General features: G+C 59.7%; 5 protein-coding genes across 5 annotated transcripts; 2 read left to right on the top strand and 3 right to left on the bottom strand.

The window, feature by feature from the left end:
- Nucleotides 1-364: 364 nt before the first annotated feature.
- Nucleotides 365-28,669, top strand: EVI5L (ecotropic viral integration site 5 like). The gene is made up of 15 exons (XM_054295044.1): nt 365-496; nt 2,216-2,305; nt 4,852-4,949; nt 7,031-7,091; nt 8,076-8,129; nt 10,356-10,388; nt 13,729-13,867; nt 16,718-16,848; nt 18,678-18,779; nt 21,186-21,353; nt 22,509-22,655; nt 25,466-25,561; nt 26,565-26,660; nt 28,033-28,180; nt 28,460-28,669. The coding sequence occupies exons 1-15, from the start codon at nt 365-367 to the stop codon at nt 28,507-28,509; spliced, it is 1,545 nt and encodes a 514-aa protein (XP_054151019.1). The 3' UTR covers nt 28,510-28,669.
- Nucleotides 28,670-30,581: 1,912 nt separating this feature from the next.
- LOC128950166 (collagen alpha-2(I) chain-like) lies at nt 30,582-34,254 on the bottom strand. Its single transcript, XM_054295043.1, has 3 exons — nt 34,096-34,254; nt 32,842-33,635; nt 30,582-30,587 (listed from the first exon to the last, which is right to left on the bottom strand). Exons 1-3 carry the CDS (start codon nt 34,247-34,249, stop codon nt 30,582-30,584), a joined length of 954 nt encoding a protein of 317 aa, XP_054151018.1. The 5' UTR covers nt 34,250-34,254.
- Nucleotides 34,255-37,005: 2,751 nt separating this feature from the next.
- GIPC1 (GIPC PDZ domain containing family member 1) lies at nt 37,006-45,867 on the top strand. The gene is made up of 6 exons (XM_054295042.1): nt 37,006-37,275; nt 38,894-39,079; nt 41,825-42,005; nt 42,861-42,976; nt 43,801-43,882; nt 45,662-45,867. Exons 1-6 carry the CDS (start codon nt 37,006-37,008, stop codon nt 45,811-45,813), a joined length of 987 nt encoding a protein of 328 aa, XP_054151017.1. The 3' UTR covers nt 45,814-45,867.
- Nucleotides 45,868-46,240: 373 nt separating this feature from the next.
- Nucleotides 46,241-47,705, bottom strand: LOC128950163 (collagen alpha-1(X) chain-like). Its single transcript, XM_054295040.1, has 2 exons — nt 47,132-47,705; nt 46,241-46,612 (listed from the first exon to the last, which is right to left on the bottom strand). Exons 1-2 carry the CDS (start codon nt 47,703-47,705, stop codon nt 46,266-46,268), a joined length of 921 nt encoding a protein of 306 aa, XP_054151015.1. The 3' UTR covers nt 46,241-46,265.
- A 3,572-nt stretch (nt 47,706-51,277) lies between these two features.
- LOC128950164 (venom factor-like) lies at nt 51,278-112,690 on the bottom strand. Its single transcript, XM_054295041.1, has 40 exons — nt 112,674-112,690; nt 110,887-111,079; nt 108,073-108,232; nt 105,338-105,408; nt 105,153-105,247; nt 104,978-105,060; nt 104,792-104,882; nt 102,807-102,909; nt 101,470-101,590; nt 99,627-99,742; nt 96,739-96,885; nt 94,426-94,638; nt 93,159-93,353; nt 91,577-91,735; nt 89,419-89,548; nt 87,330-87,401; nt 86,085-86,285; nt 84,552-84,717; nt 81,622-81,707; nt 79,668-79,807; nt 79,373-79,585; nt 76,297-76,363; nt 75,684-75,770; nt 75,396-75,599; nt 73,018-73,093; nt 72,479-72,638; nt 70,745-70,840; nt 70,505-70,655; nt 67,979-68,142; nt 66,590-66,748; nt 64,056-64,206; nt 63,889-63,940; nt 62,993-63,080; nt 61,530-61,616; nt 60,356-60,461; nt 58,328-58,417; nt 57,139-57,225; nt 55,010-55,093; nt 53,188-53,323; nt 51,278-51,477 (listed from the first exon to the last, which is right to left on the bottom strand). The coding sequence occupies exons 2-40, from the start codon at nt 111,070-111,072 to the stop codon at nt 51,336-51,338; spliced, it is 4,935 nt and encodes a 1,644-aa protein (XP_054151016.1). The 5' UTR covers nt 111,073-111,079; nt 112,674-112,690; the 3' UTR covers nt 51,278-51,335.
- Nucleotides 112,691-115,049: the final 2,359 nt, after the last annotated feature.

Here is a 115,049-nt window from a genome sequence, read left to right as displayed (position 1 = left end):
ATTTGGTTTGATGAGGTCCCTCAAGAATGGGTTTGAGGTGGATCAAACTCCTCAGAAATGGATTTGGGTTTGATCAAATCCCTCAAAAAGGGGTTTGGGGTGGATCAAATTCTTCAAAAATGAGTTTGGTTTGACCAAATCCCTCAAGAATGAATTTGGGGTGGATCAAATCCTTCAAAAATGGGTTTGGGTTGGACCAAGTCCCTCAAGAATGGGTTGGGTTTGATGAGGTCCCTCAAGAATGGGTTTGAGGTGGATCAAACTCTTCAAAAATGGGTTTGGGTTTGACCAAACTCCTCAAAAATGGGGTTTGGGATGGATCAAATTCTTCAAAAATGAGTTTGGTTTGACCAAATCCTCAAGAATGAGTTTGGGGTGGATCAAATCCTTCAAAAATGGGTTTGGGTTTGACCAAACCCCTCAGAATCTGGGCTGGTTCCTCACCACCTTCCCCCTGCCCGTGGCCACGCGTGGCTGTGACATCTTCATGTACGAGGTAGCCCCAAATCCACCCCATACGGGGCATTCGGGGCAAAAAATCCCAAAAAAATGGGTTGGGTTTGAGTAATCCCTCAGAAATTGGTTTGGGTTAAAGAAATTCCTCAAGAATGGGTTTGGGGTGGAACAAATCCCTCAGAAACGAGTTTGGGGCGGATCAAACGTCTCAAAAAGGGTTTGGGTTTGAGTAAATCACTAAAAAGTGGGTTTGGGTTTGACCAAGTCCCTCAAGAATGAGTTTGGTTTGATGAGGTCCCTCAAAAATGAGATTGGGGTGGATCAAATTCCTCAAGAATGGGTTTGGGGTTTGACCAAGTCCCTCAGAAATGAGTTTGGGGTGGATCAAATCCCCCAAGAAGGGGCTCTGGGGTGGCCCTGGTGACCCAGACATGACCCAGGGTGGCCCCGGGGTGGCCCCGGTGGCCATGGTGACCACGTGGGGCTGTCACAGGGGTGGGGTGGCCCCAATGACCCAGGGTGGCTCCAGGGTGGCCGTAGTGGCCCCAAAGTGGCCCTGAGGTGGCTGTGGTGGCCCCGATGGCCATGGTGACCAGGTGGGGTGGTGGCAGGGGTGGGGTGGCTCCGAGGTGACCATGGTGGCCCCGGGGTGGCCCTGATGGCCACAGTGACCGGGCAAGGTGATGGCAGGGGTGGGGTGGCCCCAGTGACTCAGGGTGGCCTCAGGGTGGCCCCGAGGTGACCATGGTGGCCCCGATGGCCCTGTGGTGGCCCCGATGGCCACGCTGACCAGGTGGGGTGGTGGCAGGGGTGGGGTGGTCCCAGTAACTCATGGTGGTCCCGTGGTGGCCCCGATGGCCGCGCTGACCAGGTATGGCGGTGGCAGGGGTGGGGTGGTCCCGTGGTGGCCCTGATGGCCGCGCTGACCGTGTGGCCGCGTCGGTGGCAGGGGTGGGGTGGTCCCGTGGTGTCCATGGTGTCCCCGATGGCCGCGCTGACCATGTGGAGCGGTGGCAGGGGTGGGGTGGTCCCATGGTGTCCATGGTGGCCCCGATGGCCGCGCTGACCGTGTGGCCGCGTTGGTGGCAGGGGTGGGGTGGTCCCGTGGTGGCCCTGATGGCCATGCTGACCATGTGGAGCGGTGGCAGGGGTGGGGTGGTCCCGTGGTGGCCCTGATGGCCATGCTGACCATGTGGAGCGGTGGCAGGGGTGGGGTGGTCCCGTGGTGTCCATGGTGGCCCCGATGGCCGCGCTGACCGTGTGGAGCGGTGGCAGGGGTGGGGTGGTCCCGTGGTGTCCATGGTGGCCCCGATGGCCGCGCTGACCGTGTGGAGCGGTGGCAGGGGTGGGGTGTTCCCGTGGTGTCCATGGTGGCCCCGATGGCCGCGCTGACCATGTGGAGCGGTGGCAGGGGTGGGGTGGTCCCGTGGTGTCCATGGTGGCCCCGATGGCCGCGCTGACCGTGTGGAGCGGTGGCAGGGGTGGGGTGTTCCCGTGGTGTCCATGGTGGCCCCGATGGCCGCGCTGACCGTGTGGAGCGGTGGCAGGGGTGGGGTGTTCCCGTGGTGTCCATGGTGGCCCCGATGGCCGCGCTGACCGTGTGGCCGCGTCGGTGGCAGGGGTGGGGTGGTCCCGTGGTGTCCATGGTGGCCCCGATGGCCGCGCTGACCAGGTATGGCGGTGGCAGGGGTGGGGTGGCCCCGTGGTGTCCATGGTGGCCCCGATGGCCGCGCTGACCGTGTGGCCGCGTCGGTGGCAGGGTCTGGAGATCGTGTTCCGCGTGGGGATGGCGCTGCTGCAGTTCAACCAGGCCGAGCTGGTGCAGCTGGACATGGAGGGCATGTCCCAGGTACCGGCCCCAACGAGGGGTGGCCTTGGGGGGTTTGGGGTTGGTCAATGGGGTGGGTTGGGATGGGCTTGGGGTGGTTTTGGGCAATGGGGTGGGTTTGGGGTGGGGTTGGTCAGTGGGGTGACCATGGGGTGCGTTTGGTCAGTGGGGTAGGGTTGGGATGGGTTTTGGGGTGGGGTTGGTCAGTGGGGTGGGCTTGGTCAGTGGGTTGGGGTTGGTCAGTTGGGGTGGGTTTGGGTAATAGGGTGGGTTTGGTCAGTGGGGTGGGGTTGGGATGGGTTTGGGGTGGGCTTGGTCAGTGGGTTGGGGTTGGTCAGTGGGGTGGGGTTGGGCAATGGGGTGGGGTTGGGGTGGGCTTGGGTTGGGTTTGGGTTTGGTCAATAGGGAGGGTTTGGGTAATGGGGTGGGGTTGGTCAATGGGGTGGGTTTGGATAAGGGGGTGGGTTTGGATGATGGGGTGGGTTTGGATGATGGGGTGGGTTTGGGTAATGGGGTGGGTTTGATCAATGGGGTGGGGTTGGTCAGTGGGGTGGGTTTGATCAATGGGGTGGGGTTGGTCAATGGGGTGTGGTTGGTCAATGGGGTGGGGTTGGTCAATGGGGTGGGTTTGGATAAGGGGGTGGGTTTGGATGATGGGGTGGGTTTGATCAATGGGGTGGGGTTGGTCAGTGGGGTGGGGTGGTCAATGGGGTGGGCTTGGTCAATGGGGTGGGCTTGGTCAGTGGGGTGGGGTTGGTCAGTGGGGTGGGCTTGGTCAATGGGGTGGCTTGGTCAGTGGGGTGGGGTTGGTCAGTGGGGTGGGTTTGGATGATGGGGTGGGTTTGGATAATGGGGTGGGGTTGGTCAATGGGGTGGGGGTTGGTCAGTGGGGTGGGCTTGGTCAATGGGGTGGGGTTGGTCAATGGGGTGGGTTTGATCAATGGGGTGGGGTTGGTCAATGGGGTGGGTTTGATCAATGGGGTGGGTTTGATCAATGGGGTGGGGTTGGTCAATGGGGTGGGGTTGGTCAATGGGGTGGGGTTGGGTAATGGGGGTGGGTTTGATCAATGGGGTGGGGTTGGTCAGTGGGGTGGGGTTGGTCAGTGGGGTGTGTTTGGATGATGGGGTGGGTTTGGATAATGGGGTGGGGTTGGTCAATGGGGTGGGGTTGGTCAATGGGGTGGGGTTGGTCAGTGGGGTGGGCTTGGGGTGAGGTGGCCTTGGGTTGGGTTTGGAGTAGGGTTGGTCAATGGCGTGGCTTTGGTCAGTAGGGTGGGTTTGATCAATGGGGTGGGGTTGGTCAGTGGGGTGGGGTTGGTCAATGGGGTGGGTTTGATCAATGGGGTGGGGTTGGTCAATGGGGTGGGGTTGGTCAGTGGGGTGGGCTTGGGGTGAGGTGGCCTTGGGTTGGGTTTGGAGTAGGGTTGGTCAATGGCGTGGCTTTGGTCAGTAGGGTGGGTTTGATCAATGGGGTGGGGTTGGTCAGGGGGTGACTTTGGTCAGTGGGGTGGGTTTGGGGTGGCCTTGGGGTGGATTTGGTCAGTGGGGTGGATTTGGGGTGGGCTAGGCTCGGTGGCCTTGGGATGGATTTGGGGTAGGGTTGGTCAGTGGGTGGGTTTGGGGTGTGTTTGGTCAATGGGGTGGGGTTGGGGTGGCCTTGGGGTGACCTTGGGTAGGCTTGGTCAGTGGGGTGGGGTTGGGATGGGTTTGGGGTGGGTTTGAGGCGTGTTTGGTCGGTGGGGTGGGGTTGGGGTGGCCTTGGGGCGGACTTGGTTAATGGGGTGGCTTTGGTCAGTGAGGTGAGTTTGGGGTGGGTTTGGTCAATGGGGTGGGTTTGGGGTTGGGTGGGCTTGGTCAGTGGGTGGCTTTGGTCAGTGGGGTAGGTTTGGGGTGGGTTTGGTCAGTGGGGTTGGGGTGGGTGGGAGTTGGTCAGTGGGGTGGGGTTGGGGTGGATTTGGGTTGTGTTTGGTCAGTGGGGTGGATTTGGGGTGGATTTGGGGTGGGTTTGGTCAATGGATGGGTGTGGTCAATGGATAGAATTTGGGGTGGATTTGGGGTGGGTTTGGTCAATGGAATGGGTTTGGGGGTGGATTTGGGGTGGGTTTGGGGTGGGTTTGGTCAATGGATGAAATTTGGGGTGGATTTGGAGTGGGTTTGGTCAATGGATGGGTGTGGTCAATGGATAGAATTTGGGGTGGGTTTGGGGTGGGTTTGGTCAATGGGATGGGTTTGGGGATGGATTTGGGATGGGATTTGGGGTGGGTTTGGGGTGGGTTTGGTCAATGGATGAAATTTGGGGTGGGTTTGGGGTGGGTTTGGTCAATGGGATGGGATTTGGGGTGGGTTTGGCCAACAGGATGAGTTCATCCCCATTTTGCCCTGGTTTTCCCCATTTTGTGCCATTTTTTCCCCTATTTTGTGCCATTTTCCCCCATTTTTGGTCCAAATTGTCCCCGATTTGTTCTGAACTCCCCGATTTGGGGTGAATTGTCCCCGATTTGGGGTGAATTGTCCCCGATTTGTTCTGAACTCCCCTGCTGTGGGGGTGACCGCGTTCCCCCCCGCAGTACTTCCAGAAGGTGATCCCTCACCAGTTCGACTCGTGCCCCGACAAGCTGATCCTGCGCGCCTGCCAGGTCAAGTACAACCCCCGCAAGATGAAGAGGTCAGGGCACCTCTGTCCCCGTGTCCCTGTGTCCCTGTGTCCTTCTGTCCCCTCTGTCCCTCTGTCCTTGTATCCTTCTGTCCCCGTGTCCCTGTGTCCCTGTGTCCTTCTGTCCCCTCTGTCCCTCTGTCCTTGTATCCTTCTGTCCCTCTGTCCCTGTGTCCCTGTGTCCTTCTGTCCCCTCTGTCCCTCTGTCCTTGTATCCTTCTGTCCCCGTGTCCCTGTGTCCCTGTGTCCTTCTGTCCCCTCTGTCCCTCTGTCCTTGTATCCTTCTGTCCCCGTGTCCCTGTGTCCCTGTGTCCTTCTGTCCCCTCTGTCCCTCTGTCCTTGTATCCTTCTGTCCCCGTGTCCCTCTGTCCCTGTGTCCTTCTGTCCCCTCTGTCCCTCTGTCCTTCTGTCCCCTCTGTCCCTCTGTCCTTGTATCCTTCTGTCCCCGTGTCCCTCTGTCCCTGTGTCCTTCTGTCCCCTCTGTCCCTCTGTCCTTGTATCCTTCTGTCCCCGTGTCCCTCTGTCCCTCTGTCCTTCTGTCCCTCTGTCCTTGTATCCTTCTGTCCCCGTGTCCCTCTGTCCCTCTGTCCTTCTGTCCCTCTGTCCTTGTATCCTTCTTTCCCCTCTGTCCCTGTGTCCTTCTGTCCCCCTTGTCCCTGTGTCACTCTGTCCCTGTGTCCCTGTGTCCCTCTGTCCCTGTGTCCTTCTGTCCCCTCTGTCCTTCTGTCCCCTCTGTCCCTGTGTCCCTGTGTCCCTCTGTCCCTCTGTCCCTCTGTCCCTGTGTCCCTCTGTCCCTGTGTCCTTCTGTCCCCTCTGTCCCTGTGTCCCTGTGTCCCCTGTGTCCCTGTCCCTGTCCCCTGTTCTTATCCCCTGTCCCTGTCCTTGTGTCCCTCTCCCATCCCTGTCCCCTCTGTCCCTGTCCCCTTTGTCTTTGTCCTCTCTGTCCCTGTGTCCCCGTCCCTGTCCCTGTTCCTGTCCTTTCTGTCCCTTTCCCATCCGTGTCCTTGTCCCCTCCATCCCTGTCCTCAGCTGTCCCTGTCCCTGTCCTCTCTGTCCCTGTCCCTGTCCCCATCTTTTGTCCCTGTCCCCTTTGTCTCCATCCCCTTTGTCCCTGTCCCTGTCCCTGTCCTTGTGTCCCTTTCCCATCCCTGTCCCCTCTCCCTGTGCCCTGTCCCCACCTTGTCCCTGTCCTTGTGTCCCTTTCCCATCCCTGTCCCCTCTCCCTGTGCCCTGTCCCCACCCTGTCCCTGTCTTTGTCCTCTCTCTGTCCCTGTGTCCCCATCCCTGTCCCTGTCCCTGCCCCCCTGTTCCTGTCCCCATCCCTGTCCCCACCTGTCCCTGTGTCCCTGTCCCTGCTGTCCCCGCCCTGTCCCCATGTTGTCCCCTCTGTCTGTGTCCCCTCGTCCCTGTCCCCAGCTGTCCCTGTCACTGTGTCCCTGTGTCCCTGTCCCCACCCTGTCCCTTTCCCATCGCTGTCCCCGTCCCCATCACTGTCCCCTGTGTCCCTGTCCCTGTCCCTGCCCCCCTGTCCCTTTCCCATCCCTGTCCCTGTCCTTGTGTCCCTTTCCCGTCCCTGTCCCCATTGCTGTCCCCTGTGTCCCTGTGTCCCTGTCCCTGTTCCTCTGTCTCTGTCCCTAGGTGTCCCCTGTCCCCGTCCCTGTCCCTCTGTCCCCAGCTGTCCCCAGCTGTCCCCAGCTGTCCCCAGCTGTCCGTGTGTCCCTGTCCCTGTGTCCCTGTCCCCAGCTGTCCCCAGCTGTCCCCAGCTGTCTGTGTGTCCCTGTCCCTGTCCCTCTGTCCCCAGCTGTCCCCAGCTGTCCCTGTCCCTTTGTCCCTGTCCCGGTCCCCTGTCCCTTTGTCGCTGTCCCTGTCCCCAGTCCCTGTCCCTCTGTCCCCAGCTGTCCCCAGCTGTCCGTGTGTCCCTGTCCCTGTGTCCCTGTCCCTGTCCCTCTGTCCCCAGCTGTCCGTGTGTCCCTGTCCCTGTGTCCCTGTCCCTGTCCCTCTGTCCCCAGCTGTCCCCAGCTGTCCGTGTGTCCCTGTCCCTGTGTCCCTGTCCCTCTGTCCCCAGCTGTCCCCAGCTGTCCCTGTGTCCCCAGGCTGGAGAAGGAATACGCCGCCCTCAAGAGCAAAGAGATGGAGGAGCAGATCGAGATCAAGGTGACACAGCTGGGGACACCTGGGGACATTGCAGGGACACCTGAACACACCTGGGGACACTGCAGGGACACCTGAACACACCTGGGGACATCTGAACACACCTGAACACACCTGGGGACAGCTGGGACACTGCAGGGACACTGCAGGGACACCTGAACACATGGGGACACTGCAGGGACACTGCAGGGACACTGCAGGGACACCTGAACACACCTGGGGACACTGCAGGGACACTGCAGGGACACTGCAGGGACACCTGAACACACCTGAACACACCTGGGGACACTGCAGGGACACTGCAGGGACACCTGAACACACCTGAACACACCTGGGGACACTGCAGGGACACTGCAGGGACACTGCAGGGACACCTGAACACACCTGAACACACCTGGGGACACTGCAGGGACACTGCAGGGACATTGCAGGGACACCTGAACACACCTGAACACACCTGGGGACACCTGGGGACACTGCAGGGACACTGCAGGGACACCTGAACACACCTGGGGACACTGCAGGGACATTGCAGGGACACCTGAACACACCTGAACACACCTGAACACACCTGAACACACCTGGGGACACTGCAGGGACACTGCAGGGACACCTGAACACACCTGGGGACACTGCAGGGACACCTGAACACACCTGAGGGACCCCTGGGGACATCCCTGGGGACACTGCAGGGACACCTGGGGAAAACTGGGCACACTTGGGGACAATCCTGGGGACAGCTGGAGGACATCCTTGGGGACATGCGGGGTCACCTGGGGACAGCTGGGGGACACCTGCGGACATCTGGGGACACCTGGGGATGCCTGGGGACATTCCTGGGGACACCTGGGGGCATCCCTGGGGATACATAGGGGCACCTGGGGACACATGGAGTCACCTGGGGACGGCTGGGGGACACCTGGGGGACATGGGGACATCTGGATCACCACTCATTGTCCCCTCCCTGTCCCCTCCGTGTCCCCTCAGCGGCTCCGCTCTGAGAACCGCCTGCTCAAGCAGCGCATCGAGACCCTGGAGAAGGTGAGCACCCCAAAAATCCTCCCCAAAAACCCCAAAAATGCCCCACAAACCCCTGAAACGCCCCACGGAACCCCAAAAGAACCCCTAAAACACCACATGGAACCAGAAAAACCCCAAACCAAACCCAAACCACTGCATGGAACCCAAAAAAAAAAAAACCCCTAAAACGCCACATGGAACCCCAAAAAACCCCAAAACACCGCAGAGGACCCCAAAAAACCCTAAAACACCACATGGAACCCCAAAATACCCTAAAACACCGCAGAGGACCCCAAAAAACCCTAAAACACCACATGGAACCCCAAAATACCCTAAACACCGCAGAGGACCCCAAAAAACCCCAAAACACCGCAGAGGACCCCAAAATACCCTAAAACACCGCAGAGGACCCCAAAAAACCCTAAAACGCCACATGGAACCCAAAGGAAACCTCAAAACGCCACATGGAACCAAAAAAAACCCAAAACGCCCCCAAAACCAAACCCAAACCGCTGCATGGAACCAAATAAAAAAACCCCTAAAACACCGCATGGAACCCCAAAAACAAACCAAAAAACCACCCAAAACACCCCCAAACGCTGCATGGAATCCATAAAACCCCCCTGAAAAATCCAGAATACTCAAAACAACCCCAAAAACCAACCCAAACCACTGCGTGGAACCCAGAATACCCCAAAGCACTGCATGGAACCCCAAACCCCCCCAAAAAAACCCCCGAAACACCGCATGGAGCAAAACGAAAAACACCAAAACCCCCAAAGCCAAACCCAAACCATCACAACATTCTCATTTTCCACCCATAAACCCCCAAATCTTTGGGAATTTGGGAACTGGGGAATGCCGGGAGTGCCGAGGCGGGCTGGGCTGGCTCTGCCCCGGCCTCTGGCGCTGTCACTGTCACCGCTGTCACTGTCACTGTCACCGCTGTCACTGTCACCGCTGTCACTGTCACTGCTGTCACTGTCACTGTCACCGTTGTCACTGTCACCGATCTGGCTCTGTCACTGTCACTGTCACTGCTGTCACTGTTGTCGCTGCCCTGTCTCTGTCTCTGTCACTGTTGCTGCTGTCCCTGCCGTGGCTCTGTCGCTGTCACTGTCGCCGCTGTCACTGTCACCGATCTGGCTCTGTCACTGTCACTGTCGCTGCTGTCGTGCTGTCCTCACCCGGCTCTGTCACTGTCACCGATCTGGCTCTGTCACTGTCACTGTCACCGCTGTCACTGTCACCGCTGTCACTGTCACCGATCTGGCTCTGTCACTGTCACCGCTGTCACTGTCACCGCTGTCACTGTCACTGTCACCGCTGTCACTGTCACCGATCTGTCTCTGTCACTGTCACCGCTGTCACTGTCGCCGCTGTCACTGTCACCGATCTGGCTCTGTCACTGTCACTGTCACTGTCGCCGCTGTCACTGTCACCGATCTGGCTCTGTCACTGTCACCGCTGTCACTGTCACTGTCACTGCTGTCACTGTCACCGATCTGGCTCTGTCACTGTCACTGATCTGTCGCTGTCACTGTCCTCTCCTGGCTCGCTCTGCCTCTGCCGCTGTCGCTGCTGTCCTGACCCAGCTCTGTCCCTCCCACTGTCCCTGTCCCTGTCTCTGTACCTGTCATGTGTCCCTGTCCCTGTCCCTGTCGCTGTCCCTGTCTCTGTACCTGTCACTGTGTCCCTGTCCCTGTCCCTGTCCCTGTCCCTGTCTCTGTGCCTGTCACTGTGTCCCTGTCCTTGTCCCTGTCGCTGTCTCTGTGCCTGTCACTGTGTCCCTGTCCTTGTCCCTGTCGCTGTCCCTGTCCCTGTCCCTGTCTCTGTGCCTGTCCCTGTGTCCCTGTCCCTGTCCTTGTCCCTGTCACTGTCCCTGTGTCCCTGTCCCTGTCCCTGTCCCTGTCCCTGTCTCTGTGCCTGTCCCTGTGTCCCTGTCCTTGTCCCTGTGTCCCTGTCCTTGTCCCTGTCGCTGTCCCTGTGTCCCTGTCCCTGTCCCTGTCCCTGTCCCTGTCGCTGTCCCTGTGTCCCTGTCCCTGTCCCTGTCCCTGTCCTTGTCCCTGTCGCTGTCCCTGTGTCCCTGTCCCTGTCCCTGTCCCTGTCTCTGTGCCTGTCCCTGTGTCCCTGTCCCTGTCCCTGTCTCTGTACCTGTCACTGTGTCCCTGTCCCTGTCCCTGTCGCTGTCCCTGTGTCCCTGTCCCTGTCCCTGTCCCTGACCGTCTCTCTGTGTCCCCTCCCCAGGAGAGCGCGGCCCTGGCCGATCGCCTGATCCAGGTACCGCCCGCCTGTCGCGATAATCCCGACATTCCCCGTTTGCCCGACAGAAACGCGACGTTTCCCCGACGTTTCCCCCATTTTCCTGGTTGATTTTCCCGTTTTTCCCCCCCAATTTCCTCGATTTTACTGATTTTTTTCCCCTCAATTTATTTCCCTCATTTTCCCGATATTTCCCCCATTTCCCCGATTGATTTTCCCCATTTTCCCAGTTGATTTTCCCAATTTGTTTCCCCCAATTTCCCCGATTTTTCCCCCCCAATTTATTTCCCCGATTTTCCCAATTCCCTCAATTTTCCTGATTTATTTCCACCATATTTCCCTGATATTTTCCCGATATTCCCAATATTTTCCCAATAATCCCAATATTTTTCCAATATGTTCCCCAATATCTTCCCTATTTTCCCAATATTCCAAATATTTTCTTGATAATCCCAATATTTTCCCAATAATCCCAGTATTTTCCCAATATTTTCCCAATATATTCCCAATATTTTCCTGATATTCTCCTGATATTTTCCCAATATTTCCCCAATAATCCAAATATTTTCCTGATATTTCCCCAATAATCCCAATATTTTCCTGATATATTCTCCATTTTCCTAATTGATTTTCCCGATTTCCCTGATTTTTTCCCTGATTTTCCCAATTGATTATGCTGCTTTTTCCTGATTTTCCTGATTTATTTTCGTGATTTATTTTCCCTATTTTTCCCCGATTTCCCCAACTTTTTCCCCCAATTTTTCCCCAATTTTTTCCCCCCAATTTTCCCCCTGATTTTCCCTGTATTTTCACGATTTATTTTCCTGATTTTTTCCCTCAATTTTCCCAATTTATTTCTCCAATTTTCCTGATGAATTTCCCCGATATTTTCCCCCATATTTTCCTGAATTTCCTCCCCAATTTTCCTGATTTATTTTCCCCCCAATTTCCCTGATTTTCCCTATTTTTCCCCAATTTTTCCCCCTAATTTTCCTGAGATTTTCCCCAATTTATTTTCCCGATCTTTTCGCCCAATTTTCCCAACTTTTTCCCAATTTGTTTTCCTGAATTTCTGATTTTTTCCCTGATTTTCCCAAAATTTTTTCCCGATTTTCCTGATTCTTCCCCCAGTTTTCCCGATTTTCTTCCCAATTTCCCTGATTTATTTTCCTGATTTATTTCACCAATTTTCTTCCCCAATTTTCCCAACTGATTTCCCCAATTTTCCCAATATTTTTTCCGATATTTTTCTGATTTCCCCAATTTATTTACCAGATTTATTTTCCTGATTTTCCCAATTTATTTTCCCAGTTTTCCTCTCTGATTTTCCTAATTTATTTTCCCAACTTATTTCCCCAATTTCCCTGATTTTCCCAGTTTTTTCCCCCAATTTTCCTGACTGATTTTCCCTGATTTATTTTCCTCAATTTTCCCCATTTTCCTCCCTCCCCTCCCCCAGCCCCACTTTTGGGGGGATTTTCCTTTTTTCTGCCTTTTTTTTCCACCTTTTTTTCTGCTTCTCTGGAGGCTCCTGCGCATCCTGGGGGGAATTTGGGGGAATTTTGATGGAATTTGGGGGAAATTTAGGGGATTGGGGGAATTTGGGGAGATTTTGAGGAATTTTGGGGGGAATATTGGGGATTTTGATGAAATTTTAGGGGGAATTTGGGGGAAATTTTGAGGAATTTTGGGGGGATTCTGGTAAATTCAGGGGGAATTTCAAATTTTGGGGTATTTGGGGAAATTTTGATGGAATTTTAGGAAAATCTGGGGGATTTGGAGGATTTTGGGGGATTTTTTTTTAATTTTAGGGTAATTTGGGGGAATTTTGGGGGAATTCTGATGAATTCGGGGGAAATTTTGGGAGATTGAGGGATTGGGGGGAATTTCAAATTTTGGGGAAATTTTGGGGCAATTTGGGGAATTTTTGGTGGGATTTTCGTAAATTTTGAGGAATTTTGGTGAGATTTTGGTGAATTTTGGGTGATTTTGGGATTTGGGGTGGAAAGCGGCGATTAGAGGAGTTTGGGTGGAATTTGGGGTGGGGCAGGGGACAAATGGCCCTGGAGATGTCCCCAATATCCCCATTGTCCCCAGGGCCAGGTGACGCAGGCACAGGAGGTGTCAGTATCCCCACGGTGTCCCCACTGTCCCCAGTGTCCCCAATGTCCCCAAGGTGTCCCCTGTATCCCCAGGGCCAGGTGACACTGTCCCCAGTGTCCCCAAGGTGTCCCCAAGGTGTCCCCTCTGTCCCCAGGGCCAGGTGACACTGTCCCCATTGTCCCCATTGTCCCCACTGTCCCCTCTGTCCCCAGGGCCAGGTGACACTGTCCCCATTGTCCCCATTGTCCCCTCTGTCCCCAGGGCCAGGTGACACTGTCCCCAATGTCCCCACTGTCCCCTCTGTCCCCAGGGCCAGGTGACACTGTCCCCAGTGTCCCTATTGTCCCCTCTGTCCCCAGGGCCAGGTGACACTGTCCCCACTGTCCCCTCTGTCCCCAGGGCCAGGTGACACTGTCCCCACTGTCCCCATTGTCCCCATTGTCCCCTCTGTCCCCAGGGCCAGGTGACACTGTCCCCACTGTCCCCACTGTCCCCTCTGTCCCCAGGGCCAGGTGACACTGTCCCCATTGTCCCCACTGTCCCCATTGTCCCTTCTGTCCCCAGGGCCAGGTGACACTGTCCCCAATGTCCCCACTGTCCCCACTGTCCCCTCTGTCCCCAGGGCCAGGTGACACTGTCCCCAATGTCCCCATTGTCCCCTCTGTCCCCAGGGCCAGGTGACACTGTCCCCATTGTCCCCACTGTCCCCATTGTCCCCTCTGTCCCCAGGGCCAGGTGACACTGTCCCCATTGTCCCCATTGTCCCCATTGTCCCCTCTGTCCCCAGGGCCAGGTGACACTGTCCCCATTGTCCCCATTGTCCCCTCTGTCCCCAGGGCCAGGTGACACTGTCCCCACTGTCCCCATTGTCCCCTCTGTCCCCAGGGCCAGGTGACACTGTCCCCATTGTCCCCATTGTCCCCTCTGTCCCCAGGGCCAGGTGACACTGTCCCCATTGTCCCCACTGTCCCCATTGTCCCCTCTGTCCCCAGGGCCAGGTGACACTGTCCCCATTGTCCCCATTGTCCCCTCTGTCCCCAGGGCCAGGTGACACTGTCCCCACTGTCCCCATTGTCCCCTCTGTCCCCAGGGCCAGGTGACACTGTCCCTGCTGTCCCCATTGTCCCCTCTGTCCCCAGGGCCAGGTGACACTGTCCCCATTGTCCCCACTGTCCCCATTGTCCCCTCTGTCCCCAGGGCCAGGTGACACTGTCCCCATTGTCCCCACTGTCCCCATTGTCCCCTCTGTCCCCAGGGCCAGGTGACGCGGGCGCAGGAGGCCGAGGAGAACGACGTCATCCGGCGCGAGCTGGCGCTGGTGAGGCAGCGCTGCAGCTCGGCCACCGAGAGCCTGAGACGAGCACAGAGCACGATTCGAGAGTTACAGGTGTGTCATTGTCACCTGTGTGTCACTGTCACCTGTGTGTCACTGTATGTGTCATTGTATCCCCTGTGTGTCACTGTGTGTCACTGTGTGTCACTGTGTGTCACTGTGTCACTGCGCTGGTGAGGCAGCGCTGCAGCTCGGCCACCGAGAGCCTGAGGAGAGCACAGAGCACCATTCGAGAGTTACAGGTGTGTCACCTGTGTCACCTGTTTGTGTCACTGTGTGTGTCACCGCGTGTCACTGCGTGTCACTGTGTGTGTCACTGTGTGTCACTGTGTGTCACTGTGTCACTGCGCTGGTGAGGCAGCGCTGCAGCTCGGCCACCGAGAGCCTGAGACGGGCACAGAGCACGATTCGAGAGTTACAGGTGTGTCACCTGTGTCACCTGTGTGTGTCACTGTCACCTGTGTGTCACTGTGTGTGTCATTGTATTCCCTGTGTGTCACTGTGTGTGTAACTGCGTGTCACTGTGTGTCACTGTGTGTCACTGCGTGTCACTGCGTGTCACTGTGTCACTGTCCCGGTGCCAGCGCTGCAGCTCGGCCACCGAGAGCCTCAGGAGGGCTCAGAGCACCATCCGGGAGCTGCAGGTGTGTCACTGTCACCTGTGTGTCACTGTCACCTGTGTGTGTGTGTCACTGTCACCTGTGTGTGTGTGTCACTGTGTGTCACTGTGTGTCACTGTGTCATTCTGTGTCACTGTGTCACTGTGTGGCACTGTGTGTGTCACTATCACCTGTGTGTCGCTGTCACCTGAGTGTCACCTCTGTGTCACCTGTGTGTGGCGCTGTGTGTGTCACTGTCGCCTGTGTGTCATTGTGTCATTGTCACCTGTATCACCTGTGTGTCACCTCTGTGTGTCGCTGCCCCAGTGACAGCACTGCAGGTGACATTTGGTGACATTTGGTGGCATTTGGTGGCACAGGTAACTCCTGCATGAACGAGGATTTCTTGGCAGGTGGGAGGTGACACTTGGTGACATTGGGGACATTTGGGGACGGGGTAACCCCCATCTCTTGGAGCAGCTCATGGCAGGTGGGAGGTGACCTTTGGTTGCCTTTGGTGACATTGGTGACATTGATGATATTTGGTGACATTTGGTGACATTGGTGACACAGGGTAAGCCCCACCTGAGCGAGGAGTTCGTGGTGGTTGGGAGGTGACACTGGGGACATTTGGAGACATTTGGGGACATTTGTCACACAGGGTAACCCCCGGCTGAGCGAGGAGTTCGTGGCTGAGGGGGGACGATGGTGAGGTGACATTTGGGGGCATTTGGGGACAGTGGTGACACAGGGTAACCCCCGGCTGAGCGAGGAGTTCGTGGTGGACATTGGGGAGGTGACACTGGTGACATTGGGGACATTTGGGGACATTGGTGACACAGGGTAACCCCCAGCTGAGCGAGGAGTTCGTGGCAGGTTGGGGACAATGTTGAGGTGACATTTGGGGACATTTGTCACACAGGGCAACCCCAGCCTGAGCGAGGAGTTCGTGGCAGGTTGGGGACAATGGGGAGGTGACATTGGGGACATTTGGGGACATTTGTCACACAGGGTAACCCCAGCCTGAGCAAGGAGTTCATGGCAGGTTGGGGACAATGTTGAGGTGACATTAGTGACATTGGTGACAGGGTAACCCCCGGCTGAGTGAGGAGTTCGTGGCAGGTTGGGGACACTGGTGACGTTTGGGGACATTTGGTGACATTGGTGACAGGGTAACCCCCGGCTGAGTGAGGAGTTCGTGGCAGGTTGGGGACACTGGTGACGTTTGGGGACATTTGGTGACATTGGTGACAGGGTAACCCCCGGCTGAGTGAGGAGTTCGTGGCAGGTTGGGGACACTGGTGACGTTTGGGGACATTTGGGGACATTGGTGACACAGGGTAACCCCCGGCTGAGCGAGGAGTTCGTGGCAGGTTGGGGACAATGTTGAGGTGACATTTGGGGACATTTGTCACACAGGGTAACCCCAGCCTGAGCGAGGAGTTCGTGGTGGTTAGAAGGTGACATTTGGGGACATTTGGTGACATTTGGTGACATTGGTGACACAGGGCAACCCCAGCCTGAGCGAGGAGTTCGTGGCAGGTTGGGGACAATGGGGAGGTGACATTGGGGACATTTGGAGACATTTGTCACACAGAGTAACCCCAGCCTGAGCAAGGAGTTCATGGCAGGTTGGGGACAATGTTGAGGTGACATTTGGTGACATTGGTGACAGGGTAACCCCCGGCTGAGTGAGGAGTTCATGGCAGGTTGGGGACACTGGTGACATTTGGGGACATTTGGGGACATTTGTCACACAGGGTAACCCCCGGCTGAGCGAGGAGTTCGTGGCAGGTTGGGGACAATGTTGAGGTGACATTTGGGGACATTTGTCACACAGGGCAACCCCAGCCTGAGCGAGGAGTTCGTGGCAGGTTGGGGACACTGGTGACGTTTGGGGACATTTGGGGACATTGGTGACAGGGTAACCCCCGGCTGAGCGAGGAGTTCGTGGCAGGTTGGGGACAATGTTGAGGTGACATTTGGGGACATTTGGGGACATTTGGTGACACTGGTGACACAGGGTAACCCCCGTCTGAGCGAGGAGTTCGTGGTGGTTGGGAGGTGACCTTTGGTGACATTGGGGACATTTGGGGACATTGGTCACACAGGGTAACCCCCGGCTGAGCGAGGAGTTCGTGGCAGGTTGGGGACAATGGGGAGGTGACATTGGTGACACTGGTGACATTTGGGGACATTTGGTGACACTGGTGACACAGGGTAACCCCCGGCTGAGCGAGGAGTTCGTGGTGGTTGGGAGGTGACATTGGTGACATTGGTGACATTGGTGACATTGGTGACATTTGTCACACAGGGTAACCCCCGGCTGAGCGAGGAGTTCGTGGCGCACCTGGAGACGGAGCTGGAGCGGTCGCGGCTGCGCGAGAGCGAAACCCTGGGAGCCCTCAAGGAGATGCAGGACAAGGTCCTGGACATGGAGAAGGTGACATGGGGACAACAGGGTGACAGCGGGGACAGGGAGGGGCCTTGGGGACAAGGGGCCCTCAGGGACATGCAGGACAAGGTCCTGGACATGGAGAAGGTGACACGGGGACAACAGGGTGACAGCGGGGACAGGGAGGGGCCTTGGGGACAAGGGGCCCTCAGGGACATGCAGGACAAGGTCCTGGACATGGAGAAGGTGACACCGAGGGGACAACGGGGGGACGCTGGGGTGACAATGGGGACAGGGAGGGACCCTGGGGACAGGGAGGGTTCAAGGAGATGCAGGACAAGGTCCTGGACATGGAGAAGGTGACACCAGGGGGACACCGAGGGGACACTGGGGACAGGGAGGGACCCTGGGGACAAGGGGCCCTCAAGGAGATGCAGGACAAGGCTCTGGACATGGAGAAGGTGACACTAGGGGGACACCAGGGTGGCACCAAGGACAGGGAGGGTCCCATGTGTGGCTCTGGGGACAAGGAGTGGCCATGGGGACACAGAGGGACCTTGGGGACAGGGAGGGTTCCAGGAGATGCAGGACATGGTCCTGGACATGGAGAAGGTGACACCGAGGGGACAATCGGGTGGCCTTGGGGACAGAGAGGGGCCTTGGGGACAGGGAGGGTCCTGTGGGTGGCCTTGGGGACAGGGAGGGTGCCGTGGGTGGCCCTGGGGACAGGAGCTGTCACAGGTGGCCTGTGAAGGTCCCTCTGTCTGTCCCCACTGCTGTCCTCGTGTGTCCCCACCGATGTCCCTGTCCCCACCGATGTCCCTGTCCCCACTGATGTCCCCATGCCCCGTCAATGTCCCTGTGTCCCCTGCTGTCCCTCCTGATATCCCTGTCCTGTGTCTCCTGCTGTCCCTGATGTCCCCCTGATGCCCTTGTCCTTGTCCCCTGTGTCCCCTGATGTCCCTTGTCCCCTCTGTCCCTGTCCCTCTATCCCTGTTCCTGTGTTCCTGTCCCTGCTGTCCCCTCTGTCCCTGTCCCTGCTGTGTCCCCTGTGTCCCTGTCCCTGCTGTCCCTGTCCCCGCTGTCCCTGCTGTCCCTCTGTCCATGATGTCCCTCTCCCCTGTGTCCCCTGTCCCCAATGTCCCTTGTCCCCTGATGTCTCTGTCCCTGCTGTCCCCTGTGTCCCTCTGTCCCTGCTGTCCCTGTCCCTTGTCCCCTCTGTGCCCCCTGATGTCCCTCTGTCCCTGTCCCCCTGTCCCTGATGTCCCTGCTGTCCCTGTCCCCTTTGTCCCCTCTGTCCCTCTGTCCCTCTGCCCCTGTCCCTGCTGTCCTCTGTCCCTGTCCCCTGTGTCCCTGCTGTCCCTGATGTCCCTGTCCCTGTCCCTGATGTCCCTGTCCCTGATGTCCCTGTCCCCTGTGTCCCTGCTGTCCCTGATGTCCCTGTCCCTGTCCCCTCTGTCCCTGTTCCTGTGTCCCTGCTGTCCCTGATGTCCCTGTCCCTGATGTCCCTGTCCCTGTCCCTGATGTCCCTGTCCCTGTCCCCTCTGTCCCTGTCCCCTGTGTCCCTGCTGTCCCTGATGTCCCTGTCCCTGTCCCTGTCCCCTGTGTCCCTGCTGTCCCTGCTGTCCCTGATGTCCCTGTCCCTGATGTCCCTGTCCCTGTCCCTGATGTCCCTGTCCCTGTCCCTGTCCCCTCTGTCCCTGTTCCTGTGTCCCTGCTGTCCCTGATGTCCCTGTCCCTGATGTCCCTGTCCCTGTCCCCTCTGTCCCTGTCCCTGTCCCTGATGTCCCTGTCCCTGATGTCCCTGTCCCTGTCCCTGATGTCCCTGTCCCTGTCCCTGTCCCTGCTGTCCCTGATGTCCCTGTCCCTGTCCCCAGCGGCAGCCGCTGCTCCCGGATGACTCCAGCGTGGTTCGGCTTCAGGAGGAGCTGCAGGAGCTGGCGCTGAGGGACATCGGGGACATCGGGGACACCTGGCAGGTGAGACATGGGGACATCGGGGACACAGGGACATCGGGGACACCTGGCAGGTGAGACATGGGGACATCGGGGACTCGGGGACATCGGGGACACCTGGCAGGTGAGACATGGGGACATCGGGGACACGGGGACACCTGGCAGGTGAGACATGGGGACACGGGGACATCGGGGACACCTGGCAGGTGAGACATGGGGACATCGGGGACATCGGGGACACCTGGCAGGTGAGACATGGGGACATCGGGGACACGGGGACATTGGGGACACCTGGCAGGTGAGACATGGGGACACGGGGACATCGGGGACACCTGGCAGGTGAGACACAGGGACTCGGGGACATCGGGGACACCTGGCAGGTGAGACATGGGGACATCGGGGACACGGGGACATTGGGGACACCTGGCAGGTGAGACACAGGGACTCGGGGACATCGGGGACACCTGGCAGGTGAGACATGGGGACACAGGGACATCGGGGACACCTGGCAGGTGAGACATGGGGACATCGGGGACACGGGGACATTGGGGACACCTGGCAGGTGAGACACAGGGACTCGGGGACATCGGGGACACCTGGCAGGTGAGACATGGGGACACGGGGACATCGGGGACACCTGGCAGGTGAGACATGGGGACATCGGGGACACGGGGACACCTGGCAGGTGAGACATGGGGACATCGGGGACACGGGGACATTGGGGACACCTGGCAGGTGAGACATGGGGACACGGGGACATCAGGGACAGCTGGCAGGTGAGACAGGGACACCTGAGGGATATTGGGGACAGCTGGCAGGTGAGATGGGGACATCGGGGACATCAGGGACATCGGGGACACCTGGCAGGTGAGACAGGGACATGGGGACATTGGGGACATTGGGGACACCTGGCAGGTGAGATGGGGACACGGGGACATCGGGGACACCTGGCAGGTGAGACAGGGACACCTGAGGGACACTGGGGACATCGGGGACATGGGGGACATCAGGGACACCTGGCAGGTGAGGCACTGGGACAGTGGGGACACCTGAGTGACACTGGGGACATCAGGGACACCTGAGTGACATTGGGGACACCTGGCAGGTGAGACAGAGACATGGGGACATCAGGGACATCGGGGACACCTGAGTGACACTGGGGACATCGGGGACACCTGGCAGGTGAGACACAGGGCTGCTGGGGACATTGGGGACATTGGGGGCACCTGGCAGGTGAGACATGGGGACATTAGGGACACCTGGCAGGTGTCCCAGCTGTCCCTGTCTGTCCCCAGGTGAGTCCCCAGGTGCCCCCATACCTGACCAAGTGTCCCCAGGTGTGTCCCAAGTGTCCCCCAGGTGTCCCTAAGGCGTGTGTCATCTGACCAGGTGTCCCCACACCAGACCAGGTGTTTCCCAAGTGTCCCCATAGCTGACCAGGTGTCCCCAGGGTGGGTCCCCAGGTGTCCCCAGCTGTCCTTGGCTGTCCCCATAGCTGACCAGGTGTGTCCCCAGCTGTGACTAAGTGTGTCCCCAGATGTCCCCATACCTGGCCAGGTGTGTCCCAGGGTGTCCCCAGCGGTCCCCAGCTGTCCCAGGTGTCCCCATTCCTGGCCAGGTGTCCTCAGGGTGGGTCCCCAGGTGTCCCCAGGTGCCCCTATACCTGGCCAGGTGTCCCCATACCTGACCAGGTGTGTCCCAGGGTGTCCCCTAGGTGTCCCCAGGTGTCCCCATACCTGACCAGGTGTGTCCCAGGGTGTCCCCTAGGTGTCCCCGGGCGTCCCAGGTGTCCCCATACCTGACCAGGTGTGTCCCAGGGTGTCCCCGGGCGTCCCAGGTGTCCCCATACCTGACCTGGTGTGTCCCAGGGTGTCCCCTAGGTGTCCCCGGGCGTCCCAGGTGTCCCCATACCTGACCAGGTGTGTCCCAGGGTGTCCCCGGGCGTCCCAGGTGTCCCCATAGCTGACCTGGTGTGTCCCAGGGTGTCCCCTAGGTGTCCCAGGTGTCCCCAGGGTGGGTCCCTAGGTGTCCCTAGGTGTCCCCACACCTGACCAGGTGTGTCCCTGTCCCCTCCAGGTGTGCGGGGGCCGCTGACAGGAGCCGCAGGCACTGCAGGAGGCCTGGCCAGGTGTCCCAGGGTGGGTCCCCAGGTGTCCCCAGGTGTCCCCAGGTGTCCCCAGGTGCACCTATACCTGGCTGGGTGTCCCCATAGCTGACCAGGTGTGTCCCCAGGTGTCCCCACACCTGACCAGGTGTGTCCCCAGGTGTCCCCATACCTGACCAGGTGTGTCCCTGTCCCCCAGGTGTGCGGGGGCCGCTGGCAGGAGCCGCGGGCGCTGCACGAGGCCTGGCCAGGTGTCCCCAGGGTGGGTCCCCTGGTGTCCCCAGGTGTCCCCACACCTGACCAGGTGTGTCCCCAGGTGTCCCCAGGTGTCCCCACACCTGACCAGGTGTGTCCCTGTCCCCCAGGTGTGCGGGGGCCGCTGGCAGGAGCCGCGGGCGCTGCACGAGGCCGTGCTGGGGGTGCAGCTCCGCGAGAGCCAGGCCCAGGCGGAGCTGCGGGCGCTGAGACAGAGGGTGCTGCACCTGGAGACACAGGTGAGACACAGGGACCAAACTGGGACAGCGGGTGCTGCACCTGGAGACACAGGTGAGACACAGGGACCAAACTGGGACAGCGGGTGCTGCACCTGGAGACACAGGTGAGACACAGGGACCAAACTGGGACAGCGGGTGCTGCACCTGGAGACACAGGTGAGACACAGGGACCAAACTGGGACAGCGGGTGCTGCACCTGGAGACACAGGTGAGACACAGGGACCAAACTGGGACAGCGGGTGCTGCACCTGGAGACACAGGTGAGACACAGGGACCAAACTGGGAGCACTGGGATGGACTGGGATGGACTGGGACAGTGAGTGATGCACCAGGTGAGGGACCGGGACAAACTGGGATGGACTGGGACGAACTGGGAATGGGGCTGAGGGCGCTGAGACAGCGCGTGATGCACCTGGAGACACAGGTGAGACACAGGTGAGACACAGGTGAGATACTGGGAGGGACTGGGAATGCTGGGAACTGAACTGGGAGCACTGGGAGAGCAGGGACCAGGGTTTATCCCAGGTTTATCCCAGATTAATTTTGTGTTTATCCCAGGATTTTGACGGATTCATCCCAGCTTTATCTGGTTTAATCCCGGGTTTGTCCTGGTTAATCCCAAATTAATCCTGGGTCTATCCCAGGTCTATCCCAGGTTTATCCCGGGTTAATCCCAGGTTTATCCCCATTTAGGGGCGGATCCAGCAGCCGGTGCTGGGCCGTGCCAAGCAGGGAGCGGGGCTGGGTTGGTGCCAGGTCTATCCCGGTTTATCCCCGGTCTATCCCGGTTCAATCCCGGGTTGTTCTGTGTTTCAGGGCCGGATCCAGCGGTCGGTGCTGGGCCGTGCCGAGCAGGCCTGTGCCGGGCTGCGGGAGCAGGGCTGGGTTGGTGCCGGGTGTATCTGGGTTTGTCTGGGTTTATCCCGGTTAATCCCAGGTTTATCCCGAGTTAATCCCAGGTTTATCCCGGTTTAGGGCCGGATCCAGCGGTCGGTGCTGGGCCGTGCCGAGCAGGCCTGTGCCGGGCTGCGGGAGCAGGGCTGGGTTGGTGCCGGGTGTATCTGGGTTTGTCTGGGTTTATCCCGGTTAATCCCAGGTTTATCCCGGTTAATCGCAGGTTTATCCCGAGTTAATCCCAGGTTTATCCCGGTTTAGGGCCGGATCCAGCGGTCGGTGCTGGGCCGTGCCGAGCAGGCCTGTGCCGGGCTGCGGGAGCAGCTCCGCGCCGCGGCCGCCCAGAGCCAGGGGCTGCAGGCGCAGCTGAGCGAGAGCCACCGCAAACACGCCGAGGCGCAGTGCAAGGTGGGGACAGCACTGGGGACACTGGGGACACTGGGGACACTGGGGACAGTGGGGACACTGCAAACACGCCGAGGCGCAGTGCAAGGTGGGGACAGCACTGGGGACACTGGGGACACTGGGGACACTGGGGACAGTGGGGACACTGGGGACAGTGGGGACACTGCAAACACGCCGAGGCACAGTGCAAGGTGGGGACAGCACTGGGGACACTGGGGACACTGGGGACAGCAATGGGGACACTGGGGACATCATTGGGTACACCCCAAACACGCCGAGGCGCAGTGCAAGGTGGGGACAGCACTGGGGACATTGGGGACACTGGGGACAGCAATGGGGACACTGGGGACATCATTGGGTACACCGCAAACACGCCGAGGCACAGTGCAAGGTGGGGACAGCACTGGGGACACTGGGGACACTGGGGACAGTGGGGACATCATTGGGTACACCGCAAACACGCCGAGGCGCAGTGCAAGGTGGGGACAGCACTGGGGACACTGGGGACACTGGGGACAGTGGGGACACCGCAAACACGCCGAGGCGCAGTGCAAGGTGGGGACAGCACTGGGGACACTGGGGACACTGGGGACACTGGGGACACCGCAAACACGCCAAGGCGCAGTGCAAGGTGGGGACAGCATTGGGGACACTGGGGACAGTGGGGACAGCACTGGGGACATTGGAGACATTGGGGACAGTGGGGACACTGCAAACATGCCGAGGCGCAGTGCAAGGTGGGGACAGCTCTGGGGACAATGGGGACAGCAATGGGGACACTGGGGACACTGGGGACATCATTGGGGACACCGCAAACACGCTGGGGCGCAGTGCAAGGTGGGGACAATGATTGGGGACACTGGGGACAGCAATGGGGACACTGGGGACATTGGGGACATTGGGGACACCGGAAACATGCCAAGGCACAGTGCAACGTGGGGACATTGGGGACACTGGGGACACTGGGGACACCACAAACACACCAAGGCGCGGTGCAAGGTGGGGACAATGGGGACATTGGGGACATCATTGGGGACAATGGGGCCAGCAGTGGGGACAATGGGAACATTGGGGACACCGGAAACATGCCGAGGCACAGTGCAAGGTGGGGACATTGGGGACATCACTGGGGACATTGGGGACACCAGAAACACGCTGAGGCACAGTGCAAGGTGGAGACAGCAATGGGGACAGCAACGGGGACAGTGGGGACAATGGGGACAGCAATGGGGACATCATTGGGGACATTTGGGACATCATTGGGGACAGCGATGGGGACATTGGGGACAATGGAGACAGCAATGGGGACATCATTGGGGACATTTGGGACATCATTGGGGACAGCGATGGGGACATTGGGGACAATGGAGACAGCAATGGGGACATCATTGGGGACATTGGGTACACCGCAAACACGCTGAGGCGCAGTGCAAGGTGGGGACAGCAAAGGGGACATTGGGGACATCAGGGACACTTGGGAACACGGGGGGGCATTGGGGACATTTAGGGACATTGGGGACATCATCGGGGACATTCGGACACTGGGGATATTGAGAGCATTGGGGACATCACTGGGGACATTTGGGACATTGGGGACATTGGGGATATTGGGACATCAGGGACACTTGGGGACATTGGGGGATATTCAGGACATTGGGAACATCATCGGGGACATCGGGGCTGTTGGGGACACTGGGGACAGCAGGGGCACCGGGGACATCAGGCATATTGGGGACATTGGGAGTGTTTGGGACACTGGGGACTCTTGGGGACCTTTGGGATGCGCACGGGGATGTCCCCACTGTCCCTGAGTGTCCCCGAATGTCCCTGGGGTGTCCCTGGGTGTCGTTGTGGTGTCCTGAGTGGTGGCAGGGCTGTCCCTGGGATGTCCTGGGTGTGTCCCCACGGTGTCCCTGGGGGTGTCCCCAGTGGCGGGGCTGTCCTAGGGCTGTCCCTGAGTGTCCCCACGGTGTCCCTGGGGGTGGCAGGGCTGTCTCAGGGGTGTCCTGGATATGTCCCCATGGTGTCCCTGGGGGTGTCCCCACGGTGGCAGAGCTGTCCCAGGGCTGTCCCTGGGTGTCCCCATGGTGTCCCCATGGTGTCCCTGGGGTGTCCCCAGTGGCAGGGCTGTCCTAGGGCTGTCCCTGAGTGTCCCCACGGTGTCCCCGGGGTGTCCCTGTGGTGACGAGGCTGTCCCTGGGGTGTCCCTGCAGTGTCCCTGGGGGTGGCAGGGCTGTCCCTGTGGTGACAGCGCTGTCCCCAGAGCAAGGAGGAGGTGATGGCCTCCCCACGGTGGCAGGGCTGTCCCCGGGTGTCCCTGTGATGTCCCTGGGTGTCCCTGGGGTGTCCCCAGGTGTCCCTGGGTGTCCCTGGGGTGTCCCCATGGTGTCCCCACGCTGTCCCCAGAGCAAGGAGGAGGTGATGGCCTCCCCACGGTGGCAGGGCTGTCCCCGGGTGTCCCTGGGGTGTCCCCGGGTGTCCCCATGGTGTCCCCACGCTGTCCCCAGAGCAAGGAGGAGGTGATGGCCTCCCCACGGTGGCAGGGCTGTCCCCGGGTGTCCCTGGGCTGTCCCCATGGTGTCCCCATGGTGTCCCCACGCTGTCCCCAGAGCAAGGAGGAGGTGATGGCCTCCCCACGGTGGCAGGGCTGTCCCCGGGTGTCCCCGGGTGTCCCTGTGGGTGTCCCCATGGTGTCCCCACGCTGTCCCCAGAGCAAGGAGGAGGTGATGGCCTCCCCACGGTGGCAGGGCTGTCCCCGGGTGTCCCTGGGCTGTCCCCATGGTGTCCCCATGGTGTCCCCACGCTGTCCCCAGAGCAAGGAGGAGGTGATGGCCGTGCGGCTGCGTGAGGCCGACAGCATGGCCGCCCTGGCCGAGATGAGGCAGCGCGTGGCCGAGCTGGAGATCCAGGTACGGGGACACTGAGGGGACATCGGGGGGACACTGGGGACACTGGAGACAATGGGGACATGGGGGGATGTGGGGACATGGGGACATTGGAGACACTGGGGGGACACGGGAACATCAGGGGACGTTGGGGACAGCGGGGACAATGCAGACGTTGGGACGTTGGGGACATTGCGAACATCGGCGACACTGGGGACATCAGGGACATTGGGGACATTGGGGACATCAGAGACATGAAGGGGATGGGGGATACTGGGGACATTGGGACATGGGGGACATCAGGGACATCAGGGGGACATGGGGGACATTGGGGACATGGAGGGGATTGTGGGCGACATCAGGCGGACATGGGGATAAAGGGGGAAATGGGGACATCGGGGACACTGGGGACATGGAGGACATGGAGTGGAGGAAGGACATGGGGGTATCAGGGACATGGGGGGGACACGGGAACATGGAGGGGACATGGGGGGGACACGGGGACATGGAGGGGATATGGGGGGGACATGGGAACATGGAGGGGATATGGGGGGGACACGGGGACATGGAGGGGATATGGGGGGGACATGGGAACATGGAGGGGATATGGGGGGGACACGGGGACATGGAGGGGATATGGGGGGGACATGGGAACATGGAGGGGATATGGGGGGGACATGGGGACATGGAGGGGATGGGGAACCTTGGGGACACTTGGGACCTCAGGGACATGGGGACATGAGTGGGACCTGGGGGACATTGGGGATATTAAGGAGACATGAGGGACATGGAGGGGATAGGGGACACGGGGATGTGGGGACATGGGGGGACACGGAGGGGACAAGGGGACTTGGGGGACATGGAGGGGTTGGGGGGCATGGAGGAGACAGGGGGACACGGGGACGTGGTGGACATGAAGGACGTGGGGATATGGAGAGGACATGGGGGACGCAGGAGGGGCCAGGTGGCCGCGGTGTCCCCTCAATGTCCCCTCAGTGTCCCCTCGGTGTCCCTTTAATGTCCCCAGCGTGAGGAGGGGCGGCTGCAGGGGCAGCTGGAGCACACGGACACGGCGCAGTACATCCGGCACCTGCAGGGCCACATCCGGCAGCTCAAGGCCGAGGTGGGACGTTGGGGACATTTGGGGACATCTGGGGACATTGGGGACATCACTGGGGACATCTGGGATGTTGGGGACATCGGGGACATTGGGGACATTGGGGACACGGGGGGCGCAGTACATCCGGCACCTGCAGGGCCACATCCAGCTGCTCGAGGCCGAGGTGGGACACTGGGGACACCAGTGGGGACATTGGGGACATCTGGGATGTTGGGGAGGTTGGGGACATCACTGGGGACACTGGAGGCATTGGAGACACTGGGGACACAGGGGACATTGGGGACATCAGGGCACTGGGCACATTGGGAGGCACCAGGGGGACACAGAGGACATGGGGGGACACCCAGGTGGCACCCAGGGGGGCTGGGGGAGGTGACAGGGGTTGGGGACACCCAGGTGGCACCCAGGGGGGCTGGGGGAGGTGACAGGGGTTGGGGACACCCAGGTGGCACCCAGAGGTACTTGGGGACCCCCAGTCTGGCCCCAGTGCCACTGGTGGCATTGCCAGTGCCACCACCCATGTCCCCTCAGTGCCACACGGCCTGGGGACAACTGGTGACAGCGTGTTCCCCCTGTGTCCTCCCTGCTGCCCTTCTCTGTTGGCCTTTGTCCCCTCCTGTCCCCTGTCCTGTCCCTTCCTGTCACCTCCTGTCCCTGTCCCCATCCCCATTCCCGTCCTTGTCCCCTCGCTGTCCGCTCCCTGTCCCTTGTCCCCTCCCCTCTCTGTCCTCTCTCTGTCCCCTGTCCCTGTCCCTGCTGTTCCCTCTGTCCCCTGCTGTCCCCCATCCCTGTCCTCTCTCTGTCCCCTGTCCCTCCCTGTCCCCTACCCATGTCCCTGTCTCCTGTTCCCTGTTGTCCCCTGTCGCTGTCCCCTCTCTGTCCCCTGTTCCTGTCCCCACTGTCCCCTGACTGTCCCTCTTGTCCCCTCTGCGTTCCCTGCTGTCCCCTGTCCCTGTCCCCACTGTCCCTGTCCCTGCTGTCCCCTGTTCTTTCTCCTCCCTGTCCCCTGGCTGTCCCTTCTGTCCCCTCCCTGTCCCTCACCGTCCCCTCTCTATCCCCTGTCCTGTCCCTCACTGTCCCTGTCCCCTGCTATCCCCTGTCCCCTCTCTATCCCCTGTCCCTGTCCCTGCTGTCCCCTGTTGTCCCCACTGTCCCCTGTCCCCCCTCTGTCTCCACTGTCCCCTGTCCCCTGCTGTCCCCTCTCTGTCTCCCCTGCTGTCCCCTGGCTGTCCCCTGCTAATCCTTGTCCCTGCCGTCCCCTGTCCCCTCACTGTCCCCTGTCCCTGTCCCCTGCTATCCCTTGTCCCTGCTGTCCCCTCTCTGTCCCGTCCCTGTCCCCACTGTCCCCTGTCCCCTGCTGTCCCCACTGTCCCAGATCCGGCTGCTGCGGGGGCCGCTGTCCTTCGGCGCGGTGGCCTTGGGGACACCCCTGGGGGACGAGGACTCGCTGGGCTCCTCGGACGAGGAGCTGCCACCGCCACCCTTCGCCCTGACCCCGGGGGACACCGGGGACACCGGGGACAGCAGTGACAGCGAGCCCGAGGTGGCACCAACCGCACCGTGACACCCAGGGGACACCGGGGACACCGGGGACAGCAGTGACAGCGAGCCCGAGGTGGCACCAACCGCACCGTGACACCCAGGGGGCACTGGGGACACCGGGGACAGCAGTGACAGCGAGCCCGAGGTGGCACCGACGGCACCGTGACACCCAGGGGACATTGGGGACACCGGGGACAGCAGTGACAGCGAGCCTGAGGTGGCACCGACGGCACCGTGACACACAGGGGACATTGGGGACGCCGGGGACAGCAGCGACAGCGAGCCCGAGGTGGCACTGACAGCACCGTGACACCCAGGGGACATTGGGGACACCGGGGACAGCAGTGACAGTGAGCCCGAGGTGGCACCAACCGCACCGTGACACACAGGGGACATTGGGGACATTGGGGACAGCAGCAACAGCGAGCCCGAGGTGGCACTGACAGCACCGTGACACCCAGGGGACATTGGGGACAGCCCCAGCTGCCACCGCCGCCCTTCGCCCTGACCCCGGGGGACACCGGGGACACCGGGGACAGCAGCGACAGCGAGCCTGAGGTGGCACCGACGGCACCGTGACACCCAGGGGGCACCGGGGACACCGGGGACAGCAGCGACAGCGAGCCCGAGGTGGCACCAACCGCACCGTGACACCCAGGGGGCACTGGGGACACCGGGGACAGCAGTGACAGCGAGCCCGAGGTGGCACCGACGGCACCGTGACACACAGGGGACATTGGGGACAGCAGTGACAGCGAGCCCGAGGTGGCACTGACAGCACCGTGACATACAGGGGACACCGGGGACAGCAGTGACAGCGAGCCCGAGGTGGCACCAACCGCACCGTGACATACAGGGGACATTGGGGACAGCCCCAGCTGCCACCGCCGCCCTTCGCCCTGACCCTGGGGGACACCGGGGACACCGGGGACAGCAGCGACAGCGAGCCTGAGGTGGCACCGACGGCACCGTGACACCCAGGGGACATTGGGGACACCGGGGACAGCAGTGACAGCGAGCCTGAGGTGGCACCGACGGCACCGTGACACCCAGGGGACATTGGGGACAGCCCCAGCTGCCACCGCCGCCCTTCGCCCTGACCCCAGGGGACACCGAGGACGCCGGGGACAGCAGTGACAGCGAGCCCGAGGTGGCACCAACCGCACCGTGACACCCAGGGGACACCGGGGACACCGGGGACAGCAGTGACAGCGAGCCCAAGGGGCCACCGATGGCACCGTGACACACAGGGGACGCCGGGGACACCGGGGACAGTGAGCCTGAGGTGGCACCGGTGGCACCATGACACACAGGGGACACCGGGGACAGCCTGAGGTGGCACCGACGGCACTGTGACACCCAGGGGACATTGGGGACACCAGGGACACCAGGGACAGCGAGCCCGAGGGGCCACCGATGGCACCGTGATGCATTGGGGACACCGGGGACACCAGGGACAGCACTGACAGCAAGACCGAGGTGGCACCGACGGCACTGTGACCTGCTGGGGACAGCCTAAGGTGACACCCAGGGACCCACAGGGACTCTGGGGACAGGCCAGGGGACAATGGGACACCTGCAGGTCCTGTTGCACCTGGGGGACATCCTGGGTCCCTGTGACACTTTGGGGACACCAGGGGACACTGAGGGACACCAAGGACACTGAGGGGACACCTGTGACAAGCAGGGGACACCAAGGGACGTGTGTGACACCTAAGGGACAGCCAGGGGACACCCGAGGGACATTCAGGGGACACTGAGGGACATCCAGGGAACACCGAGGGCCATGGGGGACACCGAGGGACACTGAGAGACACCCAAAAGGCTCCAAGAGACATCCAGGGGACACTGGGGGACACCTGTGACACCCAGGGGACACCAAGGGACAGCCCTGGCCAGGCTGATCCCGCACATGGGGAGATCCCAGGACAGGGACAGAGGGGACAGGGACAAGGGACAGAGGGGACAGGGATGGATCCCAGGATGGGGACAGGGACCAGGGATGGGGACACACCTGGGACAGGGACGGGAACACACCTGGGACAGGGACAGGGACACACCTGGGACAGGGACAGGGATGGATCTCGGGATGGGGACAGGGACAAGGATGGAGACACATCTGGCGCAGGGATGGGGACACTCCTGGGATGGGGACAGGGACCAGGGATGGGGACACACCTGGGACAGGGACAGGAACACACCTGGGACAGGGACAGGGATGGATCTCGGGATGGGGACAGGGACAAGGATGGAGACACATCTGGCGCAGGGATGGGGACACATCTGGGACGGGAAGAAGGGACAAGGGTGGGGACACATCTGGCACAGGGACAATCCCAGGGCACAGCTGGATCTGGGACACCGTTGGATCCTGGGTTGGGGTCACACCTGGGACAGGAATGGGGACAGGGACAGGGACTGACACACCTGGGACAGGGACAGGGACACACCTGGGACAGGGACACTCCAGGGACAGGGACACACCTGGGACAGGAATGGGGACAGGAACAGAGACACAGCTGGGACAGAGACAGGGACAGGAACAGAGACACACCTGGGACAAGAACAGGGACACACCTGGGACAGGGACACACCTGGGACAGGGACAGGGACACACCTGGGACAGGAACAGGGACACACCTGGGACAGGGACAGGAACAGGGACACACCTGGGACAGGGACACACCTGGGACAGGGACAGGGACACTCCAGGGACAGGGACACACCTGGGACAGGGACAGAAACAGGGACACACCTGGGACAGGGACACACCTGAGGCAGGGAAAAGGCCAGGGACAGTCCAGGGATACAGCCAGGACAGTGCTGGGACAGGGACAGATCCCGGGACAGGGACAGTGCTGGGACACTGCTGGACACAACCAGATCCCAGGACATTGCTGGACACTGGACACAGCCAGACACTGAGACAGGGACAATTCCAGGACAGGGACAGGGACACTGCTGGACACGACAGCCAAGTCCCAGAGCAGGAACAGGGACACGGCCGGACACTGGATATGGCCAGGACAGGGACAGGGATGGGGACACAGCTGGACACTGGACACAGGACAGGGACACAGCTGGACACGGGACAGGGACACAGCTGGACACGGGACAGGGACACAGCTGGACAACGGACACAGCCGGGACAGGGACAGGGACACAGCTGGACATGACAGCCAGATCCCAGGACAGGGACAGGGACAGTCCTGGGACATGGCCAGGCCCTGGGACACATCCTGGAACAGGGACACAGATGGACACAGCCAGCCCCTGGGACAGGGACATTGCCACAACAGGGACAGATCCCAGAGCAGGGACAGGGACGCGGCCGGACACTGGACACATCCAGAGCCCAGAACACAACCAGGACACTGCTGGACACAACACAGCTGGATATGGCCAGGACAGGGACAGGGACACTGCTGGACACAACAGCCGGAGCCCAGAGCAGGGACAGATCCTGGGACAGGGACAGGGACACTGCTGGACACAACAGCCGGAGCCCAGAGCAGGGACAGATCCTGGGACAGGGACACGGCTGGACACTGGACAGGGACAAGGACACTGCTGGACACTGGACAGGGACAGGGACACTGTTGGACACTGGACACAGCTGGACACTGGACAGGGACAGGGACACAGCTGGACACAACACAGCTGGACACTGGACACAGCCAGGACAGGGACAGGGACACAGCTGGACATGACAGCCAGATCCCAGGACAGGGACAGGGACACAGCCGGACACTGGACACGGCCAAATCGTGGGACATGGCTGGATCCCAGGACAACACTGGACATGGCCAGGACAGGGACAGGGACACTGCTGGACACGACAGCCAAGTCCCAGAGCAGGAACAGGGACACGGCCGGATCCCAGGACAACACTGGACATGGCCAGGACAGGGACAGGGACACTGCTGGACACTGGACAGGGACAGGGACACAGCTGGACACTGGGACAGGGACAGGGACACAGCTGGACACTGGACAGGGACAGGGACACTGCTGGACACTGGACAGGGACAGGGACACTGCTGGACACTGGGACAGGGACACAGCTGGACACTGGACAGGGACAGGAGCACTGCTGGACACTGGACAGGGACAGGGACACAGCTGGACACTGGGACAGGGACAGGGACACAGCTGGACACTGGACAGGGACAGGGACACTGCTGGACACTGGGACAGGGACACAGCTGGACACTGGGACAGGGACACAGCTGGACACTGGACAGGGACAGGAGCACTGCTGGACAGGGACAGGGACACAGCCGGATGCCAGGACACGGCTGGACAATGGGACAGGGACAATTACAGGACAGGGACAGATGCAGGACAGGGACACTCCCAGGACAGCCCTGGACACTGGACATGGCCGGATCCCGGCTGTGGATCCCAGGCCCGATCCCCTCCTGGATGCCGTGGGACCAACAAGGGCGTGACCGGATCCCCCTGGACACCCCCGGGTGGGTCCTGGGCCCCACAAATGGATCCTGGACACCCCCAGATGGGTTCTGGAGCCCACAAATGGATCCCAGATCCTGAAATGGATCCTGGACTCCCCACATGGATCCTGGGCCCCCCAAATGCATACTGGACTCTTCAAATGGATTCTGGACCCCCCTGGACTCACCAGACAGATCCTGGATCTCCCTGGACCCCCCCCCCAAATGGATCCAAGATCCCTCTGGGTCTTCTGGATGGGTCCCAGATCCCCCTGGACCCCCCTCAAATGGATCCTGGGCTCTCTGGATGGATCCCGGACCCCCCTGGACTCCCTGGGTGGATCCCAGATCCCCAAATGGATCCCAGACTGTTCAGATGGACCCTGGACCCCTCTGGACTCGCAGGGTGGGTCCCAGATCCCTCTGGACTCCTCCCAAATGGATCCCAGACCCCTCTGGATGGATCCCAGATCCCCAAGTGGATCCCGGACTCTGAACCCCTCCTGGATGGATCCCAGAGCCCCCCAGATTGATTCCAGAGCTCTCTGGATTCCCTGGATGGATCCTGGACCCCCTGGATGGATCCCGGATCCCCCTGGGCCCCTCGGAGGGATACCGGAGCCCCTGAGTGGATCCCAAACCTCCAGATGGATCCTGGATCCCAAATGGATCCCCCGGACAGATCCCGGACCCCAGATGGACCCCCTGGATGGATCCCGGATCCCCCTGGATCCCCTGGATGGATCCTGGACCCCAAATGGGTCTGGACCACTTGAATGGATCCCAGATCTCAAATGGACCCCCCGAACAAATCCTGGACCCCCAGATTGATCCTGGATCCCAAATGGATCCCCTGCACAGATCTCGGACCCCTCTGGGCCCCCAGACAGATCATGGATCCCCTGGATGGATCCTGGACCCCAAATGGATCCCCTGGATGGATCCTGGACCCCAGATGGATCCCCTGGGTGGATCCTGGACCCTCTGGACTGATCCTGGATCCCCCTGGACCCCTGGACAGATTTCAGACCCCAAATGGATCCCCTGGACGGATCCCAGACCCCCCTGGACCACCGGATGTATCCTGGACCTCAAATGGATTCCCTGATTCCAAATGGATCCCATGGACGGATTCTGGAGTCCCCAAATGGATCCCAGACCCCTCTGGACTCCCCGGACGGATCCCAAACCCCAAATGGATCCCCTGGATGGATCCCAGACCCCTCAGACTGATCCTGAATCCCCTGGGTGGATCCCGGACACCAAATGGATCATGGACCCCAAATGGATCCCATGGACGGATTCCGGAGTCCCCAAATGGATCCCGGACCCCAAATGGATCCCCTGGACAGATCCTGGATCCCCCTGGACCCCTGAGTGGATCCCAGACCCCAAATGGATCCCCCGGACAGATTCCAGAGTCCCCAAATGGATCCCAGGACCCAAATGGATCCTCTGGATGGATCCTGGAACTCCGTGGACCCATGGACACGTCCTGGACCCCAAATTGATCCCCTGGACTCCAAATGGATCCCCTGGACAGATTCCGGAGTCCCCAAATGGATCCCAGATCCCAGATGGACCCCCTGGACACATCCTGGGTCCCCTGGGTGGATTCTGGACCCCAAATGGACCCCCTTGGATGGATCCTGGACCCCCCTGGACGGATCCCAGACCCCCAATGGATCCCCTGGACCCCAAATGGATCCCGTGGACGGATCCCGGACCGGGACAATTGTGGGGACCCCCCCCCCCCCCCGCGCCCCTCCCCCGCTGTACAGAAATACAGGACCCCAAAAAGCCTCGAGTCGACCCCAAAATTCCTTGGATTCACCCCAAAAACCCCGGCCAGGACCCCCAGATCCCCACGAGCGATCCCAAAACCTTCGGGAATTCGCCCCAAAATTCCTCCGGAATTCACCCCAAAAATCCTAAGGAATTCGCCCCAAAAATTCTCTGGAATTCACCCCAGAATCCTCCAGAATTCACCCCAAAATCCTCGGGAGTTCACCCCAAATTTCTGTGACCCTCAAATCCCCAAGATCGACCCCAAAACCTTCGGGATTGACCCCAAAACGGCCCCGGGGCACCCCAGTGAGCACAGGGGGGTTCAACAGGTGTGTACAGGTGTGTAATGGGTGGGCACAGGTGTATACACATAACAGGTGTGTAAAGGTGTGGCAGGTGTGTACTTGGTGGGTGCAGGTGTGTACGGGTGTGTAATGTGTGTGTAAGGGCTGTGTCCCAGCTGTGCATGGGTGAAACAGGTGTGCAAAGGTGTGTAACAGGTGTGTAAGGGCTGTGTAACAGATTACAGGTGCGTACAGGTGTGCCAGGTGTGCACAGGTGTGTAAGGGCGATATTTCAGCTACCAGTGTGCACAGGTGTGAACAGGTGTGTACAGGTGGGCACAGGTGTGTAACAAGTTACAGGTGTGTACAGGTGTGTAACAGGTGTGTACAGGTGTGTAAAGGTGTGTACAGGTGTGTACAGGTGCATAATGGGTGTGGAACAGGTGTGCACAGGTGTGTAACAAGTTGCAGGTGTGTACAGGTGTGTAAGGTGTGTCTCCCAGGTGTGCAATGGGTGTGTCCCAGCTGTGCCTAGCTGTGCCCAGGTGTGCACAGGTGTGTAATGGGCGTGTCCCATCTGTGCCCAGGTGTGTGACCCCTCCCTCAATCCCCTCACTGGCTCCGTTCCCACCCCGCCCACTTTGGGATCTCAGCCCCGCCCCTTTGGGGCCTGCCCCGCCCCCTTTGAGGTCTGAGCCCCGCCCCTTTGGGTTCTAGCCCGCCTCCTTTGGGATCTGAGCCCCGCCCCTTGGGGTTTAGCCCCGCCCCCTTTGAGCTCCGCTCCGCCGCTCCTCCGCGCTTCTGGCCCCGCCCCTTCGAACCACGCCCCTCTTAGCCCCTCCCCCTCATTGCCCCGCCCCCACAACGCTCCGCGCTGGCTCCTGATTGGCTGCGAGCGCGGGCGCGCCCATTGCCGGCGGCGCTGGAGGGGGGAGGGAGTGAGCGGCCACGCCCTTTCCTGCTCCCCCGCCTCCCATTGGTCCGCGCGGGGCACGGCGGCGGCGCGGATTGGTGCGAGCGGGGCGGGGCGGCGGCGCTGATTGGTGCGGGCGGGGTTTGGCCACGCCCTCCCGGAAGTGCCGCTCCGGCAGCAGCGCCCGGCCGGTGAGGGGGGACCGGGACCGGGACCGAAACCGGAACCGGAACCGGAAACGGAACCGGGACCGGGACCGAGCCCGGGGGGGCCGGGACCGCGTGCGGGAGGGGGCGGGGCCGGGGCCCGGCGGGAACCGGAACCGGAACCGGGGCCGGGCCGGGGGTCCCGGGGGGGAACCGGGCCCGGGAGCGGGAGGGACCGGGGGGAAACCGGGGAGGGACCGGGGGAGGAACCGGGGCTCGGGGACCCCCGCTCCGTGCCTCAGTTTCCCCTCTCGCCTTTCAGCCCCAGCGGAGCAGAGCGGGACCCCCCCGAAATACCGGGGAGGGGGCAGCGAGAGAGCCCCGGGAACACCGGGAGCCCCCCGGGGACACCGGGACCCCCCCAGGGACACCGGGACCCCCCTGGGCACCCCCCAAAACCAACTCGACGCCCCCCAGAAAGCCCCGAACGCCCCCAAAACCCCCCTGAACCCCCCACCAGAGCCCCCAAAACCCCCCGGACCCCCTCGGCTCCACCCAAATCCCCCCCAGACACCCCCAAAGCCCCCCAAAATCTCCTCCTAGACGCCCAAACCTCCACCAGACTCCCCCAGCCCCCCAAGACCCCCCAAAACACCCCTAGACTCCCCAAAACCCCCCAAACCCTGTCCTAGACCCCCTCAATCCCCTCTACACCCCCCCAAAACCCCCTCAGAACCCCCAAGGCTCCCCCAAACCCTCCCTAGACCCCCCCAAATCCCCTCCTCACCCCCCCAAAACCCCCTTCTGACCCCCCAAGACCCCTCCAGCCCCCCAAAACCCATTCCTGGACCCCCCAAAACTCTCCCCAGACCCCTCCACACCCCCTCAGCTCCACCTAAACCCCCCAAAAGCCCCTCCTAGAGCCCCCCAAACTCCCCCAAACCCCATCCTAGACCCCCCAATCCCCTCTAGACCCCCCCAGCCCCCCAAAAAACCCCCTCCTAGAGCCCCCAATCCCCCTCCTAGATCCCCCAAACCTCGCCAAGACCCCCCAAACCCCCCCAAATCCCCTCCTAGACCCTCCAATCCCCTCCTAGACCCCCCAAATCCCCCCAAACTCCCCCCAAATCCCCTCCTAGACCCCCCCAACCCCTCCTAGACCCCTCCAATCCCCTCCTAGACCCCCCAGTCTCCCCAGATCCCCCTCCCCTGAGCCCCGGGATGCCGCTGGGGCTGGGCCGCCGCAAGAAGCCGCCGCCGCTGGTGGAGAACGAGGAGGGGGCCGGGGGGCGCGGGGGGGCCCCGGGGGAGCCCGGGGGGGCCCCGGGGGGGGTCCCGGGGGCGGCGCCCCCCCCCCACCCGCTGCGGCCCCGCCTGGTGTTCCACACGCAGCTGGCGCACGGCAGCGCCACCGGGCGCGTGGAGGGGTTCGGGAACGTGCGGGAGCTGTACGGGAAAATCGGGGAGGCCTTCGGGATCCCCCCCAGCGAGGTGAGACTGGTTATACTGGGATATACTGGGTTATACTGGGATATACTGGGATATACTGGGATGGGGTTCGGGAACGTGCGGGAGCTGTACGGGAAAATCGGGGAGGCCTTCGGGATCCCCCCCAGCGAGGTGAGACTGGTTATACTGGGATATACTGGGATATACTGGGAATGGATTGGGATGGGCTGGGAACAGGCTGGGTTATACTGGGATAGACTGGGATATACTGGGATGGGGTTCGGGAACGTGCGGGAGCTGTACGGGAAAATCGGGGAGGCCTTCGGGATCCCCCCCAGCGAGGTGAGACTGGTCATACTGGGATATACTGGGTTATACTGGGATATACTGGGATATACTGGGATGGACTGGGTTATACTGGGATCGATTCGTATAGACTGGGATATACTGGGTTATTCTGGGTTATACTGGGTTATACTGGGATGGGGTTTGGGAACGTGCGGGAGCTGTACGGGAAAATCGGGGAGGCCTTCGGGATCCCCCCCAGCGAGGTGAGACTGGTTATACTGGGATATACTGGGATATACTGGGATATACTGGGTTATACTGGGATAGACTGGGATAGACTGGGATATACTGGGATAGACTGGGATAGACTGGGATAGACTGGGTTATACTGGGATAGACTGGGTTATACTGGGATAGACTGGGATAGACTGGGATAGACTGGGTTATACTGGGATAGACTGGGATGTACTGGGTTATACTGGGATAGACTGGGTTATACTGGGATAGACTGGGTTATACTGGGATAGACTGGGATAGACTGGGTTATACTGGGATAGACTGGGTTATACTGGGATAGACTGGGATGTACTGGGTTATACTGGGAATGCATTGGGTTGTACTGGGAGGGGTTTGGGACAGGCTGGGCTATACTGGGTTATACTGGGATGGCCTGAAATTGGGCTGGGTTATACTGGGAGGGACTGGCAGGGACTGGGATATACTGGGATGCCACACTGAGCACACCAGCGTCCCCAGGTGTTGTCCCCTGTCCCCAGGTGCTGTTCTGCACGCTGAACACGCCAATGTCCCCATGCCCCCTGTCCCCAGCGTCCCCAGGTGATGTCCCCTCTCCCAGGTGATGTCCCCAGCGTCCCCAGGTGTTGTCCCCTGTCCCAGGTGATGTCCCCAGTGTCCCCAGGTGATGTCCCCTCTCCCAGGTGATGTCCCCAGTGTCCCCAGGTGATGTCCCCTGCCCTAGGTGATGTCCCCATGTTCTGTCCTGTGTCCCCAATGTCCCCACCTGTCCCCAGGTGCTGTTCTGCACACTGAACACGCCCCAGGTGGACATGGAGAAGCTCCTGGGCGGGCAGATTGGGATGGGGGATTTGTCCCCAGTGTCCACAGGTGTTATCCCCTGTCCCCCAGGTGTTATCCCCTGCCCCAGGTGTTGTCCCCAGTGTCCCCACTGTCCCCACCTGTCGCAGGTGCTGTTCTGCACGCTGAACACGCCCCAGGTGGACATGGAGAAGCTCCTGGGGGGGCAGATTGGGCTGCAGGGTTTGTCCCCAATGTCCCCTGATGCTGCCCCAGGTGTTATCCCCTGTCCCCCAGGTGTTGTCCCCAATGTCCCCACTGTCCCCACCTGTCGCAGGTGCTGTTCTGCACGCTGAACACGCCCCAGGTGGACATGGAGAAGCTCCTGGGCGGGCAGATCGGCCTCGAGGATTTCATCTTCGCGCACACGCGCGGCCGCCAGAAGGACGTGCAGGTGCTGAAATCCGAGGAGGCGCTGGGGCTCACCATCACCGACAACGGCGCCGGATACGCCTTCATCAAGGTGAGACACACCTGGGACAGGTGAGACACACCTGGGGACACACCTGGGGACACGCCTGGGACAGCTGGGTACGGCTGGGGACACATAGGGACAGAGCTGGGGCTCACCATCACCGACAATGGGGCTGGATACGCCTTCATCAAGGTGAGACACACCTGGGACAGGTGAGACACACCTGGGGACACACCTGGGCACACATGGGAACACACGGGGACAGTGCAGGTGCTGAAATCCGAGGAGGCGCTGGGGCTCACCATCACCGACAACGGCGCCGGATACGCCTTCATCAAGGTGAGACACACCTGGGACAGGTGAGACACACCTGGGGACACATCTGGGCAGGTGAGACACACCTGGGGACACACCTGGGCAGGTGGGACACACCTGGGGACACCTGGGGACACACGTGGGGGACAGGTGAGACACACCTGGGTGGGGGCAATGGGGCTCGCTATCACCGACAGCAGCACTGGATACACCTTCGTCAAGGTGAGACACACCTGGGGACGCACCTAGGGACAGGTGAGACACACCTGGGCAGGTAAGACACCCCTGGGGACAGCTGGGGACACACCTGGGTGTGTGTGCTGGGGCTCACCATCACCAACAACAGAATGGGCTACGCCTTCGTCAAGGTGAGACACACCTGGGGACGACACACCTAGGGACAGGTGAGACACACCTGGGGACACACCTGGGTAGGCGAGACATACCTGGGCAGGTGAGACACACCTGGGTGGGGACAGTGAGGCTCACTGTCAGCAACAATGGAGCGGGCTACGCCTTCACCAAGGTGAGACACACCTGGGGCCACACCTAGGGACAGGTGAGACACACCTGGGCAGGTAAGACACACCTGGGCAGGTAAGACACACCTGGGTAGGTGAGACACACCTGGGGACAGCAGGGTGGGGGCAGTGGGACAGTGCTGGGGCTCACCATCACCAACCACAGGTGACCCCAGATGACCTCAGGTGTGACCCAGGTGTCCCCAGGTGTGTCCCAGGTGTGTCTGTGTCCCCAGCGTATCCATGAGGGGTCAGTGATGGCACGCACGCCCCAGGTGTGACCCAGGTTACCCAGACCCCACGTTACCCAGGTGTTACCCAGGTGTTACCCAGGTGTTCCCAGGTGGTTCAGGTGCCCCCAGGTGTAACTCAGGTGTAATCCAGGTGTGTCTCTCCCCTCCAGAGGATCCATGAGGGCTCGGTGATGGCGCGCACGCCCCAGGTGTGACCCAGGTTACCCGGGTTACCCAGACCCCAGGTTACCAGTGTTACTCCAGGTGTTCCCAGGTGTAACTCAGGTGTATCTCAGGTGTAACCCAGGTGTGACCCAGGTGTGTCCCTGTTTGCAGAGGATCTGTGAGGGGTCGGTGATGGCGCGCCTGCCCCAGGTGTGACCCAGGTTACCCGGGTTAGCTAGGTTACACAGGTTACACAGGTTACACAGGTGTGTCCAAGGTGGTTCAGGTGCGTCCCAGGTGTAACCCAGGTGTGTCTGTGTCCCCTTGGCGTATCCGTGAGGGCTCAGTGATGGCGCGCACGCCCCAGGTGTGACCCGGGTGTTACACAGGTGTGTCCCAGGTAGCTCAGGTGTGTCCCAGGTGTAACTCAGGTGTGTCTCTCCCCCACACAGAGGATCCATGAGGGGTCAGTGATGGCACGCACGCCCCAGGTGTTACCCAGGTTACCCAGACCCCACGTTACCCAGGTGTTACCCAGGGGTTACCCAGGTGTTCCCAGGTGGTTCAGGTGTAACTCAGGTGTGCCCAGGTGTATCTCAGATGTCCCTTCTGTCCCCTCTAGAGGATCCGTGAGGGCTCGGTGATGGCGCGCATGCCCCAGGTGTGACCTGGGTTAGCTGGGTTACACAGGTGTTCCCAGGCGGTTCAGGTGCCCCCAGGTGTGTCCCAGGTGTAATCCAGGTGTGTCTCTCCCCCCCAGCGTATCCATGAGGGCTCGGTGATGGCGCACACGCCCCAGGTGTGACCCAGGTTACCCGGGTTAGCTAGGTTACAGAGGTTACACAGGTTACACAGGTGTTCCCAGGTGTGTCCCAGGTATCTCAGGTGTAACTCAGGTGTGACCCAGGTGTGTTTTCCCCCACATAGAGGATCCGTGAAGGGTCGGTGATGGCGCACACGCCCCAGGTGTGAGCCAGGTGTTACCCAGGTGTTCCCAGGTGTGTCCCAGGTATCTCAGGTGTATCTCAGGTGTAACTCAGGTGTAACTCAGGTGTGTTTCCCCCCCCAGCGTATCCACGAGGGCTCGGTGATGGCGCGCATGCCCCAGGTGTGACCCAGGTTAGCTGGGTTACACAGGTCACACAGGTTACCCAGGTGTTTCCAGGTGTGTCCCAGGTATCTCAGGTGTAACCCAGGTGTAACCCAGGTGTGACCCAGGTGTGTTTTCCCCCACATAGAGGATCCACGAGGGCTCGGTGATGGCGCACACGCCCCAGGTGTGACCCAGGTTACCCGGGTTAGCTAGGTTACAGAGGTTACACAGGTTACCCAGGTGTTCCCAGGTGTGTCCCAGGTATCTCAGGTGTAACTCAGGTGTGACCCAGGTGTGTTTTCCCCCACATAGAGGCTCCGCGAGGGCTCGGTGATGGCGCGCACGCCCCAGGTGTGACCCAGGTTACCTGGGTTACCCAGACCCCAGGTTCCCCCAGGTTACCAGTGTTACTCCAGGTGTTCCCAGGTGTGACTCAGGTGTGACCCAGGTGTGTTTTCCCCCCCAGCGGATCCGGGAAGGGTCGGTGATGGCGCGCACGCCCCAGGTGGGCGTCGGGGACGTGCTGGAGGCGCTGGACGGGCGCAGCCTGGTGGGCACGCGGCACTTCGAGGTGGCGCGGCTGCTGCAGGAGCTGCCCCGCGGACACCAGTTCAGGCTGAGGCTGACGGAACCACGGAGAGCCTGGGGTGGGTACTGGGAGGGACTGGGATGGACTGGGAGGGACTGGGAGGGACTGGGAATCAATGGGATTGAACTGGGATGGACTGGGATTGAACTGGGATTGATGGAGCTTGAGCTGCCTCGAGGGCACCACTTCAGGCTGAGGCTGACGGAACCACGGAGAGCCTGGGGTGGGTACTGGGAGGGACTGGGAGGGACTGGGAATCAATGGGATTGAACTGGGAGTGATTGGGATTGAACTGGGAGTGATTGGGATTGAACTGGGATGGACTGGGATTTAACTGGGATGGGCTGGAATTGAACTGGGAGTGATTGGGATTGAACTGGGATGGACTGGGATTTAACTGGGAGTGAATGGGATCGATGGAGCTGGAGCTGCCCCGAGGGCACCACTTCAGGCTGAGGCTGACCAAGCCCGGGAGGGCCTCTGGTGTCCCCCTTGTCCCCTCTGTCCCCTGCATCCCCTCTGCCCCTGTGTCCCCTCCCTGTCCTCTGTGTCCCCTCGGTGTCCCCATCTGTCCCCTGTGTGACCCTGTGTGTCCCCTCTGTCCCCTCCCTGTCCCTCTGTGTCCCCTCTCTGACCCCCCATCCCCTCTGTGTCCCCTCTGTCCCGTCTGTGACCCCTCTGTGTCCCCTGTGGCTCCTCCCTGTCCCCTCTGTCCCCCATGTCCCCATCTGTCCCCTGTGTCCCCCCTGTGTGCCCCCCCTCTGTCCCCCCATGTGACTCCTCTGTCTCTTCTCTCTGTCCCCTCTCTGTTCCCTGTGTGACCCCTCTGTGTCCCCTCTGTGTCCCCTCTGTGTCCCCTCCCTGTCCCCTCCCTGTCCCCTGTGTGACCCCTCTGTGTCCCCTCTGTCCCCAGACGGGATCGGGCCCCGTTCCGGGGGGGTCTCGGCTCGGGGGGGGCCCCCCCAGGTGCTCTCGGGCCGGGGGACGCTGAGGCTGCGCTCAAGGGGCCCGGCCACGCTGCAGGAGCAGGTACGGACCCAAAATAACCCCAAAAACACCCTAAATTCACCCCAAAACACCCCCAAAACAGGCCATGCTTCAGGAACAGGTACGGACCCAAACCAGCACAAAATAACCCCAAAAACACCCTAAAATCACCCCAAAACACCCCCAAAACAGGCCACGCTTCAGGAACAGGTACGGACCCAAAACAGCACAAAATAACCCCAAAATCACCCCAAAAACACCCCAGAAACATCCCCTGGAGACCCCAAAACTGCTGCAGGAGCAGGTACGGACCCAAAACGGCCCAAAATCACCCCAAAAACACCCTAAAATCACCCCAAAACTGGCCACACTGCAGGAGCAGGTACGGACCCAAAACCACCCAAAATCACCCCAAAAACACCCTAAAATCACCCCAAAAACACCCCCATAACAGGCCACGCTGCAGGAGCAGGTACGGACCCAAAAGGGCACGAAATCACCCCAAAAACACCCCAAAAACACCCCAAAACATCCCCTAGAACCCCCAAAACCAGTCTGGGAACCCCCAAAATATCCACTGGAGACCCCAAAATATCCCATGCAATCCCAAAATGTCCTGGGGACCCCAAAATCCCCTTGGGACCCCCCAAAATGTCCCCAAGGACCCCCAAAAATCACCCCGGAGACCCCCAAAATCCCCTTAGGACCCTCGGGATCCTCAAAATCCCCTTGGGGACCCCCCAAAATCCCTTCAGAACCACCAAAATCCCTTTGGGAACCCCCAGAATCTCTTTGGGATCCCCAAAATCCCCGTGGGACCCCCCAAAATCCCCCAAAATCGCCCAAAACGCCCCAAATCCCCGCAGCCGTCGGCGTTCGAGGAGCGCGCGGTGGCCAAGGTGGACGATCTGCTGGAGAGCTACATGGGCATCCGGGACAGCGAGCTGGGTGAGCACCCCGAAAACTGCGACACCCCAAAATCCGGGACCCCAAAATCCTGGGGGAACCCCAAAATCCCAGGGATTACCCCAAAAAAACTCCCTGGGATCACCCCAAACCCTCCGGGTTCTGCTGGAGACCTACATGGGCATCCGGGACAGCGAGCTGGGGGAGCACCCCGAAATCCACAGGGACCCCGAAATCCTCAGGGACCCCAAAATCCAGGGGAACCCCCTAAAAAAACCCCCGGGATCACCCCAAAACTGCCTCGATCACCCCAAACCCCCCGAGTTCTGTTGGGGAGCTCCATCCAGGACAGCGAGCTGGGGGAGCACCCCGAAATCTGGGAACCGCAAAATCCTGGGGACCCCCCAAAAATCCTGGGGGACCCCAAAAAACACCTGGGGATCACCCCAAAACTGCCCTGAACACCCCAAACCCCCCCGGGCTCTGCTGCGGAGCTCCATGGGCATCCGGGACAGCGAGCTGGGGGAGCACCCCGAAATCCACAGGGACCCCAAAATCCTGGGGGAACCAAGCCCCGGGATCCCTGGGCTGTGCCCTGATGTCCCCAGTCTGTGACAATGCTGTTCCTGTCCCCCATGTCCCCCAACGTCCCCAGTGTCCCCCAACGTCCCCAGTGTCCCCAGCGTCCCCGCAGCCGCCACCATGGTGGAGCTGGGCCGCGACGCCCGTGACCCTGATGGTGTCCCCAAGGTCCCCAATGTCCCCGATGTCCCCGATGTCCCCGCAGCCGCCACCATGGTGGAGCTGGGCCGTGACGCCCGTGACCCCAACATGTCCCCAATGTCCCCGATGTCCCCAATGCCTCCAATGTCCCCAGTGACCCCAATGCCCCCGATGTCCCCAATGTCCCTAATGTGTCCCCAATGTTCCCGCAGCCGCCACCATGGTGGAGCTGGGCCGCGACGCCTGTGACCCTGACGGTGTCCCCAATGTCCCCAACATGTCCCCGATGTCCCCAGTCTCCCTGCAGCTGCCACCATGGTGGAGATGGGCCCTGACGCCCGTGACCCCGACGTGTCCCCAATGTGTCCCCAATGTCCCCGATGTCCCCAGTGACCCCAGTGACCCCAATGTCCCCAGTGTCTCTGCAGCCGCCACCATGGTGGAGCTGGGGCGCAATGCCCGTGACCCCAATGTGTCCCCAATGTCCCCGATGTCCCCGATGTCCCCAATGTCCCCGACACTGTGTGTGTCCCCAGTGTCCCCAGTGTCCCCACAGCCGCCACCATGGTGGAGCTGGGCCCTGACGCCCGTGACCCCGACGTGTCCCCAATGTGTCCCCAATGTCCCCAATGTCCCCGACACTGTGTGTGTCCCCAATGTCCCCAACATGTCCCCGATGTCCCCAGTGTCCCCAATGTCCCCAATGTCCCCAATGTGTCCCCGATGTCCCCAGTGCCCCCAACATGTCCCCAATGTCCCCAATGTCCCCAACATGTCCCCGATGTCCCCAATGCCCCCAGTGTGTCCCCAATGTCCCCAATGTGTCCCCAATGTCCCCAATGTGTCCCCGATGTCCCCAATGCCCCCAGTGTGTCCCCAATGCCCCCAGTGTCCCCAATGTCCCCAATGCCCCCAGTGTGTCCCCAATGTCCCCAATGTGTCCCCGATGTCCCCAATGCCCCCAGTGTGTCCCCAATGCCCCCAGTGTCCCCAATGTCCCCAATGCCCCCAGTGTGTCCCCAATGTCCCCAATGTCCCCAATGTCCCCAATATGTCCCCAATGTCCCCAATGTCCCCAATGTCCCCATGTCCCCGCAGCCGCCACCATGGTGGAGCTGGGCCGCGACGCCCGCGACCCCGACGCGCTGGCCGAGGCTCTGGACGCTCAGCTCGGCGACTTCGCCTTCCCCGACGAGTTCGTGTTCGACGTCTGGGGCGCCATCGGCGACGCCAAGGCCGGACGCTGCTGAGAGCCGGAAAACGGGAGCCCCCCAAAACTGGGACCCCAAAAACCGCCTGGCTGGGACCCCAAAAACCAGGACCCCAAAACCACTGGGACCCCCCCCAAAACTGCCTGGGTGGGACTCCAAAACCTGGCACCCCAAAACCCCAAGACACCCCCAAATGGGGACCCCAAAACCCCGGGACCCCAAAACCCGGGACCCCGAAACCACTGGGACCCCAAAACGCAGGACCCCAAAATCCTGGAACCCCAAAACCCAGGACCCCAAAAACCACTGGGACCCCCAAACCTGGGACCACAAAAGCACTGGGACCCCAAAAACATGGGATCCCCAAAAACCACTGGGACCCCAAAACCCAAGACACCCCAAAACCACTGGGACCCCCAAAATCCCAGGACACTCCCTGATGGGGACCCCAAAAACCACTGGGACCCCAAAACCACAAAACCCCAAAAACCTCAGGATCCCAAAACCCACTGGATCCCCAAAAACCACTGGACCCCAAAACTGCTGGGACCCCAAAACCCCCAGACACCCCAAAACCACTGTGACCCCAAGACCTGGGAACCCCAAACCCCAGGACCCCAAAACCTTGGGACACCTCCTGATGGGGACCCCAAAACCCCGGGACCCCAAAAACCACGAGACACTACAAAACTCCCTGGGACACCCCAAAAACCCCGGACATCCCATGATGGGGACCCCAAAACCACTGGGAACCCAAAACCCACTGGGACCCCCAAACTCTGGGAGACCTCCTGATGGGGACCCCAAAAGCCCAGGACACCCCAAAACCCCCAGGACACTACAAAACTCCCTGGGACCCCCAAAACCCTGGGACACCCCCCTGAATGGGGACCCCAAAACCCACTGGGATTGGGGACCCCAAAACCCTGGGACACCCCCGGAACTCCCTGGGACACCCCCAAATCCGGACCCTCAAAACTACTGGGACCCCAAAAACCTTGGGACCCCCCCAAAATGGGGACCCCAAAATCGCCTGGGATTGGGGACCCCAAAACCCTGGGACACCCCCAAAACTCCCTGGGGGCCCCCAAATCAGGACCCTCAAAACTCCCTGGGGCACTACACAACCCCAGGACACCCCAAAAACCGCTGGGACACCCCAAAAAATCCCGGGACTCTCCTGAATGGGGACCCCAAAAAAACGCTGGGACCCTCCCAAATGGAGACTCCAAAACTCCCCGGGATTGGGGACCCCAAAACTCTGGGACACCCCAAAAACCACTGAGACCCCTCTTGATGGGGACCCCAAAATCCCAGGACACCCCGAAATCCCGGGACCCCCAAAACCCCGGGAAACCCCAAAAACTATCTGGGACCCCAAAAACCTTGGGACCCTCCTGGATGGGGACCCCAAAATCCCCTGGGATTGGGAACCCCAAAACCCCGGGACACCCCCAAAACCCCCAGGGGCTCCCTTGAATCAGGACCCCCAAAACTCCCCAGGACACTACAAAATCCCGGGACACCCCAAAAAACGCTGGGACCCCAAAAATTCCGGGACCCTTCCAAATGGGAACCCCAAAATCCCCCAGGACTGGGGACCCCAAAACTCTGGGACACCCCAAAAACCACTGAGACCCCTCTCGATGGGGACCCCAAAATCCCAGGACACCCCGAAATCCCGGGACCCTCAAAACCCCGGGAGACCCCAAAAACTTCCTGGGACCCCAAAAACCCCTGGGTTCCCCCCAGGTGGGGACCCCAAAACCCCTCAGAATTGGGGACCCCAAAACTCTGGGACACCCCCGGGACCCCCAAAAACCACTGGGACCCCAAAAATCCCAGGACACCCCAAAAACCCCCCAGGGCCTGTGGGACTGGGGACCCCCCAAAACCTCCCAGGACCTCCCCCGGGGATTGGGGACCCCCATAACTGGGGGGCCCCCCATAATTAGGGGGAGCCCCCCCCAAAAGCTGGAACCCCCCCCCCCACCCCCCAAAATCTGCTGGACCCCCGAAGTGCCCTGAGCCCCCCCTGGGGAGTCCCCCAAAAATTCCCTGTGCCCCCCCCCTCCCCCCCCGGACCTGCGGACCCCCAAATTCCGAACCCCAAAATTCCCCGTGGGCCCCCCCCCCTTTGAACCTGGGGACCCCCAAATTCCTTTGTGTCCCCCCCCCCACTGTGGGGCCCCCCCTCATCTGGGCACCCCCCGGTGCCATCTGAGCCTGTCACTGTCACTGTCACAAACTGTCACCTGTCACTGTCACCTGTCACCTGTTGCTGTCACCTGTCGGTGTCACCTGTCACTGTCACTGGCACCTGCTGGCCCCTCCCCTCCCCCCCGGGATATTTTTGTATTTTCGTGGAAAAAATTTGGAGATAAAAAAAAAACAAAACAGAGAAACGGGAACGGCTGTGGGGGAGGGGAGGGACACACCTGGGGACAGGTGGGGGCACCTGGGGACACACCTGGGGACAGCTGGGACATCTCAGACACACCTGGGGACACACCTGGGGACAGCTGGGGGCACCTGGACACACCTGGGACACACCTGGACACACCTGGGGATACCTGGGACACACCTGGGGATGGCTGGGGGCACCTGGGACATCTCAGACACACCTGGGACATTCGGGACACACCTGGCACATCTCATCACACACCTGAGCACACCCGGGGGCACTTGGGGCACACCTGGGACATCTGAGACACACCTGGGACACACCTGGGGACAGCTGGAGCGCACCTGTGCACACCTGGGACATCTCATTACACACCTGAGCACACTTGGGGTACACCTGGGGGCACCTGGACACACCTGGGACACACCTGGGACATCTGGGACACCCCTGGGCATATCTTGGACACACCTGGATACACCTGGACACACCTGGGCACACCTGGAACATCTTGGACACACTTGGGGCACACCTGGGAATATCTGGGATACACCTGGGGACACACCTGAGACATCTCGGACACACCTGGGGACACCTGGGCACACCTGGGACATCTCATTACACACCTGAGCACACTTGTGGCACACCTGGGGGCACCTGGACACACCTGGGACATCTGGGACACCCCTGGGCATACCTGGGACACACCTGGGTACACCTGGAGTGCACCTGGGCACACCTGGAACATATTGGACACACCTGGGGTACACCTGAGACACACCTGGGGTACACCTGGGGTACAACTGAGCACACCCGGGCACACCTGGGCACACTCATTACACACCTGGTCACACCTGGGGCACACCTGGACGCACCTGTGTCGCTCCTGCGCCAAGGTGGAGGCAGGAGCAGGTGAGGGCAGGAGTGTAGAAATGCCCCAGAGACCCCCCAAAATTGCCCCAGGTGCAGGGCTTGGGGTGCAAAATTTGGGGTGAGAAATGAGGGGTGCGGGGTTTGGGGTGTGAAATTTGGGGTGTGAAATGTGGGGTTCAGAGTTTAGTGTGCAAAATTTGGGGTGTGAAATTTGGGGTGTGAAATTTGGGGTGACGAATGTGGGGTGCAGCGTTCAGGGCAGGAAATGTGGGGTGCAGAGTTTGGGGTGCAAAATTTGGGGTGTGGGGATTGGGGTGTGAAATTTGGGGTGGGAAATGTGGGGTGCAGAATTTGGGGTACCAAGTATCAGGTGCAGGGTTTGGGGTGCAAAATTTGGGGTGACGAATGTGGGGTGCAGCGTTCAGGGTGGGAAATGTGGGGTGCAGAGTTTGGGGTGCAAAATTTGGGGTGTGGGGTTTGGAGGTGTGGAGTTTGGGGTGCTGAGTGTGGGGTGCAGAATTTGGGGTGCAGAACTTGGGGTGTGAAATGTGCGGTGCAGAATTTGGGGGGTGGAGTTTGGGGTGTGAAAATTTGGGGTGTGAAATGTGGGGTGCAGAGTTTGGGGTGCAAAATTTGGGGTGCAGGGTTTGGGGTGGGAAATTTGGGGTGCAGGGTTTGGGTGTGGGGTTTGGCATGCAGAGTTTGGGGTCCTTGACTGGTATGGTGTCCCCATGCCCCCTCTGATGTCCCCATGTCCTCTCTGGTGTCCCCTTGACCCCTCTGATGTCCCCATGTCCTCTCTGGTGTCCCCATGACCTTTCTGGTGTCCCCCTGTCCTCTATGATGTCCCCATGACCCCTCTGAAGTTTCCATGTCCCCTGTGTTGTCCCCATGTCCCTTACCATGTCCCCACGTCCCCTCTGGTGTCCCCTTGTCTCCTACTGGGTCCCCATGACCTCTCTGATGTCCCCATGTCCCCTAGGATGTCCCCATGTCCCCTCTGGTGTCCCCATGACCTCTCTGATGTCCCCATGTCCTCTGTGGTGTCCCCATGTCCGTTATGGTGTCCCTGTGCCCCCTGTGGTGTCCCCACGACCTCTCTGATGTCCCTGTGTCCTCTTTGGTATCCCCACGTCCCTTGTGGTGTCCCCACATCCCCTGTGATGTCCCCATGTCCCTCATGGTGTCCCCATGTCCCTCATGGTGTCCCCATGTCCGTTACAATGTCCCCACGCCCCCTCTGATGTCCCCACATCCCCTGTGATATCCCCATGACCCCTGTGATGTCCTCATGTCCCCCATGGTGTCCCCCATGTCCCTTATGGTGTCCCCATGACCCCTGTGATGTCCCCATGACCTCTCTGGTGTCTCCATGCCCCTTGTGGTGTCCCCACATCCCCTGTGGTGTCGCCATGACCACTATGACGTCCGCATGTCCTCTGTGGTGTCCCCATGTCCGTTATGATGTCCCCATGTCCCTTACCATGTCCTCATGACCTCTCTGGTGTCCCCAAGTCCCTTATGGTGTCCCCATGTCCCGTGTGGTGTCTCCATGCCCCCTGTGATGTCCTCATGTCCCATATAATGTCCCCACATCCCCTCTGATGTCCCCCTGTCCTCTCTGGTGTCCCCATGTCCCATCTGATGTCCCCATGACCTCTGTGGTGCCCCCATGACCCTTCCGGTGTCCCCATGTCCCTTGTGATGTCCCCATGTCTGGTCTGGTTTCCCCGTGACATCCGTGGTGTCCCCATGCCCCCTCTGATGTCCCCCTGTCCTCTCTGATGTCCCCATGTCCCTCATGGTGTCCCCAAATCCCCTATGATGTCCCCATGACCCCTCTGATGTCCCCCTGTCCTCTCTGATGTCCCCATGTCTCCTCTGATGTCCCCATGTCCCCTTGGTGTCCCCACATGTCCCCCCCTTCAAGGACACCGAAGCCAATTGCTCAGAAATGACTTTTTTAACCAAAAACCCCCCAAAAAAACGTGAGGAGGGGACAAAAAGTGACAGGAGAAGAGCGGTGACACCCCAGGACTGGGTGCCACGGGTGGGTTGGTGACACCTCAGGTTGGTGACACCTCAGGTTGGTGACACCCAAGGGTGGTGGCACCTTGGGGACCCAGCTGGGACTCGGTGCCAGCTGAGGGGGGTTGGTGACACTCCGGAATTGGGTGCCACCAGCGGGTTGGTGACACCTCAAGGTGGTAGCACCCAAGGTTGGTGACACCCCAGGGTGGTGACACCTCAGGGTGGTGGCACCCCAGGGTGGTGGCACCTCGGGGGCTCAGGTGGGACAGCCGAAGAACGCCATGTTCTCGGAGAACTCGACGAAGTCCTGGCAGCGGCGCTGGAGCGACGCGTCCTGGCACGCGGCCTCCGAGGGCCACTCCTCCAGCCAGGTGTCCTTGCCCATCAGGTACCGGTACCTGGGGACACGGGGGACAGCTGGGGACACGGGGACAGACAGGGGGACATAGGGACAGAGGGGATAATAGGGGCAATGGGGACAATGGGGACTTGGGGACAATGGGGACCCAGGGGATATAGGGGCGGCCTCTGAGGGCCACTCCTCCAGCCAGGTGTCCTTGTCCATCAGGTACCAGTACCTGGGGACATGGGGGGACAGCTGGGGACACGGGGACAGCTTGGGGATATGGGGACACAGGGACAGACACAGGGACATGGGGACTGAGGGGATCATGGGGACAATGGTGACAGTGGGGATACAGTGACCCTTGGAGGCCACTCCTCCAGCCAGGTGTCCTTGCCCATCAGGTACCGGTACCTGGGGACACGGGGGGACAGCTGGGGACACGGGGGACAGACAGGGGGATGTAGGGGACAATGGGGACAATGGGGACAGACAGGGAGACATGGGGACAATGGGGACAGTGGGGACAGTGGGGACAGTGGGGATATAGGGGCGGCCTCTGAGGGCCACTCCTCCAGCCAGGTGTCCTTGCCCATCAGGTACCGGTACCTGGGGACACGGGGGGACAGCTGGGAACATGGGGGACACGGGGACAGACAGGGGGACATGGGGGACAGCTGGGGACATGGGGACAGACAGGGGGACATGGAGACAGACAGGGGGACAACTGCGGGGACATGGGGACAGGGGGGACAATGGGGAAAATGGGGGCAGTGGGGACAAGGGGGACATCAAGAATTTAGGGGACAATGGGGACAATGGGATATGGGACAGTGGGGGCAATGGGGACAATGGGGATAGAGGGGCATTGGGGACAATGGGGACAGTGGGGACAATAGGGCAATGGGGACATTGGGAATTCAGAGGACAATGGGGACAATGGGTGTAGAGGGGCAATGGGGACACAGGGGACAAACATGGAGACAGCCATGGGGACACGGGGACATGGGAACAGATGTGGGGACAGTGGGGATAAAGGGGATATAGGGAACAATGGGGCAATGGGGACATTGGGGACAATGGGGATATAGAGGACAGGGGACACCGGGGACAGTGGGGACAATGGGGATAGGGAGGCAATGGGGACAATGGGGACAATGGGGGTATAGAGGACAGGGGACACTGGGGACACAGGGGACAATGGGGCAATGGGGAGAGTGGGGACAGTGGGGACAATGGGGATATAGAGGACAGGGGACACAGAGGACAATGGGGACATCCAGAATTCAGGGGACAATGAGGACACAGGGGACAATGGGGACAGTGGGGACACAGGAGACATTCAGAATTCAGGGGACACACAGCGGACAATGGGGACAATGGGGACAGGGGACAGTGGGGTACAATGGGGACAGTGGGGACACAGGGGCCAATGGGGATACTGGGGATATAGAGGACAATGGGGATATAGGGGACAGTGGCGACAGTTGGGACACCGGGGACAATGGGGACAATGGGGATATAGGGGCAATGGGGACAATGGGGACATCGGGAATTTAGGGGACAATGGGGACAGTGGGGACAATGGGGACACTGGGGACATTGGGAATTCAGGGGACAATGGGGATATAGAGGACAAATGGGGAGAAACGGGACAGTTGGGACCCAGGGGACACTGGGGACCTTCGGGACATTGGGGACCCAGGGGACCCAGGGGACATTGGGGACCCAGGGGACACTGGGGACATCGGGGCTGGTGTCCTACTGTCTGCCGCTGGCCCAGAGGTCGCTGGCCTGTCCCCAGAGCAGGTAGTCCTGTCCCCTCTGCAGCCTCAGGGCGTCCCTGCACTGCTGGTGGCTCACGAAGGTCCTGTTGCTGCCCGCCGGGTTCTCGTCCGTGCCTGTCACCGTGTCACCGTGTCACCATGATGGCACCGTGTCACCATGGCGCCGTGTCACCATGTCACCATGGCACTGTGTCTCCATGGCACTGTGTCACCATGGTACCGTGGCACCATATCACCGTGTCGCTGTGATGTCACCATGTCGCCATGGCACCATGGCACTGTGTCACCATGGCACCAGGGCTCCATGGCACCATGGCACCGTGGCACTGTGTCACCATGTCACAGTGTAACCATGGCATCATGTCACCATGGCACCATGGCACCATGTCACTGTGTCACTGTGTCACCATGGCACCGTGGCACTGTGTCACCATGTCACAGTGTAACCATGGCATCATGTCACCATGGCACCATGGCACCATGGCACAGTATCACCATGGCACCATGGCACTGTGTCACTGTGTCACCATGGCGCCGTGTCACCATGGCACCATGGTACTGTGCCACGGTGGCACAGTCACCATGGCACCATGTCATTGTGTCACCATGTCACCATGCCACGGTGTCACCTCCACCCCCAAAAATGGCACAGTGTCACCGTGTCACAGTGTCACCATGGCACCGTGTCACCATGGCACCCTCTCATTGTATCACTGTGTCACCGTGGCACCGTGTCACCATAGCACCGTGTCACCATGTCACCATGGCACCATGGCATCATGTCACAGTGTCACTGTGTCACCATGTCATTGTGTCACCATGGCACTGTGTCACTATGGCACCAGGGCAACATGTCACCATGTCACTGTGTCACCATGGCACCGTGTCACCGTCTCACCATGATGTCACCATGTCACCACAGCACCGTGCCACAGTGTCACCTCCATCCCCCAAAAATGGCACAGTGTCACCGTGTCACCGTGTCACCATGGCACCATGTCACTGTGTCACTGTGTCACCATGTCACTGTGTCACCGTGTCACTGTGTCACCATGGCAACCATGGCACTGTGTCACCATGGTACCATGTTACCATGGCACTGTGTCACCATGGCACCATGGCACTGTGTCACCGTGTCACCATGGCATTGTATCACCATGGCACCGTGTCACCGTGTCACAGTGTAACCATGGCACCATGGCACCATGTCATCCTGTCACCATGGCACAGTGTCACCATGGCACCTTGTCACTGTGTCACCGTGTCACTGTGTCACCATGGCACCATGGCACTGTGTCACCGTGTCACCATGGCATTGTATCACCATGGCACCGTGTCACCGTGTCACAGTGTAACCATGGCACCATGGCACCGTGGCACTGTGTCACTGTGCTACCATGGCACCATGTCATTGTGTCACCATGGCACTGTGTCACCATGGCACCAACCCCAACTGGGTGACATTGACCCCACTTGGGTGACACTGACCCCAGTTAGGTGACACCAGCCCCAGTTGGGTGACACCAACCTCAGTTTGGTGACATTGACCCACCTGGGTGACACCAACCCCACCCAGGTGACACCACCCCACCTGGCTGTCCCCAACCAACGCACTTGAGTGTCCCCATCTTCAGGTGACCCCCCACCATGTCCGTCCCCCCCCCATGATGGCCTTGTCCCCCCAATGGTGGCCTTGTCCCCACCATGATGGCCATGCCCCCAGTGGTGGCCGTGTCCACCCCCGTGGTGGCCTTGTCCCCAGCCCATGGTGGCCTTGTCCCCAGCCCATGGTGGCCGTACCCATCTTGATGACCGACAGCACCTCCATAACGTAATTGTCGTAGGCCGGGGTCTCCTCCTGTGCCACCACCCTCACCTTGTACACTGCCAGGGGACAATGGGGACATTGGGGACATTGGGGACAGTCACCCCTGTGCCACCACCCTCACCTTGTGCACTGCCAGGGAACATTGGGGACAATGGGGACAATGGGGACAGTCACCCCTGTGCCACCACCCTCACCTTGTACACTGCCAGGGGACAATGGGGACATTGGGGACATTGGGGACAGTCACCCCTGTGCCACCACCCTCACCTTGTGCACTGCCAGGGGACAATGGGGACACATTGGGGACATTGGGGACAGTCACCCCTGTGCCACCACCCTCACCTTGTGCACTGCCAGGGGACAATGGGGACACATTGGGGACATTGGGGACAGTCACCCCTGTGCCACCACCCTCACCTTGTGCACTGCCAGGGGACAATGGGGACACATTGGGGACATTGGGGACAGTCACCCCTGTGCCACCACCCTCACCTTGTGCACTGCCAGGGGACAATGGGGACACATTGGGGACATTGGGGACAGTCACCCCTGTGCCACCACCCTCACCTTGTACACTGCCAGAGGACAATGGGGACATTGGGGACAATGGGGACATTGGGGACATTGGGGACAATGGGGACAGTCACCCCTGTGCCACCACCCTCACCTTGTGCACTGCCAGGGGACAATGGGGACATTGGGGACAATGGGGACAGTCACCCCTGTGCCACCACCCTCACCTTGTGCACTGCCAGGGGACAATGGGGACATTGGGGACAATGGGGACAGTCACCCCTGTGCCACCACCCTCACCTTGTGCACTGCCAGGGGACAATGGGGACATTGGGGACAATGGGGACAGTCACCCCTGTGCCACCACCCTCACCTTGTACACTGCCAGGGGACAATGGGGACACATTGGGGACATTGGGGACAGTCACCCCTGTGCCACCACCCTCACCTTGTACACTGCCAGGGGACAATGGGGACACATTGGAGACACATTGGGGACAATGGGGACAGTCACCCCCGCCAGGGTGGCCCTTCCGTGTCCCTTGTCCCCACCGTGTCCCTCCCTGGTCCTGCCATGTCCCCGATGTCCCCAAGCCACCCTCCATGATCCCTTATCACCCCATGTCCCCAATGTCCACTCCCATTGTCCCTGATGCCCCCAGTGCTCCCAATGTCCACAATGTCCCCAATGTCCACAATGTCCCCAATGTCTGGATTGTCCCCCAGTGTCCCCAATGTCCCCAATGTCCCCATTGTCCACCAATTCCCCCAAGATCCCCAATGTCCCCAATGTCGCAGATGTCCCCAATGTCCCCATTGTCTCCATTGTCCCCATGTCCCCAATGTTCCCAATTCCCCCAGTGTCCCCATTGTCCCCACTGTCCCCAATGTCCCCCAATGTCCTCAATGTCCCAAATGTCCCCAGTGTCCCAAATGCCCCAATATCTCCATTGCCCCCTTTGTCCCCATTGTCCTCAACATTCCCCAATGTCCCCATTGCCCCCATTGTCCCCCAATGTCCCCATTATCCCCAATGTCCCTGATGTCCCCAATGTCCCCAATGTCCCCCTTGTCCCCAATGTCCCCATTGCTCCCGTTGCCCCCATTATCCCTATTGTCCCCAACATCCCTGATCTCCCCATTGCCCTCAATGTCCCCATTGTCCCCAATGTTCCCCATTGTCCCCAATGTTCCCCAATGTCCCCAATTCCCCCAATTCCCCCAGTATCCCCATTGTCCCCAACATTCCCCAATGTCCCCAATGTCCCCAATGTCCCCCAATGTCCCAAATGCCCCCAATAACTCCATTGTCCCCAATGTCCCCATTGTCCCCAATGTTCCCCAATGTCCCCAATTACCCCAATTACCCCAGTGTCCCCATTGTCCCCACTGTCCCCAATGTCCCCCAATGTCCCCCAATGTCCTCAATGTCCCAAATGTCCCCAGTGTCCCAAGTGCCCCAATATCTCCATTGCCCCCTTTGTCCCCAATGTTCCCATTTTCCCCAATGTCCCCATTGCCCCCATTGTCCCCATTGTCCCCCATTATCCCCAATGTCCCCAGTGTCCCCACTGTCCCCATGTCTCACCGAAGTCCACCCCGGGCTCGCAGGCCTTCTCGATGCGTTGGTTGACCGTGATGTCCACGGGCTCCTCCTGGTGCTTGATGCAGCTCTCTGTGGGGACATCACGGGGACATCGTGGGGACATCACAGGGAAATGACAAGGACTTCACTATGGCCATGACATGTCTCCACCATGACCATGACGTGTCCCACCATGGCCATGAAGTGTCCCATCACATCAACGTGTCCCACCATGGCCAGGACACGTCCCCATCATGACCATGACGTGTCCCACCATGACCATGACGTGTCCCACCATGACCATGAAGTGTCTCATCACATCAACGTGTCTCACCATGACCGTGACACGTCCCCATCATGGTGACATGTGACATCTCATCACTGATGTGTCCTACGATGGCCATGAAGTGTCCCATCACATCAACATGTCCCACCACGACCGTGACATGTCCCCACCATGGCCATGACATGTCCCATCACATCAACGTGTCCCACCATGACCGTGACACGTCCCTACCATGGCCATGACATGTCCCATCACATCAACGTGTCCCACCATGACCATGACGTGTCCCACCATGAACATGGCATGTCCCCATCATGGCAGGGACATGCCCCCACCATGATCATGACACGTCCCCATCATGGTGACATGTGACATCTCATCCTTCAGGTGTCCCATCATGACCATGACATGTCCCCACCATGACCATGACATGTCCCACCATGGCCAGGGACATGTCCCTACCATGGCCATGAAGTGTCCCATCACATCAACGTGTCCCACCATGGCCAGGACACGTCCCCATCATGGTGACATGTGACATTTCATCATTGATGTGTCCCACCATGACCACGACATGTCCCACCACGACCATGACATGTCCCCATCATGACCATGACATGTCTCATGACATCAGCGTGTCCCACCATGACAATGACGTGTCCCACCGTGGCCATAAAGTGTCCCACCATGACTGTGACGTGTCCCACCACAGCCATGATGTGTCCCATCACATCAACGTGTCCCACCATGACCATGACTTTTCTCCACCATGACCAGAACATGTCCCCACCATGGCCATGACTTCTCCCACCCTGCCCCCGTGTCCCCGTGTCCCCGTGTCCCCGTGTCCCCATGTCCCACCATGGCCATGACGTGTCCCCCCGTGTCCCCGTGTCCCCATGTCACCTTCGGCGCAGCGACAAACGTCCCCCTGGCAGATCTTGTTCAGTTTCCCTCCCTCCTTGTCCGGGTGGTAGAATCGCGTGCAGCGATCGTCTGCGGGGACACGGGGACATCAGGGGACAGCTGGGGACAGCTGGGGACATCAGGGGACAGCTGGGGACGGCTGGGGACAGTGGGGACATCAGGGGACAGTGGGGACAGCTGGGGACATCAGGGGACAGCTGGGAACAGTGGGGACAGCGGGGAACATCAGGGGACAGTGGGGACAGCTGGGGACATCAGGGGACAGCTGGGGACGGCTGGGGACAGCTGGAGATGTGGGGACAGCAGGGGACAGCAGGGGATAGCGGGGGACAGTAGGGGACAGGAGGGGATGTGGGGACAGCTGGGGACATCGGGACAGTGGGGACAGGGACAGGGTGGGGACAGGGACAGGGACAGAGAGGACAGAAGGGGCAGAAGGGACAGGGACAAGGACAGGGGACAAGGACAGGGATAGGACAGGGACAAGGAGGGGACAGGGATGGGGACAGAGGGGACAGGCACAGGGACAGGGTGGGGATAGTGACAGGGACAGGGACAGTGACAGTGACAATGACAGTGACAGTCACACACCGATGCTATAGTGGCTGTAGACACTGACAATGACAGTGACACAGTGACACAGTGACACAGTGACAGTGACAATGACAATGACACACCAATGCTGTAGTAGCTGTAGACAGTGACAATGACAATGGCAATGACAGTGACAATGACAATGACAATGACAATGACAGTCACACACCAATGCTGTAGTAGCTGTAGACGCTGACAGTGACAGTGACAGTGACACAGTGACACAGTGACACAGTGACAATGACAATGACACACCAATGCTGTAGTAGCTGTAGATGCTGACAGTGACAGTGACAGTGACAGTGACACAGTGACACAGTGACACAGTGACAATGACAATGACACACCAATGCTGTAGTAGCTGTAGACGCTGACAGTGACAGTGACACAGTGACACAGTGACACAGTGACAGTGACAATGACAGTGACAATGACACACCAATACTGTAGTAGCTGTAGATGCTGACAGTGACAGTGACAGTGACATAGTGACACAGTGACACAGTGACAATGACAATGACACACCAATGCTGTAGTAGCTGTAGACGCTGACAGTGACAGTGACAGTGACACAGTGACACAGTGACAGTGACAATGACAATGACAATGACACACCGATGCTGTAGTAGCTGTAGATGCTGACAGTGACAGTGACACAGTGACACAGTGACACAGTGACACAGTGACAATGACAATGACACACCAATGCTGTAGTAGCTGTAGATGCTGACAGTGACAGTGACAGTGACACAGTGACACAGTGGCACAGTGACAATGACAGTGACAATGACACACCAATGCTGTAGTAGCTGTAGACGCTGACAGTGACAGTGACAGTGACACAGTGACAATGACAATGACAGTGACAATGACACACCGATGCTGTAGTAGCTGTAGATGCTGACAGTGACAGTGACAGTGACACAGTGACACAGTGGCACAGTGACAATGACAGTGACAATGACACACCAATGCTGTAGTAGCTGTAGATGCTGACAGTGACAGTGACAGTGACACAGTGACACAGTGACAATGACAATGACAGTGACAATGACACACCGATGCTGTAGTAGCTGTAGACGCTGACAGTGACAGTGACAGTGACACAGTGACAGTGACAATGACAGTGACAATGACACACCGATGCTGTAGTAGCTGTAGATGCTGACAGTGACAGTGACAGTGACATAGTGACACAGTGACACAGTGGCACAGTGACAATGACAGTGACAATGACACACCGATGCTGTAGTAGCTGTAGACGCTGACAGTGACAGTGACAGTGACACAGTGACAGTGACAATGACAGTGACAATGACACACCGATGCTGTAGTAGCTGTAGACGCTGACAGTGACAGTGACAGTGACACAGTGACACAGTGACAATGACAATGACAGTGACAATGACACACCGATGCTGTAGTAGCTGTAGACGCTGACGGCCGCCGGCTGGATCAGCCCCACCTGGAACCTCTGGTGGGCCTTGAAGGCGAAACACTCCTGGGCCCTGTGTGACACCTGGGGACAGGGATGGGGACAGCATGGGGACAGGGATGGGGACAGGGATGGGGACAGGGACAGGGACAGGGATGGGGACAGGGATGGGGACAGGGATGGGGACAGGGACAGGGACAGGGACAGGGATGGGGATGGGGACAGGGACAGGGACAGGGACAGCATGGGGACAGGTGACAGGGATGGGGACAGGGACAGCAATGGGGACAGGGACAGGGGGTAGGGGAGAGGGACAAGGGACATGGGACATGGTAGAGGGACATGGGACAACAACAGGGACAGGGATGGGGACAGGGGACAGGGACAGGGGACAGGGGAAAGGGACAGGGACAAGGGACAGGGGACATGGTAGAGGGACATGGGACAACAACAGGGACAGGGATGGGGACAGGGGACAGGGACAGGGGACAGGGAACATTGGACAGAGACAAGGGGACAGGGGGACATGGGGACAGGGGACATGGGGGTGGCACTCAGACAGGCTGCGAGCCACGTCCCCAACGCACCTGTTCCTGTCCCCAGCCACGTCCCCGTGCTGTCCCCACCCATCCCTGTCCTTGTCACCACCTTGAGACTGTTGCTGTCACCACCCCTGTCCCAGCTGTGTCCCTGTCACAGCCCTGTCCCCTTCCTGTCCCTGCCCATGTCCCCAACTCCATCCTGACCCCTGTCCCCATCCCTGTCCCTGTCCTGTCCCCATCCTTGCCCCTTTCCCTGTCCTGTCCCCATCCCTGTCACTGTCCTGTCCCTGTCCCCACCCCTGTCCTCTCACATTCCTGTCCCATCTTGTCCCCGTGTCCCTCCTGTCCTCAGTGTCCCCCATGTCCCCACCTTCATCATCACGCCTGTCACCCTTCTGTCCCTGCTCATGTCCCCAACTCCATCTTGGGTCCTGAGACATCTTGTCCCCATCCCTGTCCCACCTTGTCCCTGTCCCTGTCCCTGTCCCTGCCCCATCATGTGCCCACCCCTGTCCCACCTTGTCATTGTCCCATCCCTGTCCCTGCCACCACCCCAGTCCTGTCTCCACCCCCGTGTCCCCAATGTCCCCAGTGTCCCCAGTGTCCCCACCTTGTCCAGGTAAATGACGACGTTGCTCCGCTCTTTGTCCTGGTCCAGCTCGAACTTGGAGATGTACCTGTCCACGCCCTCGGACAGCTGGGGACATGGGGACAGAGGGGACAGAGTGACATTGGGGACAGAGGGGACAGCGTGACATTGGGGACAGAGGGGACAGCGTGACATTGGGGACAGCAGGGACAGCAGGGACAGAGTGACATTGGGGACAGAACGACATTGGGGACAGAGGGGACAGAGTGACATTGGGGACAGTGGGGACAGCGTGACATTGGGGACAGCAGGGACAGCGCAACATTGGGGACAGCAGGGACAGAGTGACATTGGGGACAGAGGGGACAGTGTGACATTGGGGACAGCAGGGACAGCAGGGACAGCAGGGACAGAGTGACATTGGGGACAGAACGACATTGGGGACAGAGGGGACAGAGTGACACCAGGGACAGTGGGGACAGAGTGACACCAGGGACAGTGGGGACAGTGGGGACAGTGGGGACAGAGTGACACTGGGGACAGAGTGACACCAGGGACAGTGGGGACAGAGTGACATTGGGGACAGAGCGACATTGGGGACAGCAGGGACAGATTGACATTGGGGACAGAGTGACACCAGGGACAGTGGGGACATTGGGGACATTGGGGACACTGGGGACAGTGTGACACCAGGACAGAGGGGACAGTGTGACATTGAGAACAGAGTGACACCAGAGACAGTGGGGAGACAGAGTGACATTGGGGACAGCAGGGACAGTGTGACATTGGGGACAGAGTGACACTGGGCATGGGGGACATTGGGGACATTGGGGACAGTGTGACATTGGGGACAGCAGGGACAGAGTGACATTGGGGACATTGGGGACAGAGCGACATTGGGGACAGCGGGGACAGACTGACATTGGGGACAGAGTGACACCGGAGACAGTGGGGACAGTGTGACACTGGGCATGGAGGACACATGGGGACAACAAGGACGTGGGGACACAAGGACGCACGTGTGGCAACGAGGGGACATGGTGGCACATGATGGCACAAAGACTTGGGGTCCCATGTCTTTGTCCCCATGTCCCCCTGCTGTCCCCATGGTGTCCCCATGTCCCCACAGTGTCCCCATGTCCCCACACTGACCCTCCTGAGGTCCTGCACATCCGGTGTGAATCCCGTGAGCATGGACACGTCCAGGATGGACATGGTGGCATCCACAGTGTCCCCATGTCGCCCTGTTGTCCCCGCAATGTCCCCATGTCCCCCTGTGTCCCCTCAGTGTCCCCACGTCCCCACACTGACCCACCTGAGGTCCTGCACATCCGGTGTGAAGCCCGTCGGCATGGACACGTCCAGGATGGACATGGTGGCATCCATGGTGTCCCCTTGGCGTCCCCATGTCCCCCTCAGTGTCCCCATGTCCCTGATGGTGTCCCCATGTCCCCTCAGTGTCCCCTCAGTGTCCCCACACTGACCCTCCTGAGGTCCTGCACGTCCGGTGTGAAGCCCGTCAGCATGGACACATCCAGGATGGACATGGTGGCATCCACGGTGTCCAGGTACCTGTGGGGACACAGCTGAGGCCACCCCGCCTGTCCCCACCCCCGTGGTGTCCCCAGCGTCCCATCCCCAATGTCCCCAGTGTCCCCAGTGTCCCCAGTGTCCCCAGTGTTCTTCCATCCCATTCCTCACCCTGTCCCCAATGTCCCCACTGTCCCCAATGTCCCTGTCCCCAACATCCCTTCCCTGTCCCCAATGTCCCCAATGTCCCCAACCCTGTCCCCAATGTCCCCATCCTCTCCCTGATGTCCCTGTCACCAACACCTCCTCTCTATCTCTGTTGTCCCCAGTGTCCCCAAGGTCCCCAGTGTCCCCAATGTCCCCAATGTCCCTCCATCCCATTCCCCACCCTGTCCCCAATGTCCCCATCTTTTCTCTGCTGTCCCTGTCCCCAGTGTCCCCATTTTCCTCCATGTCCCCAATGTCCCCAACGTCCTCACCATGTCCCTGATGTCCCCAATGTCCCCATTTTCCTCCCTGTCCCCAATGTCCCTCCCTCCCCTTCTCCTCCCTGTCCCCAATGTCTCCACTGTCCCCATTTTCCTCCCTGTCCCCAATGTCCCCATTGTTTCCACTGTCCCCAATGTCCCCAATTCCCCAACGTCCCCAATGTCCCCCAATGTCCCCAATGTCCCCAATGTCTCCACCCTGTCCCCAGTGTCCCCAATGTTCCCACTATCCCCAAAATCCTCACTGTCCCCAATGTCCCCTCTGTCCTCAATGTCCCAAATCCCCCCAATGTCCCCAATGTCCCCAGTGTCCCCCATGTCCCCACTGCCCCCACTGTCCCCAATGTCCCCACTGTCCCCACCTGGTGCAGATGTTGATCTTGACCGTCCTGATGATGTCCTGCTCTTCCCTGCCTGGGTGGGGACAATGAGGTGACATCAAAGGTGACACGAGGCACTCACATAGGGGACACGGGGAGGGGCTGGCGGTGACACCGTCAGCACAGGGAGGGGACACTTGGGGACCCACCGTGGTCGACGTCCTGCACGTCCACGCTCAGCTGGAACTTGTCACACTTGTCCTCCCTCTCGGGGACCTTGGCGTGGTACACGGTGACCACTGTCATTGTCCCCTTGCCCACGCCCTCGGCCTTGACCGTGAACTCCTCGTTGTGCTTGGTCTGAGGGGACATCGGGGACATTGGGGACATTGGGGACATTGGGGATATTGGGGACACTGGGACATTGGGAACATTAGAGACATTGGGGATATTGGGAAGGGACAGGGACATTGGAGACATTGGGGACACTGCGGACATCGGGGACATTAATGGGGACATTAATGGGGACATTGGGGACATTAAGGACATTGGGGACATCGGGGACATTGGGGACATTGGGGATATTGGGGACACTGAGGACATTGGGGACACTGGGACATTGGGGACATTGGGAGCGGACAGGGGACATCGGGGACATTGGGGACATTGGGGACATTGGGGACATCGGGGACATTTGGGACATCGGGGACATCGGGGACCTTGGGGACATCGGGAGGGGACATTGGGGACATTGGGGACATTGGGGACATTGGGGACAATGGTACACGGTCACCACTGTCATTGTCCCCTTGCCCACGCCCTCGGCCTTGACCATGAACTCCTCGTTGTGCTTGGTCTGAGGGGACATCGGGGACATTGGGGACACTGAGGACATTGAGACATTGGGGACATTGGGGACATTGGGGACATTGGGGACATTGGGGACAATGGTACACGGTCACCACTGTCATTGTCCCCTTGCCCACGCCCTCGGCCTTGACGGTGAACTCCTCGTTGTGCTTGGTCTGAGGGGACATTGGGGACATTGGGGACATCGGGGATATTGGGGACATTAGAGACATTGGGGACATTGGGGACACTGGGACATCAGGGACATTAATGGGGACATTTGGGACATTAAGGACATTGGGGACACTGGGGACATCGGGGACATCGGGAACACTGGGGACATTGGGAGGGGACAGGGGATGGTGGGGACATTGAGAGGGGACATTTGGGACACTGGGACATTGGGGACATTGGGGACATTGGGGACATTGGAGACATTGGGGACACTGGGTACATTGGGGACATTGGGAGGGGACAGGGGATGGTGGGGACATTGAGGACATTGGGGACATTGAGAGGGGACATTTGGGACACTGGGACACTGGGGACATTGGGGACATTGGGGACATTGGGAACATTGGGGACACTGGGGACATCGGGAGGGGACACTGGGAGAGGACAGGGGACATTGGGAGGGGACAGGGGATGGTGGGGACACCAGGATGGGACAGGGGACATCCCCAGGAGGGACAGGGGACATTGGGAGAGGACAGGTGACATTGGTGACATTGGGAGGGAACGGGGGACATCAGGAGGGGACAGGAGACATCAGGAGAGGACATTGGGAGGGGACAGGGACATTGGCAGGAGACATTGGGAGGGGACAGGGGACGTTGGGGACATTGGGCGGGGACAGGGACAGGGCCCCCAGAAGTGATAGGGATGTTGGTGACATCGGGAGGGGACATTGGGAAGGGACATTGGGAGGGGACAGGGGACGTTGGGACAGGACAGGGGACGTCCCCAGGAGGGACAGGGGACATCGGTGACATTGGCAGGGGACAGGGGACATTGAGGACTTTGGGAGGGGACTTTGGGAGGGGACAGGGGACATTGGGACAGCACAGGGGACATTGGGAGGGGACAGGTGCCAGTGCCAGGGGACAGGGACAGGTGCCAAGGACAGGGACAGGTGACAGGGACAGAGACAAGGACAGCGGCCAAGAACAGACGCCAAGGACAGGTGACAAGGACAGGTGACAATGCCAGGGACAAGGACAGGTGACATTGCCAGGGACAGGTGCTAGGGACAGGGACAGGTGCCAAGGACAGGTGACACGTGCCGATGCCAGGTGCCAGGTGGCAGGTACAGGTGTCAGGGACAGGGACAGGTGCCAAGGACAGGTGACAGTGACAATGCCAGGTGCCAGTGCCAGGTGCCAGGTGGCAGGTACAGGTGCCAGGTACAGGGACAGGTGCCAAGGACAGGTGCCAAGGACAGGTGCCAAGGACAGGTGACAGGTGCCAGGTGGCAGGTACAGGTGCCAGGTACAGGGACAGGTGCCAAGGACAGGTGCCAAGGACAGGTGACAAGTGCCAATGCCAGGTGCCAGGTGGCAGGTACAGGGACAGGTGCCAAGGACAGGTGCCAAGGACAGGTGACAGGTGCCAGGTACAGGGACAGGTGCCAAGGACAGGTGCCAAGGACAGGTGACAGGTGCCAATGCCAGGTGCCAGGTGGCAGGTACAGGGACAGGTGCCAAGGACAGGTGACAGGTGCCAATGCCAGGTGCCAGGTGGCAGGTACAGGGACAGGTGCCAAGGACAGGGACGGGTGCCAATGCCAGGTGCCAGGTGGCAGGTACAGGGACAGGTGCCAATGCCAGGTGCCAAGGACAGGGACGGGTGCCAATGCCAGGTGCCAGTGCCAGGTGCCAGGGGGCGGCGCCGTTACCTCAGCGGAGCGCGCCACCAGCGCGTTGCGGTTCTCGATGCGATATTTGACGGGGCTGGCGCGGCGCGGCAGCAGCACCGACACGTCCAGCTCCAGCTGCGCCTGCGCCTGCGCCGCCACCTGGTACCGCGCCAGCGCTTGGAACACCAGGATGGTGGCCTGAGGGGACACCGGTGTCACCAGGGCTTGGGGACACCACCTGGTACCGCGCCAGCGCTTGGAACACCAGGATGGTGGCCTGAGGGGACACCGGTGTCACCAGGGCTTGGGGACACCACCTGGTACCGCGCCAGCGCTTGGAACACCAGGATGGTGGCCTGAGGGGACACCGGTGTCACCAGGGCTTGGGGACACCACCTGGTACCGCGCCAGCGCTTGGAACACCAGGATGGTGGCCTGAGGGGACACCAGTGTCACCAGGGCTTGGGGACACCACCCGTGTGTCCACCTGGTACCAGGCCAGAGCTTGAAACACCAGGATGGTGGCCTGAGGGGACATCGGTGTCACCACAGCTTGGGGACACCACCTGGTGCCGGGCTGGAGCTTGGAACACCAGGATGGTGGCCTGAGGGGACATCGGTGTCACCAGGGCTTGGGGACACCACCCGTGTGTCCACCTGGTGCCGCACCAGCGCTTGGAACACCAGGATGGTGGCCTGAGGGGACACTGGTGTCACCAGGGCTTGGGGACACAGGATGGAGAACCCACCAGATCTTCTGAGTAACCTTGTGGTGACATTGGTGCCACCAAGACTTGGTGACACTGGTGGAGGACCCACAAGTTCTCCTGGGTGGCCTGAGAGGACACTGGGGTCACCAGGACTTGGGGACAGTGGTGGAGAACCCACAAGATCTTCTGAGTAACCTTGAGGTGACATTGGTCCCACCAGAGCTTGGTGACACCACCTGGACCACCCCAACCTCTTCTGAGTCACCTTGAGGTGACACCAGTGCCACCAGAGCTTGGTGACACCACCTGGACCACCCCAACCTCTTCTGAGTCACCTTGAGGTGACACCAGTGCCACCAAGCCTTGGTGACACCACCTGGACCACCCCAACCTCTTCTGAGTAACCTCGAGGTGCCATTGGTGCCACCAGCCCTTGGTGACACTGGGTGGAGAGGCCACAAGTTCTCCTCGGTGGCCTGAGGGGACATTGGGGTCACCATGGCTTGGGGACAGTGGTGGAGAACCCACAAGATCTTCTGAGTAACCTCGAGGTGACATTGGTCCCACCAGACCTTGGTGACACCACCTGGACCACCCCAACCTCATCTGCCTGACCTTCACCTCCTGCGCCACCCACGCTGTCCCCAAAACCACAACGCCCACCCCTGTCCCCACCGGCGCCACCAGGGATGTCCCCAAGGGTGGCCAAGTGTCCCACCTGGGTGGATCCGTAACCTCCTCCGTAGTAGTTCTGCTGGGCCAACCACCGCGCCACCGGCCCGGCCACCTCGGACTTCTTCATCTCCACCAGGGCCAGCAGCGCGTAGGACGTGCCCTCGATGTTGAAGGTGCGGGCGTTGCGCTCCTCCCAGCTGGCCCCACCTGCGGGGACGTCCCTTGGGTCACCGGGGACCTCCACGGCCACCTCGGCCCCGCCACAGGTGACAGCCCCGGGTGAGGTGGTATCTCAGGAGGGTTCTAAATCGCTGCTGGAGAAGGTGAGGAGAACCCAAAACCACCTTCCCTGAGCCCAAATTCCAGCCCTGGGTGAGGATCAGTTCTGGAGAACCTCAGGAGAACCCAAAACCTGATTCTGAGAGCCTCAAGAGGACCCAAAACCACCTCCCCTTATCCCAGTTTCATCCCTTTTAACCCCACGGTGAGGTGCCACCTTTGAGAAGTTCAGGAGGACCCAAAACCACCTTCCCTGACCCCAGATTCCAACCCTGGGTGAGGATTCAGTTCTGGAGAACCTCAGGAGAACATCAAGAGAACCCAAAACCACCTCTCTTCACCCCAATTTCATCCCTTTTAACCCCAAGGTGAGGTGTCACCTTGGAGAACCTCAGGAGAACCCAAAACCACCTCCTCTTACCCCAAATTAAAACCCTGAATGAGGATTCATTTCTGGAGAACCTCAGGAGGACCCAAAACCATCTCTCCTGACCCCAGTTTCATCTCTTTTAACCGCAAGGTGAGGTAGGAGAAGCCCAGGAGAACCCAAAACCTGATTTGGAGAACCTCAGGAGAACCTCAGGAGGACCCAAAGCCACCTTCCCTGACCCCAGTTTCATCCATTTAACTCCAAGGTGAGGTTGGAGAACCTCAGGAGAACCCAAAAGTTGATTTGGAAAACCTCAGGAGAACCCAAAACCTGATTTGCATGACCTCAGGAGAACCCAAAATCTGATTTGGAGAAGCTCAGGAGGACCCAAAATCTGATTTGGAGAACCTCAGGAGAACCCAAAATCTGGATTTGGAGAACCTCAAGAGAACCCAAAACCACCTCCCCTCATCCCAGTTTCATCCCTTTTAACCCCAAGGTGAGGTGTCACCTTCAAGAGCCTCATGAGGAACCCAAAACCAACTCTCCTGTTCCCAAATACCTACCCTGGGTGACAATTCAGTTCTGGAGAACCTCAGGAGAACCCAAAACCACCTTCCCTGACCTCAAATCTCAACCCTGGGTGAGGATTCCGTTTTGGAGAACCTCAGGAGAACCTCAAGAGAACCCAAAACCACCTCCCTTCACCCCAATTTCATCCCTTTTAACCCCAAGGTGAGGTGTCACCTTGGAGAACCTCAGGAGAATCCAAAACCTCCATTTCTTACCCCAAATCTCAACCCTGGGTGAGGATTCCATTTTAGAGAACCTCAGGAGAACCTCAAGAGAACCCAAAACCACCTCCTCTGACCCCAATTTCATCCATTTTAACCCCACGGTGAGATGCCACCTTTGAGAAGTTCAGGAGGACCCAAAACCACCTTCCCTGACCTCAAATTCCAACCCTGGGTGAGGATTCCGTTCTGGAGAACCTCAAGAGGACCCAAAACCACCTCCCCTCACACCATTTCCAACCCTTTCCACATCAAAGATAGATGTCACCTTTGGAGAACTTCATGAGGACCCAAACCCACCTCCTTTCACCCCAATTTTGACCAATTCCCACCCCAGTTTTGGTGTCACCTTTGGAAAACCTTTGGAGAACCTTTGGAGAACCCAAATCTCTGTTCCTGTACCCCAAATTGACCCCTGCTGAGATGTCACCTTTGGAGAACCTCATGAGAACCCAAACCCACCTCCTTTCACCCCAATTTTGACCAATTTCCACCCCAGCTTTGGCGTCACCTTTGGAGAACCTTTGGAGAACCCAAACCCACCTCCTTTCACCCCAATTTGACCAGTTTCCACCCCAGTTTTGGTGGCACCTGTGGAGAACCTTTGGAGAACCCAAATCCACCTCCTTTCACCCCAATTTTGACCAATTTCCACCACAGGTTTGGTGTCACCTGTGGAGAACCTTTGGAGAACCCAAACTCACCTCCTTTCACCCCAATTTGACCCCACTTGAGACGTCACCTTTGGAGAACCTTTGGAGAACCCAAACCCACCTCCTTTCACCCCAATTTTGACCAATTTCCACCACAGGTTTGGTGTCACCTGTGGAGAACCTTTGGAGAACCCAAACCCATCTCCTTTCACCTCACTTTGACCCCTGCTTGATGTCACCTTTGGAGAACCTCCTGAGAACCCAAACCCACCTCCTTTCACCCCAATTTGACTCCTCTTGAGATATCACCTTTGGAGAACCTTTGGAGAACCTTTGGAGAACCTTTGGAGAACCCAAACCCACCTCCTTTCGGCCCAACTTTGACCCCTGTTGAGGTCTCACCTTTGGAGAACCTTTGGAGAACCCAAACCCACCTCCTTTCGCCCCAACTTTGACCCCTGTTGAGGTCCCACCTTTGGAGAACTTGGTGAGGACCCTCTCGCTCTTGAGCTTCCCGGCCAGGGCCAGCGCGTAGGACGCCAGGGCCACCGTGTAGGGCCGGGCCAGGCCCTCGTAGCGCCGCGCCAGGAACCCGGCGGCCTTGTTGATGCTCTCCTCCAAGCTCTGAGGAACCAAGGACGGAGAATTTGGTATCTCAGGTGGCTTCCGTGGCGGTCAGGAACCTCAGGAACGTCCCCTGTGGGGTCACTCACGTTGACGTGGTCCTTGCAGACGTCCCGTGCCTCCTGGAGGGCGATGAGGACGAAGGCGGTGAGGGACACCTCGGGCTCGGCGCCGGCGTAGCCGCCCTGGGGGACGGAAAATGAGGGGAAAAACCTCGGGATCGGGGTTCTCCAGGAGATCGGTGGTCCACCTGGAGGTCATTGCAAAGATCTGTCCTTGGCTGGTCTGAGGGACAGCCAAGGGACGGCCAAGGGACACCCAAAGGTATCTGACCTTCACCTGAGCTTCAGGTGAGGAACATCCAAGGAGCATCCAAAGGTTATCTGACCTTCACCTGAGCTTCAGGTGAGGAACATCCAAGGGACATCCAAAGGACACCCAAGGGAGACCCAAAGAACATCTGACCTTCAGGTGAGGAACACCCAAGGGACATTCAAATATTATCTGACCTTCACCTGACCTTCATCTGACCTTCAGGTGAGGAACACCCAAGGAACATCCAAAGAACACCCAAGGGACATCCAAAGAACACCCAAGGGAGACCCAAAGAACACTCAAGGGACACCCAAAGAACACCCAAGGGACACTCAAACGTCAACCAAGGGACATCCAAAGAACATCTGACCTTCACCTGACCTTCACATGAGGAACACCCAAGGGACACTCAAGGGACATCCAAAGAATATCTGACCTTCACGTGAGGAACACCCAAGGAACATCCAAAGAACATCCAAGGGACAATCAAGGGAGACCCAAAGGACACCCAAGGAATGTTTGAACTTCACCTGACCTTCACGCAAGGAACATCCAAGGGACACCCAAAAACCATCTAAGGAATACTTGACCTTCACCCAAGGAACACCCAAAAGCCACCCAAGGTTCACCTGACCTTCACCCAAGGAACACCCAAAACCCACCCAAACTTCAACCAAGGAACACTCAACTAATTCCTGAGGTTCACCTGACCTTCACCCAAGGAACATCCAAGGAACACCTAAGGAACATCTGACCTTCACCCAAGGAACACTGAAGGAACACCTGACCTTCAACCAAGGAACGCTCAAAGAATTCCTGAGGTTCACCTGACCTTCCCCCAAGGAACACCTGACCTTGACCCAAGGAACGTCCAAGGAACACCCAAAACCCACCCAAACTTCAACCAAAGAATGCCCAAGGACATTTCTGAGGTTCAGCTGACCTTCACCCAAGGAACGTCCAAGGAACATCTGACCTTCACCCAAGGAACACCCAAAACCCACCCGAACTTCAACCATGGAACACTTAAAGAATTCCTGAGGTTCACCTGACCTTCACCCCAGGAACGTCCAAGGAACACCCAAAAACCATCTAAGGAACACCTGACCTTCACCCAAGGAACACCCAAACCCACCTGAACTTCAACCAAGGAACACTCAACGAATTCCTGAAGTTCACCTGACCTTCACCCAAGGAACATCCAAGGAACACCCAAAAAGCACCCAAGGAACACCTGACCTTCACCCAAGGAACACCCAAGGAACGCCCAAGGAACACCCAAAAACCATCTAAGGAACACCTGACCTTCACCCAAGGAACACCCAAAACCCACCTGAACTTCAACCAAGGAACACTCCAAGAATTCCTGATGTTCACCTGACCTTCACCCAAGGAACACCCAAAGTTCACCAGACCTTCACCCAAACCCCACACAAAACCTCCCACCCTCCACCCCAGGTCCCTCAAGCTTCTGCCACCACCAGTGACAGTTCGAGGTGTCCTCCTACCACCATCTCCTTATGGATGACGGGCGCGTCCTCCTGGAAGACCCCGTCCGGCTTCTGCTTGTTGAGGATCAGCCACTTGATGGGGCCGCAGATCTCGCCGTGCTCGATGTCCGTCAGCTTCCTGGCCATGGCGAACACCTTCACCACGTAGGCGGTCAACCTGGAGATGGGGACACCTGAGTGGCCGTGTCACCTGGGCTGCGTGGTGGTGGTGGTGGTGGTGGTGGTGGTGGTGGTGATGGTGGTGGTGGTGGTGGTGGTGATGGTGGTGGTGATGGTGGTGGTGGTGGTGGTGGTGGTGGTGGTGATGGTGGTGCTGGTGCTGGTGCTGGTGGTGGTGGTGATGGTGGTGGTGATGGTGGTGGTGATGGTGGTGGTGGTGGTGGTGGTGGTGGTGGTGCTGGTGGTGCTGGTGGTAGTGCTGGTGGTGCTGGTGCTGGTGGTGCTGGTGGTGGTGCTGGTGGTGGTGGTGGTAGTGCTGGTGGTGGTGCTGGTGCTGGTGCTGGTGCTGGTGGTGCTGGTGGTGGGAGGTTCCTCACCAGGTGCTGGAGGGGCGGTTGGTGAAGGCGGCGTAGGAGCTGTCGGGCTTGCGGAAGGCCAACTGCTGGGTGTAACCTGCGAGGAGATGGCCCTTGGTCAATGTGAGTGGTGGCCTGGGTGGGCTTCAGGCCACCAATGGCCTCCAGCTGTTGGTCAACACAAGGGTGGCCTCAGGCCACCAATGTCCTCCAACCACTGATGAATGCAAGGGGTGGCCTGGGTGGGCTTCGGGCCACCAATGTTCTCCAACCATTGGTCAATGTGAGGAGTGGCCTCAGGCCACCAATGTTCTCCAACCGTTGGTCAATGTGAGGGGTGGCTGGAGGACATTGATGACCCGAGGCCACCCCCCATGTTGACCAACAGTTGGAGGACATTGGTGACCTGAGGCCACCCCTCACACTGACCAGTGGTTGGAGAGCATTGGTGGCCTGAAGCCACCTGAAGCTGGAGAACACTGGTGGCCTGGGTGGGCTTCAGGCCACCAATGCTCTCCAACCACTGTGAGGGGTGGCCTCAGGCCATCAATGTCCTCCAACCCTTGGTCAACACGAGGGATGGCCTCAGGCCACCGATGTCCTCCAACTGTTGGCCAACATGAGGGGTGGCCAGTGGTGCCGCAGGCCACCAATGTCCTCCAGCCATTGGTCAATGCAAGGGGTGGCCAGTGGTGGCTTCAGGTCACCAATGTTCTCCAACCATTGATCAAAACACAGAGCACCCACCCAAACTGAGGAACCCTCAGGCCACCAATGTCCTCCAACTGTTGGCCAACATGAGGGGTGGCCAGTGGTGGCTTCAGGCCATCAATGTTCTCCATCCTTTGGTCAACATGAAGGGTGGCCTCAGGCCACCAATGTTCTCCAACTGTTGGCCAACATGAGGGGTGGCCTTAGGCCACCAATGGCCTCCAAATGTTGGTCAATGCCAGGGGTGGCCTCAGGCCACCAATGTCCTCCAACCATTGACCAACACACAGAGCACCCACCAAGCTGAGGAACCCTCAGGCCACCAATGTCCTCCAACTGTTGGCCAACATGAGGGGTGGCCAGTGGTGGCTTCAGGCCATCAATGTACTCCAACTGTTGGCCAACATGAGGGGTGGCCAGTGGTGGCTTCAGGCCACCAATGTTCTCCAACTGTTGGTCAACATGAGGGGTGGCTTCAGGCCACCAATGTTCTCCAACCATTGGTCAATGTGAGGGGTGGCCAGTGGTGGCTTCAGACCACCAATGTCCTCCAGCTGTTGGTCACCATGAGGGATGGCCTCAGGCCACCAATGTTCTCCAACCATTGGTCAATGCAATGACAAATTTGAGGACATTCCCACCATTTTAAGGATGTTCCCACCATCTTCGTGCCCTTCCCACCATTTTGAGGACGTTCCCACCACTTTCGTTGCCATCCCCACCATTTTGAGGACATTCCCACCATTTTGGTGCCATTCCCACCATTTTGAGGACTTTCCCACCATTTTGAGGACTTTCCCACCATTTTGGTGCCATTCCCACCATTTTGAGGACATTCCCACCATTTTGGTGCCATTCCCACCATTTTGAGGACTTTCCCACCATTTTGAGGACGTTCCCACCACTTTCGTTGCCATCCCCACCATTTTGAGGACTTTCCCACCATTTTGGTGCCACTCCCACCATTTTGAGGACATTCCCACCATTTTGATCCCATTTCCCCCATTTTGAGGATTTTCCCACCACTTTCGGTGCCATTCCCACCATTTTGAGGACATTCCCACCATTTTGAGGATGCTCCTACCACTTTGAGGACATTCCCACCATTTTGAGGCCATTCCCACCATTTTGTTGCCGTTCCCACCATTTTGTTGACGTTCTCACCATTTTGAGGACATTCCCACCACTTTCATTGTCCTTCCCACCATTTTGAGGACTTTCCCACCATTTTGTTGCCTTTCACACCATTTTGAGGACATTCCCACCAATTTTGGTGCCATTCCCACATTTTGAGGACATTCCCACCATTTTGAGGACATTCCCGCCACTTTCATTGCCGTTCCCACCATTTTGAGGACGTTCCCACCATTTTCGTTGACGTTCCCACCACTTTGGTGCCATTCCCACCATTTTGAGGACATTCCCGCCATTTTGGTGCCGTTCCCACCATTTTGAGGACATCTCGCCCCTTTTGAGGATGCTCCCACCACCTTCGTTGCCAGTCCCACATTTAGAGGACGTTCCCACCATTTTGAGGACATTCCCACCACTTTCGGTACCGTTCCTCCATTTTGAGGACATCCCCGCCACTTTCGTTGCCGTTCCCACCATTTTGGTGCCATCCCCACCATTTTGGTGCCATCCCCACCATTCTGAGGACATCCCCACCATCCTGGACGCGTTCCCACCTTTCTTGATCAGCTCGATGGCGCCGGCGCGGCGGTCGATGCCGAAGTTCTCCCACTGCATGGTGCTGTCCAGGTAGTGGACGGCGATGACCGTGGGCGTCATGGCGATCATGTTCTGCTCGCCGCAGCCCGACGGCGTCACGATCAGGTGCTTCAGCTTGGCCCCGTCGATGGCCTTCTCCACCATGATGGACACGGGGTTGCCTGGGCCACGAGAGGACGCGTCGCGCTCGAGATGTCCCACCCCACCGCCAGGTTGTCCCCGTGTGTCTTCTCCGTGGTGCTCACCCTGGATGCTGACTTTGGTCTCCGACTCGGTGTTGGGGACGATGTCCGAGAGGTCCGCGGCCTTCACCCGCTCCTCCTGCACCCCGTCTGTGGGGTGGGGTGGACGTGGTGACCCTAAATCCTCTCCTGAGGTGACCCAGCCCCACCCCACATCAAGGTGTCCCTTGTCCCTTGAGATGTGGTGGGATGTCCCTTGTCCTCCAAGTTGTCCCAAACCTGAGCTTGGAGGAACCTCCTTGATCCCTCCAGATGTCCCAGACCCATGGTGGGACCTCCCTGGTCCCCAAAGACATCTCAAAGCCACCGTGGGACCTCCTTGAACCCCAAAGGTGTCCCAAACCCACAGTGAGATCTCCATGGACCCCAAAGATGACCCAAAGCCACCGTGGGACCTCCTTGATCCCCAGAGATGTCCCAAAGCCACCATGGGAGCTTCTTGATCTCCAAAGATGTCCCAAAGCCACTGTGGGACCTCCATGGACCCCAAAGATGACCCAAAGCCACCATGGGACCTCCATGGACCTCAAAGAAGTCCCAAACCCACTGTGACACCTCCATGGACCCCAGAGATGACCCAAAGCCACCATGGGACCTCCCCAGAGATGTCACTCACTGACTCCCTTCTTCTGCGGGTCCAGCTCCACGATCTTCACCGTCTTCTCCAGCCGCATCCCCTCGGGCTGTCCAGGGCAGAGTCCAGAGCTGAAGGTGGGCTTGGGTCTGGGGTCCTCCCCGTCCCAACCCCTCTGGACCACCAGGAGATGCCTCCCAGTATAAACCAGTACCCCCAGTGACACACGGGGACAACCCCAGGAGGCCACACCGGGTCACACAGGTGGCTGAGGTCCTGGAGACACCAAGGTGACTCTGGTGTCTTGGTGAACTTCATTGTGGGGCCACCATGGTCAGCCTGAGCTTGGGGACCCCATGGAGATCATCCATGAAGGTATTGATGGAAAATATCAGATCAATGAGGGCATCAGGTCCCATGGTCAGCCTGAGCTTGGTGACCCCATCCAGGTGATCAATGAAGATATTGATTAAAAACACCAAATCAATAAGGGCTCAAGTCCCATGGTCAGCCTGGCCTTGGTGACCCCATGACATCATCAATGAAGGTATTGATTGAAAATATCAAATCAATAAGGGCATCAAGTCCCATGGTCAGCCTGGCTTTGGTGATCTCATCAATGAAGATATTGATTGAAATCACCAAATCAATAAAGGCATCAAGTCCCATGGTCAGCCTGAGCTTGCTGACCCCAATGGCATCATCAATGAAGGTATTGATTGAAAATATCAAATCAATAAGGGCATCAAGTCCCATTGTCAGCCTGGCTTTGGTGACCCCATGGAGATCATCAATGAAGATATTGATTGAAAATATCAAGTCCCATGGTCAGCCTGACCCCATCCAGGTAATCAATGAAGATATTGATTAGAAATATCAAATCAATGAGGGCATCAGGTCCCATGGTCAGCCTGATCCCATCCAAGTGATCAATGAAGATATTGATTAGAAATATCAAATCAATGAGGGCATCAAGTCCCATGGTCAGCCTGATCCCATCCAAGTGATCAATGAAGATATTGATTAAAAACACCAAATCAATAAAGGCTCAAGTCTCACGGTCAGCCTGGCTTTGGTGACCCCATCCAGGTGATCAATGAAGATATTGATTAAAAACTTCAAATCAATAAGGACATCAAGTCCCATGGTCAACCTGATCCCATCCGGGTGATCAATGAAGATATTGATTGGAAATATCAAAATCAATGAGGACATCAAGTCCCATGAACTTGGTGACACCATTGAGATCATCAATTAAGGTATTGATTAAAAATATCAAATCAATAAGGGCATCAAGTCTCATGGTCAGTCTGAGCTTGGTGACCCCATCGAGATCATCAATGAAGGTATTGATTAAAAATATCAAATCAATAAGGGCATCAGGTCCCATGGTCAGCCTGAGCTTGGTGACCCCATTGAGATCATCAATGAAGATATTGATTGAAAATATCAAGTCCCATGGTCAGCCTGACCCCATCCAGGTAATCAATGAAGATATTGATTAGAAATATCAAATCAATGAGGGCATCAAGTCCCATGATCAGCCTGATCCCATCCAGGTGATCAATGAAGATATTGATTGAAAATATCAAATCAATGAGGGCATCAGGTCCCATGGTCATCCCGGCCTTGGTGATTTATCAATGAAGATATTGATTGAGAACATCAAGTCCCGTGGTCAGCCTGATCCCATCCAGGTGATCAATGAACATATTGATTAAAACCACCAAATCAATAATCAATCAAACCAACCTGGCCACTCACACTTGACCCCTTGGTGCCACCGTGGCAGACTGGACGTGCCACCACCCACCACCCCCTTCTGCTGTGGTGGACCTGGCCCACCCAGGCATGGTGGCCACCCAAAACCACTGAAGGAGAACATCATGGGTGCCACCATGCTGGGAACATCTCAAGAACATTGATGCCACCATGCTGGGATGCCACCATTGATGCCACCATGCTGGGATGCCACCATGGATGCCACTATGCTGGGAACATCTCAAGAACATAGATGCCACCATACTGAGATGCTACCATGGATGCCACCATGCTGGGAACATCTCAAGAACAGCGATGCCACCATGCTGGGATGCCACCAAGGGTGCCACCATGCTGGGAACATCTCAAGAACATCGATGCCACCATGCTGGGATGCCACCATTGATGCCACCATGCTGGGAACATCTCAAGAACATCGATGCCACCATGCTGGGATGCCACCATGGGTGCCACCATGCTGGGATGCCACCAAGGGTGCCACCATGCTGGGAACATCTCAAGAACATCGATGCCACCATGCTGAGTTGCCACCATGCTGGGAACATCTCAAGAACATCGATGCCACCATGCCAGGATGCCAACATTGATGCCACCATGCTGGGATGCCACCATGGATGCCACCATGCTGGGATGCCACCATTGATGCCACCATGCTGGGATGTCACCATTGATGCCACCATGCTGGGAACATCTCAAGAACATCGATGCCACCATGCTGAATTGCCACCATGCTGGGAACATCTCAAGAACACAGATGCCACCATGCTAGGATGCCACCATTGATGCCACCATGCTGGGATGCCACCATTGATGCCACCATGCTGGGAACATCTCAAGAACATCAATGCCACCATGCTGGGAACATCTCGAGAACATCGATGCCACCATGCTGGGATGCCACCATTGATGCCACCATGCTGGGAACATCTCGAGAACATCGATGCCACCATGCTGAGATGCCACCATAGATACCACCATGCTGGGATGCCACCAGGGATGGCACCATGCTGGGAACATCTCAAGAACATCGATGCCACCATGCTGGGAACATCTTGAGAACATCGATGCCATCATGCTGGGATGCCACCATTGATGCCACCATGCTGGGAACATCTCGAGAACATCGATGCCACCATGCTGAGATGCCACCATAGATACCACCATGCTGGGATGCCACCAGGGATGGCACCATGCTGAGAACATCTCAAGAACATCGATGCCACCATGCTGGGAACATCTCGAGAACATCGATGCCACCATGCTGGGATGCCACCACGGATGCCACCATGCTGGGAACACCTCAAGAACATCGACGCCACCACCGGTGACCACTCACCACCACCCGGAGCTTCTTCTTGACCCCGTCGCCCATGTATCGGTCGCGGACGGACGCCTTGACCTCGACGTCCAGCTGGCCGAGCTTCAGGGGGACGACGACGAAGGGGACGGCGCGCGAGGACTGGGCCTTGACCTTCAGGATCTGCTGGAACCTGCGCTTGGCCGTGGAGGGGCTGCACAGGTCGGGGTTGTGGACCAGCTCCACGCGCACCTGCACGGTGACAAGGTCACACCTGAAGCTCTGGAGAAGGTGGTGGTTTGGTGTGCCCCCAAAAAGACGTCCCCCGACCGACCGTGATGTCCTGCGGCATGTAGTTGTAGAGGATGGCGCGGATCTCCACCTGCTCGTTCCTCACCACCGAGTAGGGCAGGCGGAGGTCCATGAAGAACTGCTTCATCACCGTGATCTCGTACGGGGTGGCCACACACAGACCTGGGGGTGGGGACACGGCAGGGGTTGGGGTTGGGGACAACTCGTGTCCTCAAGGCAGCCCCGAGGTCTTCAGAGGTGCCTGGAAGGGCAGGGAGTCCTCACAAGGTTTGGGAGATCCATCAAAACCCACAGGGTCCTCAAAAGATTTGGGAGATCCATCAAAAGCCAAAGTCCTCAAAAGGTTTGGGAGATCCATCAAAACCCACAGGGTCCTCAAAAGGTTTGGGAGATCCATCAAGACCCCAAAGTCCTCAAAAGGTTTGGAAGATCCATCAAGACCCCAAAGTCCTCACAAGGTTTAGGAGAACCATCAGGACCCACAGAGCCCTCCCAAGGTTTAGGAGATCCATCAAGAACTATGAGATCATCCCAAGGTTTAGGAGATCCATCAAGGTTTAGGAGATCCATCAAGACCCACAGAGTCCTCACAAGGTTTGGGAGATCTATGAAGAACTGTGGGGTCCTCCCAAGGTTTGGAAGATCCATCAAGAACTGTAGGATCCTCCCAAGGTGTGGGAGATCCATCAAGACCCAGTGGCCTCACAAGGTTTGGGAGATCCATCAAAACCCAAAGTCCTCACAAGGTTTGGGAGATCCATGAAAACCCAAAGTCCTCAAAAGGTTTGGGAGGTCCATGAAAACCCAAAGTCCTCACAAGGTTTGGGAGATCCATCAAAACCCACAGGGTCCTCAAAAGGTTTGGGAGACCCATCAAAAGCCAAAGGCCTCACAAGGTTTGGGAGATCCATCAAAACCCACAGGGTCCTCAAAAGGTTTGGGAGACCCATCAAAAGCCAAAGGCCTCAAAAGGTTTGGGAGATCCATCAAAACCCACAGGGTCCTCAAAAGGTTTGGAAGATCCATCAAGACCCCAAAGTCCTCACAAGGTTTAGGAGAACCATCAGGACCCACAGAGCCCTCCCAAGGTTTAGGAGATCCATCAAGAACTATGAGATCATCCCAAGGTTTAGGAGATCCATCAAGACCCAGAGAGTCCTCACAAGGTTTGGGAGATCCATCAAGACCCCAAAGTCTTCACAAGGTTTGGGAGATCCATCAAGGACTGTGGGATCTGCTCGAGGTTTAGGAGACCCCTTGAATCCCAAAGTTCAGGAGATCCCTCAAGTTCCATGGACTCTTCCCAAGGTTTAGGAGGTCCCTCAAGTTCCATGGACCCTCCCAAGGTTTGGAAGATCCCTTGAATCTCAAAGAGTTCTCCCAGGGTTTGGGAGATCCATCAAGACCCCACAGAGTCCTCACAAGGTTTGGGAGATCCATCAAGAACTGTGGGATCCTCCCAAGGTTTGGGAGATCCATCAAGAATTGTGAGATCTGCCCAAGGTTTAGGAGATCCATCAAAACCCAAAGTCCTCACAAGGTTTGGGAGGTCCATCAAGAATTGTGAGATCTGTCCAAGGTTTAGAAGATCCATCAAAACCCAAAGTCCTCAAAAGGCTTGGGAGATCTATCAAAACCCACAGGGTCCTCAAAAGGTTTAGGAGATCCATCAAGACCCACAGATCCTTCACAAGGTTTGGGAGATCCATCAAGGACTGTGGGATCTGCTCAAGGTTTCGGAGACCCCTTGAATCCCAAAGTTCAGGAGATGCCTCAGGTTCCATGGAGATCCCTCACATCCCCAGCATGGCCACCAGGCTTTGGGGCATCTCCACCCCCTCAGATTTTGGAGATCCCTCAAATCCTGGTGAACCTCCCCAAGCTTTAGGGGACCCTTGAGGTCTCATGGACCTCCTCCAAGGTTTGGGGACCTTCTGCTGGACCCAGGAACCCCCTGGTCCTCCATGGCCACCTACCTTTGGTGGGGGACAGGCTGACGGCCAGGACCTCCCAGGTGGTGATGGAGTCCTGCAGGTACACGGGCACCGTCTTGGCCGAGATCCTGGAGAAGACAGGAGAGACCAAGGGGGTCAGGAGATGTCACCATGGGACCTCCCTGGTCTCCAAAGATGTCCCAACCCCACAGTGGGACCTCCCTGGTCTCCAAAGATGTCCCAAACCCTCAGTAGAACCTTCCTGGTCTCCAGAGATGTCCCAAACCCACAGTGGGACCTCCCTGGTCTCCAGACATGTCCAAGCTGGATGAGGACAAGGTGACCATAACTGATCTCCAGACATGTCCAACCTCGATGAACATGCCCAGGCTGCTCCGTGGTGGGACAGGAGGTGGGACAGGCGGTGGCAAAGGAGGTGGGGCAGGAGGTGGCACAGGAGGTGGGACAGGAGGTGGCACAGGAGGTGGCACAGGAGGTGGGACAGGAGGTGGGACAGGAGGTGGCACAGGCGGTGGCACAGGCAGTGGCACAGGAGGTGGCACAGGAGGTGGCACAGGAGGTGGGACAGGAGGTGGCACAGGCGGTGGCACAGGAGGTGGCACAGGAGGAGGGACAGGAGGTGGCACAGGAGGAGGGACAGGAGGTGGCACAGGAGGAGGGACAGGAGGTGGGACGGGAGGTGGCACAGGCGGTGGGACAGGAGGTGGCACAGGAGGTGGCACAGGTGGTGGCACAGGCGGTGGCACAGGAGGTGGGACAGGAGGTGGCACAGGCAGTGGCACAGGAGGTGGCACAGGAGGTGGGACAGGAGGTGGCACAGGCAGTGGCACAGGAGGTGGCACAGGAGGTGGCACAGGTGGTGGGACAGGAGGTGGCACAGGAGGTGGGACGGGAGGTGGCACAGGAGGTGGGACGGGAGGTGGCACAGGCGGTGGCACAGGAGGTGGCACAGGAGGTGGGACGGGAGGTGGCACAGGCGGTGGCACAGGAGGTGGCACAGGCAGTGGCACAGGAGGTGGCACAGGAGGTGGGACAGGAGGTGGCACAGGTGGTGGCACAGGTGGTGGGACAGGAGGTGGCACAGGAGGTGGGACGGGAGGTGGCACAGGAGGTGGGACGGGAGGTGGCACAGGCGGTGGCACAGGAGGAGGGACAGGAGGTGGCACAGGAGGTGGCACAGGCGGTGGCACAGGAGGAGGGACAGGAGGTGGCACAGGAGGTGGCACAGGAGGTCCAAGCTCACCCCAGCTCATTGGGCGGCTCCGTCAGCTGCTCCACCTGCCCTCCAGAGATGTCCCAACCCCACAGTGGAACCTTCTTGGTTCCAAAGATGTCCCAAAGCCACCATGGGACTTCTCTGGTCTCCAAAGATGTCCCAACCCCACAGTGGGACCTTCCTGGTCTCCAAAGATGTCCCAAGGCACCATCGGACTTTCCTGGTCCCCAAAGATGCCCCAAACCCACAGCTGGACTTTGGTGGTCCCCAGAGATGTTCCAACCCCACAGCTGGACCTTCATGGTCTCCAAAGATGTCCCAGCCCCACCATGGAACCTCCCTGGTCTCCAAAGATGTCCCGAAGCCACCATGGGACCTCCCTGGTCCTCAAAGATGTTCTAAACCCACGGTGGCACCTCCTGGTCTCCAGACATGTCCAACCTTGGTGGGGACAAGGTGACCATAACTGATCTCCAGACATGTCCAACCTGGATGACCATGCCCAGGCTGGTCCGTGGTGGGACAGGAGGTGGGACAGGAGGTGGCACAGGAGGTCCAAGCTCACCCCAGCTCATTGGGCGGAACCGTCAGCTGCTCCACCTGCCCTCCAGAGATGTCCCAACCCCACAGCTGGACCTTCCTGGTCTCCAGAGATGTCCAACCTTGGTGGGGACAAGGTGACCATGCCCAGGCTGCTCCGTGGGGTGGGGTGGGACAGGAGGTGGCACAGGAGGTGGGACAGGAGGTGGGACAGGAGGTGGGACAGGCGGTGGGACAGGAGGTCCAGGCTCACCCCAGCTCGTTGGGCGGCGCCGTCAGCTGCTCCACCTGCCCTCCAGAGATGTCCCAACCCCACAGTGGGACTTCCATGGTCTCCAAAGATGTCCCAAACCCTCAGTGGAACCTTCTTGGTTCCAAAGATGTCCCAAACCTACATCTGAACTTTCCTGGTCCCCAAAGATGTCCCAACCCCACAGTGGAACCTCCCTGGTCTCCAAGGCTGTCCCAAAGCCACCATGGGACCTCCCTGGTCCCCAAAGACGTCCCAAACCCACAGTGGGACCTCCTGGTCTCCAGACACATCCAAGCTGGATGAGGACAAGGTGACCATAACTGATCTCCAGAGATGTCCAACCTTGGTGGGGACAAGGTGACCATGCCCAGGCTGCTCCGTGGGGTGGGGTGGGAGGGTGGAGGTGGCACGGGAGGTGGGACAGGAGGTGGCACAGGCGGTGGCACAGGCGGTGGCACAGGAGGTGGGACAGGAGGTGGGACAGGAGGTGGCACAGGAGGTGGCACGGGAGGTGGGACGGGAGGTGGCACAGGAGGTGGCACAGGCGGTGGCACAGGAGGTGGCACAGGCGGTGGCACGGGAGGTGGGACGGGAGGTGGCACAGGAGGTGGCACAGGCGGTGGCACAGGCGGTGGCACAGGCGGTGGGACAGGAGGTGGGACAGGAGGTGGGACGGGAGGTGGCACAGGCGGTGGCACAGGCGGTGGCACAGGCGGTGGCACGGGAGGTGGGACGGGAGGTGGGACAGGAGGTGGGACGGGAGGTGGGACAGGAGGTGGCACAGGCGGTGGCACAGGCGGTGGCACGGGAGGTGGGACAGGAGGTGGGACAGGCGGTGGCACGGGCGGTGGCACAGGCGGTGGCACAGGCGGTGGCACAGGAGGTGGCACGGGAGGTGGCACGGCGGTGGGACAGGCGGTGGCACGGGAGCTCCAGGCTCACCCCAGCTCGTTGGGCGGCGCTGTCAGCGTCTCCACCTGCCAGAGCCAGCTCTCGGGGAACAGCGTCCTCACCACGATCTCGTCGTCCTCCAGGAACGGATCCTCGTCCTCGTGGCCTGCGGGCGGTGGCACGGGACCTCGCGAACGTGGCCTCAGGGCCGAGACCCCTGGGCGGAGCCGGTGTCACCTCAGTGTCACCCAGTGTCACCCCAGTGCCACCCAGTGCCGCCCAGTGTCACCCCAGTGCCACCCAGTGCCACCCAGTGCCACCCAGTGTCACCCCAGTGTCACCCCAGTGTCGCCCCAGTGCCACCCAGTGTCAGCCAGTGTCACCCAATGTCACCCCAGTGTCACCCCAATGTCACCCAGTGTCTCCCCAGTGTCACCCCAGTGTCACCCAGTGCCACCACAGTGTCACCCAGTGCCACCCCAGCGCCACCCAGTGCCATCCACTGTCACCCAGTGTCACCCCAGTGTCACCCCATTGTCACCCAGTGCCACCCCAGTGTCACCCAGTGTCACCCAGTGTCACCCCAGTGTCACTCAGTGTCACCCAGTGCCACCCAGTGCCACCCAGTGTCACCCCAGTGCCACCCCAGGGTCACCCAGTATCACCCAATGTCACCCCAGTGTCACCCCGTGTCACCCAGTGCCCCCCCACTGCCACCCAGAGCCACCCAGTGTCACCCAGTGTCACCCAGTGTTACCCCAGTGCCACCCAGTGTCACCCAGTGCCACCCCAGTGTCACCCCAGTGTCACCCCAGTGTCGCCCAGTGTCACCTCGGTGTCACCCAGTGTCACCCCAGTGTCACCCCAGTGCCACCCAGTGTCACCCCAGTGCCACCCCAGGGTCACCCAGTATCATCCAATGTCACCCCAGTGTCACCCCGTGTCACCCAGTGCCCCCCCACTGCCACCCAGAGCCACCCAGTGTCACCCAGTGTCACCCAGTATTACCCAGTGTCACCCCAGTGTCACCCATTGTCAACCAGTGCCACCCAGTGTCACCCCAGTGCCACCCCAGTGTCACCTCAGTGTCACCCCAGTGCCACCCAGTGCCACCCAGTGTCACCCCAGTGCCACCCAGTGTCACCGAGTGTCACCCAGTGCCACCCAGTGTCAGCCAGTGTCACCCACTGCCACCCCTGTGTCACCCAGTGTCACCCCAGTGCCACCCAGTGTCACCCCTTGTCTTGCCCAAGGTCACCCAGTGTCACCCCAATGGGTTGTCCAAGGATGTCATAAGGAATGTCTGAGTGACACCAGAATGCCTGAGGTTCATCTGAGCTTCCACCAGGGGAAGTCCAAGGGACACCCAAAGAACACCCAAAGAACATCCAAGGAACAACCAAGGAACACCCAAGGTCCACCTGACCTTCACCAAAGAACATCCAACCTCCACCCAAACTCTTCTCAAGCTCACCTTCACCTGAGATCCACCAAGAAACCCCCAAAACCCACCTGAGACCCTCCACCAAGGAGGTTCCTCCAACCTCCCCGACCTTCTCCCACCCTCCGTGACCCAACACTTGCTTCTGGCCAGGCCGGTGCTGGGCGAGAGGTTCTGCTGGTCCCTCTTGGCCTTGATGTATCTGCAGCAGTCCAGGAAGGCCTGGACGCAGGAGGTCCCCTCCAGGATGTACTCGCTCCTCTGCTCGCAGCCGTGGCCCATCGGGTTGTCCTTCATGCCGTCCTCGCAGCACCTCCTCTGCAGCTTGTCCGAGTACTCGGCCGCTGGGGGACACCAGGACAGGCATGGGACAGGCCCTGGTGGCCCTCAGGGACATGGGACACTGGTGGCCTTTGGGACATGGGAAACTGTGGTGGCCCTCAGGGGTGTGGGACATTCTGGTGGCTCTCAGGGACATGGGACACTGGTGGCCCTCAGGGGTGTGGGACATTCTGGTGGCTCTTTAGGACATGGGAGACTCTGGAGATCTTTGGGACATGGGACACTCTGGTGGTTCTTTAGGACATGGAGACCTTGGGGTTGTGGGACATTCTGGTGGCCCTCAGGGACATGGGACACTGGTGGGTCTCAGGGGCGGTGGTACATTCTGGTGGCCCTCAAAGACATGGGGACCTCGGGGTGTGGGACACTCTGGTGGTTCTTTAGGACATGGGAAACTCTGGTGGCCCTCAGGGACATGGGACACTCTGGTGGCATCTGGTGCCATCGGGTTGTCCTTCATGCCGTCCTCGCAGCACCTCCTCTGCAGCTTGTCCGAGTACTCGGCCGCTGGGGGACACCAGGACAGGCATGGGACAGGCCCTGGTGGCCCTCAGGGACGTGGGACACTCTGGAGATCTTTGGGACATGGGACATTCTGGTGGTTCTTTAGGACATGGAGACCTTGGGGTTGTGGGACGTTCTGGTGGCCCTCAGGGACATGGGGACCTCGGGGTGTGGGACATTCTGGTGGTTCTTTGGGACATTGGACACTCTGGTGGCCCTCAGGGACATGGGACACTGGTGTCCCTCAAGGTCTGGGACACTTTGGCAGCCTCAGGGACATAGGACACTCTGGTGGCCTTGGGGACAGAGGGGACACCCCGGTGACCTTGGGGACACCCTGGTGACATTGGGGACAAGGGACACCCCAGTTACCTTGGGGACACTAGTGACCATGGGGACATTCTGGTGACATTGGGGACACGGGACAGCCTGACCTTGGGGACATGGGATACCCTGGTGACCTTGGGGACACCCTGGTGACCTTGGGGACACTCAGGTGGCCTTGGGGACACCCTGGTGACCTTGGGGACAATGCCACCTACCCTTGGTGCCCTTGTACTCGGCGAGTGCCAGCGAGCGCCGCTTGCGTTTGGCCGGCTGGGGACACCGGAGCTCTGGGGACAGAGGGGACACTGGTCAGGACCCCGAGGTGTCCCAGGTGTCACCTCCCAAAGTTCAGGGTCACCCCCTCCCATCCCTGAGGTGTCACCATCCCCATCTCCATAAATGTCACCTCCCCCATCCCTGAGGTGTCACCTCCCCCATCCCTGAGGTGTCACCTCCCTGATCCCTAAAGTCCCACATCCTTGAAGTGCCACCTCCACCATCCCTGCAATGTCACCTCCACCATCCCTGAGATGTCACCTCCACCATCCCTGAGATGCCACCTCTCCCATCCCCAAGGTGTCACCTCCAGCATCCCTGAGATGCCATCTCCACCATCCCTGAGATGCCACCTTCACCATCCCTGAGGTGTCACCTCCCCCATCCCCAAGGTGCCACCTCCACCATCCCTAAGATGTCATCTCTCCAATCCTCAAGGTGTCACCTCCCCTGGTCCCTGAGGTGTCATCTGCTTGAAGTGTCACCTCCAGCATCCCTGAGGTGTCACCTCCCCCATCCCAAAGGTGCCACCTCCACCATTCCCAAGGAGCCATCTCCTCCACCATTGCTAAGGTGTCACCTCCTCCTCCATCCCTGAGATGTCACCTGCTCCACCATCCCCGTCCCCTGCTCCATCCCCAAGGTGCCACCTCCACCATCCCTGAGATGTCACCTCCACCATCCCTGAGATGTCATCTCCACCATCCCCAAGTTGTCACCTCTCCCATCCTCAAGATGTCACCTCCACCATCCCCGAGGTGCCACCACCTCCACCACTCCGAAATGTCACCTTCCCCATCCCCAAGGTGCCACCTCCACCATCCCTGACATGTCACCTCCACCATCCCTGAGGTGTCACCTCCACCATCCCCAAGGTGCCACCTCCTCCACCATCCCTGTCCCCTGCTCCATCCCCAAGGTGTCACCTCCTCCATCCCCAAGGTGCCAGCTCTGTCAGATGCCACCTCCCTGAGGTGTCACCCCCTGTCCCCGAGGTGCCACCCCTGTCAGATGCCACCTCCCCGAAGTGCCACCTCCTCTCCCCAAGGTGCCACCTGCTCCATTCCCAAGGTGTCACCTCCACCATTCCCAAGGATTCATCTCCTCCATCCCTAAGGTGCCACCTCTGTCAGATGCCACCTCCTCGAGGTGCCACCCGTTGTCCCCAAGGTGCCACCTCCACCATCCCCAAGGTGTCACCTCCTCCATCCCCAAGGTGCCACCTCTTTCAGATGCCACCTCCCTGAGGTGCCACCCCCTGTCCCCAAGGTGCCACCTCCTCCACCATCCCTGTCCCCTGCTCCATCCCCAAGGTGTCACCTCCTCCATCCCCAAGGTGCCACCTCTGTCAGATGCCACCTCCCTGAGGTGTCACCCCCTCTCCCCAAGGTGCCACCCCTGTAAGATGCCACCTCCACCCCGAAGTGCCACCTCCTCTCCCCAAGGTGCCACCTGCTCCATTCCCAAGGTGTCACCTCCACCATTCCCAAGGTGTCACCTCCTCCATCCCTAAGGTGCCACCTCTTTCAGATGCCACCTCCCCGCGGTCCCACCCCCTGTCCCCGAGTGCCACCCGCTGTCCCCGAGGTGCCACCCCTTTAAGATGCCACCTCCCCGCGGTGCCACCCCCTGTCCCCAAGGTGCCACCTGCTCCATTCCCAAGGAGTCATCTCCTCCATCCCTAAGGTGCCACCTCTGTCAGATGCCACCTCCCGCAGGTGCCACCCCCTGTCCCCGAGGTGCCACCACCTCCACCATCCCCAAGACGCCACCTCTGTCAGATGCCACCTCCCCGAGGTGCCACCCCCTCTCCCCAAGGTGCCACCTGCTCTATCCCCAAGGTGCCACCCCTGTAAGATGCCACCACCACACCGAAGTGCCACCCCAGCTGTCCCCAAGGTGCCACCTCTGTCAGATGCCACGTCCCTGAGGGGCCACCTCCACCATCCCCAAGGTGCCACCCACTGTCCCCGAGGTGCCACCTCTGCCAGATGCCACCTCCCCGCGGTGCCACCGCGGTGTCCCCACCTGAGCGCTGGGGCGTTGTCACCTGCACGTTGGTGGCCAGGCTGAGCCCGGCGTCCGCGAAGACGCCGACGTTGTCCCGGCCACTGCCGGGGGTGCAGCCGATGTCACCGCGCTCCACCGTGTCCCACACCTGCCACCACAGGGGACACTGTGACACTGTGACACTGTGACACTGCCACCACAGGGACAGCTGTGACACTGTGACACTGTGACACTGTGACACTGCCACCACAGCCGATGTCACCGCGCTCCACCGTGTCCCACACCTGCCACCACAGGGGACACTGTGACACTGGGACACTGGGACACTGCCACCACAGGGACAGCTGTGACACTGTGACACTGCCACCATGGCTGTGACACTGTGACACTGTGACACTGCCACCACAGGGGACACTGTGACACTGGGACACTGTGACACTGCCACCACCACAACCCAGAGGTGACAGGACAGCCGTGATGGACACTGCCACCACCCTGAGGTGACACCACAGCTGTGATGGACACTGCCACCATCCAAGGACAGCTGTGACACTGCCACCGCCGCCCAGAGGTGACACCACAGCTGAGATGGCCACCACCACCCAGGGACAACCATGGTGGCCGCCACCATGGGACATCAGGGACAACCACGGTGGCCACCACCATGGGACATCAGGCCATGATGGCCACCACCAGGAGATGATGAGGATGGGGACAACCCTGGTGGCCACCACCACGGGACATCAAGGACAACCATGATGGCCACCACCAGGGACAATGGAGACAGTGACAACCATGATGGGCACCACCACCAGGGGGCATCAAGGACAACCACGATGGCCACCACAAGGGACAGCAGGGACAGTGACAACCATGATGGCCACCACCATGGGACAGCAGGGACAACCACGGTGGCCACCACAAGGGGACATCAGGGACAATTATGGTGGCCACCACCATAGGACATCAGGGACAACCATGGTGGCCACCACCAGGGAACATCAGGGACAACCATGGTGGCCACCACCACCCCTTGAGGACATCCAGACCAGGGCCACCCACCTTGCTCTGGGTGATCTTGTCCTTGTTGAGCACGTAGACGCCCTTGTCCACGGCCACCACCAGGGACAGTGGGGACAGGGACAACCATGGTGGCCACCACCAGATGATGAGGATGGGGACAACCATGATGGCCACCACCAAGGACCAATGGAGACAGGGACAACCATGGCGGCCACCACCAGGGGACATCAGGCCCTGGGACAACCATGGTGGCCACCACCCAGGAGATGATGGGGATGGGGACAACCATGGTGTCCACCACCAGGAGACATCAGGGACAGCAAGAACAACCATGGTGGCCACCACCAAAGGACATCAGGGACAGGAACAGGGACAACCATGGTGGCCACCACCAAAGGACATCAGGGACAGGAACAGGGACAACCATGGTGGCCACCACCCAGGGACATCAGGAACAACCATGGTGGCCACCACCAAGGACCAATGGAGACAGTGACAACCATGGTGGCCACCACAAGGGGACATCAGGGACAATTATGGTGGCCACCACAAGGGACAATGGAGACAGTGACAACCATGGTGGCCACCACCAGGAGATGATGGGGATGGGGACAACCATGGTGGCCACCACCATGGGACATCAAGGACAACCATAATGGCCACCACAAGGGGACATCAGGACCAAGGACAACCATGGTGGCCACCACCAGGAGACATCAGGTCCAAGGACAACCATGATGGCCACCACAAGGGGATGATGGAGACAGGGACAACCATGGTGGCCACCACCAGGAGACATCAAGGACAACCATGGTGGCCACCATAAGGGGACATCAAGGACAACCGTGGTGGCCACCACCATAGGACATCAGGCCCAAGGACAACCATGGTGGCCACCACCAGATGATGGGGATGGGGACAACCATGGTGGCCACCACAAGGGGATCATGGAGACATGGACAACCATGGTGGCCACCATAAGGGGACAACAAAGACAACCGTGGTGGCCACCACCAGAGACATGAGGGACAACCATGATGGCCACCAGCAGGAGATGATGGGGATAGGTATAACCATGATCTCCACCACCAGCGGACATCAGGGACAACCATGGTGGCCACCACCAGAGGACATCCAGACCAGGGCCACCCACCTTGCTCTGGGTGATCTTGTCCTTGTTGAGCACGTAGACCGCCTTGTCCACGGCCACCAGCCCCACGTGGGCCCTGTGGTCGCCCTCGATGCGCAGCTCCATCCGCGCCCCCGGCTCCTGCACCCGGTTGTCACCTTCTGAGGCCGCCTTCACCACCAGCTGCCGTGGACACGGGGGGTGACGTCCCCGAGGTGTCCCCAAAGGGCACCTCTGTGCCACCCCCACCACGGGACACGCCAAGTTTGGACCTCCAGGAGAAGTTGGCGGCCGTGGGGTTCGTGGCTGGGTCACCAAGGCCACCAGGGCCACCTGGGTCACCCAGGAGATGTCCGAGCTTCTCGTGGAGCATCCAAAACCGCACAAGTGGCACCAAATCCCCACCAGGGACCACTCAGGTCCATCAAGAACCTCCCAAACCCCTCAAGGACCTCAAGGACCGCTCCAAACACCACCAAAACTCATCCAACGTCTCCAAGACCCCCAAGGACCTCCCGAACCCTTCGAGGACCTCCCAGATCCCTCAAGGACCTCCCAAACCCCTCAAGAACCTCAAGGACCGCTCTACCACTACCAAACCCCATCCGACATCTCCAAACCCCTCTTTGACCACCCTGGGGTCACTCACGGAGCCCATGCAGGTGTCCTTGACGTCCCTCAAGAAATTTCCAAACCCCTCAAGGACCACCCAAGCTCCTCAAGGACATCCCAAACCCCTCCAAATCCTTCCAAACACCTCAAGGACCTCCCAGGTCCCTCAAAGATCTCCCAAACCCCTCCAGGACCTCAAGGACCTCCCAAACCCTTCAAGGACCACCTCAAGGACCTCAAGGACCTCCCAGGTCCCTCAAGGACCTCTCAGTTCCCTCAAGAACCTTTCAAACCCCTCAAGAACCTTCAAGACCCCTCAAGGGCCACCTCAAGGACCTCAAGAACCTCCCAAACCCCTCAAGGACCTCCCAAACCCCTCAAGGACCTCAAGGACCGCTCCACCACCGCCAAACCCCATCCAACATCTCCAAGACCCCCGAAGAACCTCCCAAACCCCTCAAGGGCCACCTCAAGGACCTCAAGGACCTCAAGAACCTCTCAGTTCCCTCAAGAACCTCCCATGTCCCTCAGGGACCTCCCAAACCCCTCAAGGACCTCAAGGACCACTCCACCACCACCAAACCCCATCCGACATCTCCAAGAGCCCTCAAGAACCTCCCAAACCCCTCAAGGACCTCTCAGTTCCTTCAAGAACCTCCCAAACACCTCAAGGACCTCCACGACCCCTTAAGAACCACCTCATGGACCTCAAGGCCACCCAGGTCCCTCAAGAACCTCCAAAACCCCTCAAGGGCCACCTCAAGGACCTCAAGAACCTCCCAAACCCCTCAAGAACCTCAAGGACCGCTCCACCACCACCAAACCCCATCCAACATCTCCAAGACCCCCAAGGACCTCCCAGGTCCCACAAGAACCTCCCAAACATCTCTCAAGAACCTCCCAAACCCCTCAAGAACCTCAAGTCCCGCTCCACCACCACCAAACCCCATCCGACGTCTCCAAACCCCCCCTTGACCACCAGGAGGTCACTGACGGAGCCCATGCAGGTGTCCTTGACGTCCACCCAGACGGAGTCGGCCACGATCTCTCCAGGCAGCACGGAGTAGAAGGCCACCACGCGGAAGGACGGGATGAGCTCGGGCGTCACCGGCAGGGCCATGGTCACCAGGCTCTGGCCGGGATGGTGGGGCTGGCGGCCGGCGCGCAGGATGCGGCCCTTGGTCAGGATCTGCGGGGACCGAAGCGTGGTGAGCACCTGGGTGGCCACCAGGGTCCTCTCAAGGAGATCCCTTAAGGACCTCCCAGACCCATCGAGGACCTCTCGGTTCCCTCAAGGACCTTCCAAACCCCTCAAGAACCTCCCAGGTTCATCAAGGACCTCCCAAACCCCTGAAGAACCTTTCAGTTCCCTCAAGAACCTCCCAGGTCCCTCTAGAACCTTCCAAATCCTTCAAGGACCTCCCAAACCCCTGAAGAACCTTTCAGCTTCCTCAAGAACCTCCCAGATCCCTCAAGGACCTCCCAAACACCACAAGGACCTCCCAGTTCCTTCAAGAACTTCCCAAACCCCTCAAGAACCTCCCAGGTCCATCAAGAACCTTCCAAACACCTCAAAGACCTCCAAGGTCCCTCAAGGACCTCCCAAACCCCTCAAGGACCTCTCAAGGACCTCAAGGACCTCTCAGTTCCCTCAAGAACCTCCCAGGTCCCTCAAGGACCTCCCAAACCCCTCAAGAACCTTCCAAACCCCTCAGGGATCTCCCAAACCCCTCAAGGACCTCCCAGACCCCTCAAGAACTTCTCAGGTCTCTCAAGGACCTCCAGGTGCTCAAGGTGGAGGCACCAGCGACGAACCACGGGTACCCACCAGGTAGGTGAAACCTCCCAGGTCCCTCAAGAACCTCCCAAACCCCACAAGAACCTCCCAAACCTCTCAGGGACCTCCCAAACCCCTCAAGGATCTTCCAGGTCCCCCCAAGCTCATCCAAATGTCCTCCAGGTCTCTCCAGGCCACCCAAGTTCTTCAAGGACCTTCCAAACACCTCAAGGACCTCCCAGATCCCTCAAGGACCTCCCAAACCCCTCATGAACCTTCCAAACCCCTCAAGAACCTCCCAGGTCCCTCAAGGATCTATCAGGTCCCTCAAGGACATCTCAGTTTCCTCAAGAACCTCCCAAACCCTTCAAGAACCTCCCAGGTCCCTCAAGAACCTCCCAGATCCCTCAAGAACTTCTCAGGTCCCTCAAGAACCTCCAGGTGCTCAAGGTGGAGGCACCAGGGACGAGCCACGGGTACCCACCAGGTAGGTGAAGAACGGGACGGAGTCGCGGACCTTGTTGTCGTTGGTCTTGAGGTGGAAGTTGACGGCCAGGTTGTCCCCGGGCTGGAGCTCGGTGGTGGCCACGGCCAGGTGCAGGAAGTTGCCCGAGCCGGCCTGGCTGCGATAGGCCTGGGCCGTCATCTGCTGCCAGGCCTGGCGCTCCGGGGGCAGCCCCGCCTGCGCCGTCCGCACCTGGCACGGGGACACGGTGGCACCCGGTCAGCGGGGAGGACTTGGACACCACTGAGGTTCCATAAAGATCGTGGCAACCACAGAGGTTCCATAAGTTCATGGCAACCAGAGAGGTTCCATAGAGGAACCATCATGGAGGGCTTGGCCACCACAGAGGTTCCATAGAGCTTCCATAAAGGTCATGGCCACCACAGGGGTTCCACAGAGGAACCATCATGGAGGGCTTGGACACCAGAGAGGTTCCACAGAGAAACCATCACGGAGGGCTTGGCCACCATAGAGGTTCCATAAAGATCTTGGCCATCATGGAAGGCTTGGCCACCATAGAGGTTCTGTAGAGGTATTGGTCACCATAAAGGTCTTGGCCATCATGGAGGTCTGTTGGACATCATGGAGGCCTTGGCCATTTTGGAAGTCTTGTCCACCATAGAAATTTTTCTCTCCATAGAGAGCTTGGCCACCATGGAGGGCTTGGCCACTGTGGTGGTCTTGGCTATCATGGAGGGCTTGGCCACCATAGGGGTTCCAGAGAGGTCTTGGCCACCATAGAGATCTTGGCCACCATAGAGGGCTTGGCCACCACAAAGGTCTTGACCATCATGGAGGGCTTGGCCACTATGGAAGTCTTGGCCACATAGAGGTCTTGGCCATCATGGAGGGCCTGACCACCACAGAGGTTCCATAAAGGTCATGGCCACCATAGAGGTTCCACAGAGGAACCATCATGGAGAGCTTGGCCACGACTGAGGTTCCATAAAGGGCTTGGCCACCATAGAGGTCCCATAGAAGTCTTGCTCACCATAAAGGTCTTCGCCACCATAAAGGTCTTGGCCACCATGAAGGTCTTGGCCATTATGGAGGACTTGGCTACCATAGAGGTTCCATAGATGTCTTGGCCACCATAAAGGTCTTGGCCACCATAGAGGGCTTGGCCATCCTGGAGGGCTTGGTCACCATAGGTGTTCCATAAAGGTCTTGGCCATCACAGAGGTTCCATAGAGGTCTTGGCCATCATGGTGGCACTTGGTCACCATACAGGGCTTGGCCATCATGGAAGTCTTGGCCATCATGGTGGTCTTAGCCATCATGGAGGGCTTGGCCACCACAGAGGTTCCATAGAAGAACCATCATGGAGGGCTTGGCCACCATTGAGGTTCCATAGAGGTCATGGCCACCATAAAGGTCTTGGCCACCGTAGAGGCCTTGGCTGTCATGGAGGGCTTGGCCACCATAGGTGTTCCATAGAGGAACCATCACGGAGCATTTGGCCACCATCCATGTCTTGGCCACCATAGAGGTTCCATAAAGGTCTTGGCCATCATGGAAGGCTTGGCCACCATAGAGGTTCCGTAGAGGTATTGGCCATCATGGAGGGCTTGGCCACTATGGAGGTCTTGGCCACCATGAAGATCTTGGCCACCATGGAGGGCTTGGCCACTGTGGTGGTCTTGGCTATCATGGAGGGCTTGGCCACCATAGGGGTTCCAGAGAGGTCTTGGCCACCATAGAGATCTTGGCCATCATGGAGAACTTGGCCACCACAGAGGTTCCATAGAGGTCTTGGCCAGCATGGAGGGCTTGGTCACCATAGACGGCTTGGCCACCACAAAGGTCTTGACCATCATGGAGGGCTTGGCCACTATGGAAGTCTTGGCCACATAGAGGTCTTGGCCATCAGGGAGAGCTTGGCCACCATAAAGGTTCCATAGAGGTCTTGGCCATCATGGAGGTCTTGGCCACCATAGAGGGTCCATAGAGGCCTTGGCCACCATGGAGGTCTTGACCACCACAAAGGTCTTGGCCACTATGGAGGTCTTGGTCACCATAGGGGTTCCATAGAGGTCTTGGCCATCATGGAGGGCTTGGCCACCACAAAGTTCTTGGCCATCATGGAGAGCTTGGTCACCATAGAGGTCTTGGCCACCATGGAGGTCTTGACCACCACAAAGTTCTCGGCCATCGTGGCGGTCTTGGCCACCACGGACGTCTTGACCTCAGCCACCTCAACCTTGGTCACTCCGGCCACCTCACCCACCCCAACCCTTGGTCACCTCCCCACCGGTGCCACCCCGGCGAGGTGACGGCGGTGTCCCCACTCACGGTGATGGGGACGCTGTCCTTGGTGGCCGGCATGTTGAGGACCAGCCTGGCCGTGCCATCGCCCCGGGTGGACACCTGGCCCTGGAAGCCATCGGCCTGCACGGTGACACGCGGCGCCGGGGACCCGTCGGGGTTGGTGACATAAACCTGGGGGGACAGGGGACACCGAGGGTTGGTGACATAAACCTGGGGGGACATCAGGGGTGGGGACATAAAGCTGGGGGGACAGGGGACACCAGGGATGGTGACATAAAACCTGGAGGGACATCAGGTGACATAAACCTGAGGGGACACCAGGGATGGTGACATAAACCTGGTGGTGACATTGACATAAACCTGGAGGGGACAGGGGACACCAGGGATGGTGACATAAACCTGGGGGGACATCAGGTGGCATAAACCTGAGGGGACACCAGGGATGGTGACATAAACCTGGTGGTGACATTGACATAAACCTGGAGGGGACAGGGGACACCAGGGGTGGTGACATAAAGCAGGAGGGGACACCAGGTGACATAAACCTGGAGGGGACAGGGGACACTGGGGTTGGTGGGGTTGGTGACATAAACCTACAGGGGACACAGGAGGTGACATAAACCTGCAGGGGACACTGGGAATGGTGACATAAACCTGCAGGGGACACTGGGGGTTGGTGACATAAACCTGGAGGGGACACCAGGGATGGTGACATAAACCTGGTGGTGACATTGACATAAACCAGGGGTGGTGACATAAAGCTGGGGGGACAGGGGACACCAGGGAGGTGGTGACATAAACCCGGAGGGGACACTGGGGGTGGTGACATAAACCTGGAGGGGACATCAGGAAGGGGTGGTGGCGCTGGGGACAATGATACTGGGAATGGGTGGTGGCACCAGGAAGGGGTGGTGGCACCAGGAAGGGGTGGTGGCACTGGGAAGGGACAATGATACTGGAAGGGGTGGTGACATCGGGAAGGGCACTGGGAATGGGTGGCGGCACTGGGAGGGGACACTGGGAGGGGATGGTGACACTGGGAACGGGTGGTGGCACTTGGAAGGGGTGGTGGCAGCAGGAAGGGGTGGTGGCACTGGGAAGGGGACACTGATACTGGGAGGGGACACTGATACTGGGAAGGGGTGGTGGCACCGGGAATGGGTGGTGGCACTGAGAGGGGACACTGGGAAGGGGTGGTGGCCCTGGTAAGGGACACTGGGAAATGGATGGTGTCACCAGGAAGGGGTGGTGGCACAGGGAGATGACACTGATAAGGGGTGGGGGCACTGGGAGATGACACTGATAAGGGATGGTGGCACTGGGAATGGGTGGTGGCACTGGGAAGGGACACCAGGAAGGGGTGGTGGCACTGGGAGGGGACACTGGGGAAGGATGATGGCACTTGGAGGAGACACTGATACTGGGAAGGGGTGGTGGCACTGGGGACAATGACACTGGAAACGGGTGGTGGCACCAGTAAGGGGTGGTGGTGGCACTGGGAAGGGACACTGGGAACGGGTGGTGGCACTGGGAGGGGACACTGATACTGGGAAGGGGTGGTGGCCCCAGGAGGGGACACTGGGAAGGGGTGGTGGCACCGGGAAAGAGTGGTGGCACTGGGGACAATGACACTGGTAAGGGGTGGTGGCACCGGGAAAGGGTGGTGGCACTGGGGACAATGACACTGGTAAGGGGTGGTGGCACCGGGAAAGGGTGGTGGCACTGGGGACAATGACACTGGTAAGGGGTGGTGGCACCGGGAAAGGGTGGTGGCACCAGGAGGGGACACTGGGAAGGGGTGGTGACACCGGGAAGGGGTGGTGGCACTGCAAAGGGACACTGGGAATGGGTGGTGGCACCAGGAAAGAGTGGTGGCACTGGGAAGGGACACCAGGAAGGGGTGGTGGCACTGGGAGGTGACACTGGGAAGAGGTGGTGACACTGGGAGGAGACACTGGGAATGGGTGGTGGCACCAGGAAAGAGTGGTGGCACTGGGGACAATGACACTGGAAAGGGGTGGTGACACCAGTAAGGGATAGTGGCACTGGGAAGGGACACTTGGAACGGGTGGTGGCACTGGGAAGGGGACACTGATACTGGGAGGGGACACTGATACTGGGAAGGGGTGGTGACATTGGGAAGGGACACTGGGAAGGGGTGGTGGCACCAGGAGGGGACACTGGGAAGGGCTGGTGGCCCTGGTAAGGAACACTGGAAATGGGTGGTGGCACCAGGAAGGAGTGGTGGCACTGGGAGGTGACACTGGGAATGGGTGGTGGCACCAGGAAAGAGTGGTGGCACTGGGGACAATGACACTGGGAAGGGGTGGTGGCCCTGGTAAGGGACACTGGGAATGGGTGGTGGCACTGGGGAAGAGTGGTGGCACTGGGAAGGGACACTGGGAAGGGGTGGTGGCACTGGGAAGGGACACCAGGAAGGAGTGGTGGCACTGGGAGGTGACACTGGAAATGGGTGGTGGCACCGGGAAAGAGTGGTGGCACTGGGAAGGGACACTGGGAAGGGGTGGTGACACCGGGAAGGGGCGGTGGCACTGCAAAGGGACACTGGGAAGGGGTGGTGGCACCAGGAGGGGACGCTGGAAATGGGTGGTGGCACTGGGAAAGAGTGGTGGCACTGGGGACAATGACACTGGGAAGGGGTGGTGGCCCTGGTAAGGGACACCGGGAATGGGTGGTGGCACCGGGAGGGGACACCGCCACCAGGCAGTGCCACCCCAGTGACACAGTGGGGACATCCCACGGTTGCCCAGCCCCTCTCAGGTGACACAGGGACATCCCCCAGGGTCCGACTCCTCCGCCACGCCCAGCTGTGCCCTGTCCCCACGCCAGGACACCCCGTGGGTCCCCGTGCCACCACCCGGGGCCACCGCTGTCCCCAAGGTGTCACCAACCATGAGGTCAAAGGGCATCCCCGGCTTGAAGTACTTGGGCGTGCGGGTGAAGTGGATGCTGTAGGGGGACGTGACGATCCTGATGTCACCGAGCTGGGCCTCCACCATGTCACTGCCTGTGGGGACACCACCGCGGTGGCCTTGTCACCTCCCTGTCCCCATCTCAGGTGTGCCCCAATCCGCCCTGTCCCTGTCCCTCCATGTCACTGCCTGTGGGGACATCACCGCGGTGGCCGTGTCACCTCCCTGTCCCCACCCCAGGTGTCCCCCCATGCTCACTGTCCCTGTCCCATTTATGTCCCTGTGCCACCCTCCATGTCACTGCCTGTGGGGACACCACGGTGGCCGTGTCACCTCCCTGTCCCCACCCCAGGTGTCCCCCCCATCCTTGCCATCCCTGTCCCCTCTATGTGCCACCCTCCTGTAGGGACACCATGGTGGCCGTGTCACCTCCCCATCTCAGGTGTCCCCCCATCCTCGCTGTCCCCTGCCACCCTCCATGTCACTGCCTGTGGGGACACCACGGTGGCCGTGTCACCTGAGGTTCCTGTCCCCTCTATGTCCCCTTCCCACCACCCTGGATGTCCTCCATGTCACTGCCTGTGGGGACACCATGGTGGCCGTGTCACCTCCCTGTCCCCATCCTCACCATCCTTGTCCCTTCTATGTCCCCATGCCATCCTCCATGTCACTGCCTGTGGGGACACCGCAGTGGCCGTGTCACCTCCCTGTCCCCATCTCAGGTGTCCCCCCATCCTTGCCATCCCTGTCCCCTCTATGTGCCACCCTCCTGTAGGGACACCATGGTGGCTGTGTCACCTCCCCATCTCAAGTGTCCCCCCATTCTCACTGTCCCTGTCCCCTCATTGTCCCCACCATGTCACCGTCTGTGTCACCATGTCACATCCCTGTCCCAGGTGTCCCCCCATTCTCACTGTCCCTGTCCCCTCACTGTCCCCGTGCCACCACCCTGGATGTCCTCTATGTCACTGCCTGTGGGGACACCGCGGTGGCCGTGTCACCTGGGGTCCCTGTCCCCATCCTCGCTGTCCCTGTCCCCTCACTGTCCCCCTGCCACCCTCCTGTGGGGACACCGCAGTGGCCGTGTCACCTCCAGGCCCTGTCCCAGGTGTCCCCTCGTCCTCGTTGTCCCTGTCCCCTCTATGTGCCACCCTCCTGTGGGGACACCGTGGTGGCCATGTCACCTCTGATCCCTGTCCCCATCTCAGGTGTCCCCCCATGCTTGCCATCCCTGTCCCCTCTATGTCCCTGTGCCACCCTCCATGTCAGTGCCCGTGGGGACACCGTGGTGGCCGTGTCACCTCCTTGTCCCAGGTGTCTCCTCATCCTCTCTGTCCCTGTCCTGCCGTGTCCCCCCCATCTCCCAGCATGTCCCCCCATGTCCCCCTGCTGTCCCTGTCCCCCCCATGTCCCCCCGTGACCACCCATGTCCCCTCACTGTCCCTGTCCCCCCATGTCCCCCATGTCCCCCCGTGTCCCCCTGTGTCCCCTACGTCCCCCCATGTCCCCTCATGCCCCCAATGTCCCTGCACAGACCTGACTCGGTGATGACGGTGACAGTGACATACAGCGAGTGTCCCACCATGTTCCCCATGTCCCCCCATGTCCCCTCATGTCCCCAATGTCCCCAGTGTCCCCGCACAGACCTGACTCGGTGATGACGGTGACGGTGACATAGAGGGAGTGTCCCCCATGTCCCCCCCATGTCCCCAATGTCCCCAATGTCCCCCATGTCCCCAGTGTCCCCCCATATCCCCCATGTCCCATTTCTGTCCCTGTCCCCCAATGTCCCCCTGTGTCCCCTCAATGTCCCCGCACAGACCTGACTCGGTGATGACGGTGACAGTGACATACAGCGAGTGTCCCACCAGCTCCTGGGGCTTGGGGAAGCGCTCGCGCAGGTGAGCCATGGACAGCAGGGCATCGGCGTCACCGTCCTGCACCTGGGGACACATTGGGGACACATTGGGGACAGGGTTAGGGACAGCAGGGCATCGGCGTCACCGTCCTGCACCTGGGGACACATTGGGGACACATTGGGGACAGGGTTGGGGACACATTGGGGACACATTGGGGACAGGGTTAGGGACAGCAGGGCATCGGCGTCACCGTCCTGCACCTGGGGACACATTGGGGACACATTGGGGACAGGGTTAGGGACAGCAGGGCATCGGCGTCACCGTCCTGCACCTGGGGACACATTGGGGACACATTGGGGACACATTGGGGACAGCAGGGCATCGGCGTCACCGTCCTGCACCTGGGGACACATTGGGGACACATTGGGGACACATTGGGGACAGCAGGGCATTGGCGTCACCGTCCTGCACCTGGGGACACATTGGGGACACATTGGGGACACATTGGGGACAGGGTTAGGGACACATTGGGGACAGCAGGGCATCGGTGTCACCGTCCTGCACCTGGGGAAACACTGGGGACATTGGGGACACATTGGGGACAGGGTTGGGGACACATTGGGGACATTGGGGACAGGGTTAGGGACAGCAGGGCATCGGCGTCACCGTCCTGCACCTGGGGAAACACTGGGGACACATTGGGGACAGGGTTAGGGACAGTAGGGCATCGGTGTCACTGTCCTGCACCTGGGGACACACTGGGGACACATTGAGGACACGTTGGGGACACATTGGGGACACATTGGGGTCAGCAGGGCATCGGTGTCACCGTCCTGCACCTGGGGACACATTGGGGACACACTGGGGACAGGGTTAGGGACAGGGACAATGCCAGGGTTGGGGACACTGTTGGGGACACAACTGGGGACAGGGACAGTTCCAGGCTCACCGGGACAGGGTTGGGGACAGGGACAGTGCCAGGGCTGGGCACAGCATTGGGGACAGTGCCTGGCTCACCAGGACAGTGTTGGGGACAGTGCCAGGGTTGGGGACAGTGGCAGTGCCAGGCTCACTGGGACAGGGTTGGGGACAGGGACAGGGACAGGGACAGTGACAGTGCCAGGCTCACAGGGACAGTGCCAGGGTTGGGGACAGGGAGAGTGGCAGTGCCAGGGTCACCGGGACAGTGTTGGGGACAGTGCCAGGGTTGGGGACAGCGTTGGGGACAGTGCCATCTCACTGGGACAGCGTTGGGGACAGTGCCAGGGTTGGGGACACATTGGGGACAGTGCCATCTCACCGGGACGCGCCGCAGGGACTGGGGGATGCTCTTCCTCTCGTCGTCCACCATGACCCCGAAGAGCACAAAGGCCATGCCCTCCACCTTCCTGCCGTACAGGTACCTGGGGACAGCCACCGTGTCACCCTGCCACCCTGTCACCCTGCCACCCTGTCACCCTGTCACCGTGTCACCCTGTCATTGTGCCACCCTGTCACCGTGTCACTGTGTCCCCTGCACATCCCCTCCACCTTCCTGCCGTACAGGTACCTGGGGACAGCCACCGTGCCACCGCGTCACCCTGTCACCCTGTCACTGTGTCACCGTGTCACCCTGTCACCGTGTCACCCTGTCACCCTGTCATTGTGCCACCCTGTCACCATGTCACCGTGCCACCCTGCACATCCCCTCCACCTTCCTGCCGTACAGGTACCTGGGGACAGCCACCCTGTCACCCTGCCACCCTGTCACCCTGTCACTGTGTCACCCTGTCACTGTGTCACTGTGTCACTGTGTCACCGTGTCACCGTGTCACCCTGTCACCCTGTCACCCTGTCATTGTGCCACCCTGTCACCGTGTCACTGTGTCCCCTGCACATCCCCTCCACCTTCCTGCTGTACAGGTACCTGGGGACAGCCACCGCGCCACCGCATCACCCTGCCACCCTGTCACCCTGTCACTGTGTCACCCTGTCACTGTGTCACTGTGTCACTGTGTCACCGTGTCACCCTGTCACCCTGTCATTGTGCCACCCTGTCACCGTGTCACTGTGTCCCCTGCACATCCCCTCCACCTTCCTGCCGTACAGGTACCTGGGGACAGCCACCACGCCACCGCGTCACCCTGTCACCCTGTCACCCTGTCACTGTGTCACCGTGTCACTGTGTCACCCTGTCACTGTGTCACCGTGTCACCATGTCACCCTGTCACCGTGTCACTGTGTCCCCGGCACATCCCGTCTACCTTCCTGCCATACAGGTACCTGGGGACAGCCACCGTGTCACCCTGTCACTGTGTCACCTTTCACTGTGTCACCGTGTCACAGTGTTGCCCTGTCACCTGTCACTGTGTCACTGTGTCACCCGGTCACCATGTCACCATGTCACAGTGTTACCATGTCACCCTGTCACCCTGTCATTGTGTCACTGTGTCACTATGTCACCCTGTCACCTGCCACCGTGTCACTGTGTCCCTGTGTCCCCTGCACATCCCGTCCACCTTCCTGCCGTACAGGTACCTGGGGACAGCCACCATGTCACCATGTCACCCTGTCACCTGTTACTGTGTCACCGTGTCACACTGTCACCGTGTCACCGTGTCACCCTGTCACTGTGTCACTGTGTCATCATGTCACCCTGTCACTCCGTCACTGTGCCAGCCTGTCCCCATGTCCCCATCCTGCCACCCTGTCTCTGCCATCCCATCCCTGCCACCACCAATGTCCCCATTGTCCCCATGTCCCCACCCAGCCACTCCTGTCCCTGCCACCACCAATGTCACCAATATCCCCATCCTGCCACCACCACCATTGTCCCCATGTCCCCATCCTGTCACCCCTGTGTCATCCCATCCCTGCCACCACCAATGCCACCATTGTCACCATGCCCACATCCTGCCACCCCTGTCCCTGTCACCACCAATGTCCCCATGTCCCCAAGCTGTCACCCCTCTGTCATCCCTTCCCTGCCACCACCATCAGTGCCAATGTCCCCATGTCCCCATGTCCCCATGCTGTCACCCCATCCCTGCCACCACCAATGTCACCATGTCCCCATGCTGTCATCCCTGTCCCTAGCATCCCATCCCTGCCACCACCAATGCCACCACCACCAATGTCCCCATGTCCCCATCCCTGCCACCACCACCGATGTCCCCAAGCCATCCCATGTCCCCTCCACCCTGTCCCTGTGCCACCACCCCAGCCCAGCTGTCCCCCTGTCCCCCCACACATCTGTGCCCCCGGAGGGGACACTTCTGTCCCCAAAAAGGGACACTTTGGTGTCACCTGGCGTGGATGGACACCTTGAAGTCCTCCTGGCTGTCGATGTAGAGGAACTTCTTCTCAGGAACCAGGGACACCTCGAAGCTGGGCAGCACTGCGGGGTGACACCACCACCGGTGACGCCACCGGTGACGCCATCGGTGACGCCGCCACCCCGGTGTCCCCAAGGCCACCCTCCCTGTCACCCACCGTATTCCTTGACCTCGAATTTGGTGCTGAATTCCTGATCCGGAGAATCCTCGAATTTGGCCGAAATCGTCCACGTGCCCAAGCTGGGGAGGTGACACGGAGGTGACACGGAGGTGACAGGGAGGTGACAACCCAGGGGTGTCCCCAGGCCACCGCGGGGGACGGTGCCACCCACCTGATGACCTCGGGCAGGTTGTGGGTGAAGGACAGGATCCCGTTCTTGGCCGGAGACGACACCAGGACTTGTTTGATGATGACGTTGTCGGGCGTCTGAGGGGACACGCGGGTGGCACCGCGTCACCTCTGTGTGTGTCACCTGTGCGTGCGTGTCACCCACCTGTGTCACCCCAGGGCGCTCACCTTGACCTCCACGGTGACCGTCTTGGCCACCGGCTGCATGAGGTGGTTCACGGTGAAGAGGCGGCAGAGCACTGCAGGGGACACGGGGGACAGTGAGGGGACACGGGGGACACGTGGGGACACAGGGGACAGTGAGGGGACACAGGGGACACGGACAGGGTTGGGACACAGGGGACAGTGAGGGGACACAGGGGACACGGGGGGACACAGGGGACAGTGAGGGGACACAGGGGACAAGGTCAGGGTTGGGACACAGGGGACAATGAGGGGACACAGGGGACAAGGTCAGGGTTGGGACACAGGGGACAATGAGGGGACACAGGGGACACGGGGGGACACAGGGGACAGTGAGGGGACACAGGGGACACGGGGGGACACAGGGGACTGAGAGGGGACACAGAGGACAGTGAGGGGACACAGGGGACAAGGACAGGGTCAGGACACAGGGGACAGTGAGGGGACAAGGTGAGGACAAGGTGAGGGGACACAGGGGACACGTGGGGACATAGGGGACAAGGACAGGGTCAGGACACAGGGGACACGTAGGACAAGGTGAGGGGCCACAGGGGCCACAGGGGACACTTGGGGACAGCCAGCACTGGAGGGGACACAGGGGACAGTGAGGGGACACAGGGGACACAGGGGGAAAAGTGAGGGGACAGAGGTGACAAGGTGAGGGGACACAGGGGACACAGGAGATGGTGAGGGGACAAACTGAGGGGACACAGGGGACAAGGACAGGGTGGGGACACAAGGGACAGGGTGAGAGGGGACACAGGGGACACAGGGGACAAGGTGAGAGGACACAAGGGACTGAGAGGGGACACAGGGGACATGGTGAGGGGGACACGTGAGGACAAAGTGAGAGGGGACACAAGGGACACTTGGAGACAGCCAGCACTGGGAGGGGACACAGGGGACTGGGAGGGGACAAAGTGAGAGGGGACAAGGGGGGCAAGGTGAGGGGACACAGGGGACAAGGTGAGGGGACACCTGGGGACAGCCAGCACTGGGAGGGGACACTGGGGACATGGTGAGAGGACACAGGGGACACCTGGGGACACACGGGACAAGGTCAGGGGACACAGGGGACACAGGGGGAAAAGTGAGGGGACAGAGGTGACAAGGTGAGGGGACATAGGGGACACAGGAGATGGTGAGGGGACAAAGTGAGGGGACACAGGGGACAAGGACAGGGTGGGGACACGAGGGACAGGGTGGGAGGGGACACAGGTGAGGGGACAAAGGGCACATGGGGGACAAGGCGAGGGGACAACGTGAGAGGACAGAGGGGACAAGGTGAGGGGACACAGGGGACACGGTGAGGGGACAAGGTGAGAGGGGACATGTGGGGACAAGGCGAGGGGACACAGGGGACACGTGGGGACATAGGGGACAAGGACAGGGTCAGGACACAGGGGACATGTGGGACAAAGTGAGGGGACACAGGGGACACGGTGAGGGAGGACAAGGACAGGGTGAGGACACAAGGGACAAGGTGAGAGGGGACACAGGGGACAAGGTGAGAGGGGACAAGGACAGGGTGGGGACACAGGGGACAAGGTGAGGGGGCAATGTGAGGGGACACAAGGGACAAGGTCAGAGGGGACACATGGGGACAGCCAGCACTGGGAGGGGACACAGGGGACAAGGTGAGGGGACAAGGTGAGAGGGGACAAGGACAGGGTGGGGACACAGGGGACAAGGTGAGGGGGCAATGTGAGGGGACACAAGGGACAAGGTGAAGGGACACAGGGGACAAGATCAGAGGGGACACATGGGGACAGCCAGCACTGGGAGGGGACACATGGGTCTGGGAGGGGACACAGGGAACTGAGAGTGTCCCCAGGTGTCCCCAGCTGTCCCTGCAGTGTCCCCAGGTGTCCCCAGGTGTCCTCAAGGTCACTCATCGTTGCTCCAGGAGGTGTCTCCAAGCCCCCAAGGCGTCCCCATGCCCTCAATGTCCCCACAGTGTCCCCATGCCCTCGGTGTCCCCACAGTGTCCCCATCCCTTTGGTGTCCCCATCCCCTCCAATGTCCCCACAGTGTCCCCATGCCCTCAGTGTCCCCATCCCCTCCCATGTCCCCAGCTGTCCCCAGGAGTCCCCAGCTGTCCCCAGGTGTCCCTGCAGTGTCCCCGCAGTGTCCCCATCCCCTCCAATGTCCCCAGCTGTCCCTGCAGTGTCCCCAGGTGTCCCCACTCACCCATCGGTGGCCCTGGCAGTGTCCCCAGCCCTCTGAGGTGTCCCCACACCTGTGATGTCCCCACAGTGTCCCCATCCCTTTGGTGTCCCCATCCCCTCCAATGTCCCCAGGCTGTCCCCAGCTGTCCCCAGGGTGTCCCTGCAGTGTCCCCATCCCCTCCAATGTCCCCAGCTGTCCCTGCAGTGCCCCCAGCTGTCCCCAGCTGTCCCCCAGTGTCCCCAGGGTCACTCACTAGTGCTCTCGGGGGTGTCCCCCTGCCTGTGATGTCCCCACAGTGTCCCCATCTCCTCGGTGTCCCCATCCCCTACAATGTCCCCAGCTGTCCCCAGGGTGTCCCCAGCTGTCCCCAGGTGTCCTCAAGGTCACTCATCGTTGCTCCAGGAGGTGTCTCCAAGCCCCCAAGGTGTCCCCATGCCCTCAATGTCCCCACAGTGTCCCCATGCCCTCGGTGTCCCCATCCCCTCCCATGTCCCCAGCTGTCCCTGCAGTGTCCCTGCGGTGTCCCTGCGGTGTCCCCAGTGTCCCCTCACCGGTGCTGCCCGGCGTGTAGATGGGTTTGTCGGTCTGCACGAAGACGTGGCCGCTCTGCAGGGCCACCAGCAGCACCTTCTCCAGCGTCACCGCGGCCACCCGCGCCGTCACCGCCACAAAGCGCTTCCCCGGCGCCGGCGGCAGCGCCTTGGCTGGCACCTGGGGACACGGGGACACCCGTGGGGACACTGGGGACACTGGGGACATGGGGGGGATTGGGGACATTGGGGACATGGGGGGGATTGGGGACAGTGGGGACATTGGGGGCATTGGGGGGGGATTGGGGACAGTGGGGACAGGGGGGACATAGGGGGCATTGGGGGGATTGGGGACATTGGGGACTTTGGGGACAATGGGGACATCCAGAGGGACAGGAGACATTGGGGACATTGGGGACATTGGAGACACTGGGGACATTGGGGGATTGGGGGAATTGGGGACAGGGGGACATTGGGGACATTGGGGAGATCCAAAGGGGCAGGGGACATTGGGGACATTGGGGGAATTGGGGGGGACTGGGGACATGGGGGACATTGGGGACAGTGGGGACAGTGGGGACATTGGGGACATTGGGGACATTGGTGGGATTGGGGGGATTGGGGAGAGTGGGTGGATTGGGGACAGTGGGGACGTGGGGACATTAGGGATATTGGGGACACTGGGGACCTTGGGGGATAGGGGGCATTGGGGACACTGGGGGGATTGGGGACATCCATGGGGACAGGGGATAGTGGAGACATTGGGGTCAGTGGGGACATTGAGGGGATTGGGGACATTGGGGTCAGTGGGGACAGTGGGGACATGGGGACATCCATGGGGACACTGGGGACATTGGGGGGATTGGGGACAGTGGGGACACTGAGGACATTCAGAGGGATATTGGGGACACTGGGGACATTGGGGACATTGGGGACATCGATGGGGTCAGGGGACATTTGGGACAGTGGGGATTTTGGGGATATCCACAGGGACATTGGGGACACTGGGGACGGTGGGGACATTGGGGGCATTTGTGGGGACACCTGAAGGTGACCATTCCATGGACACCAGGAATGACCACCTCACTGTCCCCAGAGTGACCACCCCACTGTCCCCAGGACTGACCACTGCCCCCAGCAGTGACCACTGTCCCCAGAGTGACCAGTGTCCTCAGCAGAGTGACCACTGTCCCCAGAGTGACCACCCCACTGTCCCCAGCAGTGACCACTGTCCCCAGAGTGACCAGTGTCCTCAGCAGAGTGACCACTGTCCCCAGAGTGACCACCCCACTGTCCCCAGCAGTGACCACTGTCCCCAGAGTGACCAGTGTCCTCAGCAGAGTGACCACTGTCCCCAGAGTGACCACCCCACTGTCCCCAGCAATGACCACTGTCCCCAGAGTGACCAGTGTCCTCAGCAGAGTGACCACTGTCCCCAGAGTGACCACCCCACTGTCCCCAGCAGTGACCACTGTCCCCAGCAGTGACCATCCCCACTGTCCATAGCACTGACCGCTGTCCCCAGAGTGACTGCTGTCCCCAGAGTGACCATGTCCCCAGCAGTGACCACTGTCCCCAGAGTGACTGCTGTCCCCAGAGTGACCACTGTCCCCAGAGTGACCACCCCACTGTCCCCAGAGTGATCACTGTCCCCAGAGTGACCATCCCCACTGTCCATAGCACTGACCACTGTCCCCAGAGTGACCACCCCACTGTCCCCAGAGTTACCACCCCACTGTCCCCAGAGTGACCACCCCACTGTCCCCAGCAGTGACCACTGTCCCCAGAGTGACCATCCCCACTGTCCATAGCACTGACCACTGCCCCCAGAGTGACTGCTGTCCCCAGAGTGACCACCCCGCTGTCCCCACCCCACTGTCCCCAGAGTGACCACCCCGCTGTCCCCACCCCGCTGTCCCCAGAGTGACCACCCCGCTGTCCCCACCCCGCTGTCCCCTCCGGCCACTCCCCGCCCCCGCTCAGGGTCAGTTCCCGTTTCCCGTCCCGGGGAGTGACCGCGGGGACAGTGACCCGTGATGGTCACCGGGGGGAGGTGACACTGACCGGGGGAGGTGACACTGACCGGGGGGGGTGACACTGACCGGGGGGGGTGACACTGACCAGAAGAAGGTGACCCCATACCTTGATGGTGGCCGTGGCCAGGAGATGGTGACACTGACCAGAAGGGGGAGGTGACAGTGACCAGGGGAAGGTGACACTGACCAGAAGGGGAGGTGACACTCCCCAGGATGACAGAGTGACCCCGTACCTTGATGGTGGCCGTGGCCAGAGGGGGTTGGTGACAGTGACAAGGGGGAGGTGACACTGACCAGGGGGAGGTGGCACTGATTGGATGGGGATGGTGACACTAACCAGAGGGAGGTGACACTGACCAGGATGACAAGGTGACCCCATACCTTGATGGTGGCACTGACCAGGGAGAGGTGACAGTGACCAGGGGGTGGTGACACTGACCAGGGGGAGGTGACAGTGACAAGGGGGAGGTGACACTGACCAGGGGGAGGTGACACTGATCATGGGGAGGTGACACTGACCACGGGGAGGTGGCAGTTACCAGAAGGGGAGGTGACACTGACCAGGGGGTGGTGACACTGACCAGAAGGGGAGGTGACACTGCCCAGGGTGACAGAGTGACCCCGTACCTTGATGGTGGCTGTGGCCAGGGGGAGGTGACACTGACCAGAAGGGGAGGTGACAGTGATGAGGAGGAGGTGACACTGACCAGAAGGGGGTAGTGACACTGACCAGAAGGGGGAGGTGACACTGACCAGAAGGGGAGGTGACACCGCCCACGGTGACAAGGTGACCCCGTACCTTGATGGTGGCCGTGGCCATCATGCCCTGCGCGGGGCTCAGCTCCACGTTGGTCCGGAACAGCACCTGGCGCTTCTGGGGGAAGTCGTGCACCAGCAGCAGCGCCTGCGTGGCCGCGCTCAGCCCCGGCGCCTCCAGCAGCACCAGCTCGTCCGCGTCCAGCCGCAGCACGGCCGGGGCCACCATGGTCACCCTGGGGACAGCAATGGCCGGGTCACCATGGTCACCCTGCGGACGGACACGGGGTGGCACGGGGCGCAGAAACCCCCAAAAACCCCCAAAATCTGCCCCAAAACCCCCCAAAATCTGCCCCAAAACCCCCCAAAATCTGCCCCAAAAACCCCAAAATCTGCCCCAAAAACAGCTTGGGAAACTCAGAAGCCCAGAAATCCCAAAATCTGCCCCAAAACCCCCCAAAATCTGCCCCAAAAACCCCCCAAAATCTGCCCCAAAACCCCCCAAAATCTGCCCCAAAACCCCCCAAAATCTGCCCCAAAAACCCCAAAATCTGCCCCAAAACACCTTGGGAACCTCAGAAACCCCAAAATCTGTCCTGAAAACACCCTGGGGACAGCAATGGCCGGGGTCACCATGGTCACCCTGGGGACAGACACGGGATGGCACGAGGCACAAAAACCCCAAAATCTGCCCCAAAACCCCAAAATCTGCCAAAAAAACCCCAAAATCTGCCCCAAAAACAGCCTGGGAAACTCAGAAACCCCAAAATCTGCCCCAAAAACCCCAAAATGTGTCCCAATATCACCTTGGGAACCTCAGAAACACAGAAACCCCAAAATCTGCCCCAAAAACACCTTGGGGGATGGCAATGGTGGGGCCACCATGGTCACCCTGGGGACAGACACGGGATGGCACGGGGCGCAGAAACCCCAAAAACCCCAAAAATCTGCCCCAAAAACAGCTTGGGAAACTCAGAAGCCCAGAAATCCCAAAATTTGCCCAAAAAACCCCCCAAATCTGTCCCAAAACCCCCCAAATCTGTTCCAAAACCCCCAAAATCTGCCCCAAAAACAGCTTGGGGACCCCAGAAACCTTTGGTGGCCTCACGGGACCCATAAACCTCAAAATCTGCCCCAAAACCCACAAAATCTGCCCCAAAACCCAGAAAATCTGCTCCAAAAACCCCAAAATCTGCCCCAAAACATCTTGAGAACCTCAGAAACCCCAAAATCTGTCCTGAAAACCTTGGGACAGCAATGGCCGGGGTCACCATGGTCACCCTGCGGAAGGACACAGGATTGCACGGGGTGCAGAAACCCCAAAAACCCCAAAAATCTGCCCCAAAAACAACTTGGGAAACTCAGAAACCCAGAAACCCCAAAATCTGCCCCAAAAACACCTTGGGGAACTCAGAAACCCCAAAACCTGCCCCAAAAACAGCTTGGGAAACTCAGAAACCCCAAAATCTGCCCCGAAAACACCCTGGGGACCCCAAAATCTGCCCCAAAAACATCTTGGGAACCTCAGAAACCCCAAAATCTGCCCCAAAACCAGCTCGGGAACCCAGAAACCCCAAAATGTGTCCCGGAATTACCTCGGGGGTGGGTTTGGGTTGGGGTCCCATGGGTGGGATTTGGGTTGGGGGTCCCATGGGTGGGGTGAGGTTGGGGTGAGGGTCCCATGGGTGAAGTTGGGGGGGGGGGGGTCCCATAGGTAGGGCTGTGGGTTGGGGTCCCATGGGTGGGATTTGGGTTGGGGGGTCCCATGGATGGGGTGGGGGTCCCATGGATGTGTGTTGGGATTTGGGGTGGGGGTCCCCACTATTGCACAGCTGAGCGCGGGCGGGGGTCCCATGGGTAGGTTTGGGGTGGGGGTCCCATAGGTGGGATTGGGTTTGGGTTGGGGGTCCCATGGGTGGGGGTCAGGGTCCCATGGGTGGGTTTTGGTTGGGTTGGGGGTCCCATAGGTGGGATTGGGTTTTGGGGTTGGGGGTCCCATGGATGGGTTGGGTGGGGGTCCCATGGGTGGGTTTTGGTTGGGTTGGGGGTCCCATGGCTGGATTTGGGTGGGGGTCCCATGTGTTGGGGTTTAGGAGTGGGGGTCCCATGGGTCGGGCTGGGGGCCCCATGGTTGGGTTTGAGGTTGAGGGTCCCATGGACAGGGATGGGATTTGGGGTGGGGGTCCCATGGGGTGGGGTTTGGGGGGTCTCATGGGTGGGATTTGGTTGGGGTGGGGGTCCCATGGACAGGGGGTGGGTTGGGGTCCCATGGGTGGGATTTGGGGTGGGGGTCCCATGATTGGGTTTAAGGGTGGGGGTCCCATGGATGGGGTTGATTTTGGGGTGGGGGTCCCCACTATCGCACAGCTGAGCGCGGCAGGGGTCCCATGGGTGGGATTGGGTTTTTGGGGTTGGGGGTCCATGGATGGGTTGGGTGGGGGTCAGGGTCCCATGGGTGGGTTTTGGTTGGGTGGGGGTCCCATAGATAGGGGTGGGTTGGGGGGGTGGGCATGGGTGGGGATGGGATTGGGGGTGGGGGTCCCCACTCTCTCACAGCTGAGCACAAGTGGGGGGTCCCATGGGTGAGGTTGGGGGTCCCATGGGTGGGATTTGGGTTGGGGGTCCCATGGATGGGGTTGATTTTGGGGTGGGGGGGTCCCCACTATCGCACAGCTGAGCACAGGGGGGGATCCCATAGGTGGGTGGGATTTAGGTGGGGGTCCCATGGGTGGGATTGGGTTTGGGGTGGGGGTCCCATGGGTGGGTTGGGTGGGGTCCCATGATTGTGTTTAAAGGTGGGGGTCCCATAGATAGGGGTGGGTTGGGGTCCCATGGGTGGGGTTGATTTTGGGGTGGGGGGTCCCATGGGTGGGTTTTGGTTGGGTTGGGGGTCCCATGGTGGGATTGGGGTGGGGGTCCCATAGTGGGTTTGGGTTGGGTTGGGGTCCCATGGGTGGGGTTGATTTTGGGGTGGGGGTCCCCACTCTCTCACAGCTGGGCGCAGGCGGGGGGTCCCATGGGTGAGGTTGGGGGTCCCATGGGTGGGTTTTGGTTGGGTTGGGGTCCCATGGGGTGGGATTTGGGGTGGGGGTCCCATAGATAGGGGTGGGTTGGGGTCCCATGGGTGGGGTTGATTTTGGGGCGGGGGTCCCCACTCTCTCACAGCTGGCGCGGGCGGGGGTCCCGAGCAGCGCCAGGGATCCGAGCAGGAGGAGGAGGAGGCGACGATGAGGATGAGGATGAGGATGAGGATGAGGATGAGGAGGATGAAGATGAGGAGGGGGCTGCAGCGCCGGAGCCCCCATGGCCGCGGCGACAGCGGCGACAACAGCGGCGACAACGATGGCGACAACGACGGTGACAACAGCGACAACAGCGGCGACAGCGACGGCGACAGCGACAACGATGGTGACAACGACGACGACAGCGACAGCGACAACAGCGACAGGGACAGGGACAGGGACAGGGACAGGGACAGGGACAGTGACACGGGGGGGGTGTCCCCGTGTCCCTTATGGGGGTGGCACCGAGGGGGTTAATGGGTAACCCGAGCCCCGCCCCCACCCGCGGGAGGAGGGGTCAGGGTGGGGGGTCAGGGTGGGGGAGGGGCGCTCCGGCCGCCTTTGGCACGTTCGGTCGCTTTTGGTCGCTTTTGGTCGCTTTTGGTCACTTTTGGTCACTTTGGTCACTTTCGGTCACCTCTGGCCACCTTCGACCACTGCGGCCACCTTTGGTCATTTTTTGGTCACTTTTGGTCACTTTTGGCCACCTTTGGTCATTTCATTTTTGGCCACCTTTGGTCATTTTTGGTCACTTTTGGCCACCTTTGGTCACTTTTGGCCACCTTTGGTCATTTTTGGTCACTTTTGGCCACCTTTGGTCACTTTTGGTCACCCCCAACCACTGCGGCCACCTTTGGTCACTTTTGGCCACCTTTGGTCACTTCCTGTCACCCCCGGCCATCCCTGGTCACCCCTGGCCACCTCCAGCCACCTCTGGTCACTTTGTGTCACCTGTGGTCACCTGTGTGGGGTCCGGGGGTGACACCTTGGGGACCCTGGTGACAAAGGGGGGATGAGGGGGGCTCTGGCCACCTCCGGCCACCCTCGGCCACCTGTGACCACTTTTGGTCACTTTTGGCCACTTTTGGTCACTTTTGGCCACTGTGACCCCTTTTGGTCGCTTTTGGTCACTTTCTGTCACCCC

The sequence above is a fragment of the Melozone crissalis genome, unplaced genomic scaffold (assembly GCF_028551555.1).
Source record: "Melozone crissalis strain CALT ecotype California unplaced genomic scaffold, PUWL_Pcris_2 ptg000473l_1, whole genome shotgun sequence".
Classification (NCBI taxonomy): domain Eukaryota; kingdom Metazoa; phylum Chordata; class Aves; order Passeriformes; family Passerellidae; genus Melozone; species Melozone crissalis.
Note: the sequence above shows the minus strand (reverse complement) of the source record. Positions and strands in the feature narration are given on the sequence as shown.

What these genes read in the sequence shown, in the direction of transcription:
- EVI5L (XM_054295044.1), top strand. Translation starts at nt 365, where the DNA reads ATGAGTTTGGGGTGGATCAAATCCTTCAAAAATGGGTTTGGGTTTGAC. An exon ending in GTGACATCTTCATGTACGAG is followed by an intron (nt 497 to 2,215) that starts GTAGCCCCAAAT and finishes CGTCGGTGGCAG; the next exon opens with GGTCTGGAGATCGTGTTCCG. An exon ending in CACCGGGGACACCGGGGACA is followed by an intron (nt 28,181 to 28,459) that starts GCAGTGACAGCG and finishes ACATTGGGGACG; the next exon opens with CCGGGGACAGCAGCGACAGC.
- LOC128950166 (XM_054295043.1), bottom strand. Translation starts at nt 34,249, where the DNA reads ATGTGTCCAGGGGGTCCATCTGGGATCTGGGATCCATTTGGGGACTCC. An exon ending in CATCCAGAGGATCCATTTGG is followed by an intron (nt 33,636 to 34,095) that starts GTCCTGGGATCC and finishes ATCAGTCCAGAG; the next exon opens with GGTCCAGGATCCACCCAGGG.
- GIPC1 (XM_054295042.1), top strand. Translation starts at nt 37,006, where the DNA reads ATGCCGCTGGGGCTGGGCCGCCGCAAGAAGCCGCCGCCGCTGGTGGAG. An exon ending in TCGGGATCCCCCCCAGCGAG is followed by an intron (nt 37,276 to 38,893) that starts GTGAGACTGGTT and finishes CACCTGTCGCAG; the next exon opens with GTGCTGTTCTGCACGCTGAA. An exon ending in GGAACCACGGAGAGCCTGGG is followed by an intron (nt 42,006 to 42,860) that starts GTGGGTACTGGG and finishes CTCTGTCCCCAG; the next exon opens with ACGGGATCGGGCCCCGTTCC.
- LOC128950163 (XM_054295040.1), bottom strand. Translation starts at nt 47,705, where the DNA reads ATGGGGGTCCCCAATCCCCGGGGGAGGTCCTGGGAGGTTTTGGGGGGT. An exon ending in GGTCCCAGATAGTTTTTGGG is followed by an intron (nt 46,613 to 47,131) that starts GTTTCCCGGGGT and finishes GGAGTTTTGTAG; the next exon opens with TGTCCTGGGGGTTTTGGGGT.
- LOC128950164 (XM_054295041.1), bottom strand. Translation starts at nt 111,072, where the DNA reads ATGGTGGCCCCGGCCGTGCTGCGGCTGGACGCGGACGAGCTGGTGCTG. An exon ending in CAGCACCGGCCTGGCCAGAA is followed by an intron (nt 84,718 to 86,084) that starts GCAAGTGTTGGG and finishes GGCTCCGCCCAG; the next exon opens with GGGTCTCGGCCCTGAGGCCA. An exon ending in CGTTTGTCGCTGCGCCGAAG is followed by an intron (nt 57,226 to 58,327) that starts GTGACATGGGGA and finishes ATGTCCCCACAG; the next exon opens with AGAGCTGCATCAAGCACCAG.